This window comes from Musca domestica, unplaced genomic scaffold, assembly GCF_030504385.1.
Source record: "Musca domestica strain aabys unplaced genomic scaffold, Musca_domestica.polishedcontigs.V.1.1 196, whole genome shotgun sequence".
In the NCBI taxonomy this organism is placed as follows: domain Eukaryota; kingdom Metazoa; phylum Arthropoda; class Insecta; order Diptera; family Muscidae; genus Musca; species Musca domestica.
In genome coordinates this window covers 38,317-182,495 of record NW_026712248.1, presented here as the reverse complement: position 1 = coordinate 182,495, position 144,179 = coordinate 38,317, and the positions used below count along the sequence as shown (strand labels likewise).

Genomic DNA, 144,179 nt, shown 5'->3' with positions numbered 1-144,179 from the left:
TCTGATATTACACGTTTGGTGCACAATACAAGGCAAATCGGACGAAGATATATATGGGAGCTATATCTAAATTTTGACCGATTTTCTCCAATTTCAATAGGGTTCGTCCTTGGGCTAAACAAATGATTTGTGCAAAATTTCATCTAGATAGGGCAATAAATGCGACCTGTACTTTGTTTACATGGACAGACGGACGGACATGCATGCACATGGAGGGTATAAAAAATGATATATTTAATGTTGTTCTGTTGATTTTTTTTTTATTTTTTGAAATGCAACAAATTTCATGCCTTGCATGCCTCTCAAAGTTGTGTGGCCACAACATGCACAGCTGTTTTGTTTCTGCTTCTGTTTTTTTTCTATTTGTCTTTCCTTTTTGCCAGGTGACGCAACTTTCATGTCTGTCATTAAAAAAAAGCGGCCACTACAAATCCCAACCAAAACTGCAGCCTACAATTTTTTTTCTTCGTCTTCTTCTTCTTCTCTTTCTTCCATTAAATATGAAAATGTGTAGGAAAAATTACAATAATAACACTTACACAACAAATCGAATGCACGGCATGCATTCGAAGTCGTCGTATGCAACATTGCACCATTGCAATTTGGTGTTCATCAGGCGAAAATAAGCTAAACCAAATACGACTCGACTAAAGTCAACAGAAAAAAAAAAAAAAAAACAGAACCAGTTGCCATTGCAATGACGGGAGACAAACAAATGGCCAAGAAATTATTTCATGAGTTATTGGCTGGTCAGAGCTGCTGTTGGTCATTTGGTGTGGGGCAAGTGACAACAGCAAAAGAAGAAGAAAAAGCAGAGCAAAATATCTGCCTAAAAGGGAGATTTACATACTGGGCAAGGGGTGAAGATTAAGCCGCAGAAGATTTTTAAATATCCACATTTAATATTTTCGTCTTTACGTTGGGCGCCAAATTTGGTTTAGAAGATTTGTAAAAAATAATATAAAAATTAAAAAAAAGTAAAAACAATTCTACCTTGAGGGAGCTCATTGCATCATTCCTTGCCTGGTAAATGTGTAGGGATTCAGTGGCAGAATTTTTTCAAAAATCCTCATTTAACCCATGTGTCTTTATGTTGGGCGCCAAATTTGGTACAGAAGAAATGTAAAATATAATATAAATATAATATTCTATATATACACAGTTTCGATTTTGGATAGCACAAGTTAAAAAGAAAACAGTAAGTTCGGTCGGGCCGAACTTTGAATACCCTACATCATTTGGAACGGATTCGACAATTTTCAAAAAATCAAATCCTTTAAAAATTCTGTTAAAATCTTAAAAATACCGAATATAGCCACTATATTGGGGTCTATACGAAGAAGTGGATCTGCACAGACATTTTTCTGTCACAGGCTGTAGTATCTATCACGAACTTCAAATGCCAAATTTGAAATAATTCCGGTGAATAATGTCGTTAAAATCCCTAAAATACAGAAAAAAGGGAGGTACTGTTATATGGGGGCTATACGAAGACTTGGACCTGCATAAACAATTTTCTGTCATAGGCTGTCGTACCCGTTACGAACTTTAAATACGAAATTTGAAACGAATTCGGTGAAAATTGTAACTAAAATCATGAAAATACCAAATATCGGAAGGTACCTTTATATGGGGGCTATACGAAGACCTGAACCTGCACGGACAATTTTCTGTCATAGGCTGTAGTCTCTATTACGAACTTCAAATACCAAATTTGAAACAACTCCGGTGAATAGTGTCGCATAAATCACTAAAATACCGAAAAAGGAGAGGTACCTTATATGGGAGCTATATGAAGACGTGGACCTGCACGGATAATTTTCTGTCGTAGGCTGTAGTACCCATTACGAACTTCAAATATCAAATTTGAAACATTTCTGGTGAATAATGTGACTGAAATCATTAAAATACCGAATATCGAGGGGTACCGTTATATGGAGGCTATACGAAGACGTTGACCTGCACAAACAATTTTCTGTCATAGGCTGTAGTACCTATTAAGAACTTCAAATACCAAATTTGAAACAATTCCGGTGAATAGTGTCGCTTAAATCGCTAAAATACCGAAAAAAGGGAGGTACTGTTATATGGGGGCTATACGAAGACGTGAACCTGCACAAACAATTTTCTGTCATAGGCTGTAGTACCGATTAAGAACGTCAAATACCAAATTTGAAATAATTCCGGTGAATAATGTCGCTAAAATCGTTAAAATACTGAAAAAGGGAGGTACTGATGTATGGGGGCTATATGAAAACGCGGACCTGCACTGACAATTTTTTGTAAAAAGCTGTAATACCCATTACGAACTTCAAATACCAAAGTTGAAACAACTCCGGTAAATAGTGTCGCTTAAATCACTAAAATACCGAAAAAGGAGGGGTACCTTATATGGGGGCTATATGAAGACCTGGACCTGCAAGGACAATTTTCTGTCATTGGCTGTATTATCTGTTACGAACTTCAAATACCAAATTTGAAACAATTCCGATGAATAATGTCGCTAAAATGATCAAAATACCGAATATCGGGAGGAACCGTTATATGGGAGCTATACGAAGACGTGGACTTGCGTGGACAATTTTCTCTCATAGGCTGTAATACCCATTGCGAACTTCAAATACCAATTTTGAAATAATTCCAGTGAATAATGTCGCTAAAATCACTAAAACACCGAAAAAAGGAGGTACCATATATGGGGGCTATACGATACCGAAGACATATATGGACAACTTCCTTTCAGGAAGTAAAGTACTCATAAGGAATTTCTTGTGTGGATTTTCAGACAATTCCATTAGAAAATGTGGCTAAAATCATCAAAATACCGAATATCGGGGGATACCGTTATATGGGGGCGATACGATATCGTGGACCGATATAGCCCATCTTCGAACTTGACCTGCATACTGGCAAAATATATATGTGTGCAAAATTTTAGCCTTCTATCTCAAATCGTTCGAAAGATAGCGTGATTACAACAGGCAGACAGGCGGACAGCCAGACAGACAGACACACAGACGGACATGGCTAAATCGTCTTAGAATTTTACGCTGACCAAGAATATATATACTTTGTTGGGTCTGACATGCGTATTTCGAGGAGTTACAAACGGAATGACAAAATTAATATACCCTCCATAGTATGGTGGTGGGTATAATAAATGTAAAAATTATGGCGTTTGAATTTTTGTTGCAGTTTTTATCTCAACCTGTAGTCGTTAAATGTACGATGACTCTGCAAAAAATAGGCTTAAAAATCCACATAATAATATAAGGCCCTAAGTTGGGCGCCAGAGAAAAAAAATCTACAAAAAAATATGGATTTTTTTCTACAAAAAAAAAAAAACCGCCACCCTTCAATTTGATGCTATTTCCGACATTTTTTCATTCAATAAAATTTAAAAGAAAAAATGTAACAATTCTGGCGTTTGTTGCAGTTTTTTAAGTCACCCTGTAGTCTTAGAATGTTTGATGACTTTCCAAAAAATAGGCTTAACAATTCACATAAAAATATAAGGACCTGAGTTGGGCCCCAGAGGGATTAAATAAAAAAATCTACAAAAAGAATATGGAGTTTTTTCTACAAAAAAAAAAAAAAAAAAAAAAAAAAAAAAACAGTTACCCTTCAAAAAATATTCAATTTTTTTTCTAAAGAAAAATTTAGAATTTTAAAAATATTGACTTTTTTTTATAGATATTTTTGATGGGAGTTAAGAAGGTGCTGTGGTCTATTTCTTCTTGAATCCCTCTGACATGGTGTCAATATTTTGAAATATCACAAATCTCAATCTTGATCTGTTTTTTTTTTTTTTAAATATAATTTTAAATTCTTTGCAAAGCATACCCTGAAATTAATTTTCATTAAATATGAAGCAATTCGAAATTGATTTGACACGCCAAAATTGTTAGCCAAAATCAGATTATTTTTTTCCTTCAAAAATAAATGGATATTTATTCAATTTAATATGAAAACATACAATTCGGAATAAGAATTCATGGCAAGGCTTTGCACACCATGTTCCATTTACACAAAACATTTAACTCGCAATTAGCCAAGCACCCATGGGGCCCCAAATGGCTAATTAGAGAGCGAGGAAGCATCGACATTTTGTAAATTGTTGGACATGCCAAAATAATTAACACAAAATTATAATAGGCATTTAAAGCATAGGCTTGGATTTGAAATATGTAGTTTACACACATATATGACTAATGGCTGGTTGGCTGGATGCCTTTCAATATTTTGTTATTGTTTTTTTTTTTTTTTTTTTTTTTTTGTTTAATCTTCGTCTAAACCATTTCAAAAAATATCGCCCCAAAGCAACACTGGTAGCAATGAACTTGTCTAACCATTTTTCATCGGCTAATTACATGTGAATTTTCGAACAAGTTACGGAAATTAGAGGTAGGCACATAAACACACTCACACACACACACCCAATCCTAATGGTGATGATGACAAAGGAGACCGGGATAATGGTATATAGGTGGTTAATATGGGACCATGAAAAGGAGGAGTTTTAAAGAGAATAAGTGATATCTTTAAAAAAAAAATCTCTTTCTATGGTCCCATTTTTAACATCAAAGGATTAAATTTTCCAAAAAGAGATTCCTTGAATTCTTGGAAAAATATTCAGCTGAATTCTGGCTTCTTTGATTTAAAACAAAATATAAATTTCATCTTCATTAGAATTGAAGGCCTTGAACTCATTTCGAACAAATCGAAACGGTGAATAATGTAGCTAAAATCATCAAAATACGGAATATTGGGAGGTACCGTTTTAGGGAGGCTATACGAAAACCTGGACCTGCATAGACAATTTTCTGTCACAGGCTGTAGCTTCCATTGCGAACTTCAACTACAACATCTCAAACAATGTCGGTGAGTATTGTACCTAAAATCGTCAAAATACCGAATATTGGGAGGTACTGATTTATGGTGCCTATACGAAGACCTGGACCTGCATACACAATTTTCTGTCACAGACTGTAGTTCCCACTACGAACTTCAAATACGAAATTTCAAACAATTCCGGAATATAATATCGCTTAAATCCTCAAAATACCGAATATTGGGAGGTACCGTTATATGGAGGCTATACGGAGACGTAGACCTGCACAGACAATTTTCTGTCACAGGCTGTAGTATCTATTAGGAACTTCAAATACGAAATTTGAAACAAATTCGGTGAATATTGCACCTAAAAGCAACAAAATACCGAATATCAGGAGGTACCGTTATATGGGGGCTATATGAAGACGTAGACCTGCAAAGACAATTTTCTGTCATAGGCTGCAGTCCCCATTAAGAAATTCAAATACGAAATTTGAAACAATTTCAGTGAATTATTATCGTTTAAATCTTCAAAATACCGAATATCGAGGGGTACCGTTATATGGGGGCTATACGAAGACGTGGACCTGCACAGACAAATTTATGTCATAGGCTGCAGTCCCCATTAAGAACTTCAAATACGAAATTTGAAACAATTTCGGTGAATAGTGTCGCTTAAATCACGAAATTACCGAATAAAGGGAGCTACCGTTATATGGGGGATATACGAAGACGTGGAACTCCACAGACAATTTTCAGTCCTAGGCTGTGGTATTCATTACGAACTTCAAATACCAAATTTGAAACATTCCCTGTGAATAATGTCGCTAAAATCATCAAAATACCGAATATCGGGGGGTACCGTTATATGGGGGCTATACGAAGAAATTAACCTGCACAGGCAATTTTCTGTCCTAGAGTTATGTTTTATACTTGTAAAACATTTATGTTCCTTTTTTATTTAAAATTAAAACACTTATTTTTATAATTTTTATAAACAAATTTAATTAAATTTACTTTTTTTTTAAATGTATGGTTAACAAACAAAATGATTTGATCATATTAAGATCTTGGTGTCAACTGAACTCTTATTCTAAATTCATCTTCTTTTAAAAGTAATTAATATTTTGAATTTACAACAATAAATATAAAAAATACAATAAAAACAAAATTGTAGTTAAAGTGGGAGTGAGTGGGAGAATATTGGAGAGTTTCTATTGATAGATGAGAGAGAGGAAGAGAAGAAGAGAGAATGAAAGTGACAGAGTTTAATTTGATGAGAAATATTAAAATAAGAGAGTGATATTTATGAATTAAAGAATTTGTGATTTTATGTTGGGTGAAATATGTGAACAGAGAAAGGCATTAGGTAAAGTGTATTAGGGTGGGTAGACGAATGTGACTCCCCCATCCCTTGTTATTGCATTCCTCCTGGAATGCAAATATTACAAATATAAAAACAATTATGATTGAAAATATATTTAAAATTCTTAAATGCTAAATAAATATGAATAATGTTAAATGTATACGTATTTCGTTTAGTTAATATCAATTTTTTGTGGATTTTGAATAATTTCTTCCAGTTAATTTTCTGTCAAATTTTACATTATTATATTCATTTTGGTATTTATATTTTCTTTTTACAATATTTCTATCTCTTTTGCAACCCTTTTCATCAACAAAATAATGTTCACCTTTTTGATTTACATTTTTAATTATATATTTTGGTTTTTGTTTAATGTTTTGGAAACCCAGATTTTTAACCAATTCCTTATCACCGAACTCTTGACAATCGTTTCTACCCTCATTTAGTTTTTCAGTCCTTTTAATCTTCTGGTCTACCATTCTATTATGAATTTTGGCCCATATTGACTTATCACATTTATTATGCAATAAATTACTGGGTTTTTCTCCGGTGGCTGAGTGTGTGGAATTATTATATATTTCGACTGCTTTATAAGCCATTGCCCTATCGTCCATATTATAATCCTTTGAATCCAGTTTAAATAAACGGATATGTTCATTTAGGGTCAAGTGAAATCTCTCTATATCCGCATTTCCAGTGTGTGTATTGGGTGAAGTAAAATGATATTCTATATTTTCTATATTTAAAAAGTTTTTTATGTAAGCAGTATTAAATTCATTGTCCGCAATAATTTTACGTGGTTTTCCCATTATCGCAAATCGCTCTCTTAATTTCTCAACTATTGTTAAAGAGTTCTTATCACTTAAATGATGAATTGTTACATGTTTTGTTAATTTATCTATACAGGTCAGGAAGGTCAATACTTTATTTAAAAACCAAACATCTATATGAATAATGTCATTCGAAGTTGTTGGAGTCTCTGTAAGACAAAATTTAGGTCTAATAGGGTGCCTATCATATTTACACATATTGCATATAATGCAATTGTTTATAAATTTGTGTACTTCTCTTTTAAGGTTTGGAAAATATATTATATTTTTTAAATTATTATATGTTTCCTGTATACCCCTGTGATTCATTTCTTTATGATGTTTTTCTATGATGTTATACAAAATATCTTTTTCGAAAATATCCTTGAGATATGTTTGACACTTCAAAATTGTCATATTACTTGAGTTAGAAAAATACTTAACTATTAAGTCCTGCACACTTTTATAAATTTCGAAATTTTCACAAAATAGTCCAATTTTTCCTCTAATAGGAAATATGTTACGTAGCATAAAGATCATAGTTTTTTCATTAAATTCCTTTGTAGTTATTATATATCTAGTTTTATTGCCGTAAATTGTGTCCTTAACATATTTATCTCTGTCTCCAAGTTCTATTATTATTTGATTTTTAAAAATATTCACAGGTAATTCACTAAATTGTATATGATCGTTTAGATCCTCAATTCCACTATGTATTGTTGCCGCATCTGATCGTAAATCGTCAACATAAGTATTTTTTTCTAAAGCATTAATTTCTATTCGACTGAGGAAGTCTGCCACTTGATTCGATTTGCCCTTTATGTATTCTATTTCGAAGTCGAATTCGTTTAATCGAATCTTCCATCTTTGCAATTTCATGTTTGGTTCTTTTAGTGAATTAAGCCAAATTAGAGGTCTGTGGTCTGTCTGAATTTTAAATTTCCTTCCGAATAAATAAGGTCTGAAATATGAGGTTGCCCAAACTATAGCAAGTAGTTCTTTTTCTATTGCACTGTAATTACACTCATGTTTATTTAATGTTCTTGAACTATATGCTATAGGGTGACCATTTTGTGATAACACTGCCCCCAAAGCTGCATTGCTTGCATCCGTTGTCAGTACAAATAATTTATCCCAATCTGGATATGCTAATACGGGACTTTGAGCGACAAGAGTCTTTAGTTTGTTGAAAGAGTCGATATATTCAGGATTCTTAGTATCAATTTTTGCGTCTTTTTTTAAATATTTAATCATTGGAAGAGCTATCCTTCCATAGTCTTTTATAAATTTCCGGTAGAAACCAGTTAACCCCAAAAAAGAACGAATGTGTTTTATAGTTTTAGGAATGGGAACTTTTTGAATTACATCTATTTTAGCAGGATTGGGTCTTATACCATCCGGAGTGATAATGTGTCCTAAATATTCCGATTCTCTTTGAAAAAAATTGCATTTATCGATTTGGACTTTTAAATTGAATTTTGACAAACGCATAAAAATTTTCCTCAATGAATCGATATGTTCTTGCAATGACGTGGAAAACACTAAGATGTCGTCCAAATAAACTATACAGATAATGTTTATAAAATCGTGCAATACCTCATTCATCATCCTCTGGAAGGATGCTGGTGCATTTTTTAAGCCAAATGGCATTCGAGTGAATTCAAAATGGCCAGTATGGGTAGAAAATGCTGTTTTGTGAACGTCATCGGGATGTATTGGTATCTGATGAAAACCTTTTGCAAGATCCAAAGTTGAAAAATATAAACATTTACCTAATTTTGAGAAAAGATCTTCCATATTTGGCATCGGGAATTTGTCACTAATAGTTATGTCGTTCAGCTTCCGGTAATCCACTACAACCCTCCATTTCTGCTCTCCCGAGTTATCTACTTTCTTGGGAACAACCCAAATTGGAGCATTGTAAGGACTAGTAGACTTTTTAATTATGCCAGATTTTAACATCTCATTGACTTGCTTCTCTACTTCTGTTTTATGAATTTCGGGAAACCGATATGTTCTTGAATATACTGGGAGGTCGTTTAAAGTGGGAATTCTATGCATATATTTACCAACTGCTGATAGGTCTTCACCTTCAATGTAAAATACTTTGTTAAATTCTTTAATAATGTTTAGTAGTTTTGAAATTTCTTCGCTATTTAAATGATCCAGCTTTAATCGGTCTAACAAATGGTTTAGGTCTGGCTTATGAAAATTAATGTCTATTATATTAAAACTGGGATCATACAACTCACATTTTTCGTGTTTATCTAAGTCAAATAAAAGGGGTAATTCAGCATGATGAGTTATTAACTTATTGTTTTCTAAGTCAACTTTAGCTTTTAATGGTCTTAATATATTGCATCCCAGAATTCCATCAAATTCTCCAGATATTTCAGTTTCTAGTAATTCTAACTTTGCTTCAGGTATTTTAAATTCTTTGAAAAATGGAATTGAAATTTTTGAGGTAGAAACGGATTTTGAATTTATTGTGTTCAGTAAAATGGGAGATTTCAATTGAGTTCGGAATGAATGGTGGTATAAACCTTTTTTAATTAGAGAAGTAGCAGCTCCTGTGTCTATTAAAATTTTAATTGGGATCGTACTAGTCCTAATAATTATATAGGGTAGAGATCTTCGGCTGGTGATTGAAAATTTTGTTGTTCAACAATTCCTATGTCCATAGGAATTTGACTATCATCTGTATAATTTCTACTATACCGTCTATTGGCGCTATTGTTATCATGTCGAGGAAAGCTTCTTTGGTTATTGTTATTGTAAGCAAAGTTTCGCGAAAAGTGATTCGAATTCTGGTATTGTGGGATATTTCTAGAAATATTCATACTCGGACTGAAGTTTTGAAATTGTCTATTATTATTTGGTATACCATCGGACATGTTATTTTGAGTGTTTTTATTATTATTTTGAGATGAATAAATATTTTGAAAATTATTTCTATTTTGGGTTGAAATGTCATGTCTTAGATAGGAATTTCTTTGTGGTAAGGAATTATTTCTGTTAAAATTTTGTAGGCTTTCTTCTTGGTGTGTAAATGTGTTATAATTAAGTTTAGGATTTGAAATGTATTTTTTATTGTAGAAGTTTCCATAATTTTGCGATGATAAAGATTGACCATTTCTAATAGTAACATTTTTATAAAAATAATCTGTTTCAGTTAATATTTCCTTTGCTTTTGACAAACTACTCGGGTTCCTAGCATTTAAAATTAATTTGGGCTCATTAGGCAGCTTATTTATAAAAATTTTGAGAACCATTTTTTCATTATTGGCGCAAGTGTACCACTCACAATTCTCTTCGACACTTGCTCTTAAATTTAATTTAGTTAGTAAATGTACTAAATGTTCATACATGTTTTCAATGCTATTCCTCATCTCTAATGTTTTTATTTGATTTACTAAGCTCTCTATACTCTCTGTAATACTGAAATTAGATTTTAAAACTTTCTTGATCTCTTCCCAATTTGTGGGACTATTATTGTTAATGAGAGCAATGTTAGCTTGATTCAATATTTTATGCCTAATTTGTAAATCAAATAAAGTTATACTTGGGCCATCGACATATTGCCTTAACTCTTCAGTTGACTGGATAAAGAGGGGAAGCTCCTCAGGTTTACCATCGAATTCGGGAATTCTCTTCAAAAAATCGAACATATTGTATATTGCCATGTTGATGGTTGATTGACTTTCTTTTTATTCCTCCTTTCGTTATTTCAAAAGTGGAGAGGGTGATGCGTTGGGTTTTGACGTTGATATTTCAATTTTGTTACTAGGCTATTTTGTTGTTGGATGCACTTGTAAATTTGCATTGATAGTGAGATTTGTGGGGTGGGGTGTCATTGTTATGATAATCAGTTTTTTTTTGTCACATGCACATGAAATGTTGCAACATCTAATTTTGGAGTTTTTATTGATGTTATTGAATTCTTGTTGTTACCGAAGTTTTTTCTTGTCTAATATGCCGTTGTTAAAAAGATCAGATTGTTAAATTTTTGTTGTTGGTTCAACAAAATTTCAATGTGCTTCTCAGGTACAGTTCCGTATGAGTTTATTAGTTTTAGTAAAGGTTTGTTAATAATTTTTAGTTTATTCCATAATATCATTAGCAAGTTATGATTTTTGAATATGTGTTTTTTTTTTTTTAAATTTAGTTTTACTTTATTTTTATATATATATTTTTTTCAATTTTTTCGAACATTGTAGATGTAGTTATAATAGTTTTCTTAAAATTTTCACAACTTTTATAACAATTTTTAATCACTATTTATTTTTAAACACTGCTGTTAAGTTTTCAAAATTATTAAAATAATTTATTTTTTTCACAGTTTTAAAAAAGTTTTTTGAAAATTTTCACTTCTTCAAATTGATATTTCTATCATCATCATTTTGATGGAAAAGATTTGATATTTTCCATTTAATTGGTTCGTAAACCGACTGCGCCAGTTATGTTTTATACTTGTAAAACATTTATGTTCCTTTTTTATTTAAAATTAAAACACTTATTTTTATAATTTTTATAAACAAATTTAATTAAATTTACTTTTTTTTTAAATGTATGGTTAACAAACAAAATGATTTGATCATATTAAGATCTTGGTGTCAACTGAACTCTTATTCTAAATTCATCTTCTTTTAAAAGTAATTAATATTTTGAATTTACAACAATAAATATAAAAAATACAATAAAAACAAAATTGTAGTTAAAGTGGGAGTGAGTGGGAGAATATTGGAGAGTTTCTATTGATAGATGAGAGAGAGGAAGAGAAGAAGAGAGAATGAAAGTGACAGAGTTTAATTTGATGAGAAATATTAAAATAAGAGAGTGATATTTATGAATTAAAGAATTTGTGATTTTATGTTGGGTGAAATATGTGAACAGAGAAAGGCATTAGGTAAAGTGTATTAGGGTGGGTAGACGAATGTGACTCTAGGCTGTAGTATTCATTACGAACTTCAAATACGAAATTTGAAGCAATTCCGGTGAATAATGTCGCTAAAATCATCAAAATACCGAATATAGGGAGGTACCGTTATATGGGAGCTATATGAAAACATGGACCTACAGAGCCCATTTTCTGTCTTAGGCGGTAGTATCCGTTTTGAACTTCAAATACGAAATTTGAAACTTTTCCGGTTAATAATGTCGCAAAAATCATCAAAATACCGAATATCGAGGGGTACCGTTATATGGGAGCTATACGAAGACGTGAACCTACACAGACAATTTTCTGTCCTAGGCTGTGGTATTCATTTCGAACTTCAAATGCCAAATTTGAAACAATTCTGGTGAATAATGACGCTAAAATCATCCAAATACCGAATATCCGAAGGTACCGTTATATGGGAGCTATATGAAAACGTGACCTGCACAGACAATTTTCTGTCCTAGGCTGTGGTATACATTTCGAACTTCAAATATGAAATTTGAAACAATTCCGGTGAATAATGTCGCTAAAATCATCAAAATACCGAACATAGGGAGGTACCGTTATATGGGAGCTATATGAAGACGTAGACCTGCACAGACAATTTTCTGTCACAGGCTGTAGTATCTAGTAAGAACTTCAAATACGAAATTTGAAACTACTCCGGTGAGTAATGTCGCTAAAATCATTAAAATACCGAAAATGGGGAGGTACCGTTATATGGGGACTATACGAAGACGTAGACCTACACAGATAATTTTCTGTCCTAGGCTGTGGTAATCATTTCGAACTTTAAATATCAAATTTGAAACAATTCTGGTAAATAATGTCGCTAAAATCATAAAAATACCGAATATCAGGAGGTACCGTTACTTGGGGGCTATATGAAGACGTAGACCTGCACAGACAATTTTCTGTCACAGACTGTAGTTCCCATTACGAACTCTAAATACGTAATTTGAAACTACTCCGGTGAATAATGTCGCTAAAATCATCAAAATACCGAATAAAGGGAGCTACCGTTATATGGGGGATATCAAAGACGTGGACCTGCTCAGATAATTTTCTGTCTTAGGCGGTAGTGTACATCTTGAACTTCAAATACCAAATTTGAAACATTTCCGGTTAATAATGTCACTGAAATCATCAAAATACCGAATATCGGGAGGTACTGTTATATGGGAGCTATATGAAAGCGTGGACCTGCTCAGATAATTTGCTGCCCTAGGCTGTAGTATTCATTACGAACTTCAAACACAAAATTTGAAACAATTCCGGTGAATAATGTCGCTAAAATAACCCAAATACCGAGTATCCGGAGGTACCGTTATATGGGGGCTTTATGAAAACGTAGACCTACATGGCCCATTTACGAACTTAACCTGCCTACTAGAAAAATAAATATGTGTGCAAATGTTTTGCCTTCTATCTCAATTCGTTTGAAAGATGGCGTGATTACAACAGACAGACAAACAGACGGACAGACAGACGGACATGGCTAAATCGTCTTAGAACTTTACGCTGATCAAGAATATATGTACTTTGTTGGGTCTGACATGAGTATTTTGAGGAGTTACAAACGGAATGACAAAATTAATATACCCTCCATAGTATTGTGGAGGATATAAAAAAAGGGAGAAAGGAGAGATGTCCGAAGTCAGAGACAGAGTATTGTAATTTGATGAACCCATTTTATTTTTTTAAAGAAAATAGTCCCTACAACTCTCTCAAAATTATTTCTCTCTCAATTCTCATTCTCTTAAAACAAAAATGAAATTGAGATTTGAATTTCCTTGGACCTCAAATCAAAAGACTTAGGCAACAAACTTGAGTCTAGTCATCTGCTGAGTAGTCACTTTTTTGGCTTTGCCTCTCAATTGCTGGGTCAATGTCTCAGCCATATTAGATTTCGAAATTCCCTTCTTTTGGGTGCCCTCAAATCAAAAGACTTAGGCAACAAACTTGTCATCTACGGAGTAGTAATTTTTTGGGCTTTGCACTTCAGTTGCTGAGTCAATGTCTCAGTCATATTTATGTGTCATGCAATTTGAAGTCGAAATTTTAATATTTTCAAGGAAAATAGTCCCTACAACTCTCTCAAAAATTATTTCTCTCTCAATTCTCATTCTCTTAAAACAAAAATGAAATAGAGATTTCAATTTCCTTGGCCCTCAAATCAAAAGACTTAGGCAACAAACTTGAGTCTATTCATCTGCTGAGTAGTCACAATTTTTTGGCTTTGCCTCTCAATTGCTGGGTCAATGTCTCAGCCATATTAGATTTCGAAATTCCCTTCTTTTGGGTGCCCTCAAATCAAAAGACTTAGGCAACAAACTTGTCATCTACGGAGTAGTAATTTTTTAGGCTTTGCACTTCAGTTGCTGAGTCAATGTCTCAGTCATATTTATATGTCATGCAATTTGAAGTCGAAATTTTTATATTTTCAAGGAAAATAGTCCTTTATCCTCTCCAAAAAATATTTAGCATAATTCTCAATCTCTTAAAAAAAGGAAATTGAGATTTCAATTTCCTTGGCCCTCAAATCAAAAGACTTAGGCAACAAACTCGATGCGAGACATCTGCTGAGTAGTCACTTTTTTGTTGGCTCTACCTTTCAGTTGCTGGGTCAATGTCCATTACACATTTGAAATCCCCAACCATATTTATGTGCCACATTAAGTGATATATATAGCCCTGGTTGTGGCTCTATACGGTATTTAAAAATTTTAAACGTTGCTGTAAATTTCAGATTTCAGCCAGAAAAAAGAGTTTAAGGTCATAACTGCGAATGTAATTAACGCATTTAGTGTAATTTAATTAAAAATAAAACAACTACAGACTTTATCTTTATGGTCCAAATGAAACCGAAACAACAACAAGAAAAACCCCCCAGACCACGTTATGCTTTGTTAGCTATGGTGGTTTCTAACAACTCTAGTTATTATGGTGGTGGCCACAGGCGGCACACAGCACTCCCAGGCCAATTTTAATTATGGCCGGCTTGAACTTTATTTGGTACTTCGCCGTAATGGCCATTGGCGTTGAGAAGGGAAATGGAAAACGACAACGAAACGCCTGCTGTTAAAATACTGGCAACAACAACAACACAATTGCAGTGCAATGACGACAAAAACAACGTCTGGTTCTTTGGCAGTTTACCACGCTGTCAAAGCGTAGCGTATGATTTCTTGTCTTTTTTTTTGCGGTGTTATAATTTTTTTTCCTTTTATTTAATTTCTTGTTAGTTTTTCTCCGACAAGTAGCTAATTCCCTGAGAATTTAATTTGCATAAAAATGCTGAGATAGTTTTTTTTTGAGTAGCGGAGTAGACAGCCCCAACCAGATTTACATATTAAGATAGACAACTTCATTTTACTTTTTGTCTCTTTTTTCGCATTCACACCTAATTAGTACATGGTTCAATGGAAAATTAGTCGTTCGAAAGAAATGAAAAATCCTACCATACCAATTTATATAAAAAAACTAAAAATTAAGTTATTGGGTCAGAAATTCACGCATTGGAGAGAATGGAGATTGGAATTGCAACAGAGGCTGATTCGAAAGAAAAATATTTAATAAAAAAATATCAGAGATTTTTAAATGAAATATTTTCGATAAAAAAAATAATTTTTGTTCTATAGAATTTTTTTTTTATATTTTTTTTAATAGTTAATTATAACAAAAAATTTTTTTTTTCTTAAAAAAATATTTTATGGAGAATTTTTAAAATATTTGAAATCTCCAACATAGGGAAAGTGTGTACCTAGCCATGGATACATCGCATAATACGACATATAAATATGTTTTAGAGATTGACCCATCAACTGAAATCCAAATCACAAACAAAAAACAGTAAAGAAAGAGCTATATCCAAATCGGAACCGATCTTGATAAAATTTGGCAAAGATATTTCTGAGCCGTATTTGATATATTTCCTCAAATATTGTTGTGGCAGAGTACAAATGACGGCTGCGGAGGACAAATATAACAAATCGGATGAACAGTATATATGGGAGCTATAGCTATATCTGAACCGATCTTCACCAAATTTGGCATACTAGCTTCTAGACTCAATTCGGTCATAAGTGCCGAATTTCATCCCATTTGGACAAATATTAGACGTTTGGTGCACAATAAAAGGTAAATCGGACGAAGTTATATATGGGAGTTATATCCAAATCGGAACCGATCTCAATAAATTTTAGCAAAGATATTTCTGAGCTGTATTTGATATATTTCCCTGAATATCGTTGTTACGGAGTGCATATTACGGCTGCGGGGGACAAAAATAACAAATCGGATGAACAATATATATGGGAGCTATAGCTATATCTGAACCGATCTTCACCAAATTTGACATACTACCTTCTAGACAAAATTCGGTCGTATGTGCCAAATTCCATCCCATTTGGACAAATATTAAACGTTTGGTGCACAATAAAGGGTAAATCGGACGAAGTTATATATGGGAGCTATATCCAAATCTGAACATAACTCCATAAAATTTGGCAAAGATATTTCTGAGCTGAATTTGATAGATTTCCCCAAATATCGTTGTTACGGAGAGCATATTACGGCTGTGGGTAACAAATATAACAAATCGGATGAACAGTATATATGGGAGCTATAGCTATATCTGAACTGATCTTCACCAAAGTTGGCATACTAGCTTCTAGACCCAATTCCGGTGTATGTGCCAAATTCCATCCCATTTGGACAAATATTAAACGTTTGGTGCACAATAAAGGGTAAATCGGACGAAGTTATATATGGGAGCTATAGCCAAATCTGAACCGATCTTGATAAAATTTGGCAAAGATATTTCTGAACTGTATTTGATATATTTGCCCAAATATTGTTGTTACAGAGTGCATATTACGGCTACGGGGGGCAAAAATAACAAATCGGATGAAAAATATATGTGGAAGCTATAGCTATATCTGAACCGATTTCGATTAAAATTGGCCTAATTTGGTTGTATGTGCAAAATTCCATACTATTCGGGCTGATATTACACGTTTGATGCACAATAAAAGGCAAATCGGACGAAGATATATATGGGAGCTATATCTAAATTTTGACCGATTATCTCCAATTTCAATTGGGTTCGTCCTTGGGTCAAACAAATGATTTGTGCAAAATTTCATCTGGATCGGGCAATAAATGCGAACTGTACTTTGTTCACAAAAATACATGGACAGACGGACAGACAGACGGACGGACGGACATGCATAAATCGACTCGGAATATGATTCTATGCAGATCATCAAAAGGATCTATGGGTCCATCTCGTTTCCTTTTGCCTGTTACAAACAAATGCCCAAAGACATAATACCCTGACCACCTTGTGGTGTAGGGTATAATAAGTGATTTTTATATGAAATATTTTCGATAAAAAAATCATATTTTTTGCAGAAAATTGTTCTATAGAAAATCTTAAATTTTTTATATTGAAATATCCATAAAACATTAATTTTCCTATAGAAAAATACATTTTTGTTCTATAGGAAAATCATTATTTTTTTTTTTTTTTTTGCAAAAAAACTCATATTTTTCCAATGGAACGAATTACATTTCTCTTTCTTCCATAGTTTGTTTTATAAAAAATCTCAGATTTTTTATTTGGAAAATCCATATTTGTTTTTCTATAGAAAATACACATTTGTTCTCATTTAAAAAATCTTTGATTTTTTTATATTAAAAAATCCATATCAAGAATAATACACATTTGTTCTATAGGAAAATAAGTATTCTCTTTCTATATAAAACTCATATCTTTCCAGTGAAAAATACACATTTTTCTACATAGAAATCGACATTTTCTCTATAGAAAAAACATCGGCTGTATTTTTGGAAAAATCAAGGTTTCTCTGTTTTATTCAAAATTGAATATCGTTTGTATAGAAGTCTTCTATGTCACTGTCGATACTTGTTCTATAGAAAAAAAAAAACAATATTTTTTCTATGGAAAATTTCTATAATTTCAAAAAAAAAAATCTAAAAAATCGAAGCTATTCCCATCTAGCCAATATTTTTCTGGAAAAATATAAATTTTTTGTTTATATAAATATTGATATTTTTCTATCGAAATGTTAACACTTCACAATTTTTTCAGAGAAATATAATTTTTTCCTTTAGGGAATAAAGTATGCCTAACTCAGGATTAGATATATATTTAAAATTTCCAGAAGACTATATGGCGCCCAACGTGGGGTTCGAATTTTGAATGTGAAATTTAGTAATTTTTTATAACAAAAATTGTTTTTTTCTTAAAGGAAGTGTATTGTATGTATTGGAAGTAATTTTTAATGTCTGAAATCTGAATTTGAAATTAATATTTTTATTTTAATCATAAATGGCGCCCAACATGGAGTCAGAAGTTTTTAATGAGAATTTTAGTATTTTTTATAACAAAGAATGCTTTGCGAGAATTTTACATGTTTCCTTTAAGGCAGAAAGTATGCCTAACTAAAAAAGTTGTAAGTTTGGCCGGGCCAAATTTTGAATACCCTCCACCATTTGGAACGAATTTGGCAATTCTCAAAAACAATAAAATCCGTTACAAATTCTGTTAAAATCTGTATGGGGGCTATACGAAGACGTGGACCTGCACAGACAATAATCTGTCATAGGCTGTAGTATCCATTACGAACTTCAAATACCAAATTAGAAACAATTCCGGTGAATAATGTCGCTATTATCATCAAAGTACCAAATATCAGGAGGTACCGTTATATGGGGGCTATACGAAGACGTGGACCTGCACAGACAATTTTCTGTCATAGGCTGTAGTATTCATCACGAACTTCAAATACAAAATTTTAAGCAGTTCCGGTGAATAATGTCGCTAAAAGCATCAAAATACCGAACATAGGGAGGTACTGATATATGGGGCCTATAAGAAGAAATGGACCTGCATAGACTATTTTTTGTCATAAGCTGTAGTATCCACTACGAACTTCAAATACCAAATTTCAGATAATTCCGTTGAATAATATCGCTAAAATCATCAAAATACCGAATATCGGGAGGTACCGTTATATGGGGGCTATACCAAAACGTGGGCATACATGGCCCATTTTCAATATCAAAAGTCCTGCAGACATAATACACATTTGAGTAAAATTTTATCAATCTATTTCAATTTGTTCGGAAGCTAGAGTGATTTCCACAGACGGACAAACGGATAGACGGACGGACATCGCTAATCGACATAGAATTTTATGCTGATCAAGAATATATATACTTTGTGGTGTTAAAAATGAAATGACAAAATTAATATACCTTCCATACAAAAAAAAAAAAAAAAAAAAAAACAAACAAAATTATTTAAATAATAAAAAATGTCGCCCAACACCGTGTCTGAAATGAATATTTTTTTTATTTGAATATGGCGCCCAACGTGGGGTCAGAAGTTTTTCAATGTTTTCTGCGGTAAGAAATAGATATTTTTTCTTGAGGAGAAATTTATAGATATTCAGTTGAAGCAACTATTTCTCCTAAAATTGAATTCGAAATGTAGGTATTTGAGATTTTTACGGACAGATTTAAAAAAAAAATTGTTTACACAGACTACCCATATCCTTTATCTCTTAAGGACAAAGAAGACACCTAACGAAAGCCTTTTATGGACACAGAGGACTTTTAAGGTCTCCTACTGATACAAGAAGAATGTCAAGGTCTTCTATCGACTAAATGGATCTTAAACATTATAGTTTGGAACACATAGTAAGCTTTTCATTAAATTCCTCCAAGTTTTAATTTCATTTTCAGCAATTTATTATTCTTGGGATTTTGAAGTTCTTTTGGGGTAGAGGTAGCTCAAACGTTGGCAGGGTTAAATAATTTGAAAAAAAAAAAAAAATAAAACAGAAAAAAAAGACCTAAGCTTAGCGCCGGGAGGATTTAAAAACTATGATTAAAATTAAAACTTTGAGCAGTAACTGTAGCACATGATTCCATGCAGCTAGACAAGATATTGTTGCAAAGTGGGAAAAAACAGGTCCTTATTCGATACACAAATTAGTGAGAGAAAAGGCATAAGATTCATCTTGCATAGACGAGGTATAATCATGGTTTCTTTAAATTCTCAAATTTTTAAGGAGGCATGCCCAGTTGAGTGGAGATTGGCCGAGTTTGTTCCTTAAGTCTTCTGTTTCATGTTTTCTTCAAATTCTCAAAATTTTAAGGAGGCATGCCCAGTTAAAAGAGGATTAGTCGAGCTTGTTTCTTAAGTCTTTTGTTTGGTTTTTCATTGGAAAAAAACAGTTAGGATTTTTAATGAAGAAACTAGCTAGGAATAAGTAATCCCCCACAATTCACATCAGGTAATGCAAAACTATGCAACCAAATTAATTCCTCTTGGCATTGCATAAAGATGTTACATTTCATCGTTGTTTGCAGTTTTCTTTCTTTTTTGTTGTTGTTTCAAAGAAAAAGTCCAGTTTTTCTTTCCATTTCAAAATTTGCAACGCCTTGCTAACCAGTTTGACAAACAAATGGAAATAAATCGTTTTTATAGTTTTCGAGGAGTTACGGAGAGCGAAACAAAAACTTCCGGCACATAGAGGCAAACAAAAATACAAAACTACATTGCAGGCGGGCGTTTCGGCCATGTCTTCTTGGTCCGCAAAAAAAGCAGAAAAACCAAACGAGATTTTTGTTAGACAAGTGGTACCCACTTGCTGTGATGTGATGAGGATTGCACTTTTACTGTGGACAGCAGAAGAAAAAAACGTCATGGCAGCGAAAAAATGGCAAAGAAAAACGAAGAAAGGCCAATAACACAGACACAGGCCAAGAGAGATTTTTCAGCGAAACACAGAGATGCACACATACACACAATGGCCAATAAACATAATGAAATGGTTATGTAAATTTTTTGTTTTACTTTTCTTTAATTTTCAAGAGGAATTTCAGAGGCTGCAGATTTTTATTTTTTATTTATTTATTAATTTTCATTTTATTTTTAAAAACATTTTTTAGGCTTTTAAAAATATTTTTTTTCAATTCTTACCACCAGCGTTTGAGTTTTCATTTTTTTAGTTTTTCTTTTTTATCTAATTTTATAAGGCACCAATTAGTTTTTTAATTTCAATTATTTTTTTTTTATTTTCAATTGTTTTCAAATCACTTCATGCTTTCCTTTCAAACTTTGTTTCAATATTCAAATTTAATTTCAAATATTTTGTTGCTCTTTGCTTAACCGTTAATATTCCTTGTGGAGTCGTTTTTTCTTCACTGTGTTTGGCGGTTTGCTTGCATTCGGTTTTTATACTCCATTTACTCTTTGGAGAATGGCACATGCAGCTCTTTGGCTCTCTCTGGGATTTGGTAATCTACCACTCACTGGAGTGGTGGTGGTGGTGAATTTAAGCAAAACAGTGTGGGAAATGATGGGCGGTTTGTTTTCTCAGAGTGTTGGATGAGAGATGTGAGTATGATGCATAAATGTGGGGGATAGAGTTGCCAGGTGGGAGAGAAAATAAGACAAACAGAAAGACACAGACTTCATATCCTAAAATGATTATTTGAATACAAAAGATATTTTGTTGTTTGTTTGTTTTTATATTTTTTTCTGGATACAGATTAAAGCGTCCATAGAATACCTTTAAGGATTTCTGTTTCCAAAAGAAGTCCTAAAGATATTCCGTGTTAACAGGAGACCTTCGTCGGGTCGTCTATGGCTATTGAACACCTTCATTGTCTTGTGTATCCATAGAAGAAACTTTTTGATTTTTTGAGAGACTTTTGAGAATTTTTGTGTCTATTGATCATTTTAAGAGTAATCTGTATCCACCAAAAAACCTACAGAATATCCTAAAGAAGACCTGTTACTTCTTCTTTGCACTCAACGGACATGGAAAAGCTTTAAGTTCTCCGAAGGACATGGGAAACCTTTTGGGGTCTTCAGACTTCCTTCGGGCCAATATGGCATCTAGAGTTCTATATGAAAAAATAAAGCTGTTATGGAGACTAAACACAATAATAATAATAATAATAATAATAATAATAATAATAATAATAATAATAATAATAATAATAATAATAATAATAATAATAATAATAATAATAATAATAATAATAATAATAATAATAATAATAATAATAATAATAATAATAATAATAATAATAATAATAATAATAATAATAATAATAATAATAATAATAATAATAATAATAATAATAATAATAATAATAATAATAATAATAATAATAATAATAATAATAATAATAATAATAATAATAATAATAATAATAATAATAATAATAATAATAATAATAATAAATAAATAAATAAATATACATTAATTTCCGACCAAAAATATTTTGGTAATTTTCGAATATTTTTATTTAAAAAATTTTTATTTAATTAATTTGAGCCTTGGAGTATCTAGTATTAAAAAAAGACCTTACAAGAATATTAACTTTTCCGAAAATTTTTTTTTAATTTTCGACCAAAATTTTCTTTTTAAACTAAAATGACATTTTTTCCAATAATATATATAAATAAATTAAAAAATATATGTCAACCAAAAAATTGGTAACTTTCCGCCAAAAATAATATGCATTAATTTCCGACCAAAAAAAAATTTGTAATTTTCGAACAAAATTTTAATTTAATTAATTTGAGTCTTGGAGTATCTAGTATTAAAAAAAAGACCTTACAAGAATATTAACTTTTCAACCAATTTTTTTTTTGTAATTTTCGACCAAAATTTTCGTTTCGAACTAAAATTAAATTTTTTTCAAAAAAAAAAGGATTTATAAATAAATAAAAAAAATAAATTTAGACCAAAAAATGTTTAATTTTCCGCCAAAAATTTTAATAAATCTTTTTCATAACGAAAAAATAGTTGCTTACAGCTTCATCACCACACCATTTTTAGAAAATTTCACTTTTTGGAGTAAAAATATTTTTGTTTCATTTTCGACCAAAAAAATTGTTAATTTTCGACTAAAAAATTGTGTATTTTTTAAATAAAAAAAAACATTCAAAAAATAAATAATGAGTTATATTTCTTACAAGAAAAAAAATTAATTTTAGACGAAAAAAATTTGAAATATTCCACCAAAATTTGAATACATTTTTTCCCAGCGTTTTGAGAATATTTATTGTTTTGTTTTCGACCAAATTTGTCCATTTTCGAAAAAACGTTAATTTTTTTATAATCAAAAAAAAAAAAAAAAAGACAGCAATTAAAAGTGATTTAAATTTAATTTCTTATAATTTTTTTTTTTTTTTTGACCAGAGAAAATATTTGTAATTTTCGACCAAAAAATTTAGTAATTTTCAACCAAAATTTTATTTTTATTTTTTTAATAGTAACTTGTAGCCTTATTTTTTCAGCATTTTGAGATTATTTTTTTATTTATTTTTTTTTTTTTTTTGTTCAACAAAATATATTTTACATTTTGACCAAAACAAATGGTTATTTTCGCCCAAAATTTGAATATTTTTTTATAATCAAAAAAACCTTAAAAAATTAAAAATAACATAAATTTTATTTTTTTCCAAAAAAAAAAAAATGTTGATCATTTTCGACCAAATGTTTAATAGAGTTTTTGATCCTAATGAAAAAATATATACTTATAGCCTTATTTTCCCAGTATTTTGAAAATATTTAATCTTTCTTTATGTTTTTGGAACCAAATAATTTTTTTTCGCCCAAAATTGTCCATTTTCGATAAAATGTTGACATTTTTTTTATAATCAAAAAAAAAAAACTTAAAAAATTAAAAATGAATTAAATTTAATTTTTTACAAAAAAAAATATATTTTTCGACCAAAAAAATTTTTGGTAACTTTCGGCCAAAAAATTTGGCAATTTTTTTTTGAACAAAATATTTTTTTTTAATTTTTGACCAATACAAATGTTTATTTTCGTCCAAAATTAGAATATTTTTATAATAAAAAAAAAACTAAAAATGACATAAATTTCATTTTTTTAATTTTTTTCTTTTGATTTTCGGCTAATTTTGGTCATATTCGACCAAATGTTTAATAAATTTTTTCCTAACGAAAAAATATATACTTATAGCCTTATTTTCCCAGTATTTTGAAAATATTTATTCTTTCTTTATTTTTTTGGAACCAAATATTTAATTTTTTTTTTTAACAAAATATTTCTTGTAATTTTCGACCAAGATAAATGTTTATTTTCGACCAAAATTTGAATTTTTTTTATAATAGAAACCAACAATGTTCTCATAAAAAATAAGTTTAAAAAATAAAAATGACATAAATTTTATTTTTTCCAAAAAAAAAAAAAAAAAAAAAAAATGATATTCGGCCCAAAAAAAAGATGTTGGTAATTTTCGACCATTTTTTTTTTTAATTTTCGACCAAACAAAATTTTGTTTTTCGCCCAAAATTAGAATATTTTGTATAATCAAGAAAGCTTAAAAAAATAAAAACTATATAAATTTTATTTTTTTTTACAAAAATCGAAATTGATTTTCAGCAAAAAAAATTTTGGTCATTTTTGACCAAAATTTTAATACATTTTTTCCTAACGCAAAAATATATACTCATAGCCTTATTGTCCCAGCATTTTGAGAATATTTAATTATTTTGTTTGCTTTTTTTTTTTTTTTTGGAACCAAATATATATTTTTTAGTTTTCTACCAAAATTTTTGAAAAAAGGTTGATAAATATTTTTTTATTAATAAAAACAAACTTCAAAATATTAAAAATGACTTAAATTTTATTTTTTTTTCCAGCAAAATCAAAAAAGAATTAAATTTTCTACCATAAATTTTTTGGTCATTTTCGACCAAAAATTGTATTTAAAAAAAATTGTATTTTAAAAAAATTAATTGTTGACCAAAAAAAAAAAAAAAACTAAATTTTAATTTTCTACCAATCAAATTTTTGGTCGAAAATGACCAAAACTTTTTTGTCTTCTAACGAAAAACGTTATTTTCTCACCATTTTGAAGACTAAACTCGCTCTTGCTCTCAATTGAAATACAGTTCACTTTCACGATGGCTGTTACATTGAAACTTTACAATAATGCCCATAAAAGTATTACACAAAAAAAAAAAAAAAAAAAAAATACAATTCTATTTTAATGCATAACCCTGCAGCAGTCAATGAAGAAGATTTAAATAAAAACAATGCTGCACAAAAAAGTTGATAAAAAGAATAGTCGACAAAAAAAATAATAAAGTTCAAGTTCACAACTATAAAATGTCAACCCATGCGTTTGGCCATAACAAAAGCGTTAGCCACAAGAGATTGAAGAAGAAGACGAAGACGAGACCCTTCAAAGCTAAACCAAAAAAAAAAAAAAAAAAAAAAACAACAACAATAAAAGCCAGTCAAACAAATCCCATGAATGGGCTCATAGACAGACAAAGGCCCCAAAAACGTTAAAATTCCAGCCATTATTTACTGGCTGTTTATGAATTATTATTATTTTTTTGAAAACAGAATTCAATGATTGACCTGTTACTTCTTCTGCTTCTTCATCTTCTTGAAGTTTGAGTTTTCAATACCAAATTGGTTTTATTAAAAAAACTAAAAAACATTTATTAATTACCATCACAAAACTGTAGCAAATTTTGCATTTTTTTTGTGAAAAAGAAAAAAATTAAATGCAAAATCGATTTTATTGCAAATTGAATATTGAAAATTGAAAACTTTATGGCCAATATTATGGGGTGTTATATTTTTGCTAATGGCCATTTGACAATAAAATTATGTGCAAAATATAAATACTAAGATGAGCAATATCGGGCTATAAAAGTATTTTGAATTTGAAAAAAAATATGAAAACGAAGTCATAAAAATATATATAATAAAAATAAAAATACTCATGAATAGACCTAAAAAAATACAGTTAAAATTGAATACATTTTTTTAAAATTTTATTTCTTCAGATCGTTCAAAAAAAAAAAAAAAATAAACAAATAAAAAAAACTATTGAATAAATAAATTTGAATCAATCCACATTTGTCAAATGACATTGGTTTTCTAAATAATTTTTTGGAGATCTTCTACCAGGTCTTCTACCCCCAGAAGACCTATGAAAGGTCTTATATTCACAAAAAAAATAAATAAATAAATAAATAAAAAAATAAAAAATAGAAAAAAAATAATAAAAATAGAAAAAAATAAAAAATGTGGAAAGTCTTCTATCCATAGAAGGCCTGCGGAGGGACTTCTATTCGCAGAAGACGAGCAGCAAGTCTTTTATCCACAGAAGACTTGTGGAGGGTCTTTTATCTGCTGTGGATAGTCTTGGTGGAGTGGACCGATTTTGCCCATCTCCGAACTCGATCTAAGTTTGACAAAAATATTACGATGTACCAAATTTGGATTAAATCGGATACTCGCCAACCATCAGTCAGCCAGACAGACGGACGGACATCGCTAGATCGACTCCAAATACCTTGAAACGGATTGGTCCACAGACCGGTATTTCGACTAGGCACGTTTTGACCGTATCAAATGATTTATACCCTAGGTTGTTGAAAAATATTTCCCATAAAAATTTTTCTGTAAAAAATTATTTTGAAGAAATTACGATTTGTCAGAAAGCATTAAAGACTATTTTGAAAAAAAAACCACTTTATTGGGTAGTTTTGAGGAAAATTTTAAAAAATACGTAATTTTAGATGACGTTAAAAAATGTTTCTAAAAAATCCCCAATTTTCGGATGCTTTTGAAAAATATATTTTTAAATGATACACATTTTCAAATCGTGGTAAATTTTTTTTTTAAAAATCCAAATTTGTCAGATGATTTTGAAAAATAAAAATTCACAGCATTTAAAAAAAAAATTGTAATTTCTGTCATTTAGTCCTTGAAGAAATTTTTTAAAAAATCGAAACTTCTCAAATGTTGTTAAAAATATTTTTCATGAAATAAAGATTTTTTTCTGATTGCATTTAAAATAATTTAAAAAAAATTACGATTGTTTTGGAAATCATTAAAAATAAATTTAAAAAAAATCGCCTTTATTAGATAGTGCCATAGAAGTATTTTTAAAAAAATCCGTCTGTAAAGGCTTTGAAAAATATTTTTACAAAATAAACCTCTCAAATGTTGTTAAAAATATTTTTCATAAAATAAAGATTTTTTTCTGATGACGTTTAAAAAAAATTACGACTTTTCGGAAATCATTAAAAAATAGTTTTTGAAAAAATCGCCTTAATTAGATAGTGTCATAGAAGTATTTTTTAAAAATTCCAGATTTTCAGACGGCTTTGAAAAATATTTTTAAATAATCAACTTTTTTAAATGTTTATAAAAAAGGGTTTTTTTTAAATCCGTGTTTGTCAAATGATGTTGAAAACATAAATTAAAAAAATCCTTATTCTTTCGTTTCATCCTTGAAGAATTTTTTCAGCATTTTTTTTCTTGTGGTTCTCTTAAGAGTTTCAATTACATAGCAGTCTCTTTTTTCCCTCCTCTGTAGAGTGCGTTTTTAATATTTTCAAAACAAAAAAAAAAAAAAACAATTAAAAAAAAATAAAAAAAAACAATTAAAAAAAATTTCCAAAAATAAAAATATTAAAAAAATCCTAATTTTTTCATTCATCCTTGAAGAATTTTTGTAGAATTTTTTTTTGTGGTTCTCTTAAGAGTTTCAAATACATAGCAGTCGGTATAACATTTCCCCCTCCCCTTTAGAGAGCGTTTTTAATATTTAAAAAAAAATTAAAAAAACAAAAATTAAAAAAAAATTTTTCAAAAAAAATTAAAAAAAAAAATTCCAAAAAAAAAAAAAATAAAAAAAAATCCTTATTTTTTCATTCATTCTTGAAAAATTCTTGCAAACTTTTTTTGTTCTCTTAAGAGTTTCAATTACATAGCAGTCGGTATAACATTTCCCCCTCCCCTTTAGAGAGCGTTTTTATTATTTAAAAAAAAAATTAAAAAAAAAATTTCAAAAAAAAAAATATATAAAAAAATTAAAAAGAAAAAATCCTTATTTTTTCATTCATCCTTGAAGAATTTTTGCAGATTTTTTTTGTTCTCTTAAGAGTTTCAATTACATAGCAGTCTCTATAGGATTTTCCCCTCCTCTGTAGAGTGTGTTTTTATTATTTTCAAAAAAAAAAAAAAATTCAAAAAAAAATTTCAAAAAAAAAAATTCAAAAAAAAAAAATTCAAAAAAATCCTTATTCTTTCATTCATCCTTGAAGAATTCTTGCAAATTTTTTTTGTTCTCTTAAGAGTTTCAATTACATGGCAGTCTCTTTAGGATTTTTCCCTCCTCTGTAGAGTGCGTTTGTAATATTTTCAAAAAAAAAAAAAAAAAACAATTAAAAAAAATTTTCCAAAAATAAAAATATTAAAAAAATCCTTATTTTTTCATTCATCCTTGAAGAATCTTTGCAGATTTTTTTTTTCTGGTTCTCTTAAGAGTTTTTCCCCTCCCCTCTAGAGTGTGTTTTTATTATTTTCAAAAAAAAAAAAAAAAAAAAAATGTCTATAAACAATTATGACATTACAGACAAGATACCGCAAACTGGTCTTGCTTTTTAAGGCTACGATTTGGAGCATTTAGAATTATCAATTTTGCGATTTTCAGCCATTCTATCGATGAGAAATTCGCCAGACATTTGCGGAGCAGACAATTTGCCATTGTTTTTGTATGTAAGTTGTGGTAGTATGGTTTCACACACACATGCACATGGCCATGGTAGCTGTGTGTAAAACAAAAGACTTAAGACACGAACATGGTATTCGTTCAAAAACTGATTTTTAACAGAAGCAAAAAACACTACCCAGACACAAGTGATCTGGCGTTGCAATAACATTTTAATTTGATTGATTTATCCATGTGGCCGAGCTGTGCTCCTATTATGAGTTCCATTTATCTCTTCGGGCCAAGGAAAAAAAAAAATTACGCAGCAATAAAATGTATTAATCAAAAGGCAACAGCCGAAATACAAGTCATTGGGTCAAATGATGATGTTTTGGGGAGGGCTATCAAAAACAAGGAGCCATAATGGCATTTCATGCCAGGGAGTATCATTATGATACCTCTCCGCACACCGGAGGTTTATGGCTTTGCCATATATTTAGTTTTAATTTTAGTGCAGATAATTGCAATGGGGAGATTTTTAATTGTTTCGTTCATAATGAGATTTCTATCACCATTCACCGCCAGCTGCCTCCCCCTTCCCCCCGCCATGTCATTATAAAGACATAACACTCACTCGCTGCTGATATTGCATCATGAAACGCCACTTAACGCCAAAACACAAAACATTTTAAATAATGCACTCAACAATTGCCAGATATTCCAAAACTCCAAAATAGAAAAAAAATCGCAGTTTTTTCGTTGCAGACCTAGCCAAGGAGCCGCATTCGGAAGCCTTAGCATTGCTTGTTTTCATAACTATTAACAGGCGAAATAAAACATCCCCGTGCTTTTGGTGATTGGCTTCCCAGCCTCAGAAATGGTTTATATTATAGCTGGGGCCTTACTTCCTACTTGCATAAATATTTAATGCTGTCATCTTCATTTTTTTTTCTCCGAACAGCTTCTCAGAGGAGCCGAACACACTCACACACACACATATATATACGGAGACATATGTCTATGGCGCTGGAATACCCGGCCAACTGGTAGCTTCTCTCCCATAAACCAAATTGAAATGAAAAAAAAAAATATTCAAAAAAAAAAAAATCTCCGAGACTTAGAGACGTGCCTTGCATCTCTACCTGGCCAATAATCTGCAGCAAAAGCAAAGAGCTCGTTTTTTCACTGCTTCTTTCTCTTTTTCTCTCTTCCCCCCTCGCCCTCTCCAATGGAAATTTTGTTGCACAAAAAACGCAACGCAACAGCACCCAACCCCCAGCCATGGTGGCACACTTTGTGAGCCGGAGTGGTGCTAGCAGATTTTTTTTTCACTTCACTTCGTTTCGTTTCATTTAATGAAAGTAATTTTTAGCACAAATTGTGTCATATCTAAATTTCAAACCACGAAATATATTTCTATTTTTTTTCTACGGCACTTAATCATGATTTATGAGGGCAATTTGCGGACAACGGAGTGTGACACATAAACACACATTCGCAGAATTGGGTAAATGGAATGTGAAAAGGGTTCGATATGGAGAAAGATTTATAACGTGGAGATAAAAATTGAAAGCAAAAAGTGATTTTTTTGGAAATACAATTTCGACACATGCGGATTTTTATACCCTCAGCCATAAGGCTAGAGAGGGTTTATAGCACTTGATATGGCCAAAACGTACCTCTTGGAAATAACGATCTAAGGCCATAGGTCTCTTTGGACGAAATTTGTTTCAGAAAATTTGGAGTCGATCTAGCGATGTCCGTCCGTCCGTCTGTCTGGCTGGCTGGCTGGCTGGTGCGTACGATAACTCTCGAAGGGAGTATCCAATTTGATCAAAACTTGATACATCGTAATATTATTGTCAAACTTAGATCGAATTCGGAGATGGCCAATATCGATCTACTACTTTCGGTACATCCCCCACAAAAGGTTGAAATGTTCAAAGAGAATATTTTATTGCAAAGTAAGAGAAAGGATAAACCAATTTTTTTCCCAACTCGCAGTAAAAATTTGTTACGTTTGTACTCGGGAGGATCTTTGTAAAAAAATCATAAAATTTCTTTCTTGTAGCTCTGAAGGTTAACAAATTCTGAAAAAAAATCTGAGCCTATAGCTGGGAGAATTCTAATTAAATTATTTAAATAAAAACCTGCACATATACTTCGAAGTGTTTTGTTGAAAAAATCGTTTTTTGATTTTTTTTTAAAGTCCACATTTATTTTTTTTAGTATTGCCCTGTTTAAAAAATCTTAAAAAACAAGCTTATAGTTCGGAAGGGGATGCTTGTTGAAATTTTCTCAGCAAAGCCCTGATTGTAGTTGCAAGGGTCCTTTTTTCAAAAATTCTTGAAAATGACCTCTTTTTAGGTGAGAGGTTCCTTGTTGAAAAAAATCATTAACAAATCGTCGGTTAAAAAATCATAATAAATACGGGATTATAGTAAGGAGGATCCTTACTTACCTTAAATGCTTATAGTTATTCGGTCCATATTTAAAAATTCTATAAAAATCAAGAGAGTCCTTTTTTAAAAATTCTTTAAAATCACCTCTTTTTAGGTGAGAGGTTCCTTGTTGAAAAAAATCGCCGCTTAAGGCAAGAAGGGTCCTTGTTAAAAAAATCAGGAAAAGAAACAGGTTTATAATAAGAAGGATCCTTTTTGAAAAATTCTTAAAAATACCGCGCTATTTTCTTGGAATGTCCTTGTGGAAAATTATTAAAAAAAAAAAAAATCTGTTATACTTTCGAGGTCCCTTGTTGAATTTTTTCAAAAAATCCATGATATGGAAAGCTCTTTGTTAAAAAAAAAACTTTAAAAACACACCTATAGTTCGGAAGGTCCTTGTAAAAAACCTGAAACATTCCTCGTCCGGGTAACGGAGAGTCCTTGTTGATAAATTCTTTAAACAAATCCGTACTTATAGTTGTGTGGTCCTTGTTCAAAAATTCTTTAAAATCAAGTCCATAGTTGGGAGAGTCCTCTTTTAAAAATGCTTGAAAATCACCTTTTTTAGGTAAAGGTTCCTTGTTGAAAAAATTCGTAAAAACTCGCCGCTTTGAGGTAGGAGGTTCCTTGTTTAAAAAAAATTAAAAAAACAGGATTACAGTAGGGAGGATCCTTTTTAAAAAGTTAGGTTAAGGTCCTTGTTTAAAAAATCTTAAAAAAAGGATTTTATTAAGGAGGAGACATTTTTTTCTCAAAATTTCTCATTTTAAAATATTGAATAATTCATGCCTCAAAAAGTGATCACAAATAATAGCTGAAAACCCCGAAATGTTAATATTTAAGGAGTTATGGCCCTTTTAAAATATTGAATAATTCATGCCTCAATTTCTCAAGAAATCCATCTGTGTTAAAAAATTCTTTAAAAACATTCTTAACATTTGGAAGGTTCGGTTAAAGAAAACTTAAACATTCTGGGTTACGGTATGAGGATCCTTGTTGAAATCTTTTCAGAAGACCAAAATTTTAGTTGGAAGTATCCTTGCAGACATATTCTTTAAAAAATATCCACGCTTATAGTTGTTTCGTTCTTGTTCAGAAATTCTTTAAAAAACGAGTCTATAGTTGGGAGCGTCCTTTTTAAAAAAATCTTGAAAATCACCTCTTTTTAGATGAGGGGTTACTAGTTGAAAAAAGCATAAAAAATCACCGCTTTGAGGTAGGAAGGTCCTTGTTTAAAAAAGTCTTAAAAAACGGGATTTTAGTAAGGAGAATTCTTTTTGAAAAGTTCTTAAAAATATCACGTTAGTGGGTTGAAAGGTCCTATTGGAAAAATTACTAAGAAATCTATGGTTATACTTTCGAGGGTCCTTGTTGTTATTGTTGTTGTTTCTCAAAAAAATCCATCCTAGTGGTATGGAGAGGTCCGTGTTAAAAAAATCTTTCAAAACGGAAGGTCCTTGTAAAAAAATCTCAAACGTTCAAGGCTACAGTAAAGGAATCCTTGTTGAAATCTTCTTAGCAAAACCAGAATTGTACTTGGGAGGGTCCTTGCAGATATATTCTTAAAAAATATCCACAATTGTATCTGTTTGGTCCTTGTTCAAAAATTCTTTAAAAATCGAGTCTATAGTTGGGAGAGTCCTTTTTTAAAAATTCTTGAAATATACCTCTTCTTAGGTGAGAGGTTCCTTGTTAAAAAAATTCATAAAAATCGCCGCTTTGAGGCAGGACCCTCCTACCTACCAATCTAAAAAATGGGATTATAATAAGAAAGATCCTTCTTCAACAATTTCTTAAAAATGCCCCGCTAATGGGTTGAAAGGTCCTTTTGTTAAAATTCTTAAAAAAAACTCGGTTATACTTTCAGGGGTTCTTTATGAAAATTTCACAAAAAATTCAACCTAGTGGTATGGAGAGGTCCGTGTTAAAAAATTCTTTAAAAACACACTTAACGTTTGGAAGGTTCGGTTAAAGAAAAATTAAACATTTAAGGTTACGGTATGGGGATCCTTGTTGAAATCTTCTTAGCAAAACCAAAATTGTACTTGGGAGGGTCCTTGCAGATATATTCTTAAACAAAAATTCACGCTTAAAGATGTTTGGCTCTGGTTCAAAAATTCTTTAAACATCAAGCCTATAGTTAGGAGAGTCCTTTTTTAAAAATTCTTGAAAAGTACCCTTTTTAGGTGAGAGGTTCCTTGTTAAAAGAATTCAATAAAAAATCGTCGCATCGAGCTAGGAGGGTCCTTGTTTAAAAAATCTTAAAATTCGGGATTTTAGTAAGAAGGATCATTTTTGAAAAATTTCTTAAAAATTACACGTTAGTGGGTTGAAAGGTCTTTTTGTTAAAATTCTTAAAAAAAAAATCAGTTATACTTTCATGGGTTCTTTTTGAAAATTTCACAAAAAAAATCCAAACTAGTGTTATGAAGAGGTCCTTCTTGAAAAATTCTTTAAAAACACACATATAGTTCGGAAGGTCTTTGTAAAAAAAAAATCTTAAACATTCACGGTTACGGTAAGGGGATCCTTGTTGAAATTTTTTCAGCAAAGCCATGATTATTGTTGGGAGGGTCCTTGCAGACAAATTCTTTAGAAATATCCACACATATAGTTGTCTGGTCCTTGTTCAAAAATTCTTCAAAAATCGAGTCTGTAGTTGAGAGCGTCCTTTTTAAAAAAATCTTGAATTTTAGGTGAGAGGTTCCTTGTTGAAAAAAATCGCAGCTAAAAGCAAGGAGGGTCCTTGTTAAAAAAAATTCATAAAAAATTTAAAAGGTCTTAAAACCACGCTATTGTTTTGGAGAGGTCCGTGTTAAAAAATTCATCAAGCAAAAAAATACATCAAGCCTATAGTTAGGAGAGTCCTTTTTTAAAAATTCTTGAAAATCACATCTTTTTAGGTGAGAGGTTCCTAGTTGAAAGAATTCAATAAAAAATCGTCGCATAGAGCTAAGAGGGTCCTTTTTTAAAAAATCGTAAAAAAGGTATTACAGTAAGGAGGACCTTTCTTAAAAATATCACGCTTTTGACTTGGAAGGACCTTGTGGAAAAATTCTTAAAAATCCACAGTTATACTTTCGAGGATCCTTGTTGAAAATTTCACAAAAAAATCCAACCTAGTGGCACTGAGAGGTCCTTGTTAAAAAAAATCCTTTATTCAAAATATCTTCATTAAAATACACAAATTTTTTGATTTTTATTTAAATTTCATTATTTAATAAATAAAAAATATATAAACTTTATACACATAACAATAATTAATGATAAAAAATAATTAATAAACAATTATATAAAAAAAATCCTTAAAATTCCTGCAACTCATTTAAATTATCCTTTTTAAGATTTCACCTTTCCCTGCACATTATCTGCATTTCTCTTAAAATTCCTGTGGTAGGGCAAGGCCAAGGTCTGCAAATTCGAATTTCGCTGTTGGCCCTGACGATATTCCTCCAGCATTTTCACAACCTGCCAACTGGGTATGTATGAGTCGAGTAGAGATTTGGAAGATCGATTGACAAAGAAGTCGGGTATCTTTTGATAGGCCGATTTGTGGTTAGGATAATTAATTAATTTTGGTCCCATGGGCCTTTCGGTGGTGGTTAGGGTTATAAAGGACGGCGGGTAGGGAAAGGTTTTCGCCGAGTAGGGTAACTGCCTATCGTTTACAAAACGCATTGGCGCATATATCACCTGTTTAGAATGTCTGGGTCCCAATGGTGGTGACAAAGTGAGCGGCGGTGATGGTGGGCCATAAACCACGGCTGGTTGGCGAGCTATGTGGTTACCAAATTTCGGTGCCGTTCCTGGCTGATAGTGTGGCCGGCTGTTGGCTTGGTGGGGAGGGCGTTGGAGATGGGGTGATGCTTCGTTGCCAGTTGCGTGTGACACAATTGCAGGCTGACGCTGCCTCTGGTGGTGTAAGTTTGGCTGCACCGTTGCCTGGGGGCTGGTGGTGTATGGCCGAGGGGTGGTTGTTGGTGGTGGGGACAGATTTATGTTTGGTGACTCTATGCTTGGAGTAATGTATGTTGTTGCCAATGGTTGTTGTTGTTGTTGTGGTTGCCTGTGCTGTTGTTGTTGATAGGCAATTTGGGTTTCTTGCCGCAATGAATGTCCATGCACCGAGGCATGTTGTTGCTGGAGTTGTTGTTGTTGTTCTTCTTCTTCTTCTTGTTGTTGCAATTGTTGGTAATACAAATGTAGTTGTTGTTGTAATTTTTGATAGTGCAACTGTTGAGGATTTGCAAGTTGAACCGCAGCTTGTTGACGATGCGGCTCCTTGCCGTAATGGTAGTGGTGTTGTTGCTGTTCCCTCTGCTGCTGCTGCGGCGAATTGTCATCGGTGTAACTGTAAAACGAAAAAAATGTAGAAAAACATGAAAATTTATTAATATTTTTGTGCAAATGAAATAACTTGCAATGATTTTAATCGCTCTTCTCAACACCAGCTCTTACAAATCGTCATGTTATTCAACAACAACAACAACATAGTACCCCCTCTGAATGGGGGGCAATAAAAAAAAGTGTCCGCATGTGTTAGCGTTATTTGGCCAAAATGTGGTTTAGTTATTGGTTAACAACCGGGCAATTTAAGCAATTTGCTGGAGAAGAGCAAAAAAAAACGTTGTTTTCATTGCCTCAATGACATTTGACGGCTTTGGCACGTTCATCGAAAACCCACAAAACACAAAAAATTGTTGGCAATTTTCTACTGGTCTTTGCCACTATTTTTTTTACCCCTCCCCTGAACATCTGCTAAATCTTTATTAGCTCTAAATCCTTGGTTTTTGAGAGATTGAGAAATCAAATTTTTTAAATTCAAAATAAAAATTTGGGATAAGATAAGAGCAAGTGATCAAGCTACTGGATTTGGGAGGGGAAACAGTGGCACAAAACAAAAGACTTAGGAAACGAACTTTTGGATTGAAATTTTGAAAAATATTTTTTAATATTTTTTAACGATATTTGGACGAAGACACAATCTGGGGGGTTTGGAGCGATTTTTTTGATGATTTTCGAGGGGGAACAGTGGCACAAAACAAAAGACTTAAGAAACGAACTTTTGGATTGAAATTTTGAAAAAAATATTTTTTAACATTTTCTTTGAGATTTTTTAACAAAGACACAAACTGGGGACTTTGGGGCTAAAAGAGCGACTTTTTTTGAGAATTTTCGAGGGGCAACCTTGGCACAAAACAAAAGACTTAGGAAACGAACTTTTTGATGGAAATTTTGAAAAAATATTTTTTAATATTTTTTAAAGATTTTTTTAAACAAAGACACAAACTGGGGCCTTTGAAGCTAAAAGATCGATTTTTTTTTGAGAATTTTTCGAGGGGGAACAGTGGCAGAAAACAAAAGACTTAGGAAACAAACTTTTTGATTGAAATTTTGAAAAAAAAAATATTTTTTTAACATTTTCTTTTAGATTTTTTTAAAAAAGACTCAAACTGGGGCCTTTGGAGCTAAAAGAGCGACTTTTTTTGAGAATTTTCGAGGGGGAACAGTGGCACAAAACAAAAGACTTAGGAAACGAACTTTTTGATGGAAATTTAAAAAAAAATATTTTTTTTTATATTTTCTTTGAGATTTTTTAACGAAGACACAAAACTGGGGCCTTTGGAGCTAAAAGAGCGATTTTTTTTTGAGAATTTTCGAGGGGGAACAGTGACACAAAACAAAAGACTAAGGAAACCAACTTTTTGATTGAAATTTTGAAAAATATTTTTTAAAATTTTTTATTTAACGATTTTTGAACAAAGACACAAACTGGGGCCTTTGGAGCTAAAAGAGCGATTTTTTTTGAGAATTTTCGAGGGGAAACAGTGGCACAAAACAAAAGACTTAGGAAACGAACTTTTTGATGGAAATTTTGAAAATTACTTTTTAATATTTTTTTTAAATTTTTTTAACAAAGACACAATCTGGGGCCTTTGGAGATAAAATATCGATTTTTTTAGAATTTTCTAGGTGGGACAGTGGCACAGAACAAAAGACTTAGGAAACAAACTTTTTGATGGAAATTTTGAAAAATATTTTTTTAACGATTTTTTAACAAAGACACAATCTGGGGCCTTTGGGGCTAAAAGAGCGGTTTCTTTGAGAATTTTCGAGGGGGGACTGTGGCACCAAACAAAAGACTTAGGAAACGAACTTCTTGATTGAAATTTTGAAAAAAAAATATTTTTTAATATTTTTTAACAAAGACACAATCTGGGGCCTTTGGGGCTAAAAGTGCGATTTTTTTTTTTGAGAATTTTCGAGGGGGAACTGTGGCACGAAACAAAAGACTTTACGATGGAAATTTTGAAAAATATTTTTTAATATTTTTTAACGATATTTGGACAAAGAAACAATCTGGGCCTTTGGACCGATTTTTTTTAGAAACGAACTTTTTGATTAAAATTAAAAAAAAATATTTTTTATATTTTCTTTCAGATTTTTTTTTAACACAGACACTAACTGGCGCCTTTGGAGCTAAAAGTGCGATTTTTTTTTTGAGAATTTTCGAGGGGGAACAGTGACACAAAACAAAAGACTTAGGAAACAAACTTTTTGATTAAAATTTTGAAAAAAAAAAAAAATATTTTTTTATATTTTCTTTGGAGCTAAAAGTGCGATTTTTTTGAGAATTTTCGAGGGGGAACAGTGGCACGAAACAAAAGACTTAGGAAACAAACTTTTTGATTGAAATTTTGAAAATTATTTTTTAATATATTTTTTTAATTTTTTAACAAAGACACAAACTGGGGCTTTTGGGGCTAAAAGAGCAATTTTTTGAGAATTTTCGAGGGGGAAGTGCGGCACGAAACAAAAGACTTAAGAAACGAAGTTTTTAATTGAAATTTTGAATAAAATATTTTTTAATATTTTCTTTAAGATTTTTTAACAAAGACACAAACTGGGGCCTTTGGGGCTAAAAGAGCAATTTTTTTGGAGAATTTTCAAAAGGGAAACAGTGGCACAAAACAAAAGACTTAGGAAACGAACTTTTTGATGGAAATTTTGAAAAAAAAATTTTTATATTTTTAAGATTTTTTTAATAATTTTCGAGGTGGAACAGTTGCACAAACAAAAGACTTAAGAAACGAACTTTGGGACGGAAATTTTGAAAAATATTTTTTAACATTTTTTTTGAGATTTTTTGACAAAGACACAAACTGGGGCCATTGGAGCTAAAAGTGCGATTTTTTTTGATAATTTTCGAGGGGGAACATTGGCACAAAACAAAAGACTTAGGAAACGAACTTTGGCATTAAAATTTAGAAAAATATTTTTTAATTTTTTTTTTCGAGGGGCACAAAACAAAGGACTTAGGAACAAAGTGGCACAAAACAAAGGACTTAGGAAACGAACTTTTTGATGGAAATTTTGAAAAATATTTTAAATTTTTTTTAACGATTTTTGAACAAAGACACAATCTGGAGCCTTTGGAGCTAAAAGTGCGATTTTTTTTGAGAATTTTCGAGGGAGAACATTGGCACAAAACAAAATTTTTCAAGAATTTTAGAACACGGACCCTCTCATGTGATTTTTTTTTAAGATTTCTCAACTAGAACCCTTAGAGCTATAAGGGTGATTTTTTTTTAATTTTTTAAACCAAAGATCCCTGGCCACAATAGCCTGGAATTCAAAAGAAGAAACATCCTATGAATTTTGCGAACGGGGAATTTTACCCCAAATAATTGGATTTTTTTTTATTTTAGTAATTATTTTTTATATATTTATTGCATTAATGAATTATTAATTCATAGATTCATTTGTTTAATTATAATTTTTTTATGAATTTATATATTTTTTATTTTTTTCTTGTTTATTTATTTATTATTTATATATTTTTATCTGCAAAGTTATTTATCCTATTGCATTTATTTATTTTTTTAATATAATTCTTAACTAACTTCTTTTTTTATTTATTTATAATTTAATTTTATTTTTTTTAATTTTATTTTTTTTTCTTTTTGGAAAGTCAACACGTGCTTCCTAATAAAATCCCAGCTGTACTCCAAAAGAAAACCTATAAACCCCTTGGAAAAAAACTATAAACATTACTTCCTCAGAACACGAAATCTTTCAATTTTTTCCATAAAACATATTTATTTCTTGTTACCACTCACACCGTCACATTAACTTTATGACTAGAGTGGCTTAAAAACATTAATTGGATTAAATCCGGTATGTGCTTTATTATTGCAAACGCTTATTTAGGTTAATTTTTTTTTTGCTTTGGTTTTGATATTAGTCATATGCTAGCAAAAAAAAAAATCATATTTAATGTGGCACAAAAATAAAAGCAAATATGCAAAAATAAATCTGGTTTAGGAATGCGAACATTTTTCTCCACAGGTAAGGTTTTTACTTTCTGCGTGGTACAATATGAAAGAACTTGCTAAATTTTTACATTTGTAAAGCAAAAAAAAAAAAAAAACAAAAAAATTTGGTAAAAATTGCTAGACTAGTAGTTTCTTGCAGGTTCTGAAATTGAATATTTGAAGGTTTGTGTATTAAGTCTTTTATATTTTTTTATATATTTTTTGCAATGTTTTATTTTTCCCTCTCTGAGAGATAATAAATAATTGTCTTTCATTTAGCTTTTAGTAAGTTTTGGCGAAGAATTGAAAAAAAATTATTCTTAAATTTTTTTCTTTAATTTTTTAATCGATATTCATTATTAGATATTTGAATTTTCCTCTATTTTTACCTCCTTACACGAGTTTCGTAACGCACATCAACAACCCAGTTAAGAATTAAAGTTTGCGTCCTAAGTCTTTTGTTTTGGATTAATATTGTTGTGCTCTAATCTAGAAACTCTCTCTCTCTCTCTCTTCCATATATGTTTTCCTTTTCTTTGAAATATCATAAATAAATAAATAAACTTTCATGTAGGTCATGTAGAGGGATTTGTGGTTTATTTTTGATTTATTTATTTTATATCTCAACTATTGTCGATAGTTGTTAGCAGGGATTTAATTTTTTAACATAGATTTTTATTTTTTTTTTTATTTAACACAAGTTCTCCATTCCCTTCCCTTAACACGAGTTTAAAAAAGTTTCATTGAAAAAAAGGAAAGTTTGTGTCCTAAGTATTTTGTTTTGATTACCATTGCTGAGCTCAAATCCAGAAGCTCTCTCACTCCCTCTTACCCGTTTCTCTTTCCTTTGGACTGAATAATAAATAAATAACGTTTGTGTTCTAAGTCTTTTTCAGACTTCTTTTGTAAAATTTACAGTCGTAAATACACATCTCTCACATTTTGTTTCAGAGAAACTTTTTTAAGGTTCTCATTACGAAAAACAAGAGTTCACACTTTCATTTACGTCATGTTGATAGCTGTTGTTGTTATTGACCGTTTGATGAGCGCATGCATTTGAGTATGAGAGTGTTGTTTTTTGAATAACTCTTTGGCTGTTATTGAGAGATACAAAGGAAGTAGATGAGTTCTCTTTGGTTTTAAACGTTTGTTTCTTAAGTCTTTTATTTTGTACTGATATTTCTGAAGGTAATACTTAAAAATCAATGCAAAATATATTTAAACACAAAATAAGGCATGAAAAAAATATTTTTCTTTAATTTTTTCACGAAGAAATTATTATTGAAAAAAAAATAATATTTTTATATAATTTTCAAAATTCACAAAAAAAAAATTAAAAAAAAAAAAAATAAATAAATAAAAAATCTCAAGAAAAAATATTTTTATTTATTTTTTTTAAATTAAGACTTTTTGTTTTCCATTAATATGTTAACCCAATATATTGTTATCATGCCCTCTACCATAGTCTGGAGGGTATATTAACTTCGTCATTCTGCCTGTAATCCCTTGAAATAAATATTTTTGAGCCGTTTTCGGATAGCTCCCATATAACAGCAGCTCCCTATATTCGGTATTTTGATGATTTTAGCTAAGTTTTTTATTTTGTATTAGTATTTCCGAAGGTATTACTTAAAACTCGATTTAAAATTTCTTCAAATATAAAATAAAAAATAAAATTCTTCAGAAAAAAAAATATTTTTTTTGCATATGAAAAGAATAATTTTTAATTAATTTTCCATATTTACATTTTTTCAATTAATCCACAAAAAAATAATTATTTTTATTTTTGTTTTAATTAAGACTCTTTTACTTGTCCTTTTTCACCAATATTTTCCCCATATATCTTTGTTATGTGCAGGTTCACGTCTTCGAATGGCCCCTACCTCCCGATATTCGGTATTTTGATGATTTTAGCGTCATTATTCACCGGATTTGTTTGAAATTTGGTATTTGAAGTTCGTAATGGATACTACAGTCTGCGACGGAAAAATGTCTATGCAGGTCCAGATATTCCTATAGTCCCCATATATCAGTACCTCCCTTTATTCGGTATTTTGATGATTTTAGCGACATTATTTAACGGAATTGTTTCAAATTTTGGTAATGGATACTTTTGCAGTTCGTAATGGATACTACAGCCTATGACGGAAAATTGCCTATACAGGTCAACTTCTTCGTTTGGCCGCCATATAACGGTATTTTGATGATTTTAGCTAGACTTTTCAACAGAATTTTCTCAAAAATGCTGTTTGAATTTTGTAATTGGCACCACTTTATCTGGCAGATAATTGGTTGTAGAGGTCCACGTTTTCATATAGCTCTAATATAAGGGTATCTTTCAACAGGATTATCTCAAACTTCAGCTAGTAGACACCACCTTCCCTGGCAGATGATCATAGCGTCATTTTCGAACGGATTTTTTTTTTGTTAAATTTAGCAAGTATCTTCCAATTGGCTTTTAATATCCTCCTCATTAAAAGTTCTGTGCGTCATAATTTTTTTTTATTTTTGAATTATTCTAACTCTTTCGCTTTCCAGCAATATTTTTTCTTTACATTCGTATTTAAATATTTTCCAAATAATCCAAAAACATTATTATTTCTGATCAATTATTTTATCAAAAATTATTTTTTTTTAAATCAATGTTTCACAAAAATATTTTTTTTTTCAAAAATCATTTTTTTTAATTTTTCAAATTTCTACAAAACTATAACTCTGTCACTTTTCGTTTCTCCATCAATTTTTTCTCCAAATTTCCCACTATTGATTTTTTTTTTTTGAATTAATTTACAATAACAAAAATATTTTTTTTTATTTTTGAATTATTCTAACTCTTTCGTTTTCCAGCAATTTTTCTCTTTACATTCTCTTTACAATAATTTCCAAATAATTCAAAAACATTATTATTTCTAGTCAATATTTTTTCAAAAATTATTTTTTTAAATCAATTTTTCACAAAAATATTTTTTTTCAAAAATAATTTTTTTTTAATTTTTCATTTTTTTTTTCAAAACCATAACTTTGTCACTTTTCGTTTTTCCACCAATTTTTTTTTCCAAATTTCCCTCTTCTGAACTTTTTTTGAATTAATTTACAATAAAAAAAATATTTTTTATTTTTATTTTTGAATTATTCTAACTCTTTCGCTTTCCAGCAATTTTTTCTCTTTACATTCTTATTTAAATATATTCCAAATAATTCAAACATTATTATTTCTAGTTAATTTTTTTTAAAAAATCAATTTTTTAAATCAATTTTTCACACAAATATTTTTTTCCAAAAATTATTTTTTTAATTTTTCAATTTTTTTCAAAACTATAACTTTGTCACTTTTCGTTTTTTCAACAATTTTTTTCTCCAAATTTCCCTCTTTTGAATTTTTTTTTTAATTAATTTTCAATAAAAAAAAAATATTTTTTTATTTTTATTTTTGAATTATTGTAACTCTTTCGCTCTCCAGCAATTTTTTCTCTTTACATTCTTATTTAAATATATTCCAAATAATTCAAAAACATTATTATTTCAAGTTAATTTTTTTCAAAAATTATTTTTTAAATATTTTTTTTTTTCAAAAATCAATTTCAGTTTTTTTTTAAAACTATAACTTTGTCACTTTTCGTTTCTCCATCAAAATTTTCTCCAAATTTCCCTCTTTTGAAAATGTTTTTGAAAAAATTTACAAAAAAAAAATATTATTTTTTTATTTTTTATTTAAAAAAATCATTTTCAAAAATCAATTGTTTTTTAAATTTTTCAATTTTTTTTAAAACTATAACTTTGTCATTTTTTGTTTTTCCATTAATATTTCCTCCACAAATCCCTCTTTTGCGAATTTTTTTATGAATTAATTAACAATAAATTATATTGTTTTTTTTTAACTAAAACTCCTTCAGTTTTCGCCTGTCCCCCCTCAAATATTTTCCCCCCCACACACATCCTAACACAAAAACCGTTTGCACATAACCTTTCCTCTATGCAGATAAAGCAGGAAATTGTCCACGGGTTTATGATCAATCATTGATCAAGTTGTTAGATTTGTTTGTTGTTTTTTTACAACACTTGTTGGCTGTCATGTAAAATTATACAATTTTGTTATAAAGCAAATTGTTGTGGTTTATGGGTGATTGTGATGTCCAAACACCAGAAAAAGAGAAATAGAAAGAGGGAGGCGTTCAAAATAACAACAAAACAGGATTTAATATAGGCTGACTTGGTCAATAATTACAGGACCCAACCCCAGGAAGAAGAAAGCCAGACCACCACCACTACATGGCATGGAAATTAGGCGGAATTGAAAGAAAGAAAGCAAAAAAAAAAACAAAGAAAAAATTACTTCTTTTTTAAGGCAGTGGGTTACTTGGTTGAAAGCTTTGAACTGCAGATCACTTTTGAAAGAAAGCTTGTTTATGATTTTTAAATTATTAAAAAAAAAAACTTTGTAAAGCTTGGAAGAGGTTTGTGTCTTAAGTCTTTTGTTTGTGTGGTTTGGAGTTTTAACAAAAGTTGGGTTAAAGATTTTGCTTAAGCTTTTTTATTGTAGAGCTTTTCACCAGCCTAAGAAAAAATTTGATGTCGCTGCATGAGGTTAGAATGACTAAAGCTTTCAATTTATGAGAAATTCACCATGGGCCTTTCATGGATTCAGTAACAATAAATAAATACAGAAATAGGTAAATAAATAGGAAACATAAATAAAATAAAATAAAAAATAATAAAATAAAATTAAAAAAAAATTATAAATAACATAATAATTAAATAATAATTATATAATTATAAGAAATAAATAAAAAATTAGATCTGAGCCAAATTTTATTACGAGATTGTTTAGGAGAAATTTAAAATGAATTTTTTTATGATTTTTTTGGTGAGAATTTTCCCGAAAAAAATTATTCTTGATGAAATGCAAGCGTGATGGTGTGATTTCTTTATATTCGGCTGGAAAACCACAAGTGACTATCGTTAGAGCACTCCAGCATTTAAATGTGAATAAATCTTTCTGGGTCTTTTACCATCCCTCGTTACCCGGTAGTGATACTGGTAGCGTAGCTCCACGACGTCAAGGAAGTGGAGGGAAGAAAACTGCAACATCAGCAGAAATGCTTCGAAAAGTAAAGACGCGACTTGATCGAAACCAGCGTCGCAGTGGCCGAAAAATGGCTCGTGAGTTGAATATATCGCAATATTCCATTCGGCAAAGCCATTGGAAAATGAGTTCAGGGTAAAGCCATTGAAATTCCAAAAAGTGCAAGAACTTACACCGCAACACAAAGAAAATAGACTCAAAAGAGCTAAATAGTTGCTTCGCTTGGCCGAAAGTGGTGAACTGCCGAATTTGGTTTTTTCCGTTCTCCGATGAGAAAACATTCTTGTCCAGCAGTTTGTAAACAAACAAAATGATCGAATTAATGTTTACTTGCCAAAGAGGTCAGGTGAAAATATACACCTTCGGATGGCCACCAGAACTCTAGCGCTGCCCAAGATGATGGTGTCTACCGCCATAACAGCCCTTCGCTCATATTAATCAACCGTGGCACCAGAATAAATGCCAAATATTATCGCGAAAATATTCTGGAGGGTGTATTAAAGCCTTGGGCATGCAAACATTTTGGCCGCAGACCTTGGACAGGATTCAGCAGCATCGCACCCAGCACGCACCACTCTAAAATGGTTTCAAAATGAGGTTCCTTGCTTCATTTTCAGGCCACCAAAATCTCCGGATACCAATCCGTTAGACTATTCTGTCTGGAGTATTTTGGAAAGCAAGGTTGGAACTAAAAAATACCAAAGTGTCGATTACCTCAAGCAAACGCTTCACCGGGAATGGACCAAAATACGGAAGGGCAACCAACATTCGGGCAGCGTGTGACGGTTTCATTGGCCATTAGATGACCATAATTCGTGGCAAACTTATTCTAAAATTCGATGCTATTTCCGACATTTTTTGCTTTCATTCGTGGTGTTAGACTTTTTGCAGTTTTTTTTATCTCACCCTGTATTCCATCAGACCTCGGATTGATAAAAAATATTGGGATGAGTGAAATTTGTAGACGATGGGTCTCTAACATCACATTTTATAAGAGTTGTAATTATTCAAAATTTTGACTCTTTGTGAGGGAAGTACCAGAAGGAGTGCGCCGATATTTCCCATCTTCACATCTGACTTTGGATTAATTAAAATATTGTGATGAGTGAAATTTGAAGAGAAGCGGATGCTTATTTTGGATTTTATGCTTGTTTTGGTCATTCAAAATATGGACCCTACTCTGGGAGAGGTACTGGAAGGAATGGTCCGATCTCTATCATCTTCATAATAGATCATGAGTTGATAGAAATATTGAGATGTACCAAGTCTGAATGGAATCGGAAGGTAAATTCGCGTTTTGTGAGCTTCATGGGTATTGCAAAATTTTGACCCTTTTGTGGGGGAGGTACCAGAAGGAGTGCGCCGATATATCCCATCTTCACAACAGATCTTGTTTTAGTAGAAATAATGGGATGTGTGAAATATAAAGAGAACCGGATGATTTTTTTCGGATTTTATGATCGTTTTGTTTATTCAAAACTTTAACCCTTTGTAAGACAGGTACCAGAAGAAATGGTCCGATTTTTATCATTTTAATAACAGATCTTGTGTTGATGTAAATATTGCGATGTACTAAGTTTGAATGGAATCGGATGTTAATTTCGAGTTTTATGAGCTTCATGAATATTAAAAATTTTGACCCTTTGTGGGGGAGGCACCAGAAGGAGTGGATCGATATATTCCATTTTCACACCAGACCTTGGGTTGATAGAAATATTGGGATGTGTGAAATTTGAAGACAATCGGGCTCTAACATTACATTTTATGAGAGTTGTAATTATTCAAAATTTTGACCATTTGTGGGGAAGTACCAGAAGGAGTGGACCGATATTGTCCATTTTCACACCCGACCTAGCACTGACGCAAATATTAGAATTTGCAAAGTTGAAGCAAAATTGGATTGTCGTTTCTCTTTCTGTGCAGTAAAATAATTTTTTGAAAATTTCGAACTTTTGAGGGGGAGGTACCAGTAGGAGTGGACCGATATTGTTTATCTCCGAACTCCATCTAAGTTTGAGAATAATATTACGATGTACCAAGTTTGGAGCAAATCGGAAGCTCCCTTCGAAAGTTATCGTGTGCGCGCCAGTCAGCTAGCGAGACAGGGGGACGGACGGACGGACATCGCTAGATCGACTCCAAATGTCCTGAAGCGGATTTGGTCCGAAGAGACTTTGAATCTAAAACCGTTATTTCAATGAGGCACGTTTTGGCGATATCAAATGATATATATAGGGTGATATAAGGCTATGGCTGTGGGTATAAAAAGTCCACATGTGTCAAAGATTGTTGAAAAATATTTTCTTTAAAATATTTTCTATAAAAAATTGTTTTGAAAAAAATCATGATTTTTCAGAAAGCATTAAAAACTATTTTGAAAAAAAAACGCCTTTATTAGGTAGTTTTTAAAAACACATTTATGTTGGATGACTTTAAAAAAAATGTTTTTTAAAAATCCCCATTTTTCGGATGGTTGTGAAAAATATTGTTTTTTTTTTTTAAATAATCCACATTTTCAAATTGTGATAAAAAATATTTTCTAAAAATCAAAATTCGTCAGATTATTTGGAAAAAATAAAATTCACAGCATTTCAAAAAAAAAAAAAAAAAAAATTGTAATTTTAATAATAATACTATGAACCAAGTTTGGACCATATCCAATACTTCGAGAGTCATCGTGCGCGCCAGTCAGCTAGCGAAACAGGGAGACGAACGTATAGACATAGCTAGATCGACTCCAAATGTCCTGGAATAAATTTGGTCCAAAGAGACCTAGGTTCTAAAAGCATTATTTGGATGAGGTACCTTTTGGCCCTATCGAATGATATATACCCTCTCTAGCCATATGGCTGAGTGTATAAAAATGCAGCGCTGCTCAAGAAAAAATATCTCTTCCCAGTCAAATTTCTCTTTGCTTACAAATATTTTTAATCCATTTGCTTTAAAAATTATTAGGACAAACATTCATGTTAAAAACCAATTAAATAGAATCATAAAATATAAAAAAAACAGAATTTTCATTTTCTCTTAAATTATCTCTTTATTCGGCTCATGTTCTAGAACACGGTTTTGAGCAGGGCAGAAAAATGGCAAAATGTAATTTTTATTTTCTCTTAAACAACTTCTTTACACTATTTTGCTCTCTACATTATTTTGCTCTACACGGGCATGTTATTTTAAAACTCTCTTCTTAATTTCTCCTTCAGTATTTCTACCCATCGGTACTTGGGTGAGAGAAAAAGAGAGAAAACCCTTCATTCAATGTTGTAAACATCGCTCTCCCCAACACTTCGCTCTTTTGAGTAATGCATCAATTTTTTCTCTTTCAATTTTGCCATGAAAATGAACAAAGTTCGTGTCTTAAGTCTTTAGTTTTTTTTTCTTTTTTTTAATTAAACAATTAACATTGATAAAACAAATGAATCGAATTACCTGTCATTTTCTTGAATTTGCAAAAATGTAGCATAACCTTCACTCAAATCTTGAGCCTGACTCTTTAGCTGATCCAGCAAAGTGGGTTTTTCTTGTTGTGTGGATTCCATTGACTGTTTGTTGGTGTGGTGGTAGACAATGTCCAGTTCGCCATCATCATCATCGGCAGCATTGTTTTCGTTATCCAAATGCTGTGCCACATTATTGTAGTGCAGTGAATGGTACGCTGGCCTATGTGGATGCTGATAATGATGCTCCACAGTGTTCTCTTGTGGATATTGTTGAGTGCCAATTTTCAAATGGATGTCGGAAGGTGATTGTTGATATAAACCATGGCCAGCAATGGCTTGCTTGGCTAAGCCATGATTGTTATCTTTTGGCAAAAAATGCAGATCCTCTTTGGCCTCTTCTGGATGATACGAATACGCATGATGATTGGCCGCTGTGGCATGGAGATTCACCAACAGCATAGAGCTTGTCAGCAGTAAAATCACCAAAGATTTCTGCAACGAAAAAAATAAAAACGGTACAAAATTGGAAAGGAGAATACCCAAAACGCTCATAAATCCAAATTGAATGCAAATGGAAATTGTAATAATCACTCAAGGATGATAATGTTGTTAGAGATTTAAGAGGTTTTCATAATAGATAGGCCAACTTTCAAAAAAAAAATTACAAAAAAAAAAAAAAAAAATACAAAAAAAAAATCAGACTAAACTGCATAATACTTATTATTAAATAATGAAACAAAAACTTCCGCTTACTTAAGGAAAATACGTTTACTTTCCATTTCCATAACTGGCCAAGAAGAAAAAACCAACAGAAACCAGTAAAGAAAGTCTTAAAGTCGGGCGGGGCCGACTTTATAATACCCTCCACCACTTTGCTTCGGACTTGTATTGCCCATTTGGTGCACAATTAATTTGAAATCGGATAAAGATATATATGGGAGCTATATCCAAATCGGAACCGATCTTGATAAAATTTGGCAAAGACATTTCTGAGCTGTATTTGATATGTTTCCCTGAATATCATTGTTACAGAGTGCATATTACGGCTGCGGAGGACAAAAATAACAAATCGGATGAAAAATATATATGGGAGCTATAGCTAAATCTGAACCGATCTTCACCAAATTTGACATACTAGCTTCTAGACTCAATTCGGCCGTATGTGCCAAATTCCATGCCATTTGGACAAATATTAGACGTTTGGTGGACAATAAAAGGTAAATCGGACGAAGTTATATATGGGAGCTATATCTAAATCTGAACCGATCTTGATAAAAATTGGCAAAGATATTTCTGAGCTATATTTCAAATATTTCCCTGAATATCGTTATTACGGAGTGCATATTACGGTTGCGGAGGACTAAAATAACAAATCGGATGAATAATATATATGGGAGCTATAGCTATATCTAAACCGATTTCGATCAAATTTGACATACTAGCTTCTAGACTCAATTCGGTCGTAAGTGCCAAATTTCATCGTATTTGGGCAAATAATAGACGTTTGGTGCACAATAAAAGGTAAATCGGACGAAGTTATATATGGGAGATTATATTCAAATCCCAACCGATCTCGATAAAATTGGGCAAAGATATTTCTGAGCTGTATTTCATATATTTGCCCAAATATTGTTGTTACAGAGTGCATATTACGGCTGTGGGTAACAAATATAACAAATCGGATGAACAATATATATGGGAGCTTTAGCTATATCTGAACCGATCTTTACCAAATTTGACATACTAGTTTCTAGACTCAATTCGCTCGTAAGTGCCAAATTCCATACCATTTGGACAACTATTAGGCGTTTGGTGCACAATAAAAGGTAAATCGGACGAAGTTATACATGGGAGCTATATCCAAATCCGAACCGATCTCTATAAAATTTAGCAAATGTATTTCTGAGCTGCATTTGATATATTTCCCCAAATATTGTTGATACAGAGAGCATATTACGGCTGCGGAGGACTAAAATAACAAATCGGATGAACAATATATATATGGGAGCTATAGCTATATCTGAACCGATTTCGATCAAATTTAGCATACTTATTTTCAGGCCTAATTTGGTTGTATGTGCAAAATTCCATACTATTCGGGTTGATATTACACGTTTGGTGCACATTAAAAGGCAAATCGGACGAAGATGTATATGGGGGCTATATCTAAATTTTAACCGATTATCTCCAATTTTAATAGAGTTCCTCCTTGGGCCAAGCAAATGATTTGTGCAAAATTTCATCTGGATCGGACAATAAATGCGAACTGTACTTTGTTTACAAAAATACATGGACAGACGGAGAGACGGACGGACGGATGGACGGACATGCATAAATCGACTCAGAATGTGATTCTATGCAGATCATTAAAAAGGAACTATGGGTCTATCTCGTTTCCTTTTGCCTGTTTCAAACAAATGCACAAAGTCATAATACCCTGACCACCCTGTGGTGTAGGGTATAAAAAATACTTTCAAATTTAGTTAAGTTTATTTTTTTTAATTTTAAGGCTTGCCTTAATGGTTTTACCGGACACACCTATTCACATTAAGGGAAATTGTAACAGTTGTTGTTTTTTTTTGCCAAAACATAATTTGTTTTAATTTTTGTTGTTGTTTATTTTTATTTTAACTACCATGACTTGGAGCAAAATGTTAAGAAAGGTGGCTATACATTACAGAACTATTACAAATGATGGCCACACTCGCACACACACTCACGTAATTGTCATCGGTCATACCTTTCACCTGTTGAATGTGTTGCTGTGTGGGCGTCTATGGCCCAAGGGGTTGCCATTGCATTTGTCATAACAAAGATTTTATGCAACGTCATGTTGCTATTTTATCATGGACCCCAGAAAACCATGGCACAATGGTACACCCTCCTCACTCTTAAAAAATATATCATTGTCTCATTGTTGTTGATATGATAAATTAAAGCATTTTAATTATATGATAAATTGCATAGTTTTTTTTTTTTAAAAAAAAAAAAAAATACGCTTTAATTTTCTTGGTAAATATTTTGATATGTTGACCAAGCCATTATTTTGAGTTAACTTCTCAAAAGAAAAAAAAAAAAAAAAAAACATCAACAATCCCCAAATCACCGGCGAAATCATAACTCTCCCAGCATGCTGTAAACCATAATTAAAACCAGACAGACCTCTGACCGTGTTATCGATTAACACCCACCGGCCTCCCCACAAAATGAACCATGCATTATCTCATTGGATTACACAATAAATTCAATTACATTGGTGGCCCAGATTGCAATGGGAAATGGGGAGATTTGCTGGGTGTGGTATGTGAAATTAATTAAATTACATTGTTGGCACGTGGAGATTTCTGGAGCAGAGCATAAGAAGGAAAAAAAAGTTAAATAAATAATTTTTGTTCAGATTTATGTTTTTATTTCTCTTTTGAGACGAGCTTAACGATCTGAAATTTGCAGTAAAAAATAATCATTTTATTTGTGTAAATTTATTATATCCAACCTTTTCTTGATTTTTACATTTTAATCTATTTTTCAAAAGGATAGGACAGCCTTTCAAATTTTATTCCTTAAAAATTAGTCTCTCCCAATGCGCGTCGAATCAGAAATTCCTTCATTATTTTATTATTTCGGTTTTATCTTTGGGTCTCTACCCAATGTATCTAGGAGTAGGTCACTCAACAATCACCACAGGGTGTGTCTTTGTGCATTTGTTTGTAACAGGCAAATGGAAACGAGATAGACCCATAGTTCCTTTTGATGATCTGCATAGAATTACATTCTGAGTGGATTTATGTATGTCAGTCCGTCTGTCCATGTATTTTTGTAAACTAAGTACAGTTCGCATTTATTGCCCGATCCAGATGAAATTTTGCACAAATCATTTGTTTGGCCTAAGGACGAACCCTATTGAAATTGGAAATTATCGGTCAAAATTTTGATATAGCTTCCATATATATCTTCGCCCGATTTGACTTTTATTGTGCACCAAACGTGTAATATCAGCCCGAATAGTACGGAATTTTGCACATATAACCAAATTAGGCCTGAAAATAAGTATGCCAAATTTGATCGAAATCGGTTCAGATATAACCATAGCTCCCATATATATTGTTCATCCGATTTGTTATTTTTGTCCTCCGCAGCCGTAATAAGCACTCTGTAACAACAATATTTGGGGAAATATGTCAAATGCTGCTCAGAAATACCTTTGCTAAATTCTATCGATATCGGTTCAGATTTGGATATAGCTCCCATGTATAACTTCGTCCGATTTACATTTTATTGTGCACCAAATGTCTAATATTTGTCCAAATGGAATGAAATTTGGCACTTACGACCGATTTGAGTCTAGAAGCTAGTATGTCAAATTTGGTGAAGATCGGTTCAGATATAGCTATAGCTCCCATATATATTGTCTATTCGATTTGTTATATTTGTTACCCACAGCCGTAATATGCACTCCGTAACAACGATATTCAGGGAAATATATCAAATAAAGCTCAGAAATATATATGCCAAAATTTTATCGTGATCGGTTCTGATTTGGATATTGTGCACCAAATGGGCAATATAAGTCCGAATTTAAAAGATACAAATGCTTCGGCATATTTAGTCTTTTGAACTTTAAATTATAATTATAATCATTGCGTGTATGATTGAATTCTCCCATAAAAAAATTTAATTGTTATGCGGAGCTTTCATAAATTAGCAAAGTGGTGTAGGGTATCATAAAGTCGGCCCCACCCGACTTTAAGACTTTCTTTACTGGTTAAATACGAACTTTGTTTAAAATTGTTATTAAAGCAGATGAATAATACATAGAAGTTGATTAAAAATTGCCCGCTTGCGTTAGAATAACTTCTAGATCAGCATTGAAGTATAGACCGTGGTTTAGTAAAGGAAACTCTTATTACTCTCTAATTACTATCAATAAACAGACGATTTTGAGCAACACAGTAAATTAGGAGTACAAAACCCTGTTGTCTTTCCTTATCCCTCTCTCAACAATTCTCAGTCGATAATTAATGTTTTAAAAATTATATAAAAAATAATTAAACAGCAGGAAAAGTTTAATTTTGACTCTTCCAAAAATTATCTTTTTTTCTACATTGCCCATCTCAGAGCTTGGAGAACATGACGTTATTATGTTTTCCTTCCTGTGACAATTGTTTTTTTTTTCATTCAAAAATTTACCGGACTTGTATTTCATTGAGATTAGCACTACTTAAATGTTCGTGTCTTAAGTCTTTCGTTTTGAAGTCCAATAGGAGTCGATGAGAGTCCCCCTCTCTCTCTCTCTCTCACACTTTTTCTTGAGGTTAGATTTATGTTGCGCTGGATGTTCGTGCCTTAAGTCTTTCATATTGTAATCCATTTAGAATAGGTTAAAAATTAAGATAACTCTCTCTCTCTCTGGTTTTGTGAAGGAAAGGCTCTTTTATTACCACCAATACTCTTTTCCTACATTGTTCACTTCTTGTGCTTGTGTTTCCCTTCCTGTGACAATTGTCTTTTTTATTCAAAAGTTTAAAGAACTTGTATTCCATTTAGATTGACACTATTCAAATGTTCGTGTCTTAAGTCTTTCGTTTTAATGTCCAATAGAAGTCGATGAGAGTTCTCCCTTTCTCTCTCTCTCACACTTTCTCTTGTGGTGAGAATTATATTGCCCTGGATGTTCGTGTCTTAAGTCTTTCATATTGTAATCCAATTAGAATAGATGAGAATGTAAGACAACTTTCTCTCTCTCACTCTCTCGATCTCTTTCATAGGTGTAGTAATTACAGTACACTGTAGTTCATGTTGCCCTTACTGTATGTGTCTTAAGTCTTTTGATTGCAATGTTTACATTTTAACAACATTAGGGGTATTTTCGAGATGTTTCCAAGGAATATAAGCAAAAAAAAACAGTAGAACTGTTACTTTGGATATAAATATAAATATTTTTAAGAATGTTTCTTCAAAATAGAGAAATATTCTAAAAATATGGGGAAAAAATCAATGAATGTGAAATGTGATTGTGAGTTTTATAGCACTGTTTCCATGGGTAGTAAAAGCTTTGAACTTGTTGTTTTTGGGATATTTCGAGCCCCAAATGTGGAAAAACCATTAAAATCCTTTTTATGGATATTTAAACATATTTTCAGATGCCTATATGGGGTTTTCTTCAAGGTTCACAAATGCGGATTTTTCTTTTAAATTTTTAGAGAGTCGTTAAAACGTGGAACATGGGGCTTTAATTCATTTGGAATAAATGAGAGGGCAAGAGAACTATTTCTCTCTCCCTCTTTCATTGGAGTAGCCTATGCTGCCCTTGCGGGTTGTTTCTTAAATCATTAAATTTTAATGTTTACATTTTCATTTCCAGATTTTTATTTTCAAGGGCCGAAAAAAACCGTTTTGTTGTAAATTTAAATGTAGCTTTTTATTTCATATTTTTCAAAAAATTGAAATAAATAAATAACAAGTAAGCAAAGGCTACAGTCGAGCGGGGCCGACCGTTGAATACCCTACAACACTACAATAAACGATACAGTTTATATAGGCGAGATACTCGAAAGAATTCCACAAGATATTGTGACAAATAATAAAAGAAAACCATCAGGTTTCGTTCTCTAATTTTCGAATAATAGCAACTTAAACTAATTTGCTCATTTCCAAGTTATTGGTAGATGTTGCACTTAAATGGTTTTCCTAGATCTGGAACCAATATTTCCCAAAGACGTATAATCTCTCATAGGTGGCAAAAGATTAACATTTATTATTGGTTTTTGACTGAAACGCATCTATATGAGATACAGCCATTTGACTATATTCTTCAACGAAATCAGCGTTAACGAAATAGTCAGAAGTGCGTCATTCCTGTATTTGTGAATTCTCCAAAAAGTCACTGGAATGGACATTTTCGTATTTTGTCTAAAAAAGTTGGCAAACTATTTCACACATTGAATATTTTTGGATGGCCATGCAAAACTGCTTGGATTTTGCAATGCCCGGTAGCCCCCATTCAAATGTGCGTGAGGATCGGGCAATAATTACGACCTGCTGACAGTTTTGCAGTTTTTTTGGTCCATTTCAACCCCTAAATATATGGCGATCATCTCCAAAAAGAGTAGGCTTCTTTTCTGACCCTCATCTGATCCCCATGCAAAATTTCGTTAGGATCGGGCCATAAATGCGATCTGTATATGATATCCTGATATCCTAACTACTTAGTTTTGTTAGCTGTAGAAATATTACCAAACGTTTAATTCAAAATGAAAATATGCCAAAAATATGACAAAATTGAAAAATATGAGAAAATTTTACAAAATCAATATTTTCATCTTTAAAGATATATTTTTATGCGATTTTTTAGACGTTGTTTCTTTCCTGCCAAGAGGCCATTCTGAATTAATGAGAACTGTCGAAATCAGTTCAGCCGTTCTCGACATAAAATAGATCTTTCAAGCATATATTTTTTTATAGACATATATATCGCACATATTTTGCTATATATTCGATTTGTTGGATATTAACATCAATGTAAAGATCAGAAGTAACCTTGTCATGGCTTTGTGATTTCGCCGGAATTTAAAATATTCGCGGTTTAATGAAAAATGTTGAATTTTTTCAATAAAAAAGATATGGTCTATTTTAGCCGCTAAATATTATCCGATGACCACCCAAATTGGTAGGCTTCTTCCCCGCCCTAAACTCTAGCTACATGCGAAATTCCGCGTCGATTGGCCTATAATTGCGACCTGTATAGCTACTGCAAAATCCGACATTTTTTCAGTATTTGGTCCATTTCAACCCCTAAACATTTGGCGATCATCTCCAGAAGAAATAGGGTTCTATTCCGACCCCAGTCCCACCTCCAGTCTAAATTTCGTGAAGATCGGGCCATAATTGCGACCTGTGGAGTGATTACAAATTAACATGGACAGACGGACAGACGGACGGACGGACATACATAGCTAGATCGACTCAGCTCGGCGAGCTATATGGGAAACCAATATTTCGAGGTGTTACATAAATTCTGGCCCAATCAAACTTATAATACCCCCAACACATAGTGTTGTAGGGTATAAAAAATAGAAATTGAAATAAATAGGAAAATATTGGTGGAGTGTGGAAAGTTCCAAACATTGCTTTCATGGAAAGTTATGTCTTCTTAGGAATATGTATAATTTTTTTTTTTTGGATTTTTAAGAATACTTTTACAAGGTCGACCACAGTCTTTATCTTTTAAGATTTTTTTTTCAAGGACTATCAATAGTCTAAAGAAAATATAAGGACCTTTAGAAGCACTCAAAAAGGGGGGTATTTGATTATTTTTTGGACACTTTTAGGGTCCCGATTGGATTTTTAAAGTGTATTTTTTCTAAGGATGAATAGTGTTCTAAACTTTGTTTTTTTTTAACTCCAAAATGTGAACATTTTTTAATAATTTTTACTCGAGGACCATCAAAGGTTAGTAGAGCTCCAAACTTGAATTTTGAGATAGTACTAACAGTGGATTTTAAAAGGAAAAATGTCCAAGAACCAGTCGAGCTGTAAAAGTGAAATTTAAGTGAATATTTCCCAAGGTAGAGTCTCAAACGTGAATTTTTAAGAAATGTGTTCCCAACGATCTACTAGTTCTAAATGTGAATTATTAAATAATATCTCCAAAAAATATGTTTCCTAGGACTAGTAGACCCCTAAACCGGTATTTTAAAGGAAATTTTCCCAAAAATCCCCAAAAGCTATAAAATCAGATCTTTAAAGAAAATTTCCTAAGGGTCAGTAGATTTTGTAAAGGTGGAATTTTTAAGGATATTTTCCTAAGGATCTGTGGAGACCTATATGTGAATGATGAGATATTATTTTCTCAAGGATCTGTAGAGTTTCTAACGTGGATTTTTAAAGAATATTTTTTAAGAGTCTGCAGAGTTGTGAATGTGTGAATATGTTCCCTAGGACTAGTAGAGTCCTAAACGGGTATTTTTAGAGGATATTTTCTCGAGAATCCCCAAAAGCTATGAAATTGGATTTTTAAAGAAAATTTCCCAAGGATCAGCAGATTTTGTAAACGTGGAATTTTTTAAGATATTTTCCTGAGGACCTGTGGCGACCTATATGTGAATGATGAAATATTATTTTCTCAAAGATCTGTACAGTTTCTAACGTGGATTTTTAAAGAATATTTTTTAAGAATCTGTAGAGTTGTGAATATGTGGATTTAAAGTATTTAAGCCGATGGTTCAGAAGCTTTTTAAGCATTAGTGTTTTAAATGTGAATATTTAAGTAAAATTAAAAAAAAAAAACAAGTAAAAAAGCTGTAAGTTCGGCCGGGCCGAACTTTGAATACCCTCCACCATTTGCTACAAATTTAACAATTAAAAAAAAATCTATTAAAAATTCTGTTAAAACCTTGAAAATACCGAATGTAGCCATATATTAGGCTCTATACGACGACGTGGACCTGCATATGCAACTTTTGTCACAAGCTATTACAATATTCAAATGCGAAACTTGAAAAAAATAAGTTTGTAATGTAGGCAGGTACCATGGGGGTTATAAAACATAGATCTGCACAGACAATTTTCTGTCATATGCTGTAATATCCATTACGAACTTCAAATGCGAAATTTGAAACAATTCCGGTAAATAATGTCGCTAAAAATATCAAAATACCGAATATCGGGAGGTACCGTTATATGGGGGCTATACGAAGACGTGGACCTGCTCAGACAATTTTCTGTAAACGCTATAGTATTCAATACGAACTTAAAAATCCCAAATTTGAAATAGTTCCGGTAAATAATGTCGCTAAAATCGTCAAAATACCGAATATCGGGGGGTACCGTTATATGGGGGCTATACGAAGACATGGACCTACATGGCCCATTTTCAATACCAAAAGTCCTGCAGACATAGTATACATTTGTTTAAAAGTTTATGAACCTTTCCTCGTTCGGAAGCTAGAGTGATTTCCACAGACGGACAGACATTGTTAAATCGATATAGAATTTTATGCTGATCAAGAATATATATACTTTGTGGGGTCTAAAATGTATATTTCGAGATGTTACCAACGGAATGACAAACTATATATACCCTCCATACTATGGTAGAGGATATACAAATTGGAAGGTAAGCTACAGCCTTTAAGAAATCCGTTTTTGATTTTTTTTAGGACAAGTCTAGCTATGTAGCCCTAAACGTAGATTTTTGAGAAATCTTTTTTTTTTTAAGACTCTCTGGTTTTGAAGACTTCATGGTCTTTTAAATGCTTTGCAAAGATTGTCTGATTTGCCAACTCAGATTTGAAGGCAGGTTGGGGCTTTAGATCATCTCTTAAGACTCCCAGAAATATCTACTCCTCTATTAGCCCCCATTACCTAACATGGCCCCGACAATGAAATCTCTCAATCACATAATTTCCTTTCCCTTCCAAAAAGTAATGTAAACACAAAAATCTCCAAATGAATTGAATTCATTTCCAAAACAGAAATTAACACTTGTCTATACTCCGCTTACAAGTTAAACGCTAATTTCCTGCCCTTTCTATTGCAAGTGTTGTGCATACATTTTTTTTTCCTCCAATATTAATGTAGTTTCGTCTTTTTTTGGTAAAACAATTTAACAGGTGATTGTGTTTTGTTTTTTTTTTTTTGTTGTTGTGCTCTACACCTTGTCGCTGCTTTACATGCAAAGAGCGGCGGCTGTGTGCACATGTGTGTGCACAGTCATTCAATCAAGTTTGTTGCCTAAGTCTTTCGTTTGATTCACCTTCCACCATGATATTCATGTTTATGTGTTTCTGCTATTGTTGTTGTTGTTGTTATTTACAACTTAATTTAAAGGTTCACTGAGGATGAAGTTCAGCTGATGGTGGTGGTGTGAAAATGAAACAAAAACAACAACAACTCCAATAACAATATATGGAAAAGGTGGAAAAAAAACAGGAGTGTACACAAAAGTAGGTGGCTAGGTTTGTTGGTTTATGGCAGGCACTACTGCGAGTTCTTTAATAAGGCCTTTGGGGGTTTTGAGGCTGAGCTTGTAGCGAATGCCTTTTTTGACCGTGAGGGCCAGTCCGGTTCTGAAAATAGGCATAGCTTCATATATTTTTTTATTTTTTAATTTTTTATTTATATTTTTTTAAGGTAAGTTAACATTTTTTCGAACACTGTTTACATACTTGTTCGACACCATTAATCTTTTAATCATTTCTCGTTTCATCAAAAAGTCAAATTTAATTGAAGATCAGACCTCAGTGGCTAATGGCACGACATGCAACACCCTACAGATCGAAGATATATAGGTTAGATTGAAGATTTAGATAAAAGAAATAAAAATATAAAATACAACATAAATAAATAATTAAATAAAATTGTTTTCTATTTTTTTTAAATCTCTCAGCGTTATAATTCGGACGTCGGGGAAAAATATCTGGAGTACGAAAGTGTGTATTATTTAAAGGATATCTTTTGGGGACGGTTAGAGCACAAAAAATTTTAAAATTTTTCTATGGCCAAAAAAACCCCAAATCGTTGATTTTTCAGAATATTCTTTTATCCCTCATTTGGAAGTTTTTAAAAACAAATATTCAAGGACTATTTTTGCCTCAAAAAACTGGAAGTTGTGAGAACATTTTCCAGAATTCATTAATAATAATATTTTTGGAGGACCACCAAAGCAGCTAGACGCATTCCTTTTAGAATTTTATTATTATGATGACCAATAAAAACCTATAAAGTGGATTTTTATAGAGAAAATCAGAACCTCTGAACTTGATCCTTTTCAAATATGTTTAAGGGCCATCTTGGAAGAGAATATAATCTTCAACGTGGATTTTTTAAAAAGAATTTTTTAAAGAATATATGGAAGAAAATATCGAATTTTCAGAATATTTTTCGGGCACCTTTAGAACCTTCAACGTGGATTTTAGGAAATGGTTCTAGAGAATTAAATGTAGACTTCTATAGAAAATATTTAGAATTCGAACGTAGATTTTTAAGATTTTTTTTCAAGGTCCTTTGGAGTCTTGAACGTCAATTTTGAAAAATTTACTTCGAGACTAATTAGAAATCTGAAATGAGGACCTTTATAACTTTTTTACGAGGATCCTTTAATGTGGATTTTTATACCCTACAACACTATGTGTTGGGGGTATTATAAGTTTGATTGGGCCAAAAATTATGTAACACCACGAAATATTGGTTTCCCATATAGGAAAGTATATATGGATCTTCCTAGCTCGCCGAGCTGAGTCGATCTAGCTATGTATGTCCGTCCGTCCGTCTGTCCGTCTGTCCATGTTAATTTGTAATCACTCCACAGGTCGCAATTATGGCCCGATCTTCACGAAATTTAGACTGGAGGTGGGACTGGGGTCGGAATAGAACCCTATTTCTTCTGGAGATGATCGCCAAATGTTTAGGGGTTGAAATGGACCAAATACTGAAAAAATGTCGGATTTTGCAGTAGCTATACAGGTCGCAATTATAGGCCAATCGACGCGGAATTTCGCATGTAGCTAGAGTTTAGGGCGGGGAAGAAGCCTACCAATTTGGGTGGTTATCGGATAATATTTAGCGGCTAAAATAGACCATATCTTTTTTATTGAAAAAATTCAACATTTTTCATTAAACCGCGAATATTTTAAATCCCGGCTAAATCACAAAGCCATGACAAGGTTACTTCTGATCTTTACATTGATGTTAATATCCAACAAATCGAATATATAGCAAAATATGTGCGATATATATGTCTATAAAAAAATATATGCTTGAAAGATCTATTTTATGTCGAGAACGGCTGAACTGATTTCGACAGTTCTCATTAATTCAGAATGGCCTCTTGGCAGGAAAGAAACAACGTCTAAAAAATCGCATAAAAATATATCTTTAAAGATGAAAATATTGATTTTGTAAAATTTTCTCATATTTTTCAATTTTGTCATATTTTTGGCATATTTTCATTTTGAATTAAACGTTTGGTAATATTTCTACAGCTAACAAAACTAAGTAGTTAGGATATCAGGATATCATATACAGATCGCATTTATGGCCCGATCCTAACGAAATTTTGCATGGGGATCAGATGAGGGTCGGAATAGAAGCCTACTCTTTTTGGAGATGATCGCCATATATTTAGGGGTTGAAATGGACCAAAAAAACGGCAAAATTGTCAGCAGGTCGTAGTTATCGCCCGATCCTCACGCACATTTGATTGGGGGTTACCGGGCATTGCAAAAGCCAAGCAGTTTTGGATGGTCATCGAAAAATATTCAATGTGTGAAATAGTTTGCCAACTTTTGTAGACAAAATACGAAAATGACCATTCCAGTGACTTTTTGGAGAATTCACAAGTACAGGATAGACGCACTTCTGACTATTTCGTTAACGCTGATTTCGTTGAAGAATATAGTCAAATGTCTGTATCTTATATAGATGCGTTTCAGTCAAAAACCAATAATAAATGTTAATCTTTTGCTACTTCTGAGAGATTATAGGTCTTTGGGAAATACTGGTTCCAGATCTAGGAAGTCCATTTAAGTGCAACATCTACCAATAACTTGGAAATGAGCAAATTAGTTTAAGTTGCTATTATTCGAAAATTAGAGAACGAAACCTGATGGTTTTCTTTTATTATTTGTCACAATATCTTGTGGAATTCTTTCGAGTATCTCGCCTATATAAACTGTATCGTTTATTGTAGTGTTGTAGGGTATTCAACGGTCGGCCCCGCTCGACTGTAGCCTTTGCTTACTTGTTAAAAATATTTTCAGAGAATTTACGGAATTTAATTTAAGAATGTTTTTTTAAGGATGTGAAGAGTCCTTTTGTGTGTGCTTAAAGATTTTTTCTTTGAGGAGAATATAATTTTAAACTTGGATTTTTTCAGAATATTTTTTCAAGATTTTTTTTTTTTTAATATAAATTTAGTTTCACTAGAACCATTCCTTAATATCCACATTCCGGTTTAAGGCTCTAAAACTAAGAAAGGAAATATTGAATTTTCAGAATGTTTTTTTCGAGACCCTTTAGAGCCCGGAATGTGGATTTTAAGGAATGGTTCTAGTGAAACTAAATTTAGATTTCAAAAAAATTCTTTAAAATTCGAAGGTGGATTTTGAATATTTTTTCGAGTTCCAAGGTCCTACGCCTCTTAAGACGTGGATTTTTAAGCAGTTTTCTAGGCCTCTTCAAGTCCTTAAGGTGTGAATTTTTAAGAATTTTTTCTAGGCTCTTCAAGCTCTTAAGTCATGGATTCTTTTAAATAATTTTTCTAGACATCAAAACGTGAATTTTTTAAAGAATTATTGTAAACCACAAAGGATTTTTAAGTAATTCTTTTAGGCCTCTTCAAGCCCTTTAGGCGTGGATTTTTTAAGGAATTTTTCTAGGCCTCTTCAAGCCCTTAAGGCGTGAATTTTTTAAGAAATTTTCCAGGCCTCTCCAAGTCCTTAAAACATGGAATTTTAAAGGACTTTTTCTATTCCTCTTCAATCCCTTAGGTCGTGGATGTTTTAAAGAATTTTTCTAGGCCTCTTCAAGCACTTAAGGCGTGTATTTTCTCATCTATTTATTCTCATCTATTCCTCATCAAGCCCTTAAGGCGTGGGTTTTTTAAATAATTTGTCTAGGCTTCTTCTAGCCTTTAAGGCAAGGATTTTTTAAGGAATTTTGTAGGCCTTAAAGCACGGACTTTTTAAAGATTTTTTAAGGCCTTTTCAATTCAATTTTTAAAAATGTTTCAAGGCCTTTTCAAGTTCCTTTTTTACGAATTTTTCAAGGACTCTTTAAGCTATTTTTTAAAAAATTTCCGAGGCCTCAAAGCGTGGATTTAAAAAGCTCAAGGCCTTTTCAAGGCCTTTATAAAGAAATTTTCAAGGACTTGCAAGTCCTTTTTTTAAGAGTTTTTCTAAGCCTTAAAGGGTTGATCTCTTTAAAGAATTTTCTAGACTTTTTTTATATTTTTGGAGCATATTTCTTTATCTTTAAAACGTTTGTGTTTTACGATTTTTCTGCATCTATTTCTATCCATATCCCCTCGTTGTTGACAATTTCATATCTGAAATGTAGATTTTTATATCCAACCAACCCTGGATTTTTGAAAAATATTTTTCGAGGCCTATTAGAGCTACCAATATCTGAATTTAAGGAATAATTTTCAGGGTGAGTGCAGTTTAAAAGACCTGGATTTTTGATGGTCATAAAAGCTATCAAACCTTTGAAATTTAATACGAATTTTAAAGGCCTTTGAGTTATCAAAACCTGATTTTTTTTACAATTTTTGAGGGTCATTAGAGGTACAAAAACTGGAAATTTTAGAGGGGTGTTTTTGGATGAGAGAGAGAGAGAGGAGAACATTAAACCTAGATTTTTTTTATAATTTTTAAAGCTACCAAAACCAAGATTTGTTATAAAATTTTTGAGAATCATTAGAGTTACCACATTTTGAGAGTCATTGATGCTACCAAATCCTAATTTTTTATATAATTATTGATGAGGGCAAAAATTACCAAATCCCTGGATATTTTGATACGAGTTTTGAGGGCCTTTGGAACTGCCTCAATATGGAATTTCAATATAATTTTTGAAGACCATTAGATCTACAAAAACCTGTGTTTTTTTACCAAAACATGATTTGGTTTACAATTTTTAAGGGTCATTAGATCTTCAAAAGCGTGAAGTTATAGAGGTTTTTTTTTTCAAAGACCAACAAAGCCTTAATCCTGGATTTTTTTATAATTTTTAGGACCATTAAAGCTACCAAACCTAGACTTTTTTCAAAATTTTGAGAATTATTAGAATTTTAAGGTCATTAGAGCTACAAAATCCTACATTTTTTTATATAACTTTTGAATTTTTGGCCGTAAAAGTTCCGAAACCTCGAATTTTTTGAGGCCCTTTAGAGCTGCCTCAGGATGGTATTTTAATATAATTTTTAAGGATCTCTTAAACTACCAAAAACTGTGTTGTTACCAAAATATAGATTTTTACAGGAGCAAAGCTCGAAACATGGATTTTTAAAAAATCTTTCAGGGTTATTAAAGGTACAAAAACTTGGAATAAATGTAATTTTTCAAAAAAAAAATTTCGAGTTGCCTTAACATGGATATTTTAAATATTTTCAAATTTTTTTGAGAATTTTTTGAAGACCCTTAACTTGAATAAAAATAAAATATTTTTGGAAGACCATAAAAACTAACTACTTTGAATATTTCTGATGGCCCTGGTCAGTATCTTAATATAAATGTTCAAATATTTGTCGAAGACCAGCCAGCTCATCTGTATATACACTCCCTGGGTCTCAGTTTGTCTCTGTATATACCTCTCTAGGTCTTTCCTGCTCATTAGATCATTTGTATCTACCTCGCGACCCCTCCAATTTTTTTTTTTTTTTTTTTTTTTTTTTGGTAGACATGTAGTGCTCTTCAAATTCCACCAACAACCACCTTTTTTGGCTACATATTTTGCACCAATCAAACATTTTTGTACAACACGAAATTACCAAAAATAATTATCTCACATAGGCTCGAAGAAGAAAAAAACACAACAACAGCAAAAAAAACACCAAACAGAACCACAAACTGTCTAACAACGAAACTAGTTGCATTCTTCGCCGCTAGAGATTTGCGGTTGATGGGGTTTTAGTTTTTGGTCATCGCCGAAAAAAATGACTTCAGTTTAGGCCTTTGGATGACCAAATCGTGGCAATCATGGTAAATCGGTGGTTAAGCACGGCATAGCTTTGAATTTCAAATGAAAATTGAATTAAATCGAATCGAATCGGCAAGACCTGAATTTGATGAGGTTGGAACACAAAAAAGAATTTAATATTTTTTTTTTTGCGGCCAATATCTTGTTTTTGTCCACTTAAGTTCTGCGTTTCTTTCTGCTGCTGATGTTAGTGAATAGACTTAGTCGCAATATTGTTGTTAATATTTTTGTTGTTGTTGTTCTTGTTGCCTGGTTTTTGTTGCCTCAAGAAGTGCATCCATCTACTGCCATGTGAATCTAAAGCTGTCCCAAAACAACAATCACTTTTCTGAGAGGTCTTGAGATGTGTATTTTTTTCGGCTCTTTGTTTGTTGTTGTTGCGTTGTTTATGGCATAGTTGTTGTTGTTGTTGCTATTTTTCCGCAGCACAAAGAAGAGCACTTCTTGAAGCACCAGCAACCAACCAACAAAAAATGTTTGCCTAACTTTTGCACCAGAAACACGCACAGCCGTTTGACGGAACAGCAATTTGCACTTTGACAACTCTTGGCTTAGCAATCAGGCTTAATTATATTTTTCGATTTTTTGTTGTTGTTTTTTTTTCCTTTTTTTTTTTTTTTTTGGTTATTGAATTTGGTATTCAAATTGAAAGGGGGCATAATTCATCAATGGTTTTTCATAATTGCACTTCTCTAGCCTCTCCTTTGTTTCCCTTGACAACACTCACCATTATTTTTAAGATTTTTTTATTTTTTTTTTTTAATATTTTTTCAACTACTCGTTAGTTTTATTTTAAACAAAAATTCCGTTAAATTCAAATTTCGTTTTTTTTTTCGTTTGTTCGTAACTTTGTCGCTTCTCTCTTGGAGTTTTCAATACTTCATTCGTGTGTCTGCTACGTTTTATTGCTCGCCACAAACTGTTGGCCATTTAACAGCCACTGCTTAGTTTTATACTCTGATTCTGTTAAGAGCCGAAAATAGCCAAAATGTGGATGCTGTCTTTACGTTCCACATCATTGGCCATAAAACGTAGTATGAATGTTGAACTTCAAAAAAAAAAAAAATATTGAAAAATAAATAGAAAAATTTATTTGAAAAATGAAAAAAATAAATAAATGATAATCTAAGGAGGTCGTTTAAGATTGGTGTTTAGGAATAGAGAGGGTGTGCAGAGGGACTGACTCCAGGGATTCTATATATAGATAAAATATCTGATCTGAGTTCAACTCCCAAAAATACGAAAAAGTACTGATGATATTTTTTCTTATACGAAAAATATCACTGATGAAATATTTTTATACACGAAAAATATCACTGATGATATTTTTCTTTATACGAAAAATATCACCGATGATATTTTTCCTTATACGTAAAATATCACTGATGATATTTTTCTGTATACAAAAAATATCACCGATGATATTTTTCCTTATACGAAAAATATCACTGATGATATTTTTTATACGAAACTGATGATATTTTTCTATACGAAAAATATCATTGATGATATTTCTATACACGAAAAATATCACTGATGATATTTTTCCTTATACGAAAAATATCACTTATGATATTTTTCCTTATACGAAAAATATCTCTGATGATATTTTTCTTTACGAAAAATATCACTAATGATATTTTTCTATATACGAAAAATGTCACTGATGATATTTTTCCTTATACGAAAAATATCTCTGATGATATTTTTCTTTACGAAAAATATCACTGATGATATTTTTCCTCATACGAAAAATATCACTGATGATATTTTTCCTTATACGAAAAATGTCACTGAAGATATTTTTCTATACACGAAACAAATCACCGATGATATTTTTCTATATACGAAAAATATCACTGATGATATTTTTCTATACGTAAAATATCACTGATGATATTTTTCTATACGTAAAATATCACTGATGATATTTTTCCATATACGAAAAATATCACTGATTGTATTTTTCCTTATACGAAAAATGTCACTGATGATATTTTTCCTTATACGAAAAATATCACTGGTGATATTTTTCTATATACGAAAAATATCACTGATGATATTTTTCTATATACGAAAAATATCATTGATGATATTTTTTTATACGAAACTGATGAAATTTTTCTTTACAAAAAATATTACTGATGATATTTTTCTATACAAAAATATTACTGATAATAGTTTTCCTTATACGAAAAATATCACTGATGATATTTTTCCTTATACGAAAAATATCACTGATGATATTTTTCTATACGAAAAATATCACTGATTATATTTTTCTATGCAAAAAATATCACTGACAATGGTGAAATATTTCTATACACGAAAAATATCACTGATGATATTTTTCTATACGAAAAATATCACTGATGATATTTTTCTATACGGTTTTGATGGTGATTTCTAAGTTATGCTCATACACTCACTCTCAATTTTTTATGTACATCATTGCCAGTGAAGCTTAAACGGGAAATACCAGAGAGAGAAAGAGAGACTTGATGGAAAATATAATTTCTATGAAAGTTATTGAGGGCAGTCTGTTTAAAAAAAAGGATATATCATGTCAGAAATTTCCGATCAAAATTTTGGACATTTTAAAATATTTAAAAAAAATGTAAAAACCCAAAATATTAAAAAAAATGGAGTATATAATTTTTGCGAACCAAATTTTAGGCCACATTTATTTTACAACTTTTTCAAAGAATTTTACCTTTAAATATTGGAATTTAAGACCAAAATCTTTTAAAATTATTTTTCTAACGTTTAAAATATTAGGCCAAAGTTTTCCTATCAAAAATTGTAGAACTATTTTTATGACCACATGTTCTCTCATTTTCCGACCAATTTTTTTCAAAGCTAATTTTGATCGAATTTCCCCATTAAATATTGAAAAATGCGACAAAAAATAATTTTTTCCAGCCAAATTTTTTACAAATTCTTATCCACAAAAATAGTTTTAAATATATTTTGTATATAACATTCTGTACATTAAATTTTTGGACAATCTTCTTTACAACAGATTTCTTTTATACTTTTTAATTATTAAATTTGGATTTTCAAAATTTTCGACCATAATTTTGGAACAATTTACTATAAAATATGTACGATATCCGTAGTGATTATTTATTTATTTTATTATTAATATTAATATCTTTTTATTTTTGTTATTATTATTATTATTATTATTATTATTATTATTATTATTATTATTATTATTATTATTATTATTATTATTATTATTATTATTATTATTATTATTATTATTATTATTATTATTATTATTATTATTATTATTACAGTTATAATTATTATTATTGTTATTATTATTATTATTATTATTATTATTATTATTATTATTATTATTATTATTATTATTATTATTATTATTATTATTATTATTATTATTATTATTATTATTATTATTATTATTACTATTATTATTATTATTATTATTATTATTATTATTATTATTATTATTATTATTATTATTATTAGTATTATTATTATTATTATTATTATTATTATTATTATTATTATTATTATTATTATTATTATTATTATTATTATTATTATTATTATTATTATTATTATTATTATTATTATTATTATTATTATTATTATTATTATTATTATTATTATTATTATTATTGTTATTTTTTTCACATGCGAAAATTTTATCCAATCATTTTTATTTTACATTTCTAATATTTATTTAGATTCTAATATTTTTTTCTTTTTTTTTTTTTCTTTTTTAGATTATCTATTCAATATATTGTCAAAATGTCGACCAATTATTTTACCTTAAACATTGATTTTATGCCATTAAACCTGTCATGAACGTTTTTTAAAGTTATTTTTTCGACCAATTTTTGTCCAATTTTTCCGACAATTTTTATTTTTTGTCAAGTTTTTACCAAAATTGTTATTTTTTAAGCAACCAAAATTGTATTTTAGATATTCTTATTTATATTTTGCTTTTCAATATATTGCCAACATTTCGTTTAAATTTTTGTCGACATTTTTTTCCATTTTTTTTTTGCCTTAAATATTTTTTTTCCTCAAAAAAATTGTCGGGAACATTTTTTTATTTATTTAATTTTTTTATTTTTTATTATTATTATTCTTTTTTTGTTTTTTTTTTTTTTTTTGAAAAATTATTTTACCATTTTTCCGACCAAATTTTCTGATCCATTTTTTTTTTGCCTGTTCAATATATTGTCAACATTTGTTTCCATTTTTTCCAATTTTTTTTCCTTGAACATTGAATTTTTTCAACAAAAACTGTCGGGAACAGTTTCTTATTTATTTATTTTTTTTGTTATTATTATTTTTATTTATTTATTTTTTTTTTTTTTGAAAAATTATTTTACTATTTTTTTTCGGCCAATTTTTCTCATCCATTTTTTCTGAGCAATCCTTTTATAATTTTTTTACCTCAAATATTGGAATTTTGGTCATAAATGGTTGAGTGTATTTAACAAAAAATAGTACATCATTTGGGCGACCAAATAATATTGACCCAATTTCCTCGACCAATTTTTTTTGACAATTTTTTTTAACCAAATTGTTTATTATTTTTTCTACAAAAAATCTATGTATTCAAATATTGTTATTTCATGTTTTTTTGGCTAGAGCAAAATTGGTTTGAAAAATGTAACATTTTTTTTCTTAATTGAAAAAACGGAAACCTGCAGGTGTCCAAAATTTCTCACCTGTAGTAATTTGAGGGTTGTTGATTACTCAAAGTCAAGTGTGCGTATTTGTGTGGAGGGGGAGTTAAAAATAAAAAAATATTGAATTTGTTGTTAAATTTCATTTTTGTTTCCCCCTATGTCTATCTTGTGATAAGCAAAGGCCATGTTAAACATTATTGAGAATAGCGTGTACTACACCAGACATTAGCTCATTAACGTTTGTTAATTTATTGAAAACATTCGCTTCATTTTTTTTTTTTTCAAAAATTTTGCCTTATTATGTTTATGATTTTGGCATTACAAATATTTTGACCTACACCAAAGAAATTTGTTTTTTGAAAGAAGAAGTTTTATTTTCATAAAAAATTACCTGATGATAAGTGTGCTGTCATTGCTTTAAGAGCTTTTTTCAAGCCAATCAATTGAAAAAAGTAATGGATTAATGGACCGAAATAATTGCATTAATTAATTACATAAATATTCAATAATCATTTTTTGAGACACAGTTTTGACAGGTAATTCAATTATTTTTAAATCCCACGTTAAGAGTTTCAAAATTATTGAAAAATGACCACATTCAGCAAGAACTTTAAGAAAATGGTTAAAAAAAATCAGATTTCCTCTAGAATTTTAAAAATGACGAACTTTGAATAACCTCCACCATTCGGAACGAATTTGGAAATAAACTCCGTTAAAAATTCAAATAAATTCGATGAGTATTGCACCTAAAATCGCTAAAATTCCGAATATAAGGAGGTACTTATATATGGAGCCTATACGAAGACCTGGACCTGCACAAACAATTTTCTGTCATAGGCATAGGCTTCATTACGAACTTCAAATACCAAATTTGAAACAATTTCCATGAATAATGTCGCTAAAATCATCAAAACATTGAATATTGAGAGGTACCGATATATGGGGGCTATACGAAGACGTGGACCTGCACAGACAATTTTCTGCCTTAGGCTGAAGTATCCATTTCGAACATCACATACCAACTTTGAAACAATTCCGGTAAAGAATGTCGCTAAAATCAACAAAATACCGAATATAGGGAGGTACTGTTATATGGGGGCTATACGAAGACCTGGACCTACACAGACAATTTTCTGTCTTAGGCTGTAGTATTTATTTCGAACTTCAAATAGCAAATTTGAAACAATTCCATTGAATAATGGCGCTAAAATTATCAAAATACCGAATATTGGGAGGTACCGTTATATGGGGGCTATACGAAGACCTGGACCTGCACAGACAATTTTCTTTCTAAGGCTGTTGTATCCATTACGAACTTCAAATGCCAAATTTGAAACTACTCGGGTGAATAATGACGCTAAAATCATCAAAATACCGAATATTGGGAGGTAGTATTATATGGGGGCTATACGAAGACGTGGACCTGCACAGACAATTTTCTGTCTCAGGCTGTAGTATCCATTTCGAACTTCAAATACCAAATTTGAAACAATTCCGGTGAATAATGTCGCTAAAATCATCAAAATACCGAATATCGGGAGGTACTGTTATATGGGGGCTATATGCAAACGTGGACCTACATGTCCCATTTACGAACTTATCCTGCCTACTGGCAAAATAAACATGTGTGCAAGATTTTAGCCTTCTATCTCAATTCGTTCGGCAGAAAAAATGAGTATTTCGAGGAGGAGGGGTGGTGGGTATAAAAATATTTAAATATTTTTTTGAATAATTTTTTATTTTTCAAAAAACACTTATTTTTGTTAAATAGCTTTTTTTTTTTTTTAAATTACAGTATAAAAATATGGCTTAAATAAAAAATACGCCTTTGGCCCAACAACATCCTCATCTAACTTCCCTTCCTCAAACCCCCGCCAAAAACCTCATGGCTTTCCCCTTACAAAATTCGGCTGGGGCTGTTGTTGCCCCTGCGGTGAGGGGACGGGAATATATTCATTCATATTCAAACTCAAACCATTCAAAGTTTGGCGATCTTTTGTCTCACGATTGGTGCGATAATTCTGCTTATAAGGCTGCAAGTGGGCTGCATACGACTGTATACCATAGGCGGGTAGGGGTTGTGAGGGTACCTCCACCAGGGGGGTGGGAGCTGGTGGTGGCATATTTACTGGCATCGCGGATAGCATGGTGGTTGGCCTCGAAGAGTAGTCAAAGGAATGGGTGGGAGCGGAGAGAGCCGGGCCATATGCCGCCGAGGAGGAGGGACCCAAATAGGGGCCAATTGGTACCATTAACTGTAAATATTGGACCCCACCATCATTAATGGTCTGGGGTAAATATTGCATTAAAACGGGGGAGGGACCACCCCCACCAGCGGAACCCATAAAATTGGGCCCAATAATCTCCGGGGCAATGCTGTTGCCATTTTGTATGGGGGTAAAATTGGTCTCCACATCGGGCAGTTTGTAGGATGGCTTAAACTCTTCATTGTTGTTGTTGTTGTTGTTGTTGTTATTGTTGTTGTTGTTATTATTATTGTTGTTGTTTTGATTAATGATATCATAATTTGTGGCAAAAACACTCAGCGTATTCAAGTGGGCATCGGATGGCTTGTGGTGATGTTGTTGCTGGTGCTGCTGTTGTTGTTGTAGATTATTTGTCTTGACCGTTTTACTATTGATTTCGGGATTCGAAACTGGTCCGCCGAAAATGTTTGGCGGCAATGCCAACAAGAGCAAAAGCAATTGATGCCAATAGTGCTTCAGGTACATTGCGGAGGGGATTATCTTTTTCGAATCTGAAAATGAAAAAAAAAAAACACAAAATGTTACAAAATAATTGGAATCAATCAAATGATAACCGAAAGATGTCTATTTGAGGGCCTAAAAATTAGCCCACTATTTTAAGTGGTGTCGAGTGGTTTCAATCATAAGTGTTTTGAAAATGTTTCAATTTCAAGTGATTTATTTTCTTTCAATTTTTGGGTTAAATTCATTAAGCGCCATTATGGATTAAATGATCATCGACTTAATTGACCTTGACGTGTGGATATCAACAATAATAAAATTGAAATATAGACATGATAATAAATCGATTTCAAATTTGGCCAAAAACTTGAAAAGAGGAAATATATATTCGATATAACCTCTGGAGAGTATTTTTGAAAATCCCAGGATTATAGTTCTGAAATTAGTAGTAAAACCTTAAAAATACAGGATAATTAAAAAATACAGGATTATAGTTCTTAGAGAAAGGAAATAAAGAAAAAAAGTCAATTAATTAATACTTTAATATTTAATTAACTAAATAAATAAAAATTTTGAATTAAATTTTTTATAATTTTTTTATGATTTTTTCCTCCTAAAATACTAGAATTTGAGACCAAACAATTTTTGAACTTAATTTTCGAGTATCAGATTTTTTCGACCAATTTTTCTAACCCAATTTTAGACCAATTTTTTTCTACCAAATTTTTTAATGCATTTTCTACAAATAAAAATATAGTTAATTATTTAATACATTAATATTATTAATACATTAAAAATTAAATTTTTAAATTTAATTTTTCAAACATTTTTTTTATAAATTTTTAAACATTAAATTCTATAATTTGAGTAAAAAAATTTTTTTAAACATATTTTTGGGTAATAAATTTTTTCGACCAATTTTTGAAGCAATTTTTAAATACATTTTTACAATTAAATATTGGAATTTGCGGCCAAAAACTTTTTGTATATAACATTTGCGACCAAATATTTTTATAACAAAATTTTCCCAACTATTTTTTCATACATGTTTTATTAATAAATTTAGGAATTATTATATTATATTTTGGAATTATATTTCCAAATTCATTTGGAAATATTTTATACAGTCATTAGGGATTAAATTATCGTAGTCTTAATTGACCTTGAAATTTCAAATTATGACAAAAAATGAGAAGAGAAAATATATATTTTCGATAGAACCCCTGGAGAGTTTCTTTTGAAAATCCCAGGATTATAGTTCTGAAATTGGTAGTAAAACCTTAAAAATACAGGATAATTAAAAAATGCAGGATTATAGCTCTTAGAGAATGGAAATAAAGAAAAAAAGTTAATTAAATTATACATTAATAATTAATTAACTAAATAAATAAAAGTTTTAAATTTAATTTTTTATAAATTTTTTTATGATTTTTTCATTATAAAATACTAGAATTTGAGACCAAAAAATTTTTGAACATAATTTTGAGTAGCAAATTTTTCCGACCATTTTTTTAACCCAATTTTAGACCAATATTTTTTCTACCAAATTTTTATTTACATTTTTTACAATTAAATATACATAATTAATAATTAATTAATACATTAATAATTAAATTTTTAAATTTAATTTTTTAAAACTTTTTTTTTTTATAAATTTTTCATCAATTTAAGTCCAAAACATTTTTTGAAAATATTTTTGGTTAACAAATTGTTTTCGACCAATTTTTCCAACCAAATTTAGGACCAAATTTTAAATACATTTTTACAATTAAATATTGGAATTTGCCGCCAAAAACATTTTGTTGATAACTTTTGCGACCAAATATTTTTATAACAAAATTTTCCCAACAATATTTCATTAATAAAATTGTGAATTTGTAACCAAATTCATTTGGAATATTTTATACAGTCATTAGGGATTAAAGTGTCGTAGTCTTAATTGACCTTGAGATTTGAAATTAAGACAAAAAATTGAAAAGTGAAAATATATATTTTCGATAGAACCCCTGGAGAGTTTCTTTTGAAAATCCCAGGATTATAATTCTGAAATTAATAGTAAAACCTTTAAAATAAATGATTATCAAATATGCAAGATCAATGCTCGTAGAAAATAGAAATAAATAATTAAATAATAATTAATAAATAGAAATTAAAAATTAATTAAATGAAATTAATTAACTAAGAAAATAAAAAAAGCTAATACATTAGCAAATATATTAATAATAATAATAATAATAATAATAATAATAATATAATAATAATAATAATAATAATAATAATAATAATAATAATAATAATAATAATAATAATAATAATAATAATAATAATAATAATAATAATATAATAATAATAATAATAATAATAATAATAATAATAATAATAATAATAATAATAATACTAATAATAATAATAATAATAATAATACTAATAATAATAATAATAATAATAATAATAATAATAATAATAATAATAATAATAATAATAATAATAATAATAATAATAATAATAATAATAATAATAATATAATAATAATAATCAATAATAATAATAATAATAATAATAATATACTAATAATATAATACTAATAATAATAATAATAATAATAATAATAATAATAATAATAATAATAATAATAATAATAATAATAATAATAATAATAAATAATAATAATAATACTAATAATAATAATAATAATAATATAATAATAATAATATAATAATAATAATAATATATAATAATAATAATAATAATAATAATAATAATAATAATAATATAATAATAATAATAATAATAATAATAATAATAATACATAATCATAATAATAATAATAATAATAATAATAATAATAATAACAATAATAATAATAATAATAATAATAATAATAATAATAATAATAATAATGATAATAATAATAATAATAATAATATAATAATAATAATAATAATAATAATAATAATAATAATAATAATAATAATAATAATAATAATAATAATAATAATAATAATAATAATAATAATAATAATAATAATAATAATAGTAATAAATTCACATTTTTTCAAAAACACACTTGAAAAATAATATAAATCAACAATCTGATACTCCTTTAAAAAATTAAAAAAAAAACTATTCTTAAGAAAATGTTTAAAAAATAATGGAAAATTCCGGAAAATATATAAGACTCCAAAAAATTTGAAAAACATTAAAAAAAGAATCAATAAATAAAAAACTCTTGTAAAAGTCCTTTTGAAAAAAAATGTTGTGAAAATCTCAAAAAGTAATTTTTTTTTAAATAAATTTTAAAATTTTTGAAACAAAAAAATGTTTGAGATAATCCATCAAAGTGCCTACAAAGTATTTATGAAAATCAACCACAAATTTATTAAAAATCGAAAAAAAATCTTGAAAAAATTAAAAATAAAAAAATAGAACAGTGTTGGCATGTTTGTTCGGGTTACCATAGTATTTTGTTGTTGCAAAATGGTCAGGCTTAATCCCATAATTGTTGTTGTTTTTATAAAAACAACGTTTGTTTATTAGTGGAGACCGATGGTAATGTTTACCAGGGGCTAAAGCAGGGAATACCTAAGAGCCAGCAATCATCATCTGTGCCCTTGTTTTTCGTACACCACTAATAAACAAACGTTGTTTTTATAAAAACAACAATAATGGGATTTAGCCTGACCATTTTGCAACAATAAACAATTTTTAATTTAAAAATCAATAATTATTGCAAAAACTCTTTAAAATTTTTTTTAGCAAGAAAGCCATGAAATTTTCAAGAAATTTCAGAAAAGTGGCCAAAAAATTATGGATTATAGCCCTTGAAGTCCGTGCCAAAAAATATTGAGAATATTGAAATTGATAGTCAAATTTTATAAATTAGCGCCTTGATGTATGCTACACTTTTTTGTCAAGGTAAAGGAATCACAAGATGAAAATTAAAAATACGATTATAAGTCCAAAGAGGATGTCGAAATGCTGATGCATTCTACTCAAAAAATTTTTTTTTTTTTGTTTTTTAACATGAAAAGACAATTAGAAAAATCATTTGTAACCCCTTGAAAAAAAAATTGGAAAAAAAAACTGGAAAAATGTACTCAGAAATGCTGTATTTTTGATGTGGCAATCTTCACTATACTGGGTAAAGGAATAAGGCTGGAATCCCGAAATTTGTTGTTTGTTGGTGTCTGCGGTTAAGATATGGGGGTGGTTTTAAAAATGTGTCCTATATTTGTACGAAAACTACTTAATGACATTAAATTTGGTATTGGGTAAAGGAATAAGGCTGGAATCCCGAAATTTTTATTTGGGTCTCTATTGGTGTCTCTGGTTAAGATATGGGGGTGCTTTTAAAAATGTGTCCTATATTTGTACGAAAGCTACTAACACTAACTTTGGTATTGGGTAAAGGAGTAAGGCTGGAATCCCGAAATTTGCTATTTAGGGCTCTGTTGGTGTATGTGGTTAAGATATGGATGTCGTTTTGGAAATGCATCCTATATTTGTACGAAAACTACATAATAACACTAAATTTGGTATTGCGTGAAGGTATAAGGCTGGAATCCCGAAATTTGTTATTTAGATCTCTGTAGGTGTTTGTGATTAAGATATGGAATCGGTTTTGGAAATGCGTCCTAATTTGCATTTGAAACTATGTCATAGAGCACTGCTCAGATATTACCCTTAACTTTTTGACCAGGGACATTTGTCCAATATTTACGCACTCTATCGTGCTATAAATTGTTGTGATCCATTTTACAGCTAATTAATATCCAATGGTCAGCCAAAACGCTAGACTTCTTCCCTGGTTTCAATTTTTCCTTTGGTTTGAATTGTGTGATCAGGAAAAATTTTCTGTTTTTAATTCATTTGAACCCCTAATTATTTTGCGATCATCTCCAAATGCAAGAGACCCCTCTGTATCTCCAAATTTGGACATATCTATATGATATGCTTGTCTACGATATTTGGCAGCATAAAAAAGCCAGATATTCTCCTTTTGTGTATTTTGGATTTTGCCTGTAAGTTATGATGATCTATAATTGCGACCTGTAGAGCAACTGCAAAATTAGGAAAATTTTTTGGTCCATTTCAACTCCTAAATATAATGCGATCATCTCCAAAAGCAATAGGCTTCAATTCTGACCATAACATGGATAGACGGACGGACGGACATACATAGCTAGATCGATTCAGCTCGGCGAGATAGGAAGATCCATATATAGTTTCCAATGTCGGAAACCCATATTTCGAGGAGTTACATACTTTTTGGTAGAATCGAACTCATAATACCCCCAACACATAGCGAAGTAGGGTATAAAAATTCACTATCTGCGAGTCCTTGGAAACTTATATTCTCAAAATACTACGATTTCTCAATAAAAATTAAAATTATTGAGAAAGCCCTGGAAGAATATTCATAACAAACTCACGACTATAAATCAGCAAAGTCCTGAAAAAAAATATTGTTTGTAATTTCACGATCATAGCTCCTGACAAGGTTATCTGCTTGTGGGCCAAAAACAAAAAAACATTTAAAAAAATATACTTTAAAAAACCGAGATTTTCTATTTTCCCATTTGCAAAGTGTTGTCTGAAAAAATCCAAGATTATGGGTCTTCGAAATAATACCCTTGAAAATTAATCTCCAATAATTGCAAGATTGTTGGTACGTATTTATTTATTTTTTATTTTTTTATTTATTTATTTTTTGGTTTCTAGCTTATGTTTATATTGGATTTTTTATTCGCATATATTTAAAAGTTTTTTCTGTGGGTTTTTGGGGGTTATTCGGAGATATTTTAAAGTTTTCTCTTTGGGGTCACAGTTTCATCCACTGACATATTTTTATTTATTTATTTTTTTTTTTTTTTTTGGAATTTCTTTAATTTCCACTTGAATCATTTTCCATAGCACTGTGTCATATTTAATTAGTTTATTATTTTTTTCAAAAACAATTTTTGTAAATATTTTCAAAATTAACTTTGTTCACCTTTTCTGTGTAAATATTTGCACTCTTTAATCCTTTTGTTGGCCTTGGACTGGCTGGTCGTGGCAGTGGCTGCTACACGTTTGAAATACGAATTTTCTTTAACACATCCAACAACTTGACAAGAGCTTTTATAAGGCCGACTGGAACAAGTGGAACGGCTGGCTACCAGCGGCAGTCTCATTTTTTTTTTTTTTTGGTGGCTGCCACAACGCCAGCAGCATAACCATGAATTTACAAAACAATTTTCCTTTAAAAGCAAAACGTGAAGCTTTGCCAACATTTTTCCACAAACCAAAGAAATTGAAAGTGTGTTGACTTGTTACAAAAAAAAAAAAACAACAACAAAACTTGTCTGGCCTCAAACTTGGAGCAAAGGCAGGAGGTCGGTCATTTACGGGATTTTTTTGTGACAAATTAAATCAAAATTTTGAACAAATTTTGGAGGTCAATGTTAGTTAGGGTTGGTATTTTTTTAATAACAAAAAATTTGATTTTTGGCGGGACTTCTGTAACCACCAAGGAGGGGTCGTAAAACCCGTCCTGCCAGTTTTTGATAACAAAAATAATTGTATCAAAAAAATGCATAATTTGTTCCGGAAAATTCAACAAGTTCAATGCACGTGACCATCAACTGGTTTTTCTTGTTACCATTATTAACAATTTGTATAAAAGTGTTTTTTTTTTCCTTTTTTTGTTTTGACCAGTATTTAAGCCAACAAATGCGTGTTTGAAGTTTTTTTGTTTTTTTTTTTTTTTATTTTTTTATTTTTTTTTATTTCATTTTTTTTTTTTGTAGACAGCCCATCATGTTTTTCAAATACCAGACAATTTCTTCAAAGAGAGTGATTATTATATCAACTAGCTTCCCCCAATACATTTTTGATACCATTTTCCAAATCGAAAAAAAACGACAGAGATGGAGAAGAAAAAATCAGTTTTTCTCATTTTCTTGTTAACAATTGTTGTAATTTATTAAATAGTTTCCGCCGCAGGCCGCTGATGCCATTAAGAGATGTTTTTTATCTGTTTAACTTAGTTATGAAATAATTTTGCAATTGTTGATTAATCCATCACACATATGGCCACAGCAACTGGTGCAGATTAGTTCATGAATGGCATGTGAATTAATTTGTTTCTACGGAAGGATGTTAACACGGAAATGGGGATGGATGTTTTAATGGGTTATGGGCCATAACAGAAAGAGATAAAGAGAAAATTCTCTTAATTCTCTGAGAGAAAATATTTTGTTCCGTCATAATTTTTTTCAATTTTCAATAATTGTTTCTAAAAAATAATTTTTCAGCTAATTTTGATCATATTTTTCTTTAAAACTGACTAAAAATAGGTAAAAATACAACGCAAGAAAAAATTATTTCAAACTTCTCTTTTGGGAATTCTCTTTCATTGTTTTGCCCATCGATGATTATGGGCCGTTACAGAAAGAGATTCTCTTTATTTTCAAAAAGAAGAGTTTGCGTTCACACCATGAGAATAACTTTTGTTACTCTGAGAGACCAACACTTTTTTGTAAAGGGATATCCATTTTAAACACTCTTTTTAAACGGGATCTTAATTTTCTCAGAGCGGAGTTAATCAAAGAATAAGAGAGACCCAAATGAATGTCATTACGTTTCATGACATATTTAAATCAGAGCTGAGCAAATAATATAAAGAGGTCTTTTTAAGAGAAAAGAAAAATTTTATTATATTTTACAATTTATTTCAACTTTTTAAAATTAATTTTTAAAAGATTTGAATGAGTAATACCTAGACATTGATTGCTTGAGTGTTTAACAAAAATTAAGAGAAATTGGGTGCCTGCGCTAGAACGCCTTCTAGCTCAGCATTGATTTAAGACAAAATAGTACTAAAAGTACAAGTACTTGTATTAGCGAGCCGATTTTGTTCATCTTTACAGAAAATATATCAAATTTTGACTATCTTCGCTTCACAAGGAATTTTTTTATACCCTCCACCATTCTATGGAGGAAATATTAGCGTTGTCATTCCGTTTATAACTCATTGACATATTCATATTAGGCCCTACAAAATATATATATATATATATATATATTCTGGATCAGCGTAAAATTCTAAGACGACCTAGCGATGACCGTCTGTCTGTCTTTCTGTTGTAATCACGCTATCTTTCGATCGAATTTAGATAGAAGGCTAAAATTTTGCATAGTTTACAAGTAGGCAGTATAATTTCCTTATTGGGCCATGTCGGTCCACGTTTTCGTATAGCACCCATATGACTGTACCACCCGATATTCCGTATTTTCTTGATTTTAGCGACATCATTTACCAGAACTATTTCAAATTTGTTATTTGAAGTTCGCAATTGGTTCTACAGCCTATGACAAAAATTAGTGTATCTTCGTCTTCGTATTGTCCCCATTTAAGGGTACTTCCCGATAGTCGGTATTTTGATGATTTCAGCAACATTAGTTACCGGAATCGTTTCAAATTTCGTATTGGAAGATCTTAATGGGTATTACAACCTACGGGAAAAAATGTCATCTCCGTTTAGTCCCCATATAACGGTTTCCAATTAAGTGATAGTTTTCAGATTTTTTTTTTTTTTTTGAAACATTTCAAGTACCTTCCAAATGGTGGAGGGAGTCAAAAATTCGGCCCAGCCCATTTTTAAAAAATTGACTCTTTGTGGGCCAGGTACCTGGGGAAGTGAGTTCATATTGTTAATTTTTAGCAGCTGATTTTGGTAATATGTGCCCTATATGTAACCGGGGGGTCAAAATTTTGAATAATTATAAGACTTATAAAATGTGAAATAAGTGTCCGACTTCCTTCATATTTTGCACATCTTACCATTTCTATCAATACAAGATCTGGTATAAAGATGGAATATATCGGAACACTTCTTGTGGTACCTCCCCCACAACGGGTCCAAATTTGGAATAATTATATCTCCTTCGTAAAATGCCAGAAAAACATCCAATTCTCTTTAAACATCACACATCTAAATGTTTCCACTAACACAAAATCAGGTGTAAAGAAATCGGACTACCCGTTCTTGTACCTCCCCCTTAAAATTGTTAAAATTTTGAATGGCCAAAACGCTCATAAAATTGAAAATAGCATCAAATTTTTTTCAATATTCACAAATATCAAAATTTCTACTAAAACAAGATTAGGTGTGAAGATGAATGATTATGTCGGACCACTCCTTTTAATAATATGTCGACATTTTGAATAATCATAACGCATGTCAAAATATATTAAAATATACGGGCATTGGCTGAGGGTATAAATCTGTAGGCAAAACCGACTGATACTTTGGAATTTCTTTTATATTTCCGTAACCAAATTGACTCAGAAAATATTGATGTGTTAAGAATGTGAGATCTTCATTAATTTCATACACTGCATCCTTGTCATAAGGGGTTAATTTTGGCCACCCAAAATCTTTTGCCTCTCTATGTAAATATGGAGGAGCAAATCTACATTTAATTAAGGCATCCTGTTCCTACCTTGATAATCCACCTAATTTTTATTAACATATTGATGATTTTGATGTTTTAAATTGTTTTTATTTGCTTTATATGCCTTTCAATAGCTAACTCACAAATAGTAAGAGAACGCCTAAAAGTATGCTAAGGATTTTACAACTTAGCGACAGACTGTTTCATTAAATTGGTATATCAAGTAAGTGTCAAGAGACTTTGCTTTTTTAAAGGTTTATTAAATAAAATTGTGTGAAAATTTGAAAATTCGGAAATAGGTCACATCAGGGGGATTAAAGCGTTATGTCATTGTCTTATAGGAAATTACAAAAAATTAGTTTTAAATATTTTCTTTTCATGGTTATGATTTTTTTTTTCATTTTCGAAGAAGGAAAGAGGGAACGATAAACAAATATATTAAAGCAAGGTGTATTAACAAGGTTATCCAGTAAGGTCATATGTTCTCATATTTTCACATACCCTCCACCATAGAATGGAGGGTATATTAACTTTGTCTTTCCGTTTGTAACACCTCGAAATATACATTTTAGACCCCACAAAATATGTATATTCTTGATCAGCATAAAATTCTATGTCGATTTAGCGATGTCGGTCCGTCCGTCTGTCCGTCTATGGACATCACTCTAGCTTCCGAACGAATTGAAATAGATTGATAAAATTTTACTTAAATGTATGTTATGTCCGCAGGACTTTTGGTATTGAAAATGGGCCATGTAGGCTCACGTCTTCGTATAGCCCCCATATAACAATACCTCCCGATATTCGGTATTTTAATAATGTTAACGACATTTCTGAGTTGATTTATGCATGTCAGTCAGTCTGTCCGTCCGTATGTATTCTTGTGAACAAAATGCAGGTCGCATTTATAATTCGATTGAGATGAAATTTTCCAAATAACATTTGTTTGTCCCAAGGACGAACCCTATTGAAATTAGGGATAATCGGTCAAAATTTAGATATAGCTCCCATATATATCTTCATCCGATTTGCCTTTTATTATGCACCAAACGAGTAATATCAGACCGAATAGTATGGAATTTTGCTCATACAACCAAATTAGGCCTAAAAATAAGTATGCCAAATTTGATCGAAATCGGTTCAGATATAGCTATAGCTCCCATATATATTGTTCATCCGATTTGTTATTTTTGTCCACCGCAGCCGTAATATGCACTATGCAACAACAATATTTGGGGAAACAGATCAAATACAGCTCAGAAATACATTTGCTAAATTTTATGGAGATCGGTTCAGATTTGGATAGAGCTTCCATATATAACTTCGTCCGATTTACATTTGATTGTGCACCAAACGTCTAATATTTGCCCAAATTGGATGAAATTTGGCACTTACGACCGAATTGAGCCTAGAAGCTAGTATGTTAAATTTGGTGAAGATCGGCCCAGATATAGCTATAGCTCCCATATATATTATTCATCCGATTTTTTATATTTGTTACCCACAACCGTAATATGCACTCCGTAACAACGATATTCAGGGAAATATATCAAATACAGCTCAAAAATATCTTTGCCAAATTTTATCGAGATCGGTTCCGATTTGGAATTTGATAGCTCCCATATATATCTTTATCCGATTTCAAATTAATTGTGCACCAAATGGGCAATACAAGTTCGATACAAATGCTTCGGCATATTTAGTCCTTTGAACTTTAAATTATAATTATAATCATAGCGTGTATGATTGAATTCTCCCATAAAAAACTTTTAATTGTTATGCGGAGCTCTACTAAATTAGCAAAGTGGTGGAGGGTATCATAAAATCGGCCCCACCCAACTTTAAGACTTTCTTTACTGGTTAAGATTTTAACAGAATTTCTAATTGATTTTATTTTTTTGAAAAATGTTAAATTTGCACTAAATGGTGGAGGGTATTCAAAGTTCGCCCCACCCGAACTTACAGCTTTTTTACTTGTTTTAATTGAAAATATAAAATATTATATTAAAAAAAATATATAAAAAATTATATTAATTAAATATAAAATATTATATATTTTTAATTAAAAATAATTAAAAAAAGGAGGAGAAAATAAGAGAACAGATAGCATTACTGGCTCACCTCGTAAATACACCTTGGTTTCATAAATTTATTTTTCATGCCTTTCTCCCATCGAAAATGAAAAAAAAAAATCATAACCAAGAAAATATTTAAAATTATATTTTTTCTACTCTTACACCCCAGGTACTAAATGCACCTTGGTTCAATTTATTTATTTTACCTGCCTTCCATCCTTTATCTTATTTTCTCTTTTGTGAAAAATATTTCGAAAAATAAGATTTGAAAAATATTTCCTTGTGTTTTCTTCCTTTTAAATGGATTCTAGTCAGAAAAACTTTGACATCTAGAGAAGACTAAGGCCTGAATCCACCCCCTGTATGACCTTATCAAATTGGCCCTGGACAGAACATTTTTAAGTAATTTAATTTTAAAAACAATTTTAACCCAATTATATTTTCTCAAATGTTTTTCTTCCTATCTTTCGCTCCCTCTTCCTTCCAAATCGAACTAATGAACTCATTAACATTTAAATTGAAAATAAATTAGTGTCAAATACTTTCAATAACTTAACAAAATCTATTGCAATACAAAAAAATAACAATAATAACAATAATGGCGTGAAGAAAATTGTTGTCGATATTTTTTGGGGGGCCCCCAAAAGAAACTGTAACAAAACAAAAGACTTAGGCAACAAACGTGATTCAAAGAAAACCTTTGCAATTCCACCAAAAAAAAAAAAAAAAAAATAAAACAACAAAAATGGAATGTATACGAACAGTTGAGTGTGTGTGTGTTTGTGTGTGCGTGCGTAAGTATATATTGTGCCCATAATGACAAATGATGTATGAATGAATGTCAGTCAATCTATGCAAAGTGTTGGCCACTCGGTTTTAAATGAAACACTCACAAAGCTAGAAACAACACACAAAACTCGATAATGGCTAACATAAAGCTACCGAAAAACAATTTGCCATCAATTCCAATGAACTGTTTTGATAGAAAAGAAAGAAAGATACAACGACGATTTGCAAACAACATTAAAGTTTTAATGTGAAATTAAAACTTTGCAAATTAAAAGACAATAAGTCAATTTGGTCATATCCAAAAGGGGGTGGGGGGAGAGAGGGCACGAAAAGAAAACAAGTGAGTGAACTATAAAAAAAATAAAAAGTTAAATAATTTCCATGATTGCCATATTGTGACATGGAAACCAAAAAAAAAAAAAATAATAATAATAACAAAACCAAAACAAATAGCTATGTGCAACAGAGGGAGGGAGGGCAGAGTTGAGCAATCCGGGAAAAGTCATGCAATGGAAATTTTTCTCAATAAAATATTACAATAATTAATATGACACAATTTAATAATAAAGAAACACAACATTATTTTCCCATAGAGAAAGCAAAGAGAGGGAAATAGAGAAGATTCGAAAAGAGTTACTTCAGACAGGGGTGGTTAGATTTTAGGGAGAGGAGATATGTGTAGAGAGAGCATAGATGGGCAACTGTGTCTCTTATTCTCTGTCATGAGCAAATTATCAGTAAACGGAAAAATACGCAGGATTTCGAAGAATTGTTTCAATAAATTAATTTTTGAGCTTTGATGCTTGTGTTTGAAAAATATTAAATTAATAAAATTTCGACAAAATCGCTTAAGCATTTTCTTTCATTATTTTGCCCAGCTTTGATAGAAAGCAGCTTTGTGAGAACTTGCTTCAAAATGGAAGATTTTTATGATTTCTAAGAGAAATTTTTCTCTTTTCGAAAGTATCAGTTTCCAAAAATCGGGGTTTTATCAGCCCTGCTCAAAACCGTGCTCTAGAACATGAGCCGAAAAAAGAGATAATTTAAAAGAAAATTTAAAGTCTGTTTTTCTTTATATTTTACGATTTAATTTAATTGTTTTTAAAAATGAATGTTTGCCAAAATAATTTATAAAGCAAATGGATAAAAATATTTGTATAAATAATGACGTAACACTGTTTTCTTCTTGATTTAAATAAGCAAAGAGAAATTTGACTGGGAGAGAGATTTTTTCCTGAGCATCGCTGGAGTAAACTATCATTAAATGGAAAAATACGCATAATTTTGAACAATTGTTTCAATAAATTAATTTTTGAGCTTTTATGTTTGTGTTTGAAAAATATTAAAAATATTAAAATTTCGACAAAATCGCTTAAGCATTTTTCTTTGATTATTTTGCCCATCTATGATAGACAGCAGCTTTGCTTCAAAATTGAAAAATTTTCTAATTTCTGTTAGAACTTGTTCTTTTTTTGAGAGGAGCTACTTTTAAAAAATCGATCTTTTATTAAGATTTCAAAGAGAAGAGATGTGTCAAGAGAGCAGCTTTATGAGAACTGATTTGAAAATGGAAGAATTTTCTAATTTCTAAGATTTTCTAATTTCAGATTTCAGATTTGTGAGAACTTGCTTTAAATAGGGTATTTTTCCGAATTCTGAGAGAAGTTTTTCTCTCTTCTAGAGTAGTTACTACGGCGCCGCTCAAGAAAAAAGTATCTCTTTCCAGACAAATTTCTCTTTGTTATTTAGAGCAAGAACAAAACAGTGTTAAGTCATTATTTATACAAACATTTTGTTATCCATTTACTTTATAAATTATTTTGACAAACCTCCATATATAAAAACAATTAAAATAAAAAGAAATACAGAAATTTTATTTTCTCTTAAATTATCTCTTTTTTCGGCTCATGTTCTAGAACACGGTTTTGAGCAGGACTGAGTCACTACGAAAAATCCAGTTTTTATTCAAATTCCAGGGAGAAGAGATGTGTAAAGAGAGTAGTTTTGAGAGAACTTGCTTCAAAATGGAAGTTTATCCTCTCTTCGAAAGTAGTTACTTCCAAAAGTGGAGTTTTGTTTCAGGATTTCTCAAAGAGAGAAGCTTCGAGGGTAGTTATTTCCAAAAGTGGAGTTCAGTTTTCAGAGAGAAGATGTTGTACAGATAGCGGCTTTGTGAGAACTTGCTTCAAAATGGAAGATTTTTCTCATTTCTCAGAGAAGTTTTTCCCTCTTCGAGAGCAACTACTTCCAAAAATGGAGTTTTTCTAAAATTTCTGAGATGAGATGTTTAAAGAAAGTAACTTTGTGAGAACTTGTAGTTACTTCCAAAAATGGAGTTTTATTCAGATTTCAGGAATTCTCAAAGGTAAGTTCAGATTTCAAGCAGAAAATATGTGTATAGGGAGCAGCTTTGTGAGAACTTGCTTCAAAATGGAAGATTTTGCTTATTTCTAAGATCAGGTTTCCTCTCTTCGAAAGTAGTTACTTCCGAGAATGAAGTTTTTTCAGATTTCAGGAAGAAAAAATGCGTGAAGGAAGCAGCTTGGTGTTTAAAAGAGTTGATTAATTATAAACTGTAAAATGTAATGAAAAATGTCATTTTAATTTTCTCTCGAAAAATCTCTTCATATGATATTCCGCTATCTCTAGTGTAAAGAGAGCAGAAAGAGAGGAAGTTTGTGAGAACTTCAAAATGGGAGTTTTCTTTGATTTCAGGAAGAAATTTTTGTTCTCCCATCAAGAAACAAGATCTCAGAATCCAACAATTTTCTTATGTGATTAAGTTTCCTCTCTCAGGTGAGAAGTTTTCCTCTCACATTAAAAAAAATCTTCCACTGCACTGTTTTCCACTGTTTTGCACTGTTTTCCATGTAATTTGAAGAGGTGGGTAAAGAAAAAGGTGGAGAAACTTTGTGAGAACTTCAAAAGTGGGAGTTTTCTTCGAGTTCAAGGAGTCATTTTTTTCTCTCATTAAGAAACAATCTTCCAAAACTCGTATACTTCCTGATAGCAAGGACCTTTTTATATAAATTTTGATTGTCATCACCCAAGGGAAGTTTCAGTGTTTCTCATGTAATTTAAAGAAAGAGGAACTTAAAACTTAAAAAAAAACTGTTTTTTTTTTATTTTATTTCAGGAATATATTTTTCTCTCTCATTAAGAAACAACCTCTCAATTAGACAATTTCCAACTTGTCTTCCCTTATTGTGTGAAGAGGTGGTAAAAAAGAGAATGTGAGCATTTCTGTGAGAATTTCTTGGGAAAATTTTTCTTTTCCCATTACGGCGGAAGAACTTTTATAGCAATTTTGTTTAACTCCAGCAAAAGCAGGTTTTACTGTACTCCCTTGTTGATTTTTCTCACCTGCCATAACGAGAATTTAGCTTAGTCAGCTCATTATCTTGCCCAATAGCCTAGGTCATTAACTTTGTTTACGAAAGCAGCGATCAAAACAAAACCCAGAAAAAAGAGAACTTGTGAAACTATTCAATTTGAGATAATTGCGTCAACAGCTACTACAATAACAACAACAACAAATTGTGTAATCTAAAATAAAATTCTTGTTATGATGAGTCATTCAACTAAGATTTCCGGTCGTGGATAATTGTTAGCTAATTAAATAAAAAATGTGATTATCAAATTAATTTGACAGAGAGTGTGAGCATAACATAGCAGCTCGTTTTCGAAAATGAAATTAAATGGAAATTATGATTACAAAAAAAAATAATTTAAAAAAATTATTATTTCTTTCTCGAAATTGAAATTAAATGGAAATTATAGTTAAAAAAAACTAATAAATTTTCAAAAAATTCAATAAAACATGGAATAAAATTTATGATTTTTTAGAGCTTTTTACCTACCGTTTTTATAGTCCTGATAGTCCTTGAAAATATTTTTAAAAATCTTCGACTTTTGAGACTTGAAGTTCTTCTCCATAGTGCTGGAAGAAATATTCTTAAAAAAATCCAAGTATTAGGCTCTGATCTGTGGCTTCGATAGTCCTTAAAAATTATTTTTTAATCTATAATATAATCCATGAAAAATATTTCAAAAAAATCCACATTTTGTGGCTCTGAATGTACTTTGAAAAATAAGCTTAAAAATTCCCAGACAATAAAAATCCACGTCTTGTGGGTCTGATGCCTAAAAATCGTCGGAAAAACTATTCGTACAAATCCACGACTTGTGCTTCTTATAGTCCTTTAAGAAATATATTCAAATGTTTAAAAATCATTTAATAATAATTGGAAAAATAATTTTAAATATCTATGTCTTGAGACTCGGATAGTCCTTTGAAGAATATTCTCAACAATTTTCTTATAGTCTATGAAAAAATTCTTAAAATCTCACGACTTGTTGCTCTGATAGTCCTTTGAAAATCCTCTGAAAATCCCTTGAAAAATATTCCTAACAATTTTTTATTGTCCTACTAAAAGTAATTTGAAAAAAATATATATTTTTAAAAAATTTTAATCCTTGAAAAAATTCTCAGTAGTCTTTTGGAAAAATTGTCTTAAGACTAAATATAAATAGTCCTACATAAAATTTAAAGCAGCCAAGTTTCATTTTTGGCACAAAAACTCAATTCTTCAGTCTTTTTTTTTTTTTTTTTTGATTCGACAAATTTGGAGCCCCCTCCACCTCAAATCACCCAAACGCTTATTAATTTTCAACGCCTTTTAAAGAATCCAATCCAATTGCATTAATACCATACCCACATCCCATAACACACTTTGATAAAGCATAACAAAACATGATTAAAGCATAAAAGTGTAGCATAGTTTGAAACTAATTTAATAAATCACCCTGCGGCCCCTAAAATGTCACCACCAACCAGCAGCATTGTCAGCAAGGCGGTTACAAAACTGCATTAAAATATTTCTGTGTTTTTTACGATTTTTGTTTTTTTCTTTTTTAAATCTTTGTGGCTAAGCGTTTGAGCTGTGGCCACAAACCACAATGGGAGTAGCATGAAAAAGAAACCAACAACAATAACAAAAAAAAAACTATTACTTATTTTCTATTATTTAACACTTTGATGTGGCAAAGTCATGGCCGCTATTTGTTATCATCGAGTGTGTATATATGTGTGTGTGTGTGCGAATTGCATGTAATATGCTCCAATGGTTTTACAACGCATCATTGATATTTGTTTTTTTTTTCAAGATATTTTTAAGATGATGATGATGATGACAGCTACCAACAGCAACAGTTGCTGCCGGCACAGCATTTCTCCTCCGGCATTGACAGTTTGTTGTTGCTGCTTTCCCCCCCAAAGGTTGCTAATTAATTGATGAATTCAATTTGCATGTTGAGGTTTTGAAGATGAAGAGCGAGAAAATTGGAGGAAAATCTGTTGAAAATTGAAAATTACAATAGTTTGCAATCAAACTCTAACGAAAGACTTAAGAAACAAACTTCATGTTTTTTAATTCTCATTCTAATACAGAACCAGGTGAGAGTAGCACTCGTGCTTACTCTCACCGTTATTTTCTCCACACTCACACTCAGGCCGGTTTTAAAAACAATGCAATTAAAGAATTACAAAATGGTGAGAACACAAATGTGAGACTCACTACCCAGCCCTGATCTAATATCTATATTTCTCTCTACAACTCTCACTGAAAAATACATTCTATCAAACCGTTGCAAACAAAAGACTTAGAACACAAACTTCATTTGTTTCTCTCTCTTGTTTTCTATAACTCATGTGAAAGACTTAAGACACATACTTTCCTTACAATTTGCACTTTTTCAGCCATGGACTCTCTCTCTCTCACTTTGGCAATTTTCTCCCCTCCTTGAGTATTAACAGCATAAAAAGACTTAAGGCACATACTTGGATTGTTTGATATCTATTGTACTAGCTTTCATATATTTCTCTTAAATAAATAAAATAAAAAAATAATTAATTAATTAAAAAAAAATAAATTATTTTACAAATAAATGTACCCATTCATAGTGAAATAAATAAATTAATATCAATATAATTTAAAAATAATTGAGTGGCATCTCTCTCTTTTTTTGGCAATTGTCTCTCCTCCCTGAGTATGTATTCTTAACTGCATAAAAAGACTTAAGGCACATACATGGATTGTTTCATATAAATTTTTCTAGCTCCCATATATTTCCCTCAAAAAAAAATTAAATAAATGAAATAAATCATTAAATAATGAAGCAAATATTTTTTTACAGAAAAATCTACCCATAAATAACTAAATAAATAAATCAGAAAATAAATATTTGTTTGGCATATTTCATAACGTGGTGGTAAATTTTAGCCCTCTAAATTTTACAAAGAAAAACTTTGTTAAAAAAATTTTTGTTGTTGCAAAATGGTCAGGCTTATCCCTTTATTGTTGTTTTTATAAAATCAACGTTTGTTTATTAATAAATATTTGTTTTATAAGTATAAGCTTGTATATTTAAAATTGCAATAAGTAAAAAAATTGATTTTCTTTTTCATTTAAGCAAAAATTTTAATTAACGCTATAGAAGAGAGAATTTCAAGAAAATGTAAAGGGAGGATAAAATTTACCTCGTGGATATAAATGTCCGATTATCTTGTAATTTTGGCCAGACCTTGGTTTAATAAAAATATTGTGTAATTTGAAGACTATCGCACTCTTACACCACATTTTATATGAGTTATGATTATTCAAAATGTTGACCCTTTGTGGGGGAGGTACCAGAAGGAGTGGACTGATTTCTATAATCTTCTCAGCACACCTTGTGCTAGTAGAAATAATGGGATGTGAGAAATATGAAGAGATCCGGATGCTTATTTCAGATTTTATGATCGTTTTGGTTATTAAAAACTTTGACCCTTTGTGAGACAGGTATCAGAAGAAATGGTCCGATCTCTACCATCTTTATAACAGATCTAGTGCTGATGGAAATATTGTGCTGTACGAAGTCTGGAATGGAATCAGATGTTAATTTCGCGTTTTATGAGCTTCATGAATATTCAAAATTTTTACCCTTTGTGGGGGAGGTACCAGAAGGAGTGCACCGATATATTTCATCTTCACAACAGATCTTCTTTTAGTAGAAATAATGGTATGTGTGAAATATGCAGAGAACCGGATGCTTATTTTGGATTTTATGATCGTTTTGTTTATTCAAATCTTTGACCCTTTGGGGGGAGGTACCAGAAGGAATGGTCCGATCTCTATCATTTTTATAACAGATCTTGTGTTGATGGAAATATTGAGATGTACCAAGTCTGCAATGGAATCTGATATTAATTTCGTGTTTTATGAGCTCAATGGCTATTCAAAAATTTGTTCCTTTGTGGGGGAGGTACCAGAAGGAGTGCACCGATATATTTCATCTTCACAACAGATCTTCTTTTAGTAGAAATAATGGTATGTGTGAAATATGCAGTGAACCGGATGCTTATTTCGGATTTTATGATCGTTTTGTTTATTCAAATCTTTGAACCTTTGTGGGGAAGGTACCAGAAGGAGTGGATTGATATATTCCATCTTCACACCAGACCTTGGGTTAATAAAAATATTGTGATGTGTGAAATTTGAAGACAATCGGACTCTTAAATCCCATTTTATAAGAGTTATAATTATTCAAAATGTTGCCCCTTAGTGGGGGAGGTACTTGAAGGAGTGCACCGATGTTATCCATTTTCGCACCTGTGCTAGGTCTGATGCAAATATTGGGATTTGCAATGTTGGAGCAAAATCGAATTATCCTTTCTCTTTCTGTGCAGTAAATTAATATTATTTGAAAATGTTGATATTTTGTGGGGGTGGCACCAGAAGGAGTGGATCGATATTGTCCATCTCCGAACACAATCTAGGTTTGATAATAATATTACGATGTACCAAGTTTGGAACAAATCGGGTACTTCCTTCGAGAGTAATCGTGCTCACCGGCCAGTCACACAGACATACAATCCACCCCTAGATCGACTTCAAATGACCTAAAACGGATTTGATCCAAGGAGACCTAGGGTCTAAAACAATTATTTCTTTGAGGCACTTTTTAGCCGTACCAAATATTATATACCCTCCATAGTCATGTGACCTTTCCGCCCATGTAATATCAATTTGTAAACTACCCACTTAAATCTGAAGCAAAAAAAAAAAAACGATAAATAATTTCACTACTTTTACTCATGTTACGGTTTTCTATTTCTGAAGTTCAGCTAAGGTAATGCTCGGTGACATTCACTTTCTGCCATTTCGGTTAGCTAATAAAGATCTCTGGTTAAGTGGCCGGCACACATGCATTTGTAGAGATATCAAATGTTTAAAGATGAGAGAGTTGTTGTTTTTATTATTTTCATTTAAATCGATTGTGACGTCATGTCAACTGAGTGTGTGTGTGCGTTAATCTGTTATGTTATAAGGTTTAAAACTTCAATTACTTGTTTTTTTTTATTTTATTTTATTTTAATTTAATTTCAAGTCTTGTCACATAATGGCTATTAAAATACCCGAAGTGAGGACATAAACTGGCTTTGTTGCTCAAAAACAGTTAGTTTTGTGTGTGTGGTGAGAAATTATTTTGGGGTGGTGAAGAGGGGGTGTTACAATTTCTCTCTCGCCTTCTCTCTCTCTCTCTCTCTCTTGCTTTCCTTCTCAAATAGAAATTCCCTTTTTGCTTAGAGCAAAAATAACCCAGAATTTCTGAAAAAAAAAATCTCTCAAGAGACTGTTAAAATGAAAGACTTAGGACACGAACTTGTATTACCTCAAAACCAAAGACTTAAGGCACAAACTTACTATAACCCAACAAATATGTGACACGAAGTCTGAACTTGTAAATGTCAAAAATAAACCAGAATTTCTGAATTTAAAACAAGAGACTTAGGACACGAACTTGTGTTACCTTAACCAAAGACTTAAGGCACAAAGTTGCTATAACCCAAAAAAATATGGGACACGAACTCTAAACTTGTCAATGACAAGAATAACTCGGAATTTCTGAAAAATTCTCTCAAGGTACTGCTAGAACAAAAGACTTAGGACAAAAACTTGCATTACCTTAAAACCAAAGACTTAAGGCACAAACTTCAGACTCATATCCAAACCAGTAAGGAAAGCTCATATTTTTTACAGTTCTCGTAAAAAAAAGTTTATATTGGGCATTTCTGAGCTCTATGAGATATCTGGTACAAAATATGATTATGGTAGAGTGCATATTCTGAAAGTTGGAGATTTAAACACCAAATCGGATGCAATATATATATATATATGGGAGCAAATTTGAAATTCTTGCTCCTATGCTAAATTCGGTTGAAGTGCCAAAAATCTATTTCAACTAATATCAGCCATTTGATGCACAAAAAACCTAAAATCGGACGAAGATATATAGGGAGACTATATTCAAATCTGATCCGATCTTGATAACATTTGAATCATGTATTGCTAGGCTGAATCTAATATCTGGTACCAAATATCATTTTTATGCGGTGTATATTGCGAATGTAAGGGACTTAAACACCAAAATCGGATGAAATATATATGGGAGCTATAGCTATATCTGAAGCGATCTTCACCAAATTTGACATACTAGCTTCTAGACTCAATTCGGTCGTAAGTGCCAAATTTCATCCTATTTGGACAAATATTTGACGTTTTGTGCACAATAAAAGGTAAATCGGACGAAGTTATATATGGGAGCTATATCCAAATCTGAACCGATCTCAATAAAATTTATATTTCTGAGCTGTATTTGCTATATTTCCCCAAATATTTTTGTTACAGAGTGCATATTAAGGCTGCGGTGGACAAAAATAACAAATCGGATGAACAATATATATGGGAGCTATAGCTATATCTGAACCGATTTCGATCAAATTTGGCATACTTATTTTGTAGGCCTAATTTGGTTGCGTGTGTAAAGTTCTATACTATTCGGGCTGATATTACACGTTTGGTGCACAATGAAAGGCAAATCGGACGAAGATATATATGGGAGCTATATCTAAATTTAAACCGATTTTCACCAATTTCAATAGGGTTCGTCCTTGAGCCAAACAAATGTTATGTAGAAAATTTAATCTCAATCGGATAATAAATGCGACCTGTATTCTGGTGAATAATGTCGCCAAAATCATCAAAATACCGAATATCGGGAGGTACCGTTATATGGAGGTTAGACGAAGACGTGAATCTGCACAGACAATTTTCTGTCACAGACTGTAGTATCCTGCACAGATAATTTTCTGTCTTAGGGTGAAGTATTAATTTCGAACTTCAAATACCAAATTTGAAACAATTCCGGTGAAAAATGTCGCAAAAATCATCAAAATACCGAATATCAGGAGGTAACGTTATATGGGGGCTATACGAAGACGTGGACCTGCACAGATAATTTTCTGTCTTGAGGTGAAGTATTAATTTTTAGCTTCAATTACCAAATTTGAAACAATTCCGGTGAAGAAATTCGCTAAAATCATCAAAATACCGAATATCGGGAGGTAGCGTTATATGGAGGCTATACGAAGACGTGGACCTGCACAGACAATTTTTTGTCTTAGGCTATAGTATCCATTTCGAACTTTAAATACCAAATTTGAAACAATACTGGTAAATAATGTTGCTAAAATCATCAAAATACCGAATATCGGGAGGTTGCGTTATATGGGGGCTATAGGAAGACGTGGGCCTGCATAGACAAATTTTTGTCTTAGGGTGAAGTATTCATTTTTAGCTTCAGTTACCAAATTTGAAACAATTCCGGTGAAGAAATTCGCTAAAATCATCAAAATACCGAATATCGGGAGGTACCGTTATATGTGGGCTATACGAAGAAGTGGACCTGCACAGATAATTTTCTGTCATAGACTGTAGTATCCATTTCGAACTTCAAATACAAAATTTGAAACAATTCCGGTAAATAATGTCACTAAAATCATCAAAATACCGAATATCGGGAGGTAGCGTTATATGGGGGCTCTACGAAGAGGTGGACCTGCATAGACAATTTTTTCTCACAGACTGTAGTATTTATTTTGAACTTCAAATACCAAATTTAAAACAATTCTGGTAAATAATGTCGCTAAAATCATCAAAATACCGAATATCGGGAGGTACCGTTATATGGGGGCTATACGAAAACGTGAACCTACATGACCCATTTACGAACTTAACCTGCCTACTGAAAAAATAAACACGTGTGCAACATTTTAGCCTTCTATCTCAATTTGTTGTTGGGTCTGACATGAGTATTTCGAGGAGTTACAAACGGAATGACAAATTTATTATATCCTCCATAGTTTGGTGGAGGGTATAAAAATATGCGACACGAACTCTGAACTTGTCAATCTCCCAGCAAAGTCTCGAGACACAAACTCAACATGGAGTGGACAAAAGACTTAAGACACATACATGACCTAATGTTATAATCATAGAAAAAAGAAAGACTTAAGACACGAACTCTGAACTTGAATTGATAATCGCAAAACAAAAGACTTAAGACACAAACTTTGCATGGAATTGTAAGCCGAAACAAAAGACTTAAGACACATACTTTAAATTATTTGCTAATCACAATATGAAAGACTTAAGACACAAACTCTCAATGGGACACAGAGAGAGAAAGAGAGAGAATGCATAACCTTAAACAAAAGACTTAAGACACGAACTCTGAACTTGAATTGGTCAACTGAAACAAAAGACTTAGGACACATACTCTGGGTGAGAGAAAAATTCCATAGACATGGGAATCAAAGCGAAATTAAATAAAAATAGGTTGTAATTTTCAAAAAACAAAAGACTTAAGACACATACAGAAAAATCACAAAATACCTTCGTTAATATTTTTCCATTAAAAAAAGGTAAGAGGTGTAATGTTTTGAAGAAGAAAAAAATTAAAATTCCATTGAAAAATCATTTTACATTTGTCATCGAAAAAAAAAATAATGAAATGTAACAGGTGAAAGAAAAAATTACATATTCCAAGTGACTTTTTTCTGTTACATTTGTTTTTGCCTGTTTTTTTGGATTTCCCTTTCAATTTCGAAAAAAAAACTAATCGCAATTGAAATATTTCATGCACGTCTTAAACGCCACCATTCGAGTGGCACATCAAGTCATAAATAAAATATTCTTAGCAAAAATCTTGGCAAATCATTCAGCTATTTATGGCCACATTTTTTTCTCTCGGCTAGTTGCCAAAATGCCACTATTTGTGAATTGAGCGAATTAAATCTAAGCCATCAATCAGTTTGATTTGCATACCATTTAAGCCAAGTCAAGCCAGCCAACCAGCCAGCCAGCCAGCCAGTTGGAAAGTTTCTTGTTGTTATGGGCCACACTCTCTCGCCCAATGTGAGATGAATTGAAAATTAGACTGTCATTGTTGTTTTGGTATTTTACAATTTATTCACTTAAATTATAATACACAGATTTTTTTTTCGTTAAAAAAAAATATTTCGATTTTTTTCTTTTCATTAAAAAATAAATTAAATGCAGCACTTAAATATGAGTTGAAGTTAATGATTGCATGGTGGGGAGAGAAAAGGGGTAATGCTATGCTACTTAATGGCCATATGAGTTACCACCGGGTGGCAAATAACTAGCACTGGGGCTGGCCCCAGCTGAGCTGTCGTGATGGGGTGGCAAATAATTTGCCTCGGGTTGTTGGTGATTACCAACCTCGCCAGCTGATTGATAACTGCCATCATGATACTCCAAAGTGGCTCCCGAGGGTATGGGATAATCATAGCCACTGGCCTCCTGGGCTCCACTGGAGGGTGGCAAATATTGTTGATGGGGAGCCTGATCTACTCCTGCCACCGACGATGACGAAGATGCTGATGATCCCTCAAATTTGCTACCCAAAAATGTGGAGGGTTTAAAGGGCACCTTGCTGTAGGATGGAGTCTTAAAACTGGAGCCAATAATGTTGGTGTGCAAAACATTGGGTTTATTCGAGGTGAAACTGAAATGGCCCAAACCCTTGTGGCCGGCAGCATAAACAGGTCCCTCATCCAGGGAATTTTGATAACTTGGGCTATAGGTGGCACTTACCGCGGAAATTGGCAGGCCATAGCTGCTGGAGGGTAAGGCAGGTGGAAGATATGTGGCCACAGGCGCCTCATAATGATAACCTGAGTCTCCAGCAGGTCCACCCAAACCGGAATCTTGGCTGGCGCCCACAATGTAATGATGTTCCTGATTGCCATTGTGCACATGATCAGAGTGATGGACCTCATGGCCTGAGGAATAATCACCTTGGCTGGAGAAGCCCGATACAGCACCAGCACCAAAACCAGAAATTCCATGGCCAGAGCCAGAGGAATAACCAGAAACTCCATGTCCTGAACCGGAAGAACCAGAAAATCCACCATGACCTACACCAGAAACTCCATGGCCACCAGAAACACCATGACCCACACCAGAGCCCAACGAAAATCCTCCATGACCTCCAGCAGAACCCAATGAACCACTAATACCCTTGGAATAATGATAACCAGCTGCCAGACCTGAACCGGAGCCAACATGGCCAGCACTCAAAGAATAACTAGGTCCGGCACTAATTACCTTGGGTCCCGATGAAAAACCATGACCACCAAACGAGTGGACACCATGGCCCAAACCACCAGCCACTGCATGACCCACAACATAAGAGGGACCCGAACTCTTTATGGCATGGCCAAATCCACCGGCAAAACCACCGGAACCATGACCGCCATATGAAACACTTGGTGCATAGCTAGCGGGGAAGCCTCCAATACCATGGCTAACACCCACAAATTTCACACCACCTAGGCCGCCAGATTGATGACCATGGAAACCACCATGGCGATGATGGCCAGCTGAGGACAATCCCGGGCTGCTGTAAGAGTCATAGCTGCTGGCCACCGAGCTGGGAGGCAAGTACTTATAGGAGGGTCCATGATAGCCGCCATGACTGCCGCCGCCGCCACCCAAAAATGAGGCATCTCTTTTGGGCTTGGAATCACTGCTTTTATCCGAGGCCAGATCAGGGGATTTCTGCTCCGATTTATCACTGACATCGGCCTGGGCCACAGCTGCCAGCACCAAAAATCCAATCAAATACTGGAGAGAAAAAAATTTCGAATTTAAATCGGAAGAAAAAACTTTCAAACTCATCTGGCTTACAAATAACTTCATGGTATCCTCTGCTTCTTCTTCTTCTACGTAATCCTTAGCTAAAATCGAAAGCAACCGCTGCTGCTGTAATCCACTAGTTTGCTTGGTTGCAAAGACGAAAGGTTTATGTTTCGACTCATCATGGCATGACTGACTTTTATAGCCAAAAACGAAAAGAAAACAACAAAAGCCCAACTGCTCGGTTTCTTCTCACATGGCGAACAGAGGCAGCAATCAGCAGCAGCTGTTACTGTCGTCATTGTTGTTGTTATTGTTTTGGCTTGGCTCTTTTGCATGGCAATGTCTGTGCAGCCAAGGGGTGGGGGACTGGGGGTCTGCCAGTAATGTCACATTGTGTTATGGTCTAATCTTTACAACCGCCACTTAAAAGAAACGACCTCTCTTTGGCGCGTGTCATATTAAAGCTCATTAGCTCTCTCTCTCTCTCTCACTCGGTGGCAATTTGCCTGCTAACTAGAGGCCCACTTGAAAAACTGAACAAATTGTGAACAGTTTTTAATTTGCTTGTTAAGTTACAAGATTTACAACAACAACAACTGGTGGCATGGTGCGTAAACATCTTCACTGCCACTTTGGTTCCTTATTGGTGCCATGGCGGAAAAATTAAGTTTTTTTTTTTGGTTTGAAAAAATAAAAATTAATTAAGCTGTCTCTAAGGAGGCCAATGGACAATGAATTCGTCAATAATATGGCTTTGGGGAGTGAAAAAATGAAGGGGAGAGGTTCTCAAAAGTGAAAAAGGGAATGCGAGGGGGAGCTGGAGGAATAATATTGAAATGAGAGGTACCTCTAAAAAGAGATAAAATGAAAAGAAAACAAAATGTATCAGTCGGTTTTGTGAGCTTCATGGATATTCAAAATTTTGACCCCTTGTGGGGGAGGTACCAGAAGGAGTGGACCGATATATGCCATCTTTCCACCAGACCTTGGGTTAATAGAAATATTGTGATGTGTGAAATTTGAAGGGAATCGGATGCTTATTTCGGATTTTATAATCGTTTTGGTTATTCAAAACTTTGACCCCTTGTGGGGGAGGTACCGGAATAAATGGTCCGATCTCCACCATCTTCACAACAGATCTTGTGTTGATGGAAGTATTGAAATGCACCAAGTTTGAATGGAATCGGATATTCATTTTGCGTTTTATGAGCTTCATGAATATTCGAAATTTTGACCCTTTGTGGGGGAGGTACCGGAAGGAGTGGACCGATATATCCGAACTTCACAGCAGACCTTGGGTTAATAAAAATATTGTAATATGTAAAATTTGAAGAGAATCGGACTCTTACATCACATTTTATAAGAGTTATAATTATTCAAAATTTTGACCCTTTGTGGGGGAGGTACCAGAAGGAATGATCCGATCTTTAAAATGATTATAAGAAATCTTATGTTGATGGAAATATTGAGATGTACCACGTTTGAATGGAATCGGATATTAATTTTGCATTTTATGAGCTTCATGAATATTCGAAATTTTGACCCTTTGTGAGGGAGGTACCAGAATAAATGGTCCGATCTCTACCATATTTATAACAAATCTTATATTGATGGAAATATTGAGATGTACCTATTCTGAATGGAATCGGATATTAATTTCGCATTTTATGACCTTCATGGATATTCAAAATTTTGAACCCTTTGTGTGGGAGGTACCAGAAGGAATGGTCCAATCTGTACCATCTTTATATCAGATTTTGCGCTGTTGGAAATATTGAAATGTACCAAGTTTGAATGGAATCGGATATTAATTTCGCATTTTATGAGCTTCATGAATATTCGAAATTTTGACCCTTTGTGGGGGAGGTACCAGAAGGGGTGGACCGGTATATCCCATCTTCGCAGCAGATCTTGTGTTAGTAGGAAAAATAAGATGTGTGAAATGTGAAGAGAAGCGGATGCTTATTTCAGATTTTATGATCGTTTTGATTATTCAAAACTTCGACCCTTTGTGGGGGAGGTACCAAAATAAATGGTCCAATCTCTACCATCTTTACAACAAATCTTATGTTGATGGAAATATTGAAATGTACCAAGTTTGAATGGAATCGGATATTAATTTTGCATTTTATGAGCTTCATGAATATTCGAAATTTTGACCCTTTGTGGGGGAGGTACCTGAAGGAGTAGACCGATGTATGCCATCTTTAGACCAGAACTTGGGATAACATAAATATTGAGATGTGTAAAATTTGAAGACAATCGGACACTTACATCACATTTTATAAGAACTGTAATTATTCAAAATTCTCCTCCTTTGTGGGGGAGGTACCTGATGGAGTGGACCGATATTGTCCCTATTCGCACCTATCCAAGCACTGATGCAAATATTAGGATTTGCAAGGTTGGAGCAAAAACAGATAATTCTTTCTCTTTATGTGCTGCAAAATATATTCTTTAAAAATTTTAATATTTTAGGTGGGAGGTACCAGAAGGAGTGGACCGATATTTTCCATCTCTGAACTAGATCTAAGTTTAACAATAATATTACGATGTACTAAGTTTGGACCAAATCGGATACTCCCTTAGAGAGTTATCGTGCGCAACAGCCAGACAGACGGATGGACGGACATCGCTTAATCGACTCCAAATGTCATGAAACGGATTTGGTCCAAAGAGACCTAGAGTCTAAAACCATTATTACGATGAGGCACGTTTTGGCCATATCTCTCTAACCCTCTCTGAGGTATGGTATCCCGAACAAACAAGCCAACACTGTTCTGGGTATAAAAAATAAATAAACAAAACGAATTTGTAATTATTTTCAGGATATAAATATTCAATTCAGTTCTTCAATATTTATACCCTACACCATATAGTGGTAAGCGTATTATGTCTTTGTGTATTTGTTTGTAACATGGAGAAGGAAGCGAGATAGACCCATAGTTACTTTTGAGGATCTCCATAGAATTACTTTGATTTATGCATGTCAGTTCGTCTGTCCGTCCGTCCGTCTGTCCATGTAGTTTTGTGAACAAAATGCAGGTCGCATTTATTATCCGATTCAGATGAAATTTTCCAAACAACATTTGTTTGGCTCAAGGACAAACCCTACTGAAATTGGAGATAATCGGTCAAAATTTAGATAAAGCTCCCATATATATCTTCGTCCGATTTGCCTTTTATTGTGCACCAAACGTGTAATATCAGCCCGAATAGTATGGAATTTTGCACATACAATCAAATTAGGCCTGAAAATAAGTATGCCAAATTTGATCGAAATCGGTTCAGATATAGCTATAGCTCCCATATATATTGTTCATCCGATTTGTTATTTTTGTCCTCCGCAGCCGTAATATGCACTCTGTAATAACAATATTTGGGAAAATATAGCAAATACAGCTCAGAAATACCTTCGCTAAATTTTATCGAGATCGGTTCAGATTTGGATATAGCTCCCATATATAACTTCGTCCGATTTACCTTTTATTGTACACCAAACGTCTAATATTTTCTCAAATGGGATGGAATTTGGCACATGCGACAGAATTGAGTCTAGAAGTTAGTATGCCAAATTTGGTGAAGATCGGTTTAGATATAGCTATAGCTCCCATACATATTATTCATCCGATTTGTTATATTTGTTACCAACAGCCGTAATATGCACTCCGTAACAACGATATTCAGGGAAATATATCAAATTCAGCTCACAAATATCTTTGCCAAATTTTATCGAGATCGGTTCCGATTTGTATATAGCTCCCATATATATCTTTATCCGATTTCAAAATAATTGTGCACCAAATGGTCAATACAAGTCCGAATTTAAAAGTTACAAATGCTTCGGCATATTTAGTCCTTTGAACTTTAAATTATAATTATAATCATAGCGTGTATGATTAAATTCTCCCATAAAATCTCTTAATTGTTATGTGGAGCTCTACTAAATTAGCAAAGTGGTGTAGGGTATCATAAAATCGACCCCGCCCGACTTTAGGATTTTCTTTACTGGTTTTTATTTAAATACATTTTGCTGTTATTGCCATATTATCAACATAAAAAATGGCAACATGAATTTATTTATCGGAACAATGTAACCGGCCTATGAATTATATATGATCTTCTAATAAAACACTTCGCTATTAAATCCCCTCACCCGATTTATCTGGACATTTGGTGCGATTAAAAATTATTTCCTCATAGATCAACAAATTTTTCCTTTTACATCTCATCTCAAAATTTCATTGAAAAAATTTGCAAACAAAACTTTCCCGTCTTCGTGACTCTTCTCTTTTATGTTCTTCGATTGCGTTGTTTTTTTTCTTACTTTTCCTCTTTTTACTCATTGCGTGAGGTCAAAGACATTACATTAGCGCATAATTGACAACAGCAAAGGCGGGGAATTATTCTATGTTAATAACACAACATTGTTATGGTAATTAAGTCTCTTTTAAACCGTTTAAAAAACCCCCAACATCAACAACAACAACAGCCATAGCAGCAGCAGCAACGACAAGAAGAAGAAGAAAATCCAAAACAAAGCGTCAAAGAAAAGAGGTTCCCATTACTTTGCAAATCAAATGTATGGCGAGGATGACCTTGTGTGTGAATTGTGTAATAGAGGCACACAAGTGACAGAGAGACGACGACGACGACGGCGACGACGACGACAAGCGATGAGAAGAGCGCAGAGCAAAAAACGATTAAATAAAGACAATTTGCAACAAGAAAAACAAAAACCAAACAGTTGAGTAGGAGTGGGGGGTAGGGGGAATTGGTTTTAAATTATGTTTTGTCAATTTTTGACAAGATTCACGTAGAGGTGACAAGAAGGTGTTGATGTTTTTGTGATTTAAAAACAATGTAAGTAAAGAAGATTTATTCTTCTAATTAGAATAAAAATATAAATGAAATGTGGAAAAATAAAAAAACATAACACATACACACTATAATTTTTTAGTTCCGAAAAAAAAACTAGTTTTAAGGAATTTTTCCATTTTCTGATTTTTAGTCGACTTGTATTTTCAATTTTTTCAAATGTAAGTTAAATAAAACTGATCATTGTTGTTTATTTATATTTTTCGATATTTCGTCCTCCTAAGAAAGACATCATCAGGAACAATAATATTTAAACATATTACAAAAATGTCAAAAATTTCGCCAAGTACCAACCTCGACCTTATGTTGCTGCCATCTGTTTTATCACCGTGACAAATTTTATTTAACTTATATTTGATGGAATTTTTCAATTTTAAATTATTTCAACTAGCTCCTTCAGTTCATCTAAATGTGCTAAACACATTGGAATTGTCTTTAGAATTGAACCAGTTCACAGGAACTTGTTCATTACTTCACAGAGTTTTTTAGTTGATTTAATGGTACACATACAATTTAGGCTTTTTTGCTGGCTTAAGTCGTTGACTGGCTTTTTGAGAGTGTGATTCGAGAAGTGTAGAATATGTGGGTTCAGAACAAAAGAAAAACATGAAAATACTGGATCCAGTTAGGCTGGGTAATTGCGAGATCAATCCACCGAGATCTTTGTATGAGAGTTCGCCTCAGTGTTGTAGAATAGAGCGATGTGATTCCAATAAATTCCTCTCTTGTTAAAAACTAAGTTAACATGTTTTTATAATGAGGGAGAATAACGGGCCTACCTAGTATAGATGAGAGGGATCTTTTTATTTGATAAAAAAAAAACATTAAATTTGATAAAAACAATTGTGATGAGCAGACCTTTGAGTTAGATATAAATAAAATTTAAATTTCAATGGCTGCATGTCTTATGGCGAAGTTATAAGACGGGATGTAATCTTTACTCAGACTGATAATGAAGTGCAACATGTTTGCTTACCACATGTGATATAGCGTGTTTATGACTTCCCCCAAAGATTTTTGGGAAAAAATTTGTCTACCAAAAAGTTCGGAAAATCTTACCAAAAATTTACAAATTTTTTTCTCCAAGATTGGATTATATTAATTATGTAATTTCAGCTAAAACATCTCCAATTATTTGTCAGAACGGATATTAAAATTATATCAAGATTCTAAGTCAATTTAATGATATCTGTCTGCTCGTTGAAATTAGGATGAAGCCAATATTAGAGCTTTGAAGTTAAACATAGTTCTTTGACATTTTGAATAATAATTTCTATTGCATATAGGATGTTTGGTACTGAAAATGAGGTATATCGGTCCAAGATTTCCCATGGAAAACATGTGTTTGTTATCACCATTAACCCGGGTAAAGATTTTGTGTGTAAATGCAATAATTCGGTAATTTTTTCAGCCCTTAAAATGTTACCAAGACAAAGTCTATGTTACCAAGTTACCAACCCTAAAGATTGTTATCCATTTTGGTAGAATTCTACCCACTGTGGCAATTGTGATAAGCATGTGTACAGTTGGTAGCCATTTCTCTCTCTCTCTCTCTCTCTCCTCTCTCTCTCTATTACACTTAATGGTAACCTATCTTACCAGTCATTTTATCATAGGCAGTTCTTAAGAAATATTTTTAATAAATAATTTGTCTTACAAACGCTCATCCTTCGAGCCGGATCAGTGGAGGATAGTGGAGAAAAAATCTTAATAAAAATGCTGAAGAATTTGCCTTAACGTCGAGGAAATTCTGTCAGCTAGGTCATCAAGAGTGGAAAGTTGCCGAGCTAAAACTATAGCTGGAATTGTTCCCATACCAGGGAAATTTATTAGCCAAATAAGAGGATGCTGAGTCAGAAAGAAACCTAAGCAAAGAAGACTGTGGTGGCGGTGCACACACTTACCGAGGAGGCTTCATAGCTGAGATCTTCAGACATAAGAGTTGAGACATATCCCCAAAAGGAAGAATATGTGAAATGGCCGCCAGTGACAAAGCTGGGAAAGAAATCAACCATTTACATGATTCGTGTAAAGCCTGCAATGAAGTTGGTCATAAGATGACGGAGTGTGAAAAATTCTTCTCTATAACATCAATTGAGAGAAGGTTCTATGCTAAAAAATTGAGAATGTGTTGCTTCTGTCTGCAATACAAGTCAAACAAAAGATGTCTCAGCCACAACAGTTGCCAACTATGAGGTGGTCACGTGAATCTGCACAGACAATCTCCTGTCTTAGGTTGTAGTATCCACTACGAACTTCAAATACCAAATTTGAAACGTGCAAGAAAGTGACACTACTTTCGGAGAATTTGGCTTCTTCGGAGGAGACCCGTAAAGTAGCTGAGCGAGAATGTGATAATTTGGCTGCAAAAGTAGTCAAAATTCCAGTACGGAAGAAAGAGTTTTAGAAGAAGACCCCATTAGCAAAGTTAAAATACTTGGGGTAGAACAAGAATTACATCCTACAGACTCAAAAGAGCAGGTATCTACTACTGCAGAGTCCAAGTGGAAAAAGTCTAATGCTATGTTAGGTTAAGTCATATTATCATAAGTAGTTCTTAAGAAATATTTGTATACCCCACACCATACAATGGAGGGTATATTATCTTTGTCACTCCGTTTGTAACTCCTCGAAATACTCTTTTCAGACCCAACAAAGTATATAAATTCTTGATCAGCGTAAAATTCTAAGACGATTTAGAACTGTCCGTCTGTCTGTCTGTTGTAATCACGCTACCTTTCGAACGAAATGAGATAGAAGGCTAAAATTTTGCACACATGTTTATTTTTTCAGTAGACAGGTTAAGTTCGTAAATGGATCATGTAGGTCCACGTTTTCATATAGCCCCCATATAACCGTACCTCCCTATATTCGGTATTTTGGTGATTTAAGCGACATTATTTGTCGGAATTGTTTCAAATTTGGCATTTGAAGTTCGAAATGGATACTAAGACAGAAAATTGTCTGTACAGGTCCACGTCTTCGTATAGCCCTCATATAACGGTACCTTCCAATATTTGGTATTTTGATGATTTTAGCGTCATTATTCACAGGAATTTTTTCAAATTACTTATTTAGAGTTCGTAATGAGAACTACAGTCTGTGACAGAAAATTTTCTGTGCAGATCCAGGTCTTCGTATAGGCCCCATATATCAGTACCTCCCTATATTCGGTATTTTAACGATTTTATGTACAATACTCACCAAAATTGTTTGAGATGTCGTATTTGAAGTTTTTAGTTAATGGATGCTACAGCCTGTGACAGAAAATTGTCTACGCAGGTCCAGGTCTTCGTATAGCTCCGATATTACGGTACTTCCCTACATATTTGATGGTTTTAGTTACATTATTCAACGTTTATTTCAAGTTTCGAATTTGAATTTGGTAATGACTTATGACAAACAATACCTATGTAGGTCCACGTCGTATAGACACCAATATAATGGCTATATTCGGTATTTTTAAAATTTTAACATAATTTTTTAAGGATTTTATTTTTGGAAAATTTCCAAATTCGTTCCAAATGGTGGAGGGTATTCAAAGTTCGACCCGGCCGAACTTACTGATTTTTAACTTGTTTTTCTTCAAAAATTTTGTGCAGAATCCTTTATTTCTTTACATCTTAGACTTAAATAATATATAAATAATTAAATATCATAAAAATTATTCGAAAAAAAAAACATAACCTCAAAATCTTTGCATATTCTTATAGAAATCGTAGTAATTATTCCCTGGCATATAGACCAAATTATTGACAGCATTGGCATAGGAGGATTGGGCATTTTGTGGTTCATGTACCGGTTTGATGAGATTGTTTTGCGATGGTGGTGACCCAAAGGACCTTAGAGGTGCTGCTTGTTGAACAACATTATTATTGTTGTTGTTGTTGTTATTAAGCTGTGCCACTGACCTGGCAGTGACACTTTGTACCTGTCTACTGGCATCGCCATAGGGTTTTATCGCTTGGGTCTGCGATAAGGGAAGTTGCTGCGAGGCATAACCCAAAAATTGCGAAGGTATAAAGGGTGCCTCCATTTTTTTGGTTTTCATGTTATAACTTGGAGTTGCAGCTGTGGGAGCTGTGGCAGGCCTCAATGGCATCATGGAGAAACTGGGAGTATTATATTGCTGGCCATATACCATTGAGGGGCTGCCCGCATACATTTGATTGTAGCTATAGAGCAGATTTGTCAAAGGATTAATTGTTGTTGTGGCAATCGATGATGGTGCTGGCTGTTGATTTTGAATTCCGGTGGTGGGTGATGGCTGATTGGCTGGAAACTGTTGTGGCCCGGTGTAGTGAAGATTATGTGTATTTTGTTGGGCAGGGTTCGCCTGGGTTATGCCAGCAGCCTTGTTGACATTCAAGGGCATATAAATTAAATGGAACATTTGCCCTGGAGGATTATTGAATTCCAATAAATTGTGAATGTGCTGGGTATTGTTGTGGGGTAGAGGTTGTTCCACCACAGGCTTTTCGTCATTCTGCCGGGTAAATCCTGCATCATCCAGGGTATTCCTTTGTTGCTGCTGCTGTTGTTGCTGCTGCTGATAATAGTTCGTATAGTAATCCATTTGACCCAGCTGGCCATTGGCTTGGAATCCAGGATAACTGCCAAATTTTAATTCTCGTTTGCCATGATTACAGGACAGCTTAAGGGCATGGCTGGTGGCAATAAAACAGAGCAATAACCGAACAAAATCCAATGACAAGTAATGCATTTTAATGTTTCAAAGAAGATGCTGTTGTCTCTGGTGAAATGCTTGAAGATGAATGGAAAACTGATGCATTTTCTTTGCCCCTTTTGGAGTTTTTATAGGAAAATGCAGATTTCCCCGAGGAAGGCAATGGAGAAGCTTCAACTTCCTATTATCATGGGAGGTAATATGAGTATCCCTATAAAACTTCCGGCGGAATTGAAATTGATATGTTAAATGCCGCACAACTCCAGACCTAATGTAGACTTATCTGCCCTCCACACACACACACAGACTTATCCTCTCCCCACACACACACACACAAGCTATTAATTGTGAAAAAGTAGGCTTGTGTTATTTAATGTTTTTTTTTCTCTCTTTATTTTTTTATTTTTTTTTTCCTCCATTTCTTTACTGAAAATGATCTGCCTAAGATTTGATTACATCACAGCTTAAACGCCCAATATCTAACAACAAACAATCTTCGACAACAACATTCGCTTTCATTGCCTTTTCTCTCTCTAGTGCGGAGCTTTGCTGCTGTTCACTTCACAGCCAAAAAAAAAAGGGAATGAATCACGTTTTGTTGGCAATTTGGCGGAGGGCGGGGGGAGCATTTATTTTGATTGAATTTTGTTCGAAAATAAATTTATAGGTTAATAATAAAATTGAAAACTAAAAATTACACAAAATTGTGTTAACATTTTATTTTCGAAATTGGTTAACTTCCATCTTAAAAGCAAGTAAAAAATCTGTAAGTTCGGCCAGGCCGAACTTTATATACCCTCCACCATTTGGAACGAATTTGGGAAATTTTCAAAAAATAAAATCCTTAAAAAATTCTTTTAAATTTTTAAAAGTACCGAATATCGGAGCCGTGCGAAGACCTGGACCAGCATAGACAATTTTCTGTCATAGGCTGTAGTATCCATTACGAACTTTAAATGCGAAATTTGAAACAATTCCGGTTAGTAGTGTCGCTAAAATCATCAAAATACCGAATATCGGGAGGTACCGTTATATGGGGGCTATACGAAGACCTAGACCAGCATAGACAGTTTTCTGTCTTAGGCTGTAGTATCTATTACGAACTTCAAAAACCAAATTTAAAACAATTCCGCTGAATAATGACACTATAATCATCAAAATACCGAATATAGGGAGGTACCGTTATATGGGGGCTATACGAAGACGTGGACCTACATGGCCCATTTTCTGTCCTATACTGTAGTATCTATTACGAACTTCAAATACCAAATTTGAAACAATTCCGGTAAATAATGTCGCTAAAGACATCAAAATAACGCATATCGGGTGGTACCGTTATGTGGGGCCTTCCACAGAGTGATTTCCACAGACGGACGGACATTGCTAAATCGACATAGAATTTTATTCTGATCAAGAATATATATACTTTATGGGGTCTAAAATATATATTTCGAGGTGTTACAAACGGAATGACAAACTTAATATACCCTCCATACTATGGTGGAGGGTATAAAAATGAGATACATAAACGGGAGGTATTTTCCAATTTTCTTCTATTATTATTTGTGGTACTAAATTTGTTAAGAGGACAAAAGTCTTTCCGTGTGTTTTTATGGCTCCCAGTTCGGCTACGCTTTATTTCTGTAAGAAAATATGGGATATCAGACCGCAAAAAAATAATACCTTGGCCATATGACACGGTGATCTTAGCCATACTGTCCTAGGAAATCCTGATCTGTTAGCAAATCTGCTGAGGTTAAATTTTCTAAAGAAAATTTTGGCTGTTATTGATTTTCCTATAAAAAAAATCATAGCTAAGTTCTCAGGGTGTAAACATGCCCACGAGTTTGTAGCAGTGGCGTATTTTAAGGTTGATGGCAAAAGTAGAGACCTTGGTTTTGTGGGGAGTTTTGGGGAGATTTAGTGGCAAGAGAGCACTCATTTTGTATCAACATTTCTGAGATCTCAGGCTTGGGAGTGTGCCATTCTTAAGCTGAAAATGGTGGCAAGTGAAAATTGTAAATTAAATTTGATGTTGGGCGCCAAAAGAACATTGGGATGTTTGGGGATTTGTATCCATTTTTTTTTTTTGAGATCTCAGGTATTTGATATCTGAAAATGGTGGCTGGCATTGCCGAGAGGGTTTGGGAATTTCTGACGATTTTGGGGGTGAATTTGCTGTTGGGCGCCAGAAGAGAATCGGGAATTGGGTGTCTGGAGAGATTTGTATCGATATTTCTGAGATCTCAGGTATTCCATATCTGAAAATTGAGATAGGTATTGGCGAGAAGGTTTGGGAATTTTTGTCAATTTTGGGGGGAAAATTGTTAACTTCAGTTTGCTGTTGGGCGCCAAAAGAGGATTGTTTGGAAGTTTTAGTACAGCTTGATAGGAAATATCAGGCAGTTTCATTGACTTTTGGAGCAGGAGATGACTGGGTTCATGATAGGTGGCGGCTCTTGAACTAGGCTGCCTTGGTGTTGCCGATTTTGGCATTGATGTTGAGAGAAGGGGACTTGGTCTTTCGGTGATATTTTGTCAAGAGAGAGCCCTGGTTTTTGAGATCTTAGGCCTGGGAACAGGTTTGGGAAGTTCTAAAGATTTGGGAGGAGGGGGTGGTAATCGTTTACTTCAATTTGCTGTTGAGCGCCAGAAGAGGGTTCTTTGGTATTTTCAGTACCATTTTTATGTGAGAATAGAGTTGAAATTAGTGGAAATTGTGTTTTCAGGGCGGAATTGGTCTGGTTGTGGTAAGCTCTTAATCTGGGCTGCCTTGGAGTGGCGTGTTTTGAGGTTGATACTGAAAGTAGAGACCTTGGTTTTGGGGGAGTTCAGTGGCAAGAGAGCCCTGATTTTGTATCGACATTTTTTGAATCTTCTGGAGATTTTACGGGATCAATTTTCTGTTAGGCGCCAGAAGGGGATTGTTTGGTAATTTCACTACAGGTTGACAGGATATTTCAGGAGTGTTATAACGATAGCCCTGGGGAAGGCTGAGAGATTCCGTTCTGAGTATTCCATTCTTTTTGACTTGTGTGAAATGCTAGCTTCGGGTATTGTAGAAGGGCTGTATGGCAGTTTCATTGAGCTTTGGAGCTAGGGATTGTAAATAATGATTACTGGGTCCACGGTAGGTGGAAATTGTGGTTTTTAGTGAGAATTGGTATTGTTGTGGAGGGCTCTTGGGCAAGCTTGGAGTGTCGGATTTTAGAGTTTATGTCGTATTTGAAGTTAGAGGCCTTGGTCTTGCGGGGATGTTTCGTGAGAATCATTAACAAAAGACCTCTGGGGATGTTTGTGGAGGTTCAGTGGCAAGAGAGTTCTGATTTTGTTTCGACTTTTTTTAGATCTCAGGCCTGGGAGTATGATATTCCTTCCTTGAAAATGCGGGTAGGTATTGTTAGCAAATTTTAGGGATTTTCTGGAGATTTTAAGGGTAATTTGTTAACTTTTTGATGTAAACTGAACCCATCTGCTGTTGGGCGCCAGAAGAAAATTTTTTGGTAATTTCAGTACCTTATTGTCGGAGGATTTGAGTTGAAATGAGAGGAATTGTGTGGTTTCAGGGGGAATATAGTGAGGTTGTTGGGGGGGGGGGTCTCTTGGTCTGCCTTGAAGTGGCGGATTTTAGAATTTATGCTGAAAGTGAAGGCCTTGGTCTTGCGGTGATGTTTTGGTAGATTCAGCTGCAAGAGAACCCTGATTTTTATCAACATTTCTGAGATCTCAGGCCTGGGAATATGATATTCGTTATCTGAAACTGGTGACAAGTATTGCCGGACAGATTTGCGGGTTTCTGAAGATTTTGGGGGTAAATTATTAACTTTATTGGTGTCAGAGGAACCAAATTGCCTTAGGGCGCCAGAAGGGAATTTCAGGTGGGAGAACTGAATTTCCGTAATATATTGATTTCAATTTGTTTCAGGCTTTTCCTGTTGAGGTTGATAGGATATCTCAGAATTTGGCCTGTGGACACTGTGGAGAGATGATCATGAGGGGTTTTCCATTATTATGGCTTCCACTTGGATTTGTAGTCACCACCTGGGGTTGATAAGTTATCTGGGAACTTGCCCTCATAGCTTGGGGATAACCATGTTTCTGCTGAAAATTTGGTCCGATCAATTGGTCTTTAGGGCTTTCCAGTACATTGGCCTACACTTTTCCTGATTTCCATTATTTTGGTACGAGCCGCTGCAATTTTCGGTGCAGGCAAATTGATTACTCCATTGATGGCAGGGGAACCAATTTACCGTTGGGCGCCAGAAAAGGACTACTGGATAAATTCAGCACCATATTGCTGGGAGAATTGAGTTCGATCAATATTTAGATTTTCATTGGTTTCAAACTTTCCCTGTTGAGGTTGGTAGGATATCTTAAGATTTGGCCTCATCGCTAGATGATATCCTTGTGGAGAGAAGTTCATGAGGGGTTGTCCATTATTTTGGCTTCCACTTGGATTTTTAGTGTCCATCTGGGGTTTATAAGCTCATGGCTTGGGGTAACCATGATTCTCTTGGGAATTTACTCCGCTTAATTGGTCTTGAGGTTGTCCAGTACCTTGGCATCAATTTGAATTCGCATTAACTTCCAGGGATGGATAAGTTAGTTCCTGGTTTTTGCTTTATAGCCGGTGGACATCCATGTTTCTGCTGAACATTGTGGGTAGCTTATATCTCCTGATTTATATATCTCCTGATTTTTCGGCTATTTGGGATAGAAATCGGCCGGCCAGGTCCTGGGAAATTTGTGAATCAGATCCTCATCAAATCTGAGTTCAATGAAAAAATGTTCTACATTTTTCAAAACGTTTTTTTATTTATTTTCCGTACAAAAAAATATGATCTGAATAAATACAACAAAAATTACAAAATGAGCCGGAATGGAACTTAAGAACTAAATGAGAGGTAAGTCGGTTACTTTTTCAGATAGGGCGATGGCAAGTAGTGTTTTGAGGGTTCATAGACAGGGGGGCCATAGATGAGATGGGGTTGGCGCATGGGCTGCTGAGGCATGAAATTTTGAGAATTTCCTTCAGCCACAACTGACTCTGGGGTTGTAACACCAGGGTCTTGAGAAACCGTGCCGGGGGTCACAGGAGGTATGGCCTGCTCAGGAGCAGCATAACCAAGGGGATTTTGGAGGAACATCACTTGAGAATTTCTCTCATTTTCTGACGGTTGTTGGGGTTTTGGTTCGGAAGATACAGTTGTGGTGCCTGGCTGATCTGGTGAGCCATAGACAAGATGAGGCTGCCTAATGGGTTCCTGTGTTACCATTAAAGTTTCCACTGGAACCATGGGATGTTGTGTGATCTCTTCAGCCTCGGATGTTATGGCGGGTGTTTGATTTGGTATTCGTGGCTCTGGCATTAAATGTTGTTCAGCATTCCCTGGAACCATGACATAAGAGGAGGGCAATTCAAAGGAATGGGATGGCATTTGCATATAGGTTTTGGTTTCCTCAAAGGTCATGGGTCTATTGGCGGGATTAGTCGTGGAATCGGGTTGGGGATTTGATGATGAAATGGCCTCAGGATTGGGGGTGCCAAAGAAGCTCATAATTGTGTTGGGAGTGGTGGTTTGTAGCACGGAAATTTCTGGGAGATTTGGAGAAATATTTGAGTTCGCCATTTGGGGATTTTGATAGGGCATTTGTGGGAATATCATATTATTTTGTGGAGCTCCTGGGAAACCTTGTTGTGGAACTGGCATAAAATAGCCCTGCATTGGACCAGGATTTTGTGGGTAGTCCATTACAAGGGTTGGCATATTTTGTCCAGGATTTTCTGGAGATTGTGGCACCATGAAATTCTGTTGCGAGGGAAGGAAAGGTCCTTGGTTTGATCCAGTAACCTGGTTTTGGTTGGCCAGGTTTTGTTGGGCGATTTGAAGGGTCATTTGATTGCCTTCGGGAGTTCCATAATTGTAGGAATTACTCTGGAACTGTGGTGAGGGTCTGAACATGGGAATCATGGCCTGAGTTTCTGTAACCTGGAAGGATTGTTGTACAGGAATTTGCATATAGGGTCCTTGGTTAATTTCAGGGCGAGGGGGTGTTTGAGGTTGATTTTGGCCTTCCTGGTTTCCCTCTGTCCCGGCTGGGAGCTGTGTAGTTCCCATAGAAGTTTGTGGGGTACTTTGTGATTCCTTTGGAGTTTCCATGGAATAGTTAGATGGAGGATAACCCCGGAATTGGGTACTCATTCCGTTATGGTATTGCTGGGAGCCTTGTTGTGTGGCAGGATAATTTGAGGGTCGAAATTGGGAAGAATCTCCCTCGGAATTTCCAGAGTCCCGATTCACAGGGGCCATAGGCTGAGATTGTTGCCCTTCCTGGGGATTCCTATTAACTTGGCTAAGAGCTGAGACCTGCTTATAGGGATATTGGTAACCATTTTCGGCCTCCGAATTGGCAGAGACTCCAGAATTTTGGTAATGGCCGGGATTTTCTGCCACATTGGAGTCCTGGAGTGTCATGCCACCTTCCATTGGAACAATGGGGGCCAAGCTATGTTGGGCCACCTGAGGACTTCCATGTTGCCTTTTTTCCTCCTGTGGCATATTTTCAGGCATTAGAGGTCCTCCAGTAGCTGAAGGAGATCCTGAACCTTCTGGTAAATTTCCATTAGAATCGAGAAACTTCCGGTCCTCGTCTGAGGGCCTTGAAGGATTGGGGTTAGCTTGATGTGAGGTCATGGAATTTTCCTCATTTTTGTGGCCTGAGATTCCGGTATTTTCCTGGGTGCCATTTTGCCTATGTTGTTGCTGTTGTTTGTTGTAATAAACATAGGATGGAGGCATGGTATCCACAGGCCTCAATTGTGTGATACCATTGGGGTCCTTTAATTCGGTCGCTGGTCTTCCATAGGTATAACCTTCCTGCGTTTCAATTTCCGTTTTTCCCATAACTTCTTTGGTCGAATTCGTTGCTTTTTCCACAGCAGGGTTGGGGGTGGTCATACCCATTCCAAGCTCATTATAAACCACACCATTGTGGGTTTGAACATGCTCGGCGGTTTGTTTCATGGAGGGGGTGTTATAACGATAGCCCTGGGGAAGGCTAAGAGATTCCATTTTGGGCATACGATTGTTGTTCGATGGTATGGGATTCCAGGGTTGGGTATTGTAGAAGGGCTGTATGGCAGTATTATTGACCTTTGGAGCTGGAGAGGGTAAATACTGATGGCTGGGGCCATGATATGTGGCAAGGGTGGTCTCGGGGGGATTTGGTGTTGTTGTGGTGGGCTCTTGGACTAGGCTGCCTTGTGGAGCTTCACTTTGGCTTTGATGCTGAGAGTAAAGGCCTTGGTCTTGTGGAAGAGTTTGGGGAGCCTCAGTGGCAAGAGAGCCCTGATTTTGTGTGGAGATTTCTAAGGTTACAGGGCTGGGAGTTTGGTATTCGTTATCTGAAAATGGTGGTAGGTATTGCCGGGAAGGTTTCGGTACCTCTGAAGATTTTTGGGGGAAGTTGTTAACTTCAAGGGAACCAATCTGCCGTTGGGCGCCAGAAGAGGATTGCTGGGTAATTTCAGTATCATATTGCTGAGGTCCTCCAATATTTTGATTTCCATTCGTTTCAGGCTTCCCCTGCTGAGATTGATAGGTTATTTCGGAATTTGGTCTCACTGCTGGAGGATATCCCTGTGGAGGGAAGTTCATCGGGGGTTGTCCATTATTTTGGTTGCCACTTGGATTTGTAGTCCCCATCTGGGGTTCATAAGCTATCTGGGGACTTGGTCTCATGGCTTGAGGGTAACCCTGGTTCTGCTGGGAAATTTGTTCCATCAATTGGTGCTGAGGTTGTCCAGTACCTTGGCTTCCATTTGGAATTACAGTCGCCTCTTGGGGTTGATAGCTTAGCTCTGGATTTGGTCTTATATCCTTGGGGTATCCACGTTCCTGTTGAGGATTTTGAGAATTATTTTGGTACGATCCTTCGGAATTTTGGGTCATTTGGGAAGGATTCTGTTGGCCAGATCCTGGGTAAGTTGCTGCATCAGATCCTTGGCTCAAAGGGAAAGTATTGGCTTCTTGTGGCCTATTTGTTTGCAGAGCGGAGTCTTTGGAGGATTGTTCATTTTGCCTAGAATCCTGTTGACCTTGATATGAATATCCTGCATCCTTGTGAAGTTTTTGTCCTGAATAGCCATTATTTTGGCCTGATGCAGAATTTGTAGGCATCTCTTGGGATTGATAGGCATTTTGGGGATAATGTCCTTGGACATTGCCGTCCTTGGATCCTGCATAGCCATTGTTTTGTACTGGCCTAGGGCCTGTAGATTCTGCTTGGGATTGATAGGCATATCCCTGAGTTGGATAGATATTCTGACCATTTTCTATGGGATATCCATTATTTTGAGCTACGGTAGGTTGTACAGGACCTTGCTGGCTTTGACCTTCAAATTTTTGTTGAGAATCGTGGGAATTTTGCTGACTTCCTGGTTGTTCCGGAACTTTTCCATTTTCTTGACCAGGCCGAAGGTAGGTTTTTTGCCCAACTTCTTGACTGCCTGGCAGGATATCCTGATTACCATTTGGAGTGCCTAAATTTGCTCCACTTGGAACAGCATTTTCCTGATGGGGTCTTTGGTAGTTTTGTTGCTGCGAGGCTAAAGGAAAACTGGGATTGGCATCTGGAGCCCTTGAATTTTCTCGGACTGGAAATGAATTTCCCTGGCCAGGAGGAGAATTCGGTTGGGGATATCCTTCAGGTCTGTTGGGATAGAAATTTGATTCCTGAACAGGTTTCTGATTGGCGTAGCCTTCAAAATTGGATTTGGGTTGTCTGCCAAAGTTCTCCTGAGATTCCTTGGTTTGTTGAGGGGATTGGCTAGTTTTTGGCAAATTTTGCTGAAAATTGCCCTGATATCCATTTTGTCCACCCTGGGTCTGTGTCTGAGTCTCTAGGCTCTGGGAACTCTGACTAGCTTCCTCTGCCCTGGAGAAATTTGGTTGGTACTGGTAACCATTTGTTGGCCTTTGGCCTGAATTGTTGGGTGCTTGGGCGGTATAGGAAGGTCTTTCCTGGTTATTTGGCTGATTATTTCCAGGATAAGGTCCTGGTTGTGAGTATGGAGGTCTTTGGCGATGGTGTGATGAGGAAGAGGTCCCTTGGACCGAGGTTGAGACAAAATTCGCTGAAGTCTGAGAAGGCAGCTGCTGGTTGTTAGAAACAATGCTGGGAGATGGTTGTCCTGTAAATCCTGGTCGAGGATATTGTTGCTGTTGTGTTGGAATGTTAGTCCTTGAATTATCCTGATAAGATCCTTGTTGAGAATAAGAACTGCTTTGCTGTTCTTGCCTCTGATTTGAGGGATTGTGATTTGCTGAATTTGGAACCTGATTCACTGGTGCAGGACTCTGGGGCCTGGGCCTGAACCTAGGTGGTACATGCTGCTCTGTGGCCCTGTTATATTCATAGGGTTGCAGTTTTAATCCAAATGACGATTTTTTGGCTACCGAAGAACCCAAAGTATTCCCTTGATTCCCCTGAGGTCGCTGGTAATGATAGCCATTGTGTTGAGCCGCTGATGGGTAGTAGGCATTCGGCTGGCCGGGGTGCAAATCCTCTTGGGGATTAACTAAAACCGCCCAGGATTGGCCCAGCAACAAAATGAACAAAAAACGCAGCTGCAAAGAAAAAATTCCGAAAAATTCCAATCTTTTCGAACCTTTGAAAATAGTTTTCCAAAACTTACCAACATTTGCATTTCTTTAAATTTTGAGAAAAAATAGACCTCAAAGAAGATATACGGCCCTCTGTCTGACCAAGCTGTGCTTAACCTGTTCGATGCCGATTCGAATATGAAATGTTTAATTTTTCAATTGAAACAATTGTTTTTATATTTTTGGAATATTTTCTCCTAAGATTCCTCAAGTGGCAGCTTTGATTGTTTTTTTGTTTTCGACGACTGCCTCACACTTGAGCGACCATTATTAAGTGACATGCTCACGCACCCAGTAGTCATCCAACGAGCGTACAATCACTCACTCACTCACTCACTTTACAAATTTATGAATGGTTAATAATAATTTTTCTGTGACATCATTTTTGATCCCAGTCGCCTCTGCCGCTACCCCCACCTCCAAGAGTTGCGGGTGTGTAAAACAATAAGCCTAGACAACCGGCTACCTTGGTGGCCAGCACAAGTGAAGACGTGTTAACACCCAAACACTTTCAGAACGTGTTAAACAACAAACAAGCAAACAAACAACAACATCATCTCGAGCTGAAACAAAAAACACTTTCATTATTGGTCGTAAATAAATTAATGTAATTGGTAGTGGATACCCTACAAACCTCAAAAAACGAATACAATCCACAAGACTTGTTTTTAAGAAAATAATCGAAATCTCAAAATTTTTGTTGGAAAATATTGATTTTCTAAAATATTTCCGAAGAAAAAAATACAGCTTCTTCAAAAGTTATGTTCCACAAAAAATACTTAAAAAAATATTAAGTTCCACAAAAATTTTTTTGAAAAAAATTAAATATAAATTCTTTTCCAAAAAAATATGTTCCACAAAAATTTTTCTAAAAAAATATCAAGTTCCACAAAATTTTCTGAAAAAAATTAAAGTTCCCCAAGATTTTCTACAGAAAACCAGATTTTGTTTGATATTTCGAAAAAAAAACATTTTTTCACAAAATTTTCATGGGCTAATATTACGTTCCACAAATTTTTTTTTAAAAAATTAGATTGCTCATGATTTTTTGTCAAAAAAAAAATCCTTAAAAAATTATGTTCCACAAAAATGACATAGGAAAAACTTACGTTCCACAACTATAAAAAAAAGATTTACTGAAAAGGAAAAGATTTTCCACAAAATTGTCTTAAAAAATATGCATTTCGGACCATTTTCTTAGCAAAAAATAGGCTGCCCATGATTTTTTGTCAAAAAATTTTAAACAAATTACGTTCCACAAAAACTGCATAGGTAAAAATTATGTTCCACATTTTTTTTTTTAATTTACTGAAAAAGAACAAAAGAAAAGATTTTCCACAGATTTCTAGATTTCGCTTGATTTTTGGAAAAAAAATTGCTTCACATAATTTTTCAAAATATTTCCTAAGATAAGAATAAATTCTTTTCCAAAAAAAAATATGTTCCACAAATTTTCTTAAAAAATACCAAGTTCCACAAAATTTTCTGAAAAAATGTAAAGTTCCCCAAGATTTTCTACAGAAAACCAGATTTCGTTTGATATTTCGAAAAAAAAAAAACATTTTTTTTCACAAAATTTGCATGGGCTAATATTACGTTCCACAAAATTTTTTTAAAAAAATATGCATTTCGGGCCATTTTCTTAAAAAAAATAGACTGCTTATGATTTTTTGTCAAAAAAAAAATCCTTCAAAAATTATGTTCCACAAAACTGAAAAACTTACGTTCCACAACTTTAAAAAAAAAAAAGATTTACTGAAAAGGAAAAGATTTTCTAGATTTTTCTTGATTTTTGGAGAAAAAAAATCAAAAAATTTTCATGGGTTAATATTACGTTCCACAAAATTTTCTTAAAAAAATATGCATTTCGGACCATTTTCTTAGCAAAAATCAGACTGCCCATGATTTTTTTGTCAAAAAAAACTGTAAAAAATCCGTTACATAAAAACTGCATAGGTAAAAATTACGTTCCACAAAACTTTTTTTTGAAAAAAAAAGAGAATTATTTTCCAAAAAAAATATGTTCCACAAAAATTTCTTAAAAAATATCAAGTTCCACAAAATTTTTTGAAAAAAAAAAATTAAAGCAACCCAAGATTTTCTACAAAAAAACAGATTCCGCTTGATTTTTGAAAAAGAAATAAATATTTTTTCCACAAAATTTTCATGGATAAATATTACGTTCCACAAAAGTTTCTTAAAAAAATATGCATTTCGGACGATTTTCTTAGCAAAAATTATGCTGTCCATGATTTTTTGTCAAAAAAAAAAAAATATCTGTAAAAAATTACGTTTCATAAAAACTAGATAAGTACAAATTACGTTCCACAATTTTTTTTTTTTTTTTTTTTTTTTTGGAAAAAAGGATTTACTGAAAAAGAAAAGATTTTCCACAAAAAATCTGCACATGATGTTTGTGTTAGAATTTTTTTTTTTTTTTTGTCAAAAAAATTATAAAATAATTACATTCCACAAAAAAGACATAGGTAAATATCAAGTTCCAAAAAATTGGTTTTGTAAAAAAAATACTGAAAAAGAAAAGATTTTTCAAAGATTTCTAGATTTCGCTTGATTTTTGGGAAAAAATTCTTTTCTCCAAATTTCATCGGTAAATGATACGTTCCACAAAATGTTCTCAAATGAATAATAAGTTTCCCACGATTATAGACTGCTCATTTATTTTTCTACCAAAAACCAGATTTCACTTGATTTTTGGAAAAAAAATTTTTCCACAAAATTTTCAAGAGTTTATACTACGTTCCACAAAATTTTCTTAAAAAAATATGCATTTCGGACCATTTTCTTAGCAAAAATCAGACTGATCATGATTTTTTGTCAAAAAAAAAATCCGGAAAAAATTACATTCCACAAAAACTGCATAGAAAAAAATTACGTTCCACATTTTTTTTTTTTTTTTTTGGAAAAAAGATTTACTGAAAAGGAAAAGATTTTCCACTGATTTCTAGATTTCGCTTGATTTTTGGGGAAAAAATCTTTTTTCAAATAATTTACATCGGTAAATAATACGTTCCACAAAATTTTCTCAAAAAACTATTAACTTTCCCACGATTATAAACTGTTCATATTTTCATATTCCAAAAATCTGTAAAAAATAGGTTCCACAAAATTTTTGCAGACAATATTACGTTTCATAGGATTTTCTCTAAAAAAATAGGCTCCTCAAAATTTTCTATCACAAAAATTTGTCAAAAATTTACGTTCCACAAACAATTCATGGAAAAATATTACACACGATTTGCTACAGACATCGAGATTTTACTTAATTTTCTTGAGAAAAAAATAGTTTCCACGAAAATATCATGGGTAAATATTACGTTCCACAAAAATGTTCTCAAACAAACAGTTTTACCACAATTTTCTTCGAAAAAATTAGGCAGTTTATAACTTTTTGTCAAAAAAACTGACTTTTTGTAAAAAAAATTAGGTTCCACAAAAATGACTTAGGTAAATATTACGTTCCACAAATTTTTTTTGTAGAAAATATTACGCTTCACATGACTTTCATAGGAAAAACTAGACTGCTTACAATTTTCTATAACAAATCTGTCAAAAAATTACGTTCCACAAAAAAAAAAATCCATGGAAAGATATAATGTTCCACATATTTTTCTCAAAAAAAAATATTCTTAAATAAATAAAAAAATACGTTCGACACGATTTTTATAGAAAATTTAGTGTCAAAGTATATTAGGTTCCACAAAAATTTCATGGGTAAATTATATGTTCCACAACTTTTTTTCAAAAACTACAAAATTTTCTTGAAAATTATTGCGTCATCTCGAAATGTTGTGATTTCTTTCGCTTGATTTTCTGTCAAAAAAAATTACGTTCCACAAAAACGTCTTGGGAAAATAATACGTTCCACAAGATTTTTCTTAAAAAATCAAATTCAATACATTTTCAGCAGAAAATATTTCATTTCATATAATTATTACGATCCGCAAATATTTTTATAAAAAAAATATTACGTTCCACAATTTTTTTCTGAGGCATTTTTACTTTCCACAAGTTTTTCAAAGAAAAATAAATATGTTTCATGTTAAAAAATTATTACGTTCCACAAATAAACCTTGGCAAAGATTACGTTCCACAAAAATTTCCTTATATATAAGTTATTTCAGTAACTTTTCGGAAGAAAAAATACGTTTCTCAATATCGACATCGAAAAATATCATGTTTCACAAAATTTTCTTGATAAAAAATTACGTTCCACAATTATTTTTTTTGAGACAGACACAAGTTTTTCAACTTAAATGCTAAGGTATAAATTGATTTTCTGTAGAAAGATATTAGGATCCACAAAAAATAATGTTTTTCAACCGCTCCAAAATATTAAGTTCCACAAAGATATCTTCTGAAAACATTACTTTCCACACATTTTTCCCAAACAAAATGTGGTTTCAACAAATTTTCTAAAAAAACACTAAGTTTTACAAGTGTTTCTCTAAAAAAAATATTACAATCTTCATGAATTTTTACAAGAAAATATTACGTTCCACAAAATTTCCAATGGGAAAAATATAGGTTTTTCAAGATGTTTTGTTGAAAACATTTAGTTCCACAATATTTTCTATAAAAAAATTGAAGTTCAAAAATTAAAAAAAAAAAATACAATCCACAAACAATACCTTACCTTCCATTTGTTTTGGTGAACCGAATTAGGTTCCAAAATTTCCTTTATAAACCTTACCTTCCATCAAGATTTTTTTGATACAAATTTTGTTCCACAAAATCTAACACCTTACCCATGCCTTATGTAGAGTCAACCCACTATCACCTATGCCACCGCTCGAACCTCCTCATCAATTGTTATAAAATTACGAAATCTCTCTCTATCTCTCGACTAATTTACATAATAATTTTGTTATTTAAAAAATGAAATGTTTTGTTTCAAAATTTATTGAAAACACTTAAAATTTATTCACACAGATCCACACCGACACACACCAACACATCGACACACATACATCATCTGCCTCATACATCGGGGATTGCAGCAATTGAATTTATGATCTGAAGATCTGAAGCACGTGAAATTGAGTTGTTATTGTTTTTCATCTTCTCTTCTTCTTCTTGACCAGCCAATTGAAAACTGGAGTAGTATTTGACTTTCATTGGTGAATGGTGGTGGTGGCGGCGGCGGCTGGCGCGTAAACTGGGTCAACTATTTACTCACATGGTGGAGTGGGAAAGTCCCCTTCGTGGAGCTCCGCCGACAAAAGAGGTTAGTGAACCCTTTGACTGTTAATATTACACAATTAATGCAACATTGTTGAATTTATTTTTATAAGGATAGTGAGAGGGGTGGGGTAGGTGGTCATGTTTTGTGTATTTAATTCAAAATTGGTTTATTTATTGTTTTTATTTTATTTTTTTTTTCCATTTTTATGCAATAATTATATGACCAACAATGGACATGTGTACATGCAGATATGGGAGGCTATGGGTATGGGATAATTTTCTTGGAACTTAACTTTTTTTATTTAACAATGAAACTGATATATATATTTTCCCATTTGAATATTTCGCTGCAGGTGATACTTTGATATTTTTTTATTTATAAATACATGTTGTGGAACGTAACTGTTTTTCGAAAATTTTTATTAAAAAATATAATTTTTCTGCAAATATTTATGGAAATTCTTTTTTTTTTTGTTTGTAGACAAATTTGTGGAACATAAATTATTTTGAAAAAAAATCTTAGATATTATTTTTTATAGTTTTTTTTTTTTTTTGAGGATCGAAATGAAAGATATCTGTGAAATGGGAATTTTTTATTTAAATATTTATGGAAAGTAACATTTTTCAGAGAACATTTAGTAGAACGAATAATTTTTTGCACACAAAATTTGTGGAACGTATATTTATAGGAGACAATTTCTTGAATTTCCATTTTTTTTAAGAAAACTTTGTGGAATCTAACGAAAATTCTCTGTGGAATGAGAAATTCTCTTAAAGACTTTGTGGAATGTAACATTTTTGGGAAAAAATGTATGTAGAAAGAAAATATTAGTTTTCAAAACTTTGTGGAAGGTAATAAGTTGTAGGAAAGCATTTGTCTTTTTTGGAAAAACATGTGGAACGTTATAAAAATCCGTGTGCATTTCGTTTTTTTGTACAAAAAATTGTAGAACTAAATTTTTTTTGTAAGGAAAAAAATTTTGAAGTTCATTTTTGTAGGGAAAAATTGTGGAACGTACCATTTTTTAAAAAAAGAATTAATTTTTTGTTCCAAAAAATTGTGGAACGAATATTTGGATGATGGGATTTATATTTTTTAGATAAACTTGTGGAACGTAACATTTTTTGCAGAAATCATTTCTATGGAAAAATTAATGCATCGTAATAAAAAACATCAGGTGAATAGAGATTTTTTGAAAAAAAAATGTGCAACCTAATTTGTTTTTTCGAAAAATTTTCTAAAATAAGTAAAAAAATCAAAATAAAAAATTTAAAAAACTTTAAATTAAAAAAAAAAATGTGGAACGTAATTTTGTTTAGAAGAGTGTTTAATAGAAAACCTTGTGGAACCTAACTTTTTTTTGGAGAAAAACTCATAACCCTTTTATTTTTTTTTATAAAAAAACAGTTGTGGAACGTAATTTTTTGTAGAAAAAATTATGATACCTAAATCCGTTTTGGAAAATGTTGTTGAAACGAATAGTGTTTTGTTAAAAACTTGTGGAACGTAATTTAATAAAAATAATTTTTTTGTAGAAACATTTGTGGAACGTATTTTTTGAGGGAAAATCTATATTATATGTTGTGGAAAATTCTGTGGAACCTGATGAAAAATCTCTGTGTAATGATTTGTTTTCTATAAAAAGTTGTGGAACGTATTTTTTTTTGTTGAAACATTTGTAGAAAGTAAATTTTTTTGTAAAAAAAAAACAGTGAAAAGTAATTCAATTTTGTTTGCTTTCAAGAAAAATCTATTGGTATTTAAATTTTATGTGTAAAACTATGTGGAACCTGATGAAAAATCTTTGTCGAATGAGATTTTTTTTCTTCTGAAACTTGTGAAACGTACGTTTTTTGTAGAAAAATTTGTGGAACGTAAGTTTTTTTTGCATAAAATTTTATGGAACCTAATTTTCTCCAATAATTTAATAACAAGAAATTTTTGTAGAAAAATTTGTGGAACTTATTTTTTTATTATTTATTTTATTATTTAAAATTTTAATCGAAAATTATGTGGAACCCAATGAATAAAAACTGAGAAATGAGATTTTTCTCTAAAAAAAATTGTGGAACGTACGTTTTTTTGTTAAAACATTTGTGGAACGTAAATTTTTGAAAAAATTTGTTCAAAAGAATAGTTTTATTTTTAATTTGTGAAACGTATTTGTTTGTTTTTATTTTCAGGACAAATATATTTGTATTTAATTTTTTTATGGACAACTCTGTGTAACCGGATGTAAAATCTCTCTGAAATTAGAATTTTCTCTACAAAAAGTTGTGGAACGTAAGTTTTTTGTTTAAACATTTGTGGAATGTATTTGTTTTTCGAAAATTTTATGGAACCTTATTTTTTTCAACCAAATTTTTTCCAATAATTAAAAAAAAATGTAGAAAAATATTTGAAACGCATTTTTTTGTATTTAAAGTCTCCAATAATTTAATAAAAATAAAAAATTTTGTGGAACGTATTTTTTACTTAAAATTTATTATATTTAATTTTTAAGGGAAATTCTGTGGAACCTGATGAAAAATCCCTGTGAAATGAGTATTTTTTTTTTTGTAAAAAAATTTGTGGAATGTATTTTTTTCAGAAAATTTAATAGAGCTTTATTTTTCTCAACGAAATTTTTTCCAATAATTAAAAAATAATTGCAGAAAAGATTTGAAAAGCATTTTTGGTATTTAAAGTCTATTATATTTTTCCCTGCAAAAATTTGTGGAACGTAAGTTTTTTGCAGAAAAAATTGTAGAACGTATTTTTTTCAGAAAAAATTTTTGGAACTTAATTTTTTTCCAACCTTATTTATTCCAATAATTTAATAAAAAGAAAATTTTGTAGAAAACATTTTGTGGGACGTATTTTTTTTACTTAAAATTTATTATATTTAGTTTTTAAGGAAAATTCTGTGGAATCAGATGAAAAATCCCTGTGAATGAGTATTTTTTTTTGTAGAAAAAAAAATTGTGGAATGTATTTTTTTTGAAAATTTTATGGAACCTTATTTTTTTCAACCAAATTTCTTCAAATAATTTAAAACAAATTGTAGAAAAATATTTGAAACGCATTTTTTCTTTGTATTTAAAGCCTATTATATTTTTCCCTGCAAAAATTTTGTGGACCATATTTTTTTGTAGAAAAATTTGTGGAACGTATTTTTTTCAGAAAAATTTTTGGAACTTAATTTTTTTTCCAACCTAAATTTTTCCAATAATTAATGAAAAGAAAATTTTGTAGAAAAAAAATTGTGGAACGCATTTTTTTACTTAAAATTCTATGCAAAAATTTGTGGACCATAAGTTTTTTTGTAGAAAAATTTGTGGAACGTAATTTTTTGTGAAAATGTTATGGAATCTAAGTTATTCTAACCTAATCTTTTCCAATAATTTAATAAAAAGAAAATTTTGTAGAAAAAATTTTGTTGAACGTATTTTTTATTTATTTAAAATTTATTATATTTAATTTTTTAAGGGAAATTCTGTGGAACCTGATGAAAAATCCCTGTGGAATGATTAGTTTTTTCTACAAAAAGTTGTGGAACGTAAGTTTTTTTTTTTGTTGAAACATTTGTAGAACGTAAATTTTGTTGTAGAAATTTTTATGGAACCTAATTTTTTTTCAACCTAATTCTTCTTAATTTTTTTAATAAAAAGAGATTTTCGTAGAAAAACTTGTGGAACGTATGTTTTTTAGAAAAACTATTTGTATTGAAATTGTTCATTTAAAATGTTGTGGAACCTGAAGACAAATCTCTTTGGAATGAGAATTTTTTTCTTCAAAAATTTTGTGGAATGTAAGTTTTTTTGTAGAAAAATTTGTGCAACGTAAATTCTTTTTGAAAAATTTTGTTGAAAAGAATAATGTTTTGTTAAAAAAAATTGTGAAACCTAATTTAATTAAAATATTTTTTGTTGAAAAACTTGTGGAACGTATTTTTTGAGAAAAAAATCTATTTGTATTTAATTTTTTATGGACAATTCTGTGGAACCTAATGAAAAATCTTTGTGGAATGAGCATTTTTTTTCTACAAAAATTTGTGGAATGTAAGTTTTTTTATAGAAAAATTTGTGGAACGTTTTTTTAAGGAATGTTCTGTGGAATCTGATAAAAAAAATATCTGTGGAATGATAATTTTTTTAAAAATTTTGTGGAATGTATGTTTTTTGCAGAAAAAATTGTGGAACGTAATTTTTTTGTAGAAAATTTTATGGAGTTTATTTTTTTTTTAATATAATATTGGGCATAGCATTTTTTTAATCAAAATTTTTTTTTTTCAAATTTTTATCACAAAATATTTTGCATTTGAAAAGAACATATTCTTCCGCTCATTTGTTTATTTTTTTGCAAAAAAAATGTTTTGAATTTTAAATTTGAAGCAAAAAAAAATAGTTTTTATTAATTTCTTTTCTTATCCCACTATCGCCATTTGTCGCCATCGGGATTTGAACTCACATGCCCGTAGAATAACAAAATATGCTGGCCAAACAATTCACCTAACGTTGATTGGATAAGAACAATGTTCGTGGAATGTGGGAGTATCTCCGTAACAGAGAAGGTATAAGGTACGTGCTCTGAAAAATGTATTTGGGAATGATGGAAAAAACGATGGCTGAATTGGCTGGAGCATAATTATGAGATCATTAAAATGAAATTATATAATGGGAATGGTTGTCCGGCCGTTAAATTGTCAAGAAGAGGAAGAAGAAAAACAACAAGAACAAGAACATCGTGTCGTGTTGGGAAAATTGTGGGCAATTATTTTTGTTAATTCAATTTAATAATTTGTTAATTATTTTAGAGTGGAAATTCTGAGGTGTTTTGGTATTTAAATTTTTTCGGGGAACATGAAACGGAAATGTTTGGAGTTTTCATTTTTTTTTTGTTTCTATTATTTTTTTTTTTTGCAAAAATTTCCCAAAAAAAATTCTAAAAAATTTCAAAACATGAAAATTTTGTTAACTCTAATTTTAAAAAAAATTTAAAGAATCTCAAAACTTGTAAATTACATTAGCTCTAATTTAAATTAAATTACCCATATCCCCATCTCCCTTGTCCCATAACAAAGAAACCCAAAATTGTGGCCTCTTTGGGTTTTGTGTGAAATTTCACAACTTGAATATTTTTCAATAGGCTTTGCGAAATTAATTCAAATCGTTTTGTTTAGCCTCCAGCAAACACCATTGTTTACAAAACCAATTCATTTTAATGGCCCTTTTGAAAATTATTTTTTTTTAATTTCACAACAACAAAAATTGAAAAAAAAAATAAAAAAAAACAAATTTTTTCGCCATTCCACAGGTCATTTAGATAAAGACCGCTACTGGCCATGAACCTAAGATGACTCGAATACCAATATGAACACTTCGTTGCAAGAACAAAATGTCGGAACTTACTTGGTAACCGGGCCAACTTAGGTCTGATAACAGGCCAACTAAATGTTGTTCACTTGGCTTTTTTCGAAAGAAAAAAAAAAAAAAACGAAATTCAAATTCCAAAAATAGAATTTTTCTCTCTTCAAACAATAGCAACTACGACAAAAAATAACACATTAATCTAAACAAAAAAACACGTTAGATAAAAATTAATACATAATACACTTGCTGATACCCCACCACCAACCCACTTCTTCCCTGGAAGCCCTTGGCGAGGGGTGTTATCACCATGATAAGCACTATCGCCAGGCAGAGTAGTAATTTTTTCAATTTTTTTTTTTTTTTTTTTTTGCTGTCGACCTACGTCATCCAGACCCACAACCCCATGAAGCAATTTGCCCAACATTACAACTTGCTAATCGCCAAATCTGCCACCAGAAATGCCATCACTTCGACCCAAAAAAAAACCACCGGCAGTGATTTGTATGCAAAAGGCATTGTTCGATGACTTGGTCTTTAACACGAATTACGTGTTAAACTAATTTTTCCCAGCGGTTTGTTTTAATTATTTTATTTTTTTATTTTGAAAAAACAATTTTTTTTTGAATCCCACACCTTTTATGCTTTAAATGGGGGACCTTAACATGGACATGATATTGAATAGTAACGACTACCTCTTTTGGGGGAGTTCCATTGTCCGAAATTGCATTAATTGTGCAAGTCCGGTTTTTATTTATTTTTTTTATTCCACAAAAGTGTTTTGTGTTTCAATTGACAAATAAAAACACCGTTAAATTAAATAGAGCACAAATTTATCTCAGCATTGAGATCTTAAGAGGGTCATTAAAAGTTTTGGTGATTTTTTCCAAGAAAAAAATAAAAGTAACAAATTTTTTTATAGAAAAATGTTACGATCCACAAAACTTTCAATGGAAAATAATGCCGTCCACCAAAAATTTTTATAAAAAATTACGTTCCACAAAATTTTTGTAAAAAAATAAAATTAGCAAATTATTAACAAAAAAAAATACGATCCACAAAATTTTTGTAAAAAAAATAAAATCAGCCACTTTTTAACAAAAAAAAATATGATCCACAAAATTTTCAATGGAAAATATTATTTTCCACCAAAAATTTTTGTAAAAAAAATAAATTCCACAAAATTGTTTGTAAAAAAAATAAAATAAGCTAATTTTTTACAGAAAAAAAATCACGATCCACAGAATTTAAAAAAAAAATAAAATCAGCAAATTTTTTACAGAAAAAAATTACGATCCACAAAATTTTCAATGGAAAATACTATTTTCCTCTAAAAAATTTTGTATAAAAAATAAGTTCCACAACATTTTTTTGTAAAAAAAAATAAAATTAGCTAATTTTTTTACAGAAAAAAAATCACGATCCACAGAATTTTTGTAAAAACAAGAAAAACTGCAAATTTTTTACAGAAAAAAATTACGATCCACAAAATTTTCAATGAAAAAAACGCTTGTCCACTAAATTTTTACGACAAAAAAATTAGCAACATTTTTTATAGAAAAAATTACGATCCACAAAGATTTTAATGGAAAATAATTCATTCCACCAATATTTTATAAAAATATAATATTACGTTCCACAAAATGTATGTAGAAAAAAATAAAATTAACCAAATTTCCTATAGAATAAAGTTACAATCCACACAATTTTCATTTGGATTTTCAATGGAAAATAATGCATTTTACCAAATTTTTATACAATATTTTATGTTCCACAAAATTTTTGTAGAAAAAAAATATATTAGCAAATTTTTTATAGAAAAATCTTACGATCCACAAAATTTTTAATGGAATATAATTCATTCCACCTATTTTTTATAAAAATATATTACGTTCCACAAAATGTTTGTAGAAAAAATATATGATTAACCGAACTTCCTATAGAATAAAGTTACAATCCACAAAATTTTCAATGGAAAATAATTCATTTTACCAAATTTTTATAAAAAAAATTTCGTTCCACAAAATTTTTGTAGAAAAAAAATAATACAAATTTTTTATAAAAAAAATGTTACGATCCACAAAATTTTCAATAAAAATATATCCTTCCACAAATTTTTTATAAAAAATTTTACGTTCAACAAAAATTTTTCCAAAAATTAGCAAATTTTTATATAAAAAAGTTACGATCCACAAAATCTTCAATGTAATATATTACCTTCCACCAATTTCTTTTATAAAAATGTTACGTACCACAAACAAATTTGCAATTTTTTATAGAAAAAAGTTACGATCCACAAAATTTGCAATGGAAAATATTTCCTTTCACAAATTTTTGTAATAAATTTAGTTTAGTGGCATTGGAAACTATTGCTTTCCACCAACAATTTAAAACAAAATACGTTTCACAAGAAAAACTTACGGTCCACAAAATTCTAAATAGAAACTACTGTCTTCTACCAAATTTTTATGAAAATTGTTACGTTCCACAAAATTTTTGTAGAAAAAATGAAATTAACCAAATTTCCTATAGAAAAAAGTTAAGGTCCACAAAATTTTTAATGGAAAATAATGCCTTCCACCAAAAACTTTTATAAAAACAATTACGTTTCACAAAATTTCATGTAGAAAAAAAATTGAAATTAGCCAATTTTTTATAAAAAAAAACTTACGATCCACATAACTTTCAATGGAAAATATTGCTTTTCACAAAATTTTCAATGAAAAATATTACCTTCCACAACATTTTCAATGAAAAATATATCCTTCAACCAAATTTTTATAAAAATTTTGGACAAAACAAGAAAAAATTAGCAAATTTTTTATAGAAAAAACTTACCATCCACAAAATTGTTGTAGAAAATAGTTACGATTCACAAAATTTTCAATGGAAAAATAATGTCTCTCACCAAATTTTTATTAAAAATGTTACATTCCACAAAATTTTTGTAAAAATAATAAAATTAGCAAAATTTTTTATAGAAAAATATTACGATCCACAAAATTTTTATTAAAATTATTTTACTTTTAACAAAATGATTGTAAAAAAATGCAATTAGCAAATTTTTTATTGAAAAAATTTACGATCCACAAAGACTTCAATGAAAAATAATGCCTCTCCACCAAAATTTGACGTTCCACAATTTTTTTTTTAAATTAAATTAGGAATTTTTTATAGAAAAAAATTACGATTCACAAAGATTTCAATGCATAATATGGCCTTCATCAAAATCTTTATAGAAATGTTACGTTCTACAAATTTTTTGTAGAAAAAATAAAATTAGCAAATTTTTGTATAGCAAAACGTTACGATCCACAAAATTTTCAATGGAAAATAATACCTTCCACAAAAATTTCAATGGAAAATAATGTCTTCAACCAAATGTTCAGTGGAAAAAAATCTTCCACATTTTTTTTTTATTGTACATCACACAAAAATGTTTATAGAAAATAATAAAATTAACCAAATTTATTACAGAAAAAAAATACAATTCACAAAAATTTGAATGGAAAATATTGCCTTCCACCAATTTTTTTATTTTAATGTTACGTTCCACAAAACTTTTGTTGGAAAAAAATTAGATTTGCAAATTTTTTTATAAAAAAAAATTACGATCCACAAAATTGTCAATGGAAAATATTGCTTTCCACCAAATTGTTGTTACAAAATGGTCAGGCTTTATCCCTTTATTGTTGTTTTTATAAAAACAACGTTTGCTTATTGGTTAAGAACCATGGTCGTTTACCAATTTTTATAAAAAAAAATGTTACGTTCCACAACATTTTTGTAGAAAAAATATAATTAGCAAATTTTTTTATAGAATAAAGTTAAGATCCACAGAATTTTCAACGGATAATTTTTATAAACAAATATTACGTTCCACTGAGTTTTTGTAGAAAAAACAATCAATTTTTTGTAGAAAAAAGTTACGATCTAAAAGCTTTTCAATGGGAAATAAGATATTCCACAAAATTTTTATAAAAAAAATTTTACGTTTCAAAAAATTTTGTAGAAATTTCGTGTTACGAAAATTTTTACAAAAAAAATTACGATCCACAATTTTTCTATAAAAAATATGATCTACATGCTTACCCATGAAGGATATGACGATCCACACAAATTTTATTACCATAATACTAGGTTACAGATTTAGATAGATTTTCGATATACATTTTTTTAAATCAATTCCATAAAATTTTTATAGAAAAATGTAAAGTTCCAGAAATTTGTTAAAAAAAAATTAAAATATTTTGCACCATTTTCATTATGAAAACTTACGTAGCATATTACCTTCTACATGATTTTCCATTTAAAACAATGCATTCCACAAGATTTTTTTATTGAAAAAAATAAATTCCAGAAAAAAATATTACAAAATGTTACATTTTAACCAACTATTGCATTCCCTAAATAGTACTTTCTACACTTTCATAACAATTACATTCCACAAAATAGAAAATATTACCTTCCACCCAAATTTGTATTAAACCTATTTTATTCCACAACTATTACGACTATTCTTTACCAAAATATTGCATTCCACAATTTTTCTATTTAAAGTAACATGTTCCATAAAATTCTCCATACGGAATATTATGTTCCACATTTATTCATCTAAGAAAAATTACATTAATTAAGAAAAATATTTTTTTTAACTAAATATTAAACGTCTTTGAATGCTAGTGTAAATCATAATTGTATCTTTTCATGAGTTCTTCTACAGACGCTTACATGTATTCTACCGGTCTTTTAAGTAAAGAAGACATTTGAGAAGTATTCCATATAGAGAAACCCTTTCATATATATATTCTATTTATTAAACATAGAATATAAAATAATATTATTTTAGTTCGTGTATTCCAAGAAACCTTTCAACAATCGTCTGCAAATAAATCGATTTATCGTTATTCCACAAGTCGAACTAGGCATCCCTATATTTTCTTGTTTCTAAAATCGGTTTACACATCCCTAGATAAACTGTTCTCAAAGGTAATTCACTGAACATACCCAACACAGTGATGGATGTTCAATGCCTCCCTTTGTTAGTCTCTTAGTTTTATTGATTGGTAGTGACGTTTTTTTTTTGTTTTTGTCTGGTTAAATATTATCTGCAAAGTGCAAATCAATAAAACATTTAATTGTTGTTACTGAATAAGTGATTTTTGGCGATAATGTTACAATTTTAAAGGTAAATGCATTGTTTTTATCTTTTCATTAAGAAAACACGGAAACGTAGCAGTGAACAGCAGTAAAGTAAGTGTGAAGTGCAATAACATTACGTTAAAACCTTTTTAACCAACATCTTCATGGGGCTCTATCATGTGCAATCATGATGTCGTTAGAAAGTAAGGGAAAGTGTACGGGGAAGCTGTTCATAGGTCATAAATAAACGAATAAACCACTTCTCAGCTGGTTTTGTTTGTTTTGTGAAATCCCATGAAGTGATGTAAGTAGCTAGTGAAGAGCTATCAACGACAACGTGTAAAAAATGTGCAAAGCGTGATAAAGATGTGCCTTTAGCAAGCACGGTGTCTTAGAAATTCGTCGTCGTTTTTGATCAATTGCCAAAAATTCCAATTAGACAAGAACAAAGATGACAATTTATACAGTAGCTGGCATAGGGATAAGTTGCAAAACTTTTGTGGGTAAAAATGCGTTTATTCCATTGTTTTTTATGATTAATTATTGTTTATTTTTTGCTTTGTAGATTTTTAATGAACATCTGTTGCGTGTTGGTATTAAAAACGACAGCTCTAGAGAACCTCAATGGCATTTGGGTTAATCCATTTACCTCATGACGATTTTTCGCCTATATTTAAAAATTAGATCGCTGACTCAGTTAACGAATTTGGCTTTAAATCTGCTGAGCTCATTATTTTCATTTCAATAATTATCGTGGTTTACAGTGGTCTGCCAACAATTAGAAACTGGAATGCCATTTATCTAACAAAATTATGGATTTTTTAACATGCCCCGAATTTGCCCCAGCACGTTACTTATCTTTTGCAAAGTCATTCATGAAATACGCAAAAAGTTGTCGCATGCTCTATATAAAAATCTCTTATCTTTCGCATACCTGCAGTATTTAAATTCCAATAACATTTTGTTGATGTATTTTCCAAACAAACTAAGTCAACTCTCGTTAACATGTTCAGTATGAGGGCCTGAATTTACATATTATTGATAGTGGCGTCAGGTATATTACACGTAATTTTTTTTATTCATGAATAATGTTCTTTGTTGTGTTTATAGGAATTTGTAGTTTCATTGTTATAGAAGATGCATTGAACGGATGCGAATCTTTAATACAAAAAAATGACGTGTGCAAAGAACGAACAGCAAATTTCCGTAAAGAAACTAAAATCACGTTCCAATGAAGCCATGTGAGGACAGAAATAAAGTTTCTTGGGAAAGAAGAAAGTCGCTGCCAGAGTTATATACGATGTTGAATTGATTTTTGAATTTCTTGAAAACAATATCCAAACCATTTGATTTAAGTTTAATTTAAACTACAAATTTTTGGTTGATGTTTATGCCCCAGCTTTGGAGTTGTAGATATGGCGCATTAGTATTCAAGCTATTAATAAGTAGTCCCTATGCAAAAGTACCTTCTAATTCAGGGTTCTAGGGTTTTGCAACTAAATTTTCTTAATAATATGGTATCATGCCGAAAATTATGCATATAACTCAATTTGCTTGTATGTGGACGATATTCCCCCCACAAAATATGTAACCATTAAAGGCATTTAGATCGTATTTCCTACGCGATTCTAAATTTAAAAATGTCCAATATTTCAACAAAAAAAAAAAACCCCTCAAATATGGAGCCTACTGTCCCGGTTTATGTATTTTTGAAATTTTTACAAAGCCTTCTAAATTTAATTTATATCCCCTTTAATTTTTTTTCTTTTGTTTTACTTTTAGAAATCCCATTTGGACGTGGAAGGACCCAATGAAAACAACATCACAAATTTATGCCAAACAAAATTCAGTTGTTTAAAAAAATTCTTCGAGTCACAAAACTTTTAAATCCCTACCTGCCGCAGAAAACAAAATTTCCACAGCAAATGGAAGTTGGCATTAACAACGGGACACAATTCCCAATACAAAAATTGGATTTGAAACAATACAACAACAGCTGTGATGAGATATCGGAAAAGGTGCACGACAAAGTCAATAACCTAGTGGAGGTAATTAAAATTTATTTTTAAATAATGATGATGATTTAAATCTCCCCATTTTCAGTTACTCCATGAAGTATTTCAATTGTATAAACCCAATGAGGTGATGCTCTCCTTCAATGGTGGCAAAGATTGCACAGTGGTCCTACATCTGCTGCACAATTTCTATCAAGCCAATCCCTGTCTGCAACACATACGCATACCCACACTATATATTACCGATCCGGATGCCTTTGAAGAAGTCGATGAATTTGTGGAGGAATGTGAAAAACTATTTAGCATAGATGTGATAAGAAAACCAGGACCAATTAAAAAGGCCCTGGAAGAGATATGCATAGAAAGGCCCCACATCAAAGCAGTATTTATGGGTTGCCGGAGAACCGATCCATATTGTGAAAACCTAAAAACCATGCAGGTATGGCGAATGTTATACACCATGAATATTTTTGATTTTATTTTCCATTTCCATCCTTAGCCCACAGATGCCGGTTGGCCGCCACTGATGCGCATAAATCCCATTTTGGATTGGCGATGTCGTGATGTCTGGCAGTATTTGTATCTGTACAAGGTGCCCTATTGTAATCTATATCAAAAAGGCTACACCTCGATAGGCAATAAGAAGAACACAGTACCCAATCCATATTTACGTGTTGTCGACGAAACAACTGGGGCAATTGTGAGTTATCGGCCGGGCCATGAACTTATCGATAATGATGATTTAGAACGCGCTGGCCGCTTTAAGCCACCCAAGGAGAATACAAATGTCAATTCTGCCGCAAAATAGTATTTCCTCTCTAAAAAGAAAAAAAAGTAGAAAAATACTTCGTTATAAACGAATTTAAAAAAACAACAAAACTACTTGTAATTTTTACTTAAATTATAAATTGTACAAATTTATCATTCGGGGTGCTGCTGTGTTTTATGCTTTTTAGGTAATAATTTCTTAGTTAAAAATAAATAGGAAAATTATTATTTTTTATTATTTAAAAAGAAAAAGATTAAATAAAAATAAACTATTTAATGATATATATAAAATAGATAGCAAATAGTATTTATTTTCAAAGTTGAATATCATCGTAATTCAATCCTACCACTTGATATTAGGAAGTTTGGAAATTGAATTCAGATTTTCCACCAGACTCCGATGAAATTTGGTATTTTAGTGGGTCACTCAAGGGTTTCATGACTCTTGCTAAACATAAATAGCAACTTGCATCCAAATCACTTGTGGAATTTTGATAGAATCTAAATTTTAGACCTCTTTGTTTTTTATTCACATTTAAAAGATTCTAGATTTTCGACCACTTCCTAACAATTTGATATATTGCTAACATAATCGCCCCACAAAAAAAAAGATGAAAGACTTGTTCCATAAAAGAAAAGAAAGAAAAAGGTGTTCCCTGAATCATGAACTTATTACGTCGCCCTGGTGCTTTACTGTGGTATTTTCTCTCTCTCTCTCTCTCTCTCTCTCTTTGATCTACCATTTATATTTTATTTTGCTTTAGGTAAATATTAGATGATTAAAATGACTTTATCTTTACAAATAACGGTAAAAATAATAAAAAATGCACAAATTTATTCAAAATGTTAATTTTAGTCCCATCCATGGCATCTCCCATCTCTGTTGAAATCTGTCGTGTCGATATAACAGATGTTGCTTTGTTTATGCCTTTTTCGTTACTATAGTTCCCTACTCTCGTGTTATGAAATTCATCTATTCCTGGCGAAAGTAAATTCCATGTTCCATCAATAAATTCCAACTGGAAATTGCCACAAAATGTCAAGAGCTGGCTCGGATATATTGGCGGTCCTGAGGGGTCTACAAATGGTGTTGGAGCAGATGGTAAGTTGTCCACTTAACAGCCAAAACTAAACCAACTAAACATGTTTCCCTCTTTTAATCGCCCTGTAAAGCAACGTGAACACCGGGAATTAAGTCGCCATCTGTGGGCCAATTCCAGCATACGAGAATTGCTTGAAGAAAATCTACGACTTGGCAAGGAATACCTGCAGAAGACTGGAGAAAATCCCACCGAAGAATTAAAGAAACTACAAGAATTGTTAAAAGAAACCCGGGAACGTTCATGTGTGGTTGTGGAGGGTGTCAAACAGCTGACTGCCGCTAAAATAGCTACAGATTTTAAGATGACTCAGATACAAATGCCATCATTCTCAGCAGGTGAGAAGATGATGAGTGGGCGACAAGCTCACGAACAGATGACAAACGCAACAGTTGATTATCAACCAGTCAATACAAAAGAAGGGAAAACTTCGACGCCCTTTACTGCAGCTGGTAAAATAGATGCAGCCAACTTGGATGTATCCTCAATAACTCTAAAGGAAATGGAAGAGATTTTGTCCAGACGTTTGGAAATACGTAAAAGAGAAAGCATGGAAACCCAACAGAAAAAGGAAACGATAAATGAAGCACCAAAACAATCTGAGATTCCCACTACAGCAGCCACTTCCTCCTCAGCACCTGTTTCCGAATCCATGAAATCTGATACGGAGTATGTGAAAAATGTCCTATCCTTTGTGGCTGGGGCTCCGGCAGCGTCTGGGGATGCCTCCACAACTACATCACAAATTGAATTGCCTTCGCTCACCCAGGTGTCCAAGCAAAGAAAAGTACCCTCCAGTCGCATAGGTAGAATGGCCTCATTTGGTGGTCTATTTGCTGGTTTGGGTATTGGCACAATAAATGAACTTACCAAAGGTGCCTTGGGCCTGGGAGGCTCCACAAATGTCAAAGATGCCCTACTGAGTCCCGCCAATGCTGATCGTATTGTTGATACTTTGTGTAAAGTACGTGGAGCCGCCTTGAAGATTGGTCAAATTCTTTCCATACAAGATTCCAAAGTTGTTTCACCACAACTGGCCAAGGCATTTGAACGAGTACGCCAATCGGCCGACTATATGCCCGATTGGCAGGTGGAAAGGGTTATGAACACCGAACTGGGTCCCCAGTGGCGTGATTTGTTTAAATCATTTGAGGATAAACCTTTTGCCGCCGCCTCCATTGGCCAAGTACATCGTGGTGTCCTGCAAAATGGCATGCAGGTTGCTGTCAAAATTCAATATCCTGGTGTGGCCAAGAGTATTGAAAGTGACATTGACAATTTGGTGGGTATGCTCAAGGTATGGGATGTCTTTCCCAAAGGTTTCTTCATTGACAATTTGGTCAAGGTGGCAAAACGTGAATTAAACTGGGAGGTGGATTATACCCGAGAGGCTGATTACACGGAGAAATTTAAGGAAATGATTGCTCCCTATGGTGAATATTATGCACCCTTGGTCATACGCGATATCACAACGAGCAGTGTCTTGACAACGGAATTGGTACCCGGTGTGCCATTGGATAAGTGTTTTGAAATGAGGTGAGTCATTATATTCCTATACAAATTTGTGTATGGATTACAGCTTCGTTTTTCATAAAGATTCTAGTCTGAGACCTCTTACTTATTGTGCGACCCACGTTAAGGACCTAATTTACTCCCGATACATATTTATATGCATAGGTCCACATCTAGTATCTACCTTTTTCCCTATACAACTTGTAAACATAGGTCCCCTTCTGGGACTGCACATAAAAAAATTTCTATATAAACGGCAACAATTGTCTTCCTCCCTAATCTGCCTTCCATCATAGGTCTTGGTCTAGGACTTCGAATGCCTGTACTTCCCCCTCTATAATGTTTTTTACCATTCCTTACTAATATCTTGCTGCCCTTCCTAATTAAATCCATTTTTCTCTTCCAGCTATGATCATCGTCGTCACATTGGAGAATCGGTTTTGAAATTGTGTCTGCGAGAACTCTTCGAATTCCAATGCATGCAGACAGATCCAAATTGGTCGAATTTCTTATATGATGCCCCCTCTAGAAGGCTAATGCTTATTGATTTTGGCTCAACAAGATTCTATCAAAAGGAATTCATTAAGAAATATAGAAGTGTAAGTAAAGAGGAGGGAATAGGTTAAAAAAATTGACTGAAATTTTTGTTATAGATTATCATGTGTGCGGTTAACAATGATCGCCAAGGTGTATTGGAAATTTCCCGGGAAATGGGTTTCCTTACCTCCTATGAAACAAAGCTAATGGAAGAGGCCCACGTGGATGCTGTTATGATTTTGGGCGAAATGTTCCGTTGTGAGGGAGAGTTTGATTTTGGCAAACAGGTACTTTTCCCCATAAATTTACTTTTAAAATAAAATTAAAATATTTGCCCTTCGTACCACAGAACACCACGGAACGTCTGGCCAATTTGGTACCCACAATGGTGGCCCATCGTTTGTGTCCACCTCCGGAAGAAATCTATTCAATTCATCGCAAATTATCGGGTATATTTTTGTTATGTTCCCGGTTGAATATACGCCTGGAATGTCGTCCATTGTACGATGAAATAGTGGTGGGAAAATTTAGGGAATAGCACAAAAACCATAAATAATATTTTTATAAACTAAGGTGTAAGGTCTAAAGAGGCAGCGTACATATTTTATTTTTATAGATTTATATAATTAATTTGTAATACAAATGCAAGGTGATTTACTAACCAAAAGTGACAATGTTAAACATGTTTTCCGAAAGAAATTGTAAAATGAAAAAATGTAAAGCTCTAATATTTTAATTTATTATATTTTTTAAGCCTGGTTCTTGGCCAAAACCACGAAGGGTTTGGAGTAAGATAAGAAGGTGTTGTGGTCTCTTTAAAGTGTGGTTTGATCAAATCCAGAGATAAGCTATAGAAAGAAGGTACCTGAAGCTGTGGTAGTAAAACGAGAGTAATGCACATATTCCGACGATATCTAACTCTGATTCTGGAAATTAATGGTGCCTTACTAGCGCTGAAAGATATATAGAGAAATGCTTTCCATTTTCGCCTTAATTTAGTCATCGAACCTTGGCGCTTAATTTCCAAATTTTGGGGTTGTTGAGCAACAAATTGAGTCCTATTTTTTCAGGCTCTAGAAAAACAGTGGGTGCGGCTTGAATGATATAGCAAATTGTTGCTGGATAAAGCGTCAAAAACACTTCAATTATAAAGTTTATAAGCCAAATGTAGTGTAAATGCTGTTACTAATTGATGCTGTTGGAGTAACGCCTAATTTGTGAGATCAGGCCACACAATTAAGTATTTCAATGATATTGAAGTCTGCTCCCAGAAATGGAACTGCTTTGTCAATTTGCAAGGATTTGAATGAAAAGACGATTTGCTTAATTGAAGGCATTTGAAAGGCCAATCACAACAGCTTAGCTTTAAGGAATAAAATCTTCGGTAAGAATTACTAAAGTGTGATTTTGTTTTTAAATTTGACTTTTTCTAGATATAGACCGCTCATATTGATTCTGCTTTTTCGGTGAAGATAGTGACAAGAAGTACAAAACTTTGAATGACTTGGGTTTTTGGATGACATTTTTGGCAACAATTCGCATCGTAAATTGAGTTGGTACCACTCAACTGGAAGTGATCTGATACCTTGTAGTGACCTGAATTTGGTAGTCGAGCAAACAGTTGATGGAGTTTGGAATTAATGATGACTTGGTAGCATCATTTCTCTAAAAAAATAGGGCTAGGCTAAGGACTTATTTATGGTTAGGATTGTTAAGACCAGCGTGGTCTATGTCTTCGATTCTGATGGAACTTTAATTTTCCTGGAAAATATTTCCATAAAATCCCGAATATCAAACGGTTTCGGTAGTTTCTCAAGTCAAGTAAAACTGGAAATGCCCATTTTGAAATCCAGGCGTTTTTGCTGAGGAAGTGTGTCTAGATTCTGTTATGTTCGTCGACCAACATCCGTATTCTAAGGTTCAATGACAGGAGTAGGGAAACTCCTCTAGTTATTATAATTTAAGGGTTATCCCAGTTTATTGATGAAAACTGAATTATAAAAGGACGTCTCTTCAGCGAAATCTGAATTTGTATTCCGTTTTGGGGTAGTTTTGTATTCCTGCAGCAGGTGAATTGGAATTCATCAGGCTATAGATATCGAATAGATTAGCTAAAATTCAGATCTTTTGCAAGTGGGCTCTCTACTCACCAAATATGGTGCTGAGGATGTAAGGAATATATCTTTTTATACCCTCCACCTTGAAAAGGAGGGTATATTAACCTTGTCTTTCCGTTTGTAACATCCCTAAATATTCGTCGTAGACCCCATAAAGTATATATATTCATGATCAGCATAAAATTCTAGGTTGATTTAACGATGTCCGGCTGTATGTCCGTCTGTCTCTCTGTTGAAATCACGAAACAGCCCCCATTATTTGACGTAGGGCTTCAAAAGTTTGCAGAACAATTTATATTGTAGCCAGGATGTAGTTGGTATTGAAAATGAGATGTATCGGTCCACGTTCCGGTATAGCCGCCGTTATATGGCCTTCCGATATTCGGCATTTGTATGATTTTCACCACATTTTTTTCACGGATTTTTTTAAAAACTGGTATTTGTATGTCATAATTTTTTTTAGCTACGGCGACGAAAAGTTGTATGCTTAGGTTCACGTTCTGGTATAGCCGCCATATAACGGTACCTCCCGGTATTCGGTATTTTGATGATTTCTGCCTCATTTTTCGACGGATTTGTCTAAAATTTGGTATTTGTGTGTCATAATGGGTTCTAGCAACGGTGGCGAAACTTTGAAAATTTAGGTCCACGTTTTGGTATAGCCGCCATATAACGGTACCTCCCGGTATTCGGGTTTTCGATGATTTTTGCCACATTTTCAAACGGATTTTTCCAAAAATTGGTATTTGTAGTTCGTAATGGGTTCTAGCTCCGGTGGAGGAACGTAGTCTATGTAGGTACACGTTTTTGTACAGCCCTCATATAACAGCACCTCCCGATATTCGGTATTTTGATTATTTTTGCCACATTTTTTCACGGATTTATCTAAAATTTGGTATTTGTATGTCATAATGGGTTCTAGCTACGGTGGCGAAACATTGAAAATTTAGGTCCACCTTTTGGTATAGCCGCCATATAATACCGATATTCGGCATTTTGATGATTTTTGCCACATTTTACCACGTATTTGTAGTTCGTAATGGTTTCTAGCTCCGATGGCAGAACATTCAACATTTAGGTTCACGTTTTGGTATAGCCCGCATATAACGCCCCGGCCGAACATAATGTTTTTTTACTTATTTTTTACTTAAATCTCTCCCCTCCAAGCAGAGGTTCCCGTTACATTTTTATTAAAAAAATCTCCACTTATTCATGCCTGCCTCCAATCCCAAGCTCTCCTTACAAATGCAAAATTCCAATTCATAAAGTCATTTCCGTTTGCCAACATTACCTAGAAACCAAAAATCCATCACACCAACAACAAGAACAACAATAAAAATAACAACACCATCATCACTGCAACAACACAAAAATACCACAATAATGCCAACAAATTGTGAAGAAGAAAACAAACAATCTTCACAGACTACTCTCACCTAGGATTTTTGTGTGGCACAAAACAAAAAAAATACAAATGCCCATCACCACCATCTCACAGCATCCTCCTCGGCAGCACCACCCATCCATCCTCTCAACATTCGGCCATACGCAATGATACATTGTTGTGTAAGGAAATAGCAACTCAGCAGTCACATCTCATCAAAATGTTAAGTTTTAATGGGGTCAACTGACAGTTGAGTTTGTGACACTCAAATACGCACACACACTCACACAGAGAGACACACTCTTTCACACGAAGAAAGTGAAAAATAGCTAGGAATGGCCCCAAATTTTCAAAGTGACATGCCATCACATACATCAATATTCTGGCTTTTGCTTGCTCTCTCCTCTTTCTCGCTCTCTCTTTGGGAGAGCTACTCAGTGGTAGTAGGAAAAAAAAAACTCCTGCAAAAATGGCATGTCCTTTTCTCTCATGAGAGGTAATGAACTCAGCTATAACAGTGAGAGTAGAAAACCTTTAAATCCTTAACATTTTTGCGGCGAATTGCCATGTGCCTAACATTTTGAAAGTTTTTCCTTTGCAATTTGACCTTAATAACAGCCCAAGAACTTTCCTGCCGAGTTATGTTAACAAAAAGGAGTATTGATATAATTTTTTGGGGGTTTCTTTTGTCTCCATTTTCTACTTCTTCTGTTTTTTTGCTTTTAAGGTGGGGATGGTGTCTCTTAAAACACACAACTTGACCCATTACCTAAATGCCTTGTAACAATTGTCAGGATAATTATTTTCTTTTGTGGTTACTTTTTACCCCTCACTTCCTCTTTTCCCATTTCATTTGTTATTAACAAGTTACAATAATAATTCCATTTCCTTTTTTTTTTCATTGAATGTCCTTTACGCCTTGTCCTAATGCCGTTTTGCCGCCTAACTACTGACACACACTCACATGAGCGTGTGTGTGTGTGCTTGTGCCTTCTTGGTGTTCGTTATGGTTGGTTTTTTTTTCTTCTTTGTATGATGTCATCAATATTACTGAAAATGGCCAAAGCAAGTGTTGGTGTTTGTGTCTCCTCCCTGCCTGTGTAGTGCATTAACGCGTTTCTCTGGTCCCTTTGTCCCCATTTTTTTCTTTTTTTTGTGAAGTAGTGTCTTTTTTTTTCGTTCTTTTACTGCCGTCATAATTTTGTTTTTCTTCGCCCGAGCTATTATTTTGTTGTTGTCCATAGACTATACGGCTATTTTTAGGAACATTTTATTGGAATTTTTAAAGGATTCCCTTTTTAAATATTAAATAAAGGGGGGGTTTAACTGAAAAATGGACAATTTTGAAAGAATAAAAATAAAAATGAATTAGAAATGAATCTTTTTTCTGGACTTCTGTGGCCTAGACCTTTTGAATCATAAGATATTGAACTTGTGGTCTCCAGGATTAAGATTAGATTTTTAAGGAGTAGTTGTATTGAATTTAATAATACGTTTTCAACATCCATCGAAATATTCTTTAGAGACCCCATAACCTCATGATCAGCGTAAAATTCGATATCGATTTACCCATAACCACTTGCCTGTTAAAATCAGGACGGAGGTCCCAATTTTTAAGATAAA

At 32.3% G+C, this 144,179-nt stretch overlaps 6 protein-coding genes across 7 annotated transcripts in view; 2 read left to right on the top strand and 4 right to left on the bottom strand.

Moving 5' to 3' along the window:
* The window catches only part of LOC101889335 (putative uncharacterized protein DDB_G0268364), an 18,389-nt gene extending 7,698 nt beyond the window's left edge, over positions 1 to 10,691 (bottom strand). Inside the window, exon 1 of the mRNA XM_059121448.1 lies at positions 10,313 to 10,691. Within this exon, the coding sequence (XP_058977431.1) occupies positions 10,313 to 10,691 (379 nt within the window). The remainder of the gene's footprint in view (positions 1 to 10,312) is intronic.
* A 23,581-nt stretch (positions 10,692 to 34,272) lies between these two features.
* LOC101887753 (myb-like protein I) lies at positions 34,273 to 78,026 on the bottom strand. The gene is made up of 6 exons (XM_059121447.1): positions 77,846 to 78,026; positions 71,686 to 71,903; positions 71,047 to 71,628; positions 50,495 to 50,548; positions 47,764 to 48,266; positions 34,273 to 35,284 (listed from the first exon to the last, which is right to left on the bottom strand). The coding sequence occupies exons 1-6, from the start codon at positions 78,024 to 78,026 to the stop codon at positions 34,273 to 34,275; spliced, it is 2,550 nt and encodes an 849-aa protein (XP_058977430.1).
* An 18,527-nt stretch (positions 78,027 to 96,553) lies between these two features.
* LOC101887588 (hornerin) lies at positions 96,554 to 98,374 on the bottom strand. Its single transcript, XM_005187635.4, has 2 exons — positions 98,249 to 98,374; positions 96,554 to 98,185 (listed from the first exon to the last, which is right to left on the bottom strand). Exons 1-2 carry the CDS (start codon positions 98,258 to 98,260, stop codon positions 96,662 to 96,664), a joined length of 1,536 nt encoding a protein of 511 aa, XP_005187692.3. The 5' UTR covers positions 98,261 to 98,374; the 3' UTR covers positions 96,554 to 96,661.
* A 14,304-nt stretch (positions 98,375 to 112,678) lies between these two features.
* On the bottom strand, positions 112,679 to 122,566 carry LOC101887241 (nuclear receptor coactivator 6-like). Its single transcript, XM_059121446.1, has 2 exons — positions 122,435 to 122,566; positions 112,679 to 117,394 (listed from the first exon to the last, which is right to left on the bottom strand). The coding sequence occupies exons 1-2, from the start codon at positions 122,564 to 122,566 to the stop codon at positions 112,679 to 112,681; spliced, it is 4,848 nt and encodes a 1,615-aa protein (XP_058977429.1).
* Positions 122,567 to 133,041: 10,475 nt separating this feature from the next.
* On the top strand, positions 133,042 to 136,059 carry LOC101901431 (FAD synthase). Of its 2 annotated transcripts, none has more exons than XM_005187630.4 (4): positions 133,042 to 133,169; positions 134,906 to 135,171; positions 135,227 to 135,577; positions 135,638 to 136,059. In XM_005187630.4, the coding sequence occupies exons 2-4, from the start codon at positions 134,956 to 134,958 to the stop codon at positions 135,944 to 135,946; spliced, it is 876 nt and encodes a 291-aa protein (XP_005187687.1). In that variant the 5' UTR covers positions 133,042 to 133,169; positions 134,906 to 134,955; the 3' UTR covers positions 135,947 to 136,059. The 2 variants fall into 2 exon arrangements, with proteins under 2 accessions (XP_005187687.1, XP_011294215.1); XM_011295913.3 differs by having other exon boundaries at positions 133,082 to 133,234.
* Positions 136,060 to 136,832: 773 nt separating this feature from the next.
* On the top strand, positions 136,833 to 140,454 carry LOC101901596 (atypical kinase COQ8B, mitochondrial). The gene is made up of 5 exons (XM_005187631.4): positions 136,833 to 137,008; positions 137,080 to 138,542; positions 138,925 to 139,117; positions 139,172 to 139,342; positions 139,405 to 140,454. Exons 1-5 carry the CDS (start codon positions 136,943 to 136,945, stop codon positions 139,591 to 139,593), a joined length of 2,082 nt encoding a protein of 693 aa, XP_005187688.1. The 5' UTR covers positions 136,833 to 136,942; the 3' UTR covers positions 139,594 to 140,454.
* The last annotated feature ends 3,725 nt before the right edge of the window (positions 140,455 to 144,179 follow it).

What these genes read in the sequence shown, in the direction of transcription:
- LOC101887753 (XM_059121447.1), bottom strand. Translation starts at nt 78,026, where the DNA reads ATGAGACTGCCGCTGGTAGCCAGCCGTTCCACTTGTTCCAGTCGGCCT. An exon ending in AACAGCCCCAGCCGAATTTT is followed by an intron (nt 50,549 to 71,046) that starts GTAAGGGGAAAG and finishes CTTGGGCCATAG; the next exon opens with ACGCCCACACAGCAACACAT. An exon ending in GTATGACCGATGACAATTAC is followed by an intron (nt 48,267 to 50,494) that starts GTGAGTGTGTGT and finishes TTTTCGTTGCAG; the next exon opens with AAATCTTTGGTGATTTTACT.
- LOC101887241 (XM_059121446.1), bottom strand. Translation starts at nt 122,566, where the DNA reads ATGAAAGTCAAATACTACTCCAGTTTTCAATTGGCTGGTCAAGAAGAA. An exon ending in CAATTGCTGCAATCCCCGAT is followed by an intron (nt 117,395 to 122,434) that starts GTATGAGGCAGA and finishes TTTTCTTTGCAG; the next exon opens with CTGCGTTTTTTGTTCATTTT.
- LOC101901431 (XM_005187630.4), top strand. Translation starts at nt 134,956, where the DNA reads ATGCCAAACAAAATTCAGTTGTTTAAAAAAATTCTTCGAGTCACAAAA. An exon ending in AAGTCAATAACCTAGTGGAG is followed by an intron (nt 135,172 to 135,226) that starts GTAATTAAAATT and finishes CCCCATTTTCAG; the next exon opens with TTACTCCATGAAGTATTTCA. An exon ending in AAAACCTAAAAACCATGCAG is followed by an intron (nt 135,578 to 135,637) that starts GTATGGCGAATG and finishes TTCCATCCTTAG; the next exon opens with CCCACAGATGCCGGTTGGCC.
- LOC101901596 (XM_005187631.4), top strand. Translation starts at nt 136,943, where the DNA reads ATGTCAAGAGCTGGCTCGGATATATTGGCGGTCCTGAGGGGTCTACAA. An exon ending in AAATGGTGTTGGAGCAGATG is followed by an intron (nt 137,009 to 137,079) that starts GTAAGTTGTCCA and finishes CGCCCTGTAAAG; the next exon opens with CAACGTGAACACCGGGAATT. An exon ending in GATAAGTGTTTTGAAATGAG is followed by an intron (nt 138,543 to 138,924) that starts GTGAGTCATTAT and finishes TTTCTCTTCCAG; the next exon opens with CTATGATCATCGTCGTCACA.